Source organism: Caloenas nicobarica, chromosome 5 (genome assembly GCF_036013445.1).
Source record: "Caloenas nicobarica isolate bCalNic1 chromosome 5, bCalNic1.hap1, whole genome shotgun sequence".
Lineage (NCBI taxonomy): Eukaryota > Metazoa > Chordata > Aves > Columbiformes > Columbidae > Caloenas > Caloenas nicobarica.
In genome coordinates, this window is record NC_088249.1 from 11,029,654 (window position 1) to 11,173,832 (window position 144,179).

A 144,179-nucleotide genomic window follows, 5' to 3' on the forward strand; every position below is an offset into this window, starting at 1 on the left:
AGAGGCAGAACTGAAGAATGGAGAAAACCCAAAATAAAACTCTAGTTTCCAGTAGTAGGTGAAGGCAATGCAGAAAGGGATGACCATAAATTAAAATTAAAAGAAAAAAAGAAAAGGATCATTAAAAAAACTACTAAGCTAATGTTTCTGAACATACTGAAGGAAAACAGATTCACAGGCCAAGGCTGGCACAGGCTTGCTTATGCTGGGAAAATATTTATTGATTTTGGATCATTGTTCTTAGAACCCAAAAATAGCATTATTAAAGATTACAGACCAGTAACCATGTGGTCTCCTGTCTAAAGCTCCATCTGCCAGTCATAGCATAACAACTATGGAAACAACAGATAACAAACCACAGCTTGAGTGTTAGGAATTTCAGTGTTTCAAGGGAAAAAACCACTATTATGAAGAAATTCCTGTGAGCCCAAAGCGATTTGGCTCTGTCTGGGATCTCCAGCTTATCCACCTCGTGGAAGTGATGCTCACAGCCCCAGCCCAGCACACAAATGTATAACAAAGTATTATTCTGGGTGCTGGGGAGCGATTCCACCTTCCCAGTGCCTCTGAAAGGGTTACTAGAGGGGACCAGACATAGGAGAGAAATGGGAAACTCTTCACGAGGTTCATCCAGAGAAAAAGGAGATGGCAGCTCCAGCTCCCCAAGCTGCAGAGCCAGGCTGGCTGGGCTCATTGCACCAGGGAGGGGACTGTGGGGTCAGCACAGGGACACTCGAGGTGCAGAGGAGCGAGAAGGCCAGCGCCAAGCACAACCGGGTCCAGTTGAGTTGCTTTTTCACAGTCTGCAAGCCTTTCCCTCCTTTAAGACAGTGGGGCTGAACTACAGTGTCCCAGAGCAACCCAGTCAGAGCAGTGTTGGGAAGAGTAAGAGTCTGCAGCTGGACACAAGCAGGCAACACCATTCTTCAGCTGGCAGGAATATTTCTTATTTTATCTCTTACACTGAGATGCACCGAAGTCGTGACCCCAGCCAGGCAACTGCCCCACCACCACCACCTACATGTATGCCTGCATGAAGAAGCTGTTACCAACACCTGGACATCTCCACCCAACGCTCTGGCCGTACCTCTGTGACCAAGCGACTGGTCTGGTGGGGCCAGCTGTAGCTGCCTCTGGATCACCGGAGTTCCTCTGCATCCTGAGTGCTGCAAGCCTGACCTTCGCGTTCAGAAACTGGGAATTTTTAGCCCTTGGCAGAAGCACAAGAGTGGATGGAGGAGGGAGAGGGGGATGGAGAAGAATTTGATGCTGTTCTTAGCGCAGTGAAAACTAGAGAAAGAAAAAAAAAATAATCCTGCAGAAGTAGAAAAGCTGATTTACAGCCGAGCTCATTTTTAGAGTGGCAGCCACCAACATCTGCTAATGGCAGTAAAAGTCCTCCCACCTTGGCTGCATATCAGCTCCTGTATCAACTTATCCAAAGGCTGACAGGTATCCCGGGTTGGTTGTTTCAGTATGGTTTATTCCTTCAGCACTTGTGAAGGGAATAAATTTGTGTCCCTGGTGGCTAAGAGCCACATGTAACCTGCAGCCTCACCTCTCAACAGGGTTTAAGACCCCTGGTGTCCCCCTACATCCCCCAGTGCTGCCCCAGACCCCCAGCCCAGCACCCACCTTCACAGCAGCTCCGCCAAGACCCAGCTTCCCCACAGAGGACACCACACTGCAGCCAACCTCGCGCTTACCCAGCGGGGCTCCATCAGGAGGAAGGCTCCAGCCAACCCAGCCCAGGGCAGCATCGCCCAGAGCTCACAGCATGGGCTGAGCCACCCAGGGCCTTCCAGCAGGGCAGGGGAACAGCTACAACTTCTGCTAAAACTCCTCTGCAAAGTACTCCAAATGCTAATAGGTTTTAATATTTCATGAATGTGCAAAAGCAGTATCCTGCAAAGCTGCAGATGACTGTTCATGCTTCCTCATCTAGTCTAACATTTATTATATTTTTCAAACAGACATTAGTATTTTTTTTTTTTTCCCCTGAAGCATGCTATAATTAAATGTCCTTTTCCCGTGACATTTGCTGGGATATGGCGAGGCCAGGGCATTTTTAAAGACTCATTCAATATAACTAGCATTTCAATTAGTGTAAGTGCACGAAGTAAACATTAAAAAAAACAGCCCAGTCACTTGAACTCATACCCATGGGACAGTTTGATTTTTAATTGACTGCAATTTTTTATTTTTTTAAATGAGAGGAAGTCTGACTGAGGTGTGGAAGTCCTAGCAAAGTATGCATGCTAAAGCATGCTGGATTTCTTTTCATTTTCTTCTCAGAGCTATAATATGTTTTCCTTTCCACAGCTGAAGCTTCACATTGACACTTCATTTCTGTGCTGCTGCCCTTACTTGGGATGATTTTCATATAGGAACTTTCCTACTGAGCAACACTATGTCACTGAACAAAGCTGCTTCTCTTTTGGCCCATCACATCAACATGCCCAAGCACAGATTGGCAAAGGCACATGTAATATTTTCAATGATTTATCCTTCCTCTTTAAAAATAATCATGGAGAAATACGGAGTTCTTCTTGTTCTTATTTTTCAGGGAACAACTCTGAAAAAAAAAAAAAAAGGCCTCCTTTGGGGGTTCACAGATCCTAGCTAACTACAGAGAATGAGGTCGTTAAAGCAAGCGTCACATCTTGCTGTGTATTAGTGCAGCATCTCACACAGCAGACCCCTGACCTCGCTCGGGGTGCTGGGCACGAGGAGGCAGTGCTATGCAGCAGCGACCGTCACTGAGCCTTTAATAAGCTTTCTCAAATTACCATAGGAGACATTAAGGAAAGGGACATTTAATTACAGTTCTTTGTTAGAGGGGAAAAAAAAAAAAAGCAATAATCATTTTAATCCATCTCCAACAAGCGTGGAAAAGCAAGAGCATCTTCCCCATGGCGTTTAAGTCTCCTTTCTGTACTGCTGATGACCGAAGCCGAGGGGTGGTGGGGATGACACCAACCCATGGGCCGACAGCGGCTCCTGCGACAGCGGCACCCAGAGAAGAAAAGTGGAAGACTCAACTTTTCCAACCCAATACAAAGGCACTTCTGATACAGCACCCGGAGACATTGTCCCACTTTGAGAAAACTCCCAGTGCCTCCGTGGGCACCTGCTGGTTGCACCTGCCTGCAAGAGGGTCCAACACTTCTGGGCTTCTTCAAGGAGCCCAGGGGAGAAATAATATGCTGGAGGTGAAGAGACAGGCTTGGGAAAAAGGTGGCTCCAAGCTTTCCCTGCAGAAAGCAGAGGGCCAGGGCCTCCCATGGTGAGAGGGGCACATTCCCAAAGGGACGGCTCAAAAGCGTGTGCAGGAGGCTCCCGACACGACTGCAGCAGCCGTGGCGAGGAACGCTGCGTGCAGATACCTCACCCCCGAGCAGCCCGACCAGACTGCAGCGAATCGGGCAGGTCTGTGGGCCCTAATTACCACTGAGACCTGGAGAAACACGGGGACAGTGCTCGAGAAGAAACCCAGCGTCCATGCTGCTATTTCTCTTCCCAGTAGCACTGTTGCAACACCAGAATGAAGCCTGATTACAAATGCCAAGAGTATTTCTAAAAATAAATACCAGTAAATGCATACATATGAAATGTAGCATTCTATCTAAGACTACCAACCGAAGCAAACGCTGCGCTGCTCGCTCTGCCATCCGCAGAATAAGCACAGTACATCTCCCATTGATTTATCCTTATTACTCATTTTGTACCAGGGTTTGCAAATTCCTCTCCCAGTGCAGAACATAATTTTTCTCAGTTGCTGACGAACAGCAGCAAACGGACTCCGATAAATCCCACTTGGTCAGAATCGAATATCTACATAATCATTCCTCCTAACTGACTGGCTGAAGCACTGCCGGCACTGCATCAGCAGGAGGCAATTTCAGTAGTTGCATTTATCCTTCCTTTAGCCTGTTCCACAGATCCCAGAGCTTTTCCATTGTTTCCGATGCTGGAGATGCTTTCCTCAACTTGGCTGCAAAGCAATTCCTTCAGGAGGAGAGATTTGAATGCTGTCACCTTTGGGTAGAAAGCCACCTTTAGGAACGCTCATCCCAGAACCATCATCTGCTCCCGATGGGAAGTGAGCATCCCGCTGCTTTTTCCCCGCTTGGGCCGATGGCACTTGGCTTGAGCTGGAACCCAACACCCCCCCATGGTCAGGGTAAGATTTATGAGCAATTTAGCAACATGTTTATTTTTGTGCAGTCGGTTACTACAGTTACTACACACTGACAAGTGTCCCTAAGGTGACACTAAACTCTCTTCTGCAGCTGGCATTCCCTGCCCAGCAAGTCTACGTGGGGGGGTCTTATTAATTAATCCCCCATCATGCTCAATATTTGCTGGGATTCTCACTCCCTTTTCCTGGGCACAGAGAACCTCATCTCCCCCCCTTTTTTTTTTTTTTGATCAAACTTGCAACAGGTGTGTACCAGAGATAAACAGGGGAGGAGGAAGTCAAGTTAAACAGCGAAGCCGACCTGCCCGGCACACTGATGAGGCTCTTTGATGTGCTGTCACGCTCACCGACAGCAAACCATCTCCCCATGGCAGTGGAGAGGCAGCACGGCCGAGCCCTGCAGGGATGCAAACCCCTGAGCCTCTGAGTTACAGAACACCTGGAAAGCTCCTGGCTGCAGGAGGGAGGCAGCACGCCGGCCCCGCTGTCCCCCCGGCATCCTCGGGAAGGGATACGGGGACCGGAGCCTCCCCCATCCCTATGCCCTTCCCGGAGGAACCTCATCCCAGCTCCCTGCCCGCGGATCGATTTTGCCCCAAGACGCTGGTGACCCGCAGGCCTTGATAGGAAACCACACTTTTTTTTTTCCTCAGGGACTTCTTTTAACACCTGTGGCCTCATGTCTGGACTTTGCCAATTAGGGACAGAGTTGCAGAGGCTGCAGAATTGCTCTCGTTTTGTATTTCATTTTTTCAGTTAGCTTAGTTCAGGTATCAGAAAATGAATGAGCTTAGCTCGATTCCCACAAGCCTGCTGTTCCTCCAGGCAGCCAAACACACTTCTCTGCTTGCTAGACAAACATTTAATCACTTTCTGCACTCAGCATCCTCTGCCATGCTGGGAGATGGGCTCTTGCCAGGTTCCTCAAACAGGCAAAACCACCACACGCATACATTTATTTTCCATGCAAGTTGTGGCCAACACACAAGGACAGGCACAAAGAGAGAAAATTGCCTTTAGTGAGAGAGAAACCTTGTAAATGGGATCAGGTTAAACAGGCTTCCTGACTTCCAGAGCATCTTCAATGAAACCGTAAAACAAGACTCTACCTAACAATGTACCTATCAGATAATTTATGCCAGGAAACAAAGAGTAAGGGAGATTCACCTCCAGCTGTTACCAGTGCCAAGCACCCTGGTTTTGGGAGGGTGACAGGAACGATTTCAGCTCTGTAAACTTCGCCTTTTCATGAGAACAGCAGAAAACTCGTACTACTCAGTTTATCCAAAATGAGACTATGATATAGGTGACTCTTCACCTACAAGTACCAGGTTGGGAGGAAGTGTCTGGTAATAGTCTTTAACCTAGCAGAAGGAGATGCAATGAGATATACCAAAAAGAAGGGGAAAAAAAAAAAAAAAGGAAAAAAAAAAGGTGCTTGGCAAATCAAGGCAGCAAACGTAAGTTACTATTGAATCTACTTGCTTTGGGACCTTGCAAATTCATTGTTGCTTGAAGTCAGACCTGGGCATCTTTCCAAGAGCTGCCTTACAGCTCAAGAATAAGTTACAGGTGTGACAGAGCTGATGTTCTGGAAGCACGGAGATATGATAAACGCCGTTGAAACAGCCACATCAAGCAGAAGTCATTATGAATAAATTGGTATTCCGTACCTGATGGGAACTGCTGAGGTGTGGGGGAGAGAAAAGGGCAGCAAGAGATCATTAGGGCAAGCTCCCACAATTGCCTGCGTAGATGGCTTGTCCTCTTGAGATGTCACCACCCAAGGAAAACAGCACCACTTGGCTCAGGAGGTTGGACCAATGCTGCCGGGCTCGGAGGAACCATCTCTCTCCAGTGCAAAATGCTAAACACGTGTCCCACGTGCACCACTTGCTCCCACCTGCTGATCTGACCGCATGTGGACTTGCTTTGTGGCATCCTCTGCCCCTGCTGCCCCAAGCAGAGCTGGGGAGGCCCAGCTGACATCCAGCACAGGGAAATCACCACGGTACGTCAGAATGCCACTGTGGGTTTAACACCCGTCCCTGGAGAGACACCAGAAAACGTAGAGGAGTCCCCAAAAAGCCACAGAAGAGCTGCAAGTATGGCCAACCTTGGGGTCTAAATGGGGTCTCAATGCAGAGATCATCAGGCAGGTCGTAAGATGTTTTAGGGCTATTAAAGTCTGAGTGATGGGATAAGGCACACAAAACATGGCTGTGGGCCTTTCTGGCCTTCAAAGCCTACAGGAATTCACCCCACTTGATCATTTCTCATGGGACACATGGGTCCTTCATGCCCTCTAGCACAGCTTGTGCCTCCCCATCAAGTTATACTCATCTAGACTTCTCTTCAGAGAAAACCCCTAAATGAATCATTTGCGATTCGTGATTTATTCAAGCAGCTCCCAGTCCTTTGGAGTAGGTATTGCTCGGGTTGTCATTTGGCAAGATTAATCGCTTTTCAGAGCCACTGGCAACACCTTCCCTGTCCTCTCCTCCTCAGAGCTTCACCAGCTCTCGCAAAGGACCGGCTGGAGGTGCCACCTGGCACTCCTGCACTGAAAGCAGGCTGTCAAGAAACACTTTGTGTAGAAAGACAACCAAACTCAAAGTTTCACAGCAATAAAGAACGCGGCACATCTGTCGCTCAGCTCTGCTAATGATTAATTCCCTTTGCCGCCTCTTTTCCAGGACTTCATCAGGAGCTAATTTCTCGCCCTACCACGCAGCCTGGCTGAAGCGTCCACCTGCCCACCATCTCCTGCAGAAATAAAAGCTGCCGGTTCAGGGATCCGAGCTGCTCCGCGCGCCCACGGTGTAGCCTGCACCCAGTCCCTCCGGCCCCTCGCTCCCCCTGCCATCGCCCCTCTGCAGCCTCAGCTTCACCGCCAGACAAGAGGTGGATTTTTAACAGTAGATTTCAGTACCTTTGCATGGCTGGAGCAATCCGGACTTACACCAAGCTTCCCGCACAAAAGATCTTTTTCCTTACAAGGAGGGTAGAAGAAAAAGAAATGCCAGGACATAGCCATGCCCCTTCCTCCTGTAAGGTCCGCAGATTCTTACTAAGCTTCTGCTGTAGGCAATATTTAAGACAGCAGCACGTACACACTGCCCAGCTTCAGACACAAACACATGGCTTCCAGAGGCTTCTGCAGGAATTAATCAAACACCTGAGGACATGCAGTTTTCACATACTAATTTACTTAAATGACATGTCACTTTGTCTTCACAACGGAGACACCTAAACAGCTGAACAGAAATCACAAAGTGAATCTCATAGGAATAATTAGTATAGGAAAAATAAACCAAGCGGAGCAAGAGTCACCGAAGCAAGTGGCCCTTGGGGTCTTCCTACAAACAACTTATTTAGGAATCAAAATAGTTGCACGCTGAAGAAATATGGACAGTGTTCTCCAAAGCTCCAGCTATTCTAGGAAAACAACCTGCTATAAAAGGCTGTCATGAAAAATGGATCTTGTGACATGCAGCCAGACCCAACATGGAAAACAAACCAAACTGTTCATCTGTTACTCAGGAGTGCTCTTGGAGGTGGGACCGTGGCAGAGGTCCCAAGTCCCACCTACCCCACAGACTGCAATGGTGCTCCCACTACTCCCAATATAGGTTCACGGTACCTTTTGTTGAATTCCAGATGCCCACACTGGTCTGTAGCTGGACCACAGCTCAGCAATCTTTTTGATGTGTATAATATCAAGACATTCTTCTTATACTCTCCAACTTCCCTCTGTACTTTGATTATCCTTGGTTAAGAGTTTACAGAAAAATCTGCTATAAATACCATCATTGCCAAGGAGCAAACCAACACCACGGACAATATCCTTCTAGCATCAGAGAACTTTGGCCTTCAGAAAGCAAGTCCCCATTGGCATCTCTCTCCAGAAGCTTCTTGCATCCAACCAAGGACCCAGCCCTCCAGTCTGCTACTCAAACACGTAACCTCATCCTCTGCAATGTTCCTTCAACGAGGCCACACTCACGACCACACACAGCTCCTCAGGTCAGCCCCCTTCCCACCAGCATCGAATTTTCACAGGGCTTGTTTTATATAAGGCAAAAATAACCCTTTGCTACTAGATAACACCTACCACAAACTTCTTGTACAACACCTTATTGGAGTGCACTGTCTAAAATGACATTCTGGGGCCTTTGGTAGCCATGTATCGCAATGATTAGGAAATACCTTCTTCCTTATGTACATAATTGCTCCTGTGCAATATTAACTAAGGGTTTTGCCTCCCAAGGACCCACAGGTTGACAATACAATGCCTAACTAGGCATTATTCTAGGACTTATCCATAGGAAGGATACATCCTAACGCTTCCCATCTGCAGACATCAACACCTTCACACTGACATTACTGCTCTCTACCCTGAGCTCACAGGTGAGCCAATGTTGACGAAGTTTGGCAGAAATTAGCAGAAATTACAGCTTTGCTCCCCCTCTGTGAGCATGTTAATGACTCCCAGCAGTGCTATGAGTCCCCCCAAATGACCAGCAGTTGTTTGAAGCCTTTAGTAGGTTCTGAATTTTTAAACAAAGATGTATTCTCCTGAGCGTTTTCATGGCATTAAGTAAACATTAAACTTTTTAGTAAAATGTAAGAAGATTGAAAACTATCTCAATTATTCAGCTTTCATTTATGCAGCACTGTGACCTCTCTGTCCCAGGAGGCTATAGAAACAAGACGGAGTTACTAAACGAAAAAAGCACACCTTTACAAGAAAAACAGAGATGACTCCACTGCCTTTTGGCAACCTTCAAATGCAAGAAGAGCAACAAAAAATGATATAAAGTCTCTTTGCTTCATTTTACAGATTAATTTTTGGTTTGTACCAGAGCAAAAGCAAAACATTGCAGACGGACATAAAACTGGACCACATCCAGGTTTGAAGGGACTGCCCTCTCATTAACATGTGCTACTAGTGAAATCCTTGAGATTAACCAGTTCGATCCAGGAAACAGCCATCTCCAGTGGACAAAGTAAAAAGCGAAGAGCTTCCTGAATGCAAAATAATTCCCTCGTCCAAGTCCTTAAAACAGGTTCACCAACCAACAAGGAAGCAATTCCGAGGTGCTAGATGTTCTCTCGAGTCGATAAAGCACTGCCAAAATCTTGCTGATTCTCCCAGCATGCTGACACGTTCCTTTGTTAGCAAGGCACATCTTTCATTGTCAAGTTTCTGCTTGGCCCCAGACACTAATGAGAAGCTGACAGGTAATCATTTAAAACTGCATTTGCTATAACGTTATAAAGTTATTTACCATCTACCTTGTCCAAGTCTTACTGCAGACTATGGAAAAACACCTAACAAGGCTTGAATTAGGCTCCCTGCTCTTTATTTAATGCCAAAAGCAGGGGCATCCTCACATGGGGTACTTGCAATTTAAAGCATTAATACAAAAATATCTTGGGAAAGCCAGCAGAAGTTAGGGAGTCATGAGTAACTTCTATTTATATAGATATATATATGTATATAAAAATTAAGTTTTCTCCTCTTATTGTAAGATATTTTCTCTGCTCCTTGGGAGACAGGCTGGCAGAAGAGGACCGAGTGTGTTTCACATTACGGAGGCCCCAGGCAGCGCACATTTGAGGGCAGTGGAGATGCAAGTCAGTTCATAGTTATTTGTTATGGATCTATTTTTTTTTTACACTGGATTCTGAACGGCAAATCTGGAGCCCTGGACAGATCCTACTACTCATTGCTAACAATGAACAAAAATAAAACCAGGAGGAAGAGAAGTTATCCATCCGTGCCTAGGGCTAAAAGTATCGTTCGTAACAAATTACTTGACTAGTTTATCTTCCTTGTGTGCATAGCATAATTCTTTTAAATTATTTTTTCTGCTGCTAAATCCCACTGTGGTTCTGGGTCACTCATTGAAAGTCAAAGCAAGAGGCTGCTTGTGATGGAGCACAGACAAGGGGTGGCGTTTGCTTCCCAAGTACAGCATGGCGCCGAACCCAGGGCCTCCCGTGATTAATTGCCAAACCTGGAACCTTTATACAAACACTTTTAAAGAAGAATTTGATTAAGCTTAAAAGTTATCTTCTCAGAATATCTGTACCAGTGAGACTTGATCACGCAAGGAGGAGAGAACCAGCCATGCGGCAAAAGGGAATTAGCTTAAACAGAACATCCAATTAACTGACCTTGGTGTTGTGGGTTTTTGGTTTTTGTTTTTTAATAGGTTTTGGTTTGGTTTTTTAAGGGAGAACATTAAAAGCACAAGCTGCTGATCAGAGGTGCAAAGCTACTTTTGGCATCAGAAAAGCTGTCCCTAAAGTTGTATTGGGAAGGCCAAAAACGGTAGGAAATAAATAACATTTTTGGCTTTTGCGAATGATGACAGTTCTGGCCTGAGCTGTCACCTTGAGAGAGGTGGGACACAGGGCCCAAATGAATGGAAAATGGATTCAATGAGATTTGCCCTGCCCAATACAGGTACATTTTGAGAGTACTGAAATGGTACCAAGCCATGGGGGAGCCGGTTCTGTTATCAGAGGCATGTTTCAACAAGCAACTAGATTTGGGACCTTCAGGAGGACATACTTGTTTAGAAGCTCCAGAAGTTTCCAGCTCTGTCCCAGATTTCCCGCTATATCTCTCATGGCAGGAAGCAGATTTAATCCTCCTTCACGAGGAAGGAGCACAGGACAGAAGTAGGGACCCTTCCTACAGGAAAGCAGGACAAGAAATTCAATTACTAATGATGGAGACGGACAAGTCTACAGGATGCGCCATTCTGCAGTTTGGAGAAACTCAACATCCAATAGCTACTGAAATTTAAATAAACAGAATCCTTCAAGCCAATGTTGAGCAATAAGGAATCCACTTCATCTTACATGAGGAAAAAGAAAAACTGACACAAAATCCCCAATCCACCCCAGCAGGAATCCCTGGGAACATGCAGAGGCCACGCTGGTGCTCCCTGAGAGCTCTTCCCAATCCTCCCCACACCCCCAGCAAGGTGCTGGGTCTGGCACTGGGAGAATGAGGAGTTACTGCAGCCCAGGGGCAAGTGGCCCAGCTGCTGATGTCCAAGGCAGGCAAGGCGGCTGGAGCAACTCAAGGCTTCTTCAAACCAGCTTCTATACCCACAATAACACATGCAAAATGCGGAGCAGAGTGCCACAACACCACTTGGCCAAGGGCATCTCTCTTGGTCTCCCCCTATCCCAAAGCCATTTATCCCACCCCACAGGCAACGCGCAGACCATGGCCATGGACCTGACAGCTCCAGAGAGCCTTGCGTTCCCTGTTCTCACCCACACAGCTGTCAGGCAGAGCTTGATCCTGGTGCAAGCTCGGACTCGAGACGCACAGCCAGCACACTCTCACAACGCCTCTTCATCTTCCATACCAGAGCGCTGCTTGGCCTCCGCAAGGCACTGGCCAGCTGCAGGCAGCCAGGTGTCCAGAACAGGGGAAGACTACAGATACAATCAGAAATAGGTACGTCTCCTGGAGCACCTTTCCACCAGAAGCTGTTGCCCTGCCAACAGTACAAATCCCCTGATTCAACACCACTGCTCTCCTGGAAGAAGAAAAGCAGCTGACCATTAAGGGTGGACCCAACTGGCAAACAGGAGCTTGCCCAATACCCTTCTGTACCAAGAAAAATTTCTTCACAGAAAGGGCTGTCAGGCATTGGATCAGGCTGCCCAGGGAAGTGGTGGAGTCACCATCTCTGGAGGTGTTTAAAAGGTGTGTAGATGAGGTTCTCAGGGACAGGGTTTAGATGTGGACTTGACAGTGTTAGGTTAATGGTTGGACTCAATAATCTTAAAGGTCTTTTCCAACCAAAATGATTCTACGATTCTAAGAAGCACGGAGCTGGGGAAGAATCTTCTGCCATATAGAGTTCAGCTCCGCAACCACGGCACCTCCTTCACATACTTTCAGAGTTTAGGATTATATGGCAAGATTTCTCCCCAAACCTGGAAGAATCACCTCACTAAGGTTATGGACAGACTACAATCCAGCCAAGTTCTTCTCAAACCTCAACCCATGACCCCTGGGTGCCATTTACAGAGAACAAGCACAATCCTCCAGCCCTTCTTCCACCTGCCTGAGCAAGCCAAGCTCATTCCCATCTGTTTGGGCAGACCTGACTTCCAGAGGATGAACCAGGATCGCACGCAGTACCCCAGAGGAACTTTTCAAAGCATTGGTATGATGGCATCAGCATTTCTTCGTCTAGCTGAAAGTACAATGATGCCTAGCGCTGCAGTGAGGGGTCTGTCCTTGCCCCTCCCAGGGTCAGCCCCACAAGCCGCGGCACTGGTGTGGTTTGTGCCCACCTCCTACACCTGAGACAGAGCTCCAGGCTTGGCCTATAATCTATAAGGACAGAAATAAGCTCTTTCACAGGATATAATACATTAGATCAGTTTTCAACATTTAGTTTAGGGTTAAATTAATTTCACCTTAGAAAAGTTTACTTCTCTCTAAGGGATTCTGGACAGCGAGCCCGGGCAGTGATAATCCGTATCCATTGTGATGAATCCTGCACCTTGGGATTCACTAGTCAGGCACAAGTCTTTCTCTGGCAAACCCATTGCACCCATTCTTCTATTTTATTAATTCACCTAATTCTCCTTTATATCATGACTTATTGCAAACCTTGAATACACAAAGCAGTATCAAGAAGTCTGCAGCTGCCTAGATCTCCTATTCATCTTTTTCTTTTTGAAATCAGTTCAATTTTGTCAGTCACATACTATCATCTTCTATTTTAAAAGCTTATTCGGGCCTTACTAAGCCACAGAGTTTCATATGCTACATGTCAGAAAAATTATATCTGGTTCCCCAAGGTGTGCAGATGGGGTAAGTTCCTCTCAGTTGACACGTGCACATTTTATGTCCATCATCCCACATACCTTCTCCTGTTCCCAGCTACCTCAGTGAAAAGTGTCTGGCCAGAATCAAACACACACCCCTGCATCTCCTTCACCGTCATCTCCAGCTGGGAACAGCAGTCAGCATGACATGTGTCAGTTGTCTCCCTACTCCCATTTTCTGATCCCCCCAGTGTAAACTCCTGAGCTGATCAATGGTTTTTCCCATCTTCCAAGTCCTTGCCCTCTGCTGCCCTTTCTGGGCTGCCTGCAGCCTTCTTCCATGCAAACATCTCCCCTTTCAGTAGGGGGAACTTCCAGGTGATTTCTCCATCTTTCATAAAAGTTCAGACCTCCTGCATGTTCCTGTCCTCAAGATTTCCACTCTTTATGGCTTCAGAAACTGGTTCCCTTAGTATTTTACAGCAATTCTCTCCCTAGCCCTTCTACAGTAAAAGCAAACAATCCTTCTACCCCAGCAGCAGGATGGTTTTTTTCAGGTTTGAGGGATGCTGTTTGGTTGGGTTTTTTAAATTAGTTTTTACATACAGGCACATTTTGTTTAGTGTTTACTAAAAGCAAGATGAGAAATTACATTTGCTCTTATTAGTTCAAAGAGGATTTTGGTGGATAAGACAGAGCACGGTTTAGAGGGGAATGAGATCACAGGTTTGATACCCAGTTCTCTCTCAAACATCACACTCTATCTTTCAGACTGGAGGGTGGTTTATGAAATAAAATCCATGCTTATAGTGTCTTATTTCATAAAGATGATACTTGGGGATTAGATTAAGATCTCAGTGCACAAGCAGCACCAGCACTGAATCTCTTCCCTTTCAGCCTGCACTCGTATCGCATTCTGCAAGGCAGCTCCTATCCTGACGGAGAAGGCGCCTGGTGCTGCCGTGTTGTTCATAGCCCACAGCCTGCAGAGAGGGGAAGGGCCAGGAGGGCACCTGCATGTGCTTTGGAAACTAAGGTCTCCCCATAACCACATGTTCCCCTCCTTGGTTCAGGTCCAAAGCTTAATTAAGGTCAGAGATTAAAGTCTAAACCACAGTAGTTGCTGGAGTGCTGATGCCTTAAGACTTCAACTCTGTGAGTACACAGACACCAATTTGTTGATGTAGGGAACAGGCTATCAGGAATACTAATTATAACATTTTAACTCCATTCGGCATTAAATCAACACTGCTTTTGCATTCACAAATACATATCATTGCTAGGTAGAAATATAGCACCTGTGTTTTTAGAAGTAGTAGCCTTACCTCTGCTTTACCTTTGCTTCTGGGCCCCTCAGGAGATTCCTCAGGTGTGTGTTTGGGCAGATGAAGTCCCCATTTCCTCACCTGCTCGTGCCCCTTGATTGACAAGAGAGGAAGTTCCTCCTTTTTTAATTTGTTTCTGTTTGTTTTGCATTGGGGTTGGGAGGGCACATGGGCAGGAAGGGCTGGGTTGTATTGCAGGTTAATGGCTGAAAGATCTTTGAGTCAAACAACTTCACTAAAAGAGCCCATCACTACCTTATGGTACTGGTACTGTATTCTCCACCACCAGGAAAATGACAAAGATGATTTTCAGTAAGGAAACACCCTCAACTCTTAAAAATGCTGCCTGTGCTTCCAAAACCCCAAGTCCAACTCCCTCCCCACTCCCTTGTGTCACAACATCGAAGGGCATGGCTGTAAACTACGGCATTGGAAACCACCTCAGTATCACACTATCTTGCTGTATGAGTTCTGCCGCATCTAACACACGTCAGCGAAGGAGAAAACCCCTCGTCATTTGTCCTGGGCTAACACCCAGACTCACAAGAGTACCCAGCCTTTGGAATGTACAAAACACAAAGCAGTCTCCCCCATAATGTCTTATCTGTGCTTCTGCATTTAGTGCCTAGTTGCAGCAGCACGTGAAGGCAGAACATACCGCCTTCCTGAAAATCCCAAAGTTCAACCCCAGTGCAAAATTTCCTGCAATTCTGAGCATCTGTGACAGCAACATCTACACACTGCAAGAGCTGCCTTTTCCTGTACATTTCAAATGCATTTCTTTGATTGCAGGACAAAGATGACGATCTTGTTAGCTTGTACAGCCAAGTGCTAGCCCTTTGCCTGCAGCAGCCAGCAGGGTTTTTTCTTCAGGTCCTCATTACAACAGCGATGACACCGTCAGCTCATCTCCATCCGTACTCTACGACCTGGACTCCAGCTCTACCGCCCAGGACCAGCCAGCACCCCAGTCCCACTGCTTCCCAAAGCCAAGAGCTGCCAGGGCCAGCGGGGCTGTGGAGCCCGCGGCTGCGCGGCCGGGGAAGGGACGTGCCGCAGCATCCAAACCAGAAGCCGCGGCCGCTCCAGGGCCACCGGCACAAGTCCCCTTGGGCAGCTCCAGCTGGCAGCACCGGCTAAACGCCGCTCCGGCATCCCCAGAGCTCTGCCCGGTGCTGCCGGCAGCAGCTGCCCCGGGCTCCAACACCACCGACGTGCAGGCGACGCGGTACTGGAAGGCACAAGTCCTGGGGGGTTCTCCTGACCAAAATTTGAAAGGTAACAGAATCGATTACATTGCAAAACCACATTTTGCAACAATAACGTTTCACTACATATTTTATTACATCAATGGCTTGAAAAAATTTTATTTGATGTCAGCAAACATTGGAAATCATAGAAAAATGAATTATGTAGAATTTCACAAAGGAATTTACCCCACTATAATTCCTCATACAGTAAAATAATTCAAAACCAAATGTTACTTTTCAGTGGCTAAGCAATTTTATAATGCTATGAACATTCATCACAGTAAGTGTGCTGAATAATAGAAAACAGGCAAAAAAGACATTTAAAATATTACTTACAACAGCATTATTACAACATACTTTCTTTAAAATCCCAACGAGTATTTTGTCACTTCAAAAGCTATACAGCATTTCCATTATATTTGCAAACTTAACCTTATACATCTTTTAAAATCTTGAAAAAACTTCTTTTAAGCAATCTATAAGCAGTTAACAAAATTGATAAAATCTACATAATGGAATACTATACACTCCAGTATAAATTTTATTTTAGGAGAATATGAATGTAAACACTCATTATTTTACAACATGCATAGACTATACTGACCTTCCATCTTCTGAACTGTAACTTTCACTGCAATTGTGCTTTACTATCAACAGGAAAAGCTGCATTAATCCAGGGAGTGGCGGAAAAGTATTTGCTTTAGGGGCATTGCACAAGATCACTACATTTTGACTCGCTGAAGACAAGCTGGAGTTAATAAACACCTTTTTTTTCTTTTTTTGTAAAGAGTAAATATCAGGCCATTCATCACTGAATGGGCTATGCATAATTTTATAGAGATTTGAAAAAAACGCATTATCAGAAAAATCTCCTACGATATTTTTGCGCTTCATTGACTTGGAGATTTATGTTCACAAATCCAGTGATCAAGTTAGTGTAATGCACTGTTTGGCTCATATTTGGTGTGCAAGAATACCAACAGCATATTAGCGATTTAGAGAATAAAAACTGAAATTTAAAGTGATAATGAGCATATTTTAATACATAATGTTTCAGATGTATTTGTACAGGAAAGAAAAATGTTTGTCAGGACATTGCTTTAAGAGAATAAGAGTCCCACTCTCATATTACCTATTAAAAAAGTGTTCTAGTGAATATTTATGGGGTCTTCCTGGTTGCAAACTTGTAAAAATATATTAAGAATTCACTATCCCCATTGGTATTAAATATATCAAGACACAACCATTGTGGTTGCACTACCAGTTATGGCTACTATGGTCTCAAGCATCTGATTGTACATTGTTGCTATATTGTTAAGCACAACTGAGGCATGTATTTTTTTCCCTTGGTTATAAGATTATATTACAAAAATTGATCACTGTTTCAAACCAGTTAAACACGAATATTCAAGTAACAAGGTTGTTTTAATGGAGAAGCAAAAAAAGAAGTCACCTAGCACTTTACACAACTACATAAAAATTAAATAGAACAAATGAAATTTGTTTATGCATATGCAATACACTTTTTATATCTTTAAGATTTCTAAAACTAAAACTTAAACTATCATTTTCTTTAACGATACCATATTTTGCACAATAACTTATACTTAGGAGAAATAATTTCCCATTTTCCACAAAATATATATAATTATGACATTCACATTGATAGTTTAAGAAACAAAATTTAAGTGAATATTCTACCTTATGCAGTTATCTTTGTGGACCCTTCTAATCAGAATGCAACCAGTTGATGTATCTAATGCTTGACCCACTTGAAAAACAAGAAGGGGGTCTTCACCTAAACAAGACCAAATCGTTTAAACTTTCAAAAGCTAAAATGATTTCTTCGCGTTTAAAAAGATAGTTAAAGAGGACGTAAAAACCTAAACGTTTAAAATACAGTGCTATTATATTGTATGTCTCAACTACAATAAGATAGCCGTCAACTGAAAAGTAAACAACTTTTTTCTTCCTAATATCACAAATTGTACATGTTTCCCCCTACCCTTTGGGGATGAAGCCAAAACACAACTTTTCTGATCATAAGATGGACAGATTGGAGGGCAAAAACCGATGGGAAATTCTCACAGGTAACTCAACTCGCCAGCAAAAGCCTCTCCAGGTGAGTTTGACCAGCTGGGACGAGAGCTCACCAACCCTCTCCCACCAGCGAGGGCCTCTCTCCACGCATTGGAACCAGCGGGAGGTTTAACACTAGAGTATTTCTAACGAGCGGCGTTGCTTTACACCAGAACTGTCAGCTGAATTCACAGTGCTATTTGCCTATCTTTAATTCACACTGGCTAACAACTAGTGTCCGCTCCCACAAGAGACTCCCAACCCCAACTGGACTGAAGGGACATCTGCAGGGCCTCCACCAGAGCCACCACTTCACTTCAACAGCTGTATAGATGCTGCCACAAATTTGAGATCACAGTTTCCAACACAGAGGACAGGGAATAGTTCCTTTCCATCCTCACATCACCTCAAACGATCTCTCTGGAGCTACTAGAATGAAACTGCTCAGGATCAGCTCCAAAATGGCTGAAACACTCGAGCTTGCCCTAAGAAATGCCTACCCCCTCCTTCGCCTGTGCAGCATTGCTCTATTTGTGATGTTGAATTACTGTCCTCACGCACGGCTCAAGGAGGAGACCGCCTCAGCAGTACATGACACTACCTCCCTGCCTTTCCTTGGGTTGTGTCTACGCTGCCAGAGGTGCAGTCACAGCTGGCTCTGCCAGCCAGCTGGCGCTCGCCTGCCTCGTTTCAGTACAGGGAACAGACCCATCACAGCACGCAACACGGCACAGCCCAGCAGCTCAAACATCAGCACCAAGCTCAGGGCTGGACTGCGAGCTGCAGCCCCTCAGCTGCAGGCCAGGACACGGACTAGCTCGTTTCAGGTTGCATTAAGAGGCTGGTGCCACACTTGGTTGTGTGCACCTTGGCTTGAACCCTCTGCAGAGGAACAGCGGCAAAGTAGGTCTTTTTTTCCCCCCCATGCAAAGACACCTGGTGGTTTCTTCCAACATCATTAAATTAACCATTTTTAAATGCTTTGTGACTAGTGTTATTTTGCAGCTTTCCACTGGACAAGGAGTAATACTGCTGCTTCTAGCTTCTCTGAACACTGTCTGCTCAGCAGCCAGCAACCGCCTTGGTCAAGGTGCAAAGTCCTCATACGGGACTTTCAAGAGCAGCTCCAGTTCAAGCCAGCTAGACAGGCCACAGCACAGGTCAGCCGAGCAAAGGGCTGGGGATTTGAAAGCTGCATGCACCAAGTACTCAGAAAAGCACCTCTTAGATTTTAAATTGCATATTTTGGTTCAGAACATGAAAGCGATGTGTGCTTCAGAAGGGTTAAAATGGCCAATGGAATTAACCTGGTTCTTCTCCATTAAAACTTCTAAGAGACCAAAAACTACCTGAAGGTTGAATTTTGTGCTCCAACCCTCGTCCAGACTTCCAGTGGGAGAAGTAGTTTGATGTCTTTGGCAAACAGCGCTCTGAAGAGGAATGAGACACTGGGACAGAAAGCGACCTATGGTAGCCAAATGTAAAAAGGCACATATTCCAAAAGGAGAGGCACCAGAGAAAGTTGTTTTGACTTAATCCCGCAGAGGATCAGGAAAAAGAAAGTTGTGTAGCGCTCATTTAACAAGTTACAATGCAAATGCTGAATGCCAGGGGTTAAATAGCATATCAAACTGTTTCAGGTTACGTATTCCCTTTTGCACTAAATAAAAGCCATTAAAATATACAGGAATAAAATGCTCAATTAGGGAGCTTTCTATGAAGCAAGATCACACAAATACAGTGGAAAGAATTGCACAAACCAGACGTGTAACAAGCTATACATTTACAACCTTGGACTGAGCAAACTTTAGAAATAACATTTCCTATCACTTTGCATTATTCAAGATTTCTTGTTAACATGCCCTGTCATTTCAGAACAAATCTGACACCACTGGCATGTGCACAGACCTCTCCTTTATAGAAAGCTCGCTAATAATAGTGTCATCGTAAGAATACACAGGAAGCGGAGACCACAAGGCCATGCAGCAATATGTACTTATACCCTACGGACCAAGTATTACAAGAACTCCTAATGTGTAGAGTTACTGTGGGGCTGCTAAGGAGCTCCTTGTTTTGCAGGTTGGTCAAAATTTACAGACAGGTGTTACTGGTTCTAGAAATCCTCACGCTTAAGCAGGACGTTGATGAAATGGAGAGCTGAGCTACCTGGGTGCTTGTGAAAGAAAGTGGAGGCAGTATAGAGAAAATGAGGGGAGATTAAGGCAGATGTAGCACGGGACTGGAAGCGTTTGCCTTTTTTTGGTAATAGCTGCTTGTCCACAGATATGATGCAGATGGCTGTCTGAGGTTTGCTAATACCTGATATCCTGGATAACACAGTAGTCAACACAAATTGTTCTAGGCTACAGCACCTTCTCACGAAGCAGATGCATATCTGACATCAAGAACAGAAGTAGCCTGGAGGGAAGGGGGAAGGGGGAGAAAAAGGAGACGTTTAGTTTAAAAATGAATACACATCAGCTTTCCTGCATCTCCAAACTTCACCCCAGATCCACAGTACCAAAAGCGACAAAACGGACAACCCTGGCACATGGGAGCAATCACAGCAGCTTCCCCTACTCTGAGCCACACTGAGATTTGTTTGGAATATAAACACACAAAATTAAGACTGGAGTTGAGGTTGCTTTATAATCAGCAGTCTCACCTCCCTCCTTTAAAAAAAGAAAAAAAGAAAAGGGGAACTGTGGCCACTTGCTATGAAAACACACACCAAAGGGGAAAGCCCAGGGAAGTCAGAGGGCTGACAAAGCTTTCACTAGGCCAGCAGCCAGGCAGACACAACAGGCCAGGGGAGAAAGTACCTGAGGGACTGCAGTGTTAGGCCAGCAAAGTCTTCTCCTGGCTACTGCTGAGGCCACTTTGCCCCAGAACTGCTCAGAAAGGCACCCAGTCAGCACCGTGCTCATGTCACCTCTGAAGGCAGGAGCACCACATTTATAGCCAGCCTGAGAGGCAATGTCTGATGTGCTCAGAGAGGATGGTGGTCATTCAATGTCCACTGTGCAACACCCTTCTTCTTGTTGTTCTTTCTCTGTGCATTTTTATAAAGAGCTGCGGGCTTGGTAATTAAAATTCTTTCCACGCTGCCAGCGCCTTCCTCCTCCCAGCCGTGACACAGCGGTTCCTGCTGTCCAGAACAGGCTTCAGCAAGAACCACAAGCCACACGGTGCTAGTGTAAGGCATATGTGGTGTGTCACGCCTGGCAGCTCCCTGCCACCCTGCCTGCGTCAGCCTGGCGCAGGCAGGCTCTGCTCTTGGCCCCGACAGTACTGCAGGGCACAGTGAATCGCCTGGCTCCCGCAATAGCTGCCTTTTCTCTAGACTTTGCAGGTATTCCCACCAGCCCATTGTTTTGGTCACCTTTCCACCACCCAGCACTCGCTCAGCTCCAGCCTGGGTACTTTCTATCACTAGTTTGGGGTCGTGAGTGCCGCTCCACCAGACCTTGTTGTCATGCCTCCACTCTCCCTCCTCTCCTAACTTGTCTGGGATCCACACACTTGGCCACATCAGCACATTCATTCCAGTTCCTGCTGCAACCATTGTCTTCCTATCTCAAGTGAGACTCTCCTTTTTTGTCTGTAACTTTCAGGAGCAAGGGCATATTTGAAGCCAGGAAGAATTCTGGGGGGTTGAGAGAAAAAAAAGCTCTGCTGTGCCAAGAGATATAACTTTACCAGTCACAGGAAAAGGCAGTGACATAAGCCACTTGTTCTTTCAAATGGGTGGCTACATTACTAGTACCATTGCTTCTTTGCTCTACCTCTCAATTCTGGAAGAAGGGGAAAATTTCATTCACACCCTTCTCAAAAGGTTTTTTGAGTTTAGTTTGTTGATCTGCCATACCTTTGGACCTAGTCCCCAGATATAACCACCTTTGAATAACACGTTATTAGGATTTGTGAAGCAATGAAGTTCTGTTCTCAGCGTCTGAACAGCAACATACAAATGAGCCAACCAAAACCAGGGCAACAAAAATATACAGTATACTGAGAAGTCTTTAGTCCATGTAAGACCAAAATCTGCCTTACACTGTTGACTGTGCTTGCATTTAGAAGATACGGCTTTTGTGCCAAGCTGTCTTATAAAATTAGGCCAAAGGGAGCCCCAGATCAGACATTTTTAACATACAAACCTCCAGCGGGGTTTTCTTTTGCAAGACTGTGTTAATATTACATATTTGTAACTGATTTTCATATTTAAACACTCTACAGTCTCTTAGTCAATTTTAAACATACATTGTCTTTGGAGAAGCACTAACTCCATGAAGCTCCACCAAGGAGAAGCGGTTTCTAGAATTTCTGTCTTCACAGAAACTGCTGTAAAATCAAGGAAACTTTGTATCCAGGTAATTCCAGAACGAACAGTTTCACACACTGGCCTTGTTGATAGTTTTCTTCCCTTCTCCCAAGTGAAACCACTCCATCGTCAAAAATGAAAGAGCGAGCTTTGCCTCAGAAGACTGTACAGTCCCATAAAGCCAAACCTAGAACAGCTTGGAGAACTGAGTGCAGGGAAAACATCCAAGTGAGATAAAGATGTATGGGGCGTCAGCAGCAAGAGGCATTAAAATGTCCATGTGCTGATGAGATACAGTTACTGTCAGAGGGCTGAAAATTAACTGTTCCCTTTCCACTTTCATACATTTCTGGAATTCCCAATTCCAAAAATCAGTAATGGAATCTGCATATCCAGAGGAAGTGAAATATGCTCAGACTGAAGATTGTCAAAAACAGCTTTTGCAAAAAGAGTATCTATATGTATACACATACATTTATCTGAACTGAGCTCAGATTGGGAATTTTATGTGACTTTTAAATTGGATTTACCTCATCTTCCTCTTCGGACATTTTAGTGGAATTATCAGGGGATTTTACAGGCTTCTGGTTATTGGTTCCATTTGTCTCCTCTTTGCCATGCTCTGCCTCCCACTCCTGTAGAACTTCATCTATGTTGAAACGACGTCGATAATTTACAAAAAAGTTTTTCACTTGCACCACAGATTTGTTTCCAATCACATCAGAGATTGCCTGAAAGTCTCGTCCGTATTTCCTGATTGCTAAAAGCAACGAAAAGAAAAACAAAAGCAAGGTGTTATTTCCACAAAGACTACAAATCAGGCTCAAGTTACAGCATGAGGATCCTAAGATGAACTTCTGTCAATGTTTCAAGCCTTTCTCAGATTAATCCAGAAAAAAATAAAAAGTCTAAAATGGGCAGGAGACACAGTTAAGACTTGGAGAACAGAAGAAAATAAAGATGGGCAAAGCAAAATCTAGAAGACCTGTGTAAATCTGCCTGTACTGCTTGAGAAGTTGCATAGGCAAAGAACATAACAGTGACTCCAGTAGAGTTTCACTTTCTGAAAGCTTGGACAAGCAGAGATTATTTGCAAACATTCATATTGTGCAATTTATACTGCCCCAGAAGGGGAAGGGGGTGATATTGTTTCCTTCTTAAATTCCATTCTTTGGGCTTTAATGTACAGCAATGACAAAATCCTTCATTAGCCACTAAGGGTAACACAGCTCTGAAACACTGTAGAGTTTTAATTATCACCAACTGAAGGACAAATAGACTCGTAGTGCCATACCTTGCACAGCAAGAAGCTGCTCATCCGTGGTCCAACGGGCATTAAATTTCTGAACGACCTAGACAACAAAAAAAATTAAGTAACTTTATTTACATAAGCGATAACTTTCACTTGTGTCTAAGCTCATCAAAACCTCACAAAAACCCAACAAGGAATTAGCTGTTAATCAAACTGTATCATTCCTTTTAGTAGCAACAATGTTTTCAACAAAGAACTGCACTCGGCATCCATTCAGTTAACTGTGACACACACAGCGCCCCTAAGTCATGGGAATACAAAAAGACAGGGAATGGTTTGAGCAGATAACCAAGAGCCACGCTCTTTCAAAGCACCTACTTGTTTTGATCACAGACACCCTCTGTAATCTTGGTGAAATTATTTCCAGCATGAGGTACCAGAGTTGGAAGGAAAACAGCAAAAGCACCCAGTGCCAAGAGAAGGACGGGTCATTAACATCCTCTCCTACATTTCTCAGTATTTAGAGCAAAGCAACTACAACACTGACAAAACATGGCGTATCTGGGATACCTGTACTTCTGTTAGAAACGACTTTCACATGTTAAACACTGGTCTTTCTTCTCATCTATTTCCACTACACAACAACAGTGGATATGGTAATGGTCTTGATTCACACTGACAACTAGTAGGGCATTGGTCCTAGTTTACTGGAAACCAGAATAGACTGGTATGTAAACAAAGATTACCATTTATCCCCACAATAAACAAAGGTCAGAAAGTGATCCTACCTCTGGAAGTCTGTATTGTTCTACACCACCTTCAAGTTTTTCTTTGAGTGCACTGTTTGTCTGTTTGATATTCTGAATCTGTAAAGAAAGTTTCATCTCTTTAACAGGGATAAAAGAAATCTTTGGACAAGCCTTCTTCCAGAAGCCCCAGCAGAAACCCCACAAGCTCAGCATTCCAGTTCTACTCACAATTCCCCTTTTCCAAAAAGAAAGTTTGCATATTGGAATAAAGGAATTCGGAAAGAGCTGGTACACATCAGGAAATCCCATTTAATTTATTCTATCCAGTCTGCAAGTTATTTGGAGCAAGAACTGCCCCAACTTCCAGGTCTGTATAAAGCCCAGCATAAGAAGAAAGGCCCTGTTCACAGCAAGTAATGAATCAAAGACTGCTAGAGAGTTCTGCTTCTCCCAGAGTGCCAAGAAAAAGGCTTCAGGCCAAAATACCAATTCTATTGAGTTTAATAAAGAGCTTGAGCCAGATCTCTGCTCTAAAAACAGTGAAAATGTTCATATCTAGGAAACAAACTCATGTAGTAAACCTGTCCTTACTAACAGATATTTGAAAAACATTTGTTTAAAAAGCAGATCCATCAGGGAAGCAAAAGGCACCTAGGGAAGTTTGTATGATGCCTGTCTAAGAAAGAATAAAACAAACATATCTGCCTGTTCCAAAAGTACTGTAGGCCAAGGAAACTGGCGGTTGCAGCTGGAAATCAGATGCTGCTGAAATCGATGTCTTCTGGGGAAAGTCCACAGTTAAAACATAGCAACTCTGAACTGCAAGAAACACTAAGCACCAGCAAATGTTCCTTCACTGTCAAGCTACAAATTCCTGTGAACTACTGCAGACTACGATGGGTACCATCACCAAAACCAGCAGTTATTCTTGAACAATCCCATCCCTACCTGTCGCTTGATTGAGACTAATTCCATGTCCAGTTGTCTGAGTACAGTGGTAGCAGCTGTCGCGTTGGCAGAAACGGCCTCCACGTCTTCTTGGGAAAGGAACATTCCTTTGGGAGGTTTCCTCTTTGCTCTGTTCTTGGCCTGTGTACTGTGCTTCTCTTTCTTCACCTGAGGAACGGTTTCAGCAGGTGGCACCTGGCAAACGGCAGTCATTTTACTAAACCAGCTGATCTATAAAGGTCCCTCCCGACTCAAACCATTCTGTGATTCTATGACTTTTAGCCATCCTCAAAGGCTGGAGAATGAAAAAGGTTGCTTGCAAACAGGAAGACATTTTTTGCTGTAAATGTCATGTCATACAAACAGTATCTTATACAAATCTCTCTTCTAGGCAGCTTTCAATATTTACATAGATATTGGTAGTCTTCTCCGCCACTTCTCAGTTTGGGAGACAGATGACCAATTTTCCAGCAGTTATTTTCAAAGACTCCAAAACCTCTATTCTTGCTTCTATCACCAGGCCTCAACACATCAGTTTAATTGAACACCAGAAGGAAACGAAGTGGAGTTTGGAGACAGGGGAAGGACACGACTACAAGAGTTTACAGAGACTTGTTTTTCTACATGTCAGACAGGACAAAAAATAAAGCAAATTTATTTAAAGGCTAAGGATAAAGGAGTGAGGTGACTACAAAGTAATTCTTAGGTCATTATGCTGTTTCTTGGAACCAGCAGTTTTGCCCACAAATAAGATTTAAGTCTCTTTTGGAAAAAGGAATATTTCACGCACCACTAATTATTTTTGCCTTCTGCCTAAAGCAAGGAATTAGGCACACACCTCCAACAGGTAGATTAGCTAGGATGCTACACTACAGATCCTTCAAGAGCACATCTGATTCTCTAATACCAAAACCATCTCTTCCAGTAGTTATTTTCAACAAGCAACTCATACCCAAGATTTATTACCCAGTGGCTGGAGCTTGGCCAAGAACACAGAACAGAAGGGTGGTGGGGAAAGGAAAAGCAGAGAGGGGAGGCCACACATCCAAAATCCTCTGCTTGATCACTGCCAGCTTTAAACACATTGGCTTCACTTACCGCTATTGTTTCCCTCCTAATTTGCAGCTACATGGAGTTTTTACACAGTTTGCAGCATTTGCTCATTAGTGAGCATTAAAATGCTCACATTCAAATCCACATGAGGCTGGGCACAAAGCCCCATGTAATCATGAGGCTCTGCCTCCCAAAGACTGGAAGACCCCAGCACAGCTGCTGGCAGATAAAAACTTGCAACCTCTTCATGGGCTCAATGGCCAGAGCCACATGAGGCAGTAAAATGGACAGCTGCCTGTTCTCAACTTTTTTATTCCCTCTTTTAGTGTCAATGACTCTGTGAGAGATGATGCCTAAGGCAAGCCCAGAAGCAAGAAGTAACTATTGCTGTTGCAGGATGGATATCCTATTTCTTTTTGCAGAAGGGAATGGGGAGCAGGAGAAACCAGACTGGTTTAGCTATGAACATGTGAGGTAAGCTCAGCGCTTCGGAAGTGAGCACTTTGATATCCAAGCCAGGTAAATTATTCAACATGGATAGACATTTCAGACTTATTCATATTTCATCTACACAGAGAATTTCACAGGATCATGCAGTAATGCCTCGCCATAGATTCAGGCTGTAAGTTGACCAACATGCAACGCCTGCAGCGCAAATATCCCAGAAGCCTCAACATTAAGGAAAAACGAAAGCAGTTTCAAATTATTGTTTTACACAGTTCAAAGAATACGAAGCTCTTTTGTGCTGTGGACAAGAAGCCAGAAAGCCAGAGCTCCAGCAGAATGTTTTTTGACAGCTCCACATGCCTCTAGGCCCCAGTGATATTGCATAGACTGTAAACTTGAACGCCAACCCCACCTTGGAAACTCTTGCTTTGCTGGCCACACACATCTCTCTGTAGAAGTAAATCAATTCATGAAAAGCAGAGAGAATTAAAATGCAGATATTTAACAGTGCTTCTCTGTTTATTTAGATATTGCCACTGCTATCCAGCGCACTTCAGTCTTACAAACCACTTAATACAAAGTTCCCTTCCCCAGATTTCACAGTGTAAAGAGAAAAGACCAAGCTATCTCAAGCTATGTAAAAGCTGAGAATGAAGCAGGAGGCGCTTCCAGGAACAGGGAAGATGTGGAGAAAGCAGTTCTGGTTGATGACCTCAGTATTATAAAGTCACTGTCTGAAGAAACCTGCACTAACACTGAAAGTACTTTAAAAAAAAAACGGAAGATTCCCCCTTCAATGATCCCCAAAAGAGGAAACAATGAGAGATTTCAGATACTCTGAGAAATCCCAGTATTACTTGGCAAGTCATACAGTAACTGACATGTCTCAGAGCTGGAAAAACCATCTCTGCGGGAATCAGACAGGGAGGTTCTTTACGGTAAGAGTCCTGGGCTAGTGGTACCATCACCATCCCCGCATGTCTGAAATGTAACCATGAAGAAAGAACAGAACCCCCTCCTGGATACCTGCTTGCTCTCAAGGCATTTTCAACCAGCCCCAGGCTCAGGTACTGCAAAATCACATCAAATTAACTCTGAACAGGCTATGCAGGTTATCAGCTTCATTTCACCCACCAGAAAAGCCCCCACAGTGCCCGTCATTGCATACACAGCCAGACTGCACGTGCTCCATGAGCTCTGGTCATCTCTTTCTGATCCGTTAGAGTGCCAGGGCCTCTGTTAGTGTGACAGGGAGGGCAGGCAGCCTCCTTGCATACGAGACTTCCTACAGAAATGTCTTGATGGCAGCTGTCAGCCATCTGCTCTGGTATGGCCTTACAGAGGCAGCCAAGCTGGCAAAGGACCTTTCTCTCTTCTGCAGCAAGTTCAGAGCATGTCAGCATTGGTAGGGAAGGAAGCAATCATCAAGGGGATTGAAGGCAGCTCTCTTACAGATGCAAGCTTTCAAAGAGCTTATGGAGAAATCTAAACTTGAACACTTATCAGAATAGTGGGAAATGAATGATAGTAGTAATTATTTACAGTGGAGAGCTGCAGCATATGCAGCTGCAACTTAGGCCAGTTAGAACCTTTCTGGTTCGGGTGTTGCTGAGGTTTTTGGGAACTCAGCTTCTTGTAAGGCTGAACATAAGTGGCTTCACAGCCACTGCGCTCCTAGGAAGTCATCAAGGATGCCAATTCCTTCGGTGGAAGCAACAGCTCGGCTTTTCTGGAACATCTAGAGAGCACCCTGGCATGGGTGAAGAACAGACTAGGGTGCTGTGATTTTTCAGTTATTTCCATTCAAAATAATTTATTAGGGGAATTAATCTCACTGACAGCAACTGACAAAGCAGCTGCTTTAGGCCCTTGGTCTTGCCTGTGTGCAACCATGTTTTCAAACAATTCTAGTATTTTTTTTCCTACATATACCCTTTAAGAAAAACTGAAAGAGAACAAAGAGAACAACTGTGGCAGAGAAATCAGGCTATGAGAAATCAGGAGACGGAGCTACTTCAAGGAGTGAAGGCCTTAGGCTAAACGTCTTCTTGTAGCACTAACTCACACATACAACCCATGCTGCTGCTAAACGGCAAAGCTTTTTTTATTTAGTAATAATAACCAGCAGGTTATACACATGAAAATAAAAGTATACACTTTCCTGTTAAGCACCACAGACTAGGTTTTCAAAACTATTGCATTTGTATAGCTCTATTTTCACCTAGAACTGTTTGCCCATTCAAAATAAAATATTTGAAGTGAGGTGCAAGTGCTACATTTTAAGTAGACAAAACACTCTGGGCATAACAACAGGTTAAGGCCCCTCTGCCAGATAAAATGAACTGGCCACACAAAAGCTTTCTCCTCTACTGGTTACCACTGTAGTTACAATCCTGGTGCCACTGAAATCCTCAGAACTATTGCTGAAGATTTCAGTACATCAGGAATTTAACTTAAAATCTAAGGCGTAGATAAACACGCTCTTGGTAGTCTACCTAGAACAGCTTAAAGGACATATTTTCCCTCCACCAAGCTAACTCAGTGGGGACATAAGTGCTTCTACTCCATCTCCACACAGTTAGGTTGATCTAAACCACCACTGAGGGTGGTTCAAGCTAGCACAGCCAGCCTTGAATCAAAGAGACTAGAAACCTTCACACAGTATATTATCATGGGATGGTAAAGGCTTAAATTTCCTCAGCTCCATCTATAACAACTTCTTTGTCTATGCTTGTCTTGATGTAAGAATAATTCTGAAGACAATTCTTTTCTTGTATGACAACTATACAACGCACAAATAAAGAAAATTAGATACTGTCAGCTTCTACATGAAGCAGCTGGGAAGTAAACACTTTCATTTGTACAGTAGTAAGAAAAGAATTTTACCTCCTTTTTGCTCTCCTTGTTTTGTTCGACCTCAATATCAATAGGGTTATTTCCATTCGTTTCATCCATTTCATCCTCACTGGAAAACAAAAGCAAACAGTAGTGTATTAGTTTGCGAGGCACTCTTTCTATAAATAGCATGCTAAAAGAAATGCATGGGTGCAATAGCAAGTCCAACAGCTTTCCTTAGTTTTATTCCCAGGGTGTTTTTTTATGGGGTTGGGGTGAGGTGGTTTTGGTTTGGGTTTTTTGTTTATTTGGTTTTGGTTTAAGTCAATAAATCCTTAATTGTAAAGATACTATGGACCATGTCTTGTAAAGACAGACTTCTCAGTAGTGTACTTAGGCAAAATAAGTCCGCTCAGATGAAGGCAAAACACATGAAATTGATTGCACAAGTTATCTTTTAAAGAATATGGGACATTGAGAATTTAACTTTAGGCAAACTGAGACAGAAACAAAGACGGAATTACAGCAAGTAGCTAAAACACGTATTTCATGTAACTCCTTCACATCTAGCAAAATAGACAGGCACAAGATGAACTACCCCAAGAACAAGCATAAAAAAATGTGGTGTTTTTGTTCTGTTTAGTTGTGTGTGGTTTTGTGGTTTTCTTTTGTTTTGTTTGTGGTTTTTGTTTGTTTGGTTTGAGTGTGTGTGATTGTTTTGTTTTGTTTTCCAGTGACAGCCTCACATTTCATTCTCCCCTGGAAAAGAAAGAGAGGTTATCAGTTACAGAATAATAATAGGCATGAAATTGGGGCCATATCAAAAGTGACTCTGGCACATCTGGCCAGTTTGGCTTCATTGGAATTTTAATCAGACATTAAATCAAATATATTTTCACCATTTAGAATTTTTGTACTGTACACAACTAAAGTTAATTGCACCATTTGGGATGATGCCCAGAAGAGGAAGAAATAGGCTGACCTAATCAAAGCCCTTTTTTGCCTTTTTTTTAAAAAAAATTATTAACCAAAAAAAACCCCCCTATTTTTTCATGCCAAACTTTATATAGCCTGGGACAAGGAACCTGGGCTGGTGCAGGAAGGTGACAGCAGCAGCACACAGCAGGGCTGTGCAGAGAAACCCCAGCAGAAGCTGTGCCGGGCTGCTGGGGTGCATTCAGAGGAGCAGAGGACAGCAGGCACGGCAGGGGCTGGTGAGCACGGCGGCAGTACCGAGGCTCGCTCACGGCCGTCCCCCTGCTGCAGTGACCTCCTCTGCAGAAATACCCCATGGAGGAACATGCTGCTGGGTGGTTTGAGCTGGAGTCCGTCTCCACAGGAGCAGTCACTTGTACAAGCCGCTGCTGCTCTCCCAAGCTGCTTGGCTCACCAGCTGATACACAAGGTATTTAGTTCATGTAATCATGATGCCAGGGAATAAGCTCACAAGAACTCCCTCCCAGAGCTGCAAACACAAAGCTCATCGGCTACAACTAAGAACAGCCACTGAAAACCTGGTCCCAAATGTACTGGGAGCTATTTTAGTGACAAACTTGAGGATTTGGGGAATTTCATTGCCAAGCCATAGAAGAGAGATAGCAGCATTTGAGTGAGATACCTCAGACTGCCTCTTCTCAACCTCATCTCCAAAAGAGCTTCTTTGTGTTCTCACCTAGGTTCAAATTTCAGCCTTTCTGCAAGGGGCAAAGTGCCACAGGCTTCACTGTGGTCGTAGTTTGCTCTTCTATCCCAGCAAGTTCCCTAGATATGAGCTAGACCAAAACCCACCCACTCATTTCTGCCATTTTAGACATTGATACTATTAACTGAAGAACACTTCTGAAGTTTTGCAAACACGCAATGGCACATTACAACCTCAAAATCTGGGCACCCCAAACTCACCCAGCTTTGCTTCCATGCCCCGCATGGCTGCACCAACAAATCCTTTGGGGGTATAGAGCTTTGACTATTTTACGTAATGGAGGGGAAGAAGGGAAATCAAACACCAAGCTGATGGCCTGGTGCTTAGCTTGCTGCAGACGCAAACCAAATTACACATTTCCAATCCAGCTGCCTTCCTCACAGGTTACACAATTACAGCACACGGCAGCCCATACAGTTCTTTCCCAATCACCAGATGGTCTGAGGTGCTGCTTTTCCCAGCAAACAGGCATAGGTACCAGAGAGGTGTATTTCCAAATTGCAGTAATTTCATTTATGAGCAGAAAGCCAAGATAGAGAAGTAGTATTAAAAGATCCTAAACATAGTATAAGACAAACACATACACCTTTTAAGAGATTTTTCCACCCCCCTCATAAATTAGTAGGAAAATTAAAAAAAAAAAAAAAAAAAAAAAAAGGCAGGAAGGGGAGAAGAAAATAAATCCAGACAGCCTTGCAGAGAAAGGAAAAGAACAGAATGGAAAAAGAGACTCAGGTCGAAGAAAGCCAATGAAATACTGGACAAGTTAGCTGGTAGTATCCTCCCTGGCCCTGCCTACTAAGCAAGCATTGCTGATCTAGTAGAGAGATGGGAGAGGCTGAGTGACTCACTGGTGTAGTACTGCTCGAAACAGGGCTCACTCATATACCCTGGGGCCAGCATACAGCTCCCAGGGAAGTGCTAGAGCAGTAAGTCCTTTGAGGCAAAAGCTTTTGCAGAACTTTGCACAATTACACTAAGTCTTCCAAAGCCAGGTGCACCCCAAGTTTGGTCTGCAGAGACATTAACTGCATCTTAGAGCAGGCTGAGAAGGCACCTGCAGCAAGCAGATGGCATTGCTGCTGTTCAGGTGCTTGGTTTTTTCCCCACACACACCTGAGGTCACCGCATTTCTGAGGCCCTTGTCAGCTCCAGAACCAGGTAAAGTCAGCAAGTGGCAGTTCTAACTGTACAGATGCTTCCAGCAATACACACAAGGCCACTGCGTGACCCACCTTCAAGGGTTTGCAGGGGTATCCAGGAGGGTGAATGTGCAGACAAAGCTGCACAAGCAGCAGTCAAGCTCATCTGCTGAAGCTCAGTGGCCAGTGACCTCCCTAACACCACCACCCTCACCCAAATCCTAATGTACCCAGCTGTCCTTGGGACACCTCTGCCAGAGAATTCAACTTCCCCCTCTTCTCAGTCACTCAAAAATATGGCCTTAACTTCATCTTTCTCAGGGAACAGAGCACTGGCCTGACAGCCTTATACTAGTAACATTTTTCCAAGGACAAAGCAGGGGAAGGGGGTGTGTGTGCATACTGGCTGAGGGTTCTGCACTGGAGCCTGTTCCCCATCAGCTGCATGTTCTCACTCTGCTGAGCATCACACGGTGGAAACAAAGGCAGATTTCTAGCTCTTTCATTATTTCGTTTTACTGTCCTGCTTATCAGCTTTTCCGGCTCTGCTGACAACAGTGCCAATCAGCTTGTAAACAGTTTTAAGTTCATTTACTCCACCCTCAAGCAGCATCAGAGAAAAAGCTTCTAGAGTGATGGGACAATGATCACCACACTAGGGCAATCGGGAATTGTACAGTGTTGAAAAAGGGAGAACACCTAACTGCCAACAGTTTCCTTTTGGCTTTAACCAAAGCGACACATGCACAGCGGGGAAGATGGGTGGGGAAAGAAGGTGCGGTACCAGGAAACATTCTGGGGGAAATCCTACATCTGGTTTCTTACAAGCTAACAGGAATCTCTGAGATAGTCTAAAGAAATCAGTGTGCGTCAATACACAGCCTTTCTGCTTGCAAACCTACCTTTCCTCACGTTCCCTTTTTTGTTTACGAGCATGACGGTCCATCACGCTAGTTTTAGTCCTTGTCTTCTTCCAGGAGTAGTAAAATTTCACCAGGCTGGCTATTGATTTGTCAGGAAGCTGTAAATTAAACATGTATCCTTTTATATGTTTATATGTAAAGTATCCCCAGGAGTTCACACACAATCAGTCTGGTTTTGTCAAGAAACGTCTGATCTCTCTACCTTGGATTCTCTCAAAGGCTCAAGCAAGGCAGTTCTGCAGCCTTTCCAAAAATTATCTGCGGGGGAGTGCTTCAGGTTAGTGCCAACTATTTAGGACATCAAAATCTAAGAGCACCTCAGCAAGCCTCCACTCACCAGCCAGGTAGCTGGTTCCCTTCAGAATAGAGGAACATAGCAAGAGTAAATCCAAAATGAGGCCCTGAAACTGAGATAACAGTTTTAAAAGCCAGCACAGGCATGTGTAAGCAATCACAGTAACTGCAGGCTACATCCTAAGTATATCTTTGAAATTTGGTTAAAAAGGCTTATTCACACCATTCACATGAAGAAGTCTATTCAAAGGTCTCAACAAAAGATGTTTTCAAAAGATGAAATGTTACTGTATGCCGACCTGAGGATATAGGAAAAACACGAGTCTCAGATTTTTCTATTTGCCCTCTTACACTAATGCCATTGCCCTGTAGCTATGAATGAAAAGTCTGTCTCCAAAAAGCATAAAACTACATTAAGACTAATTCTCTACTTCAGAGGTAGTCTGCATGGATGTTCTTACACAGGACTTCCACAAGGTAGAAGTCCAGACTTTCTTGCTGATAAAATATATTTTAGATAAGTGTCTGATTCAGCTTGGAGGGCAGGACAGGTTGTGAGGAAAACAAAACTGTGAGCAAGAGCCAGATCTCTCTTATTCAGATACTGTAGTTTAAGCCTTCACTTGAGATAAGCTTGGTTCCCAGACTGCAGGTCGACTTTAGGTCCTAATAATGGATGACACCAGAACCACCAACCTGGCCTGCAGCTGCACACAGGTATAAATCCGTCTGTGCTGGCAAAGCACAGGCGCAGTGCTCATGTTGCGGTGCCAGTAGCCATGCAGCAGGCTGGTACGCTGGAATTAAAGACTTCCACAGAACAAACTCGGGGACAAGGCCGTACGTGACAAACATCAACTTGGCTACAAGCACATGCTAAGAGCGCCAAAATATCAGAACCAGCTCCAGTAAATCATGTAACTTACTTCTAGTTCTCTGGCTTTGATTATTTTTTCCCCTCAGTTCAAAGCTGCACTGGTGCAGCATATAAAACTGCACTGGTGCAGCACATAAAACTAACTAACGTGCTCCTGAACCATTGATTCCTGTCCCCTGCTAAACACAAAGCTTCATGCCATTTAATTCCTCTCACAAAGGATGGCTTTTCTGGGAGCAACAGTAAAAAAATATCATTACCTAGGGAACAGTGCATGAGCTTGGCATCCCTGTATTGGAATGCACTTCACTCAGGGACAGAGTCATGCTTCTGCACATAAACTGAATCGAGAATTTCTTGCTTTGGCATTTAACCAAGCGACAGGACAGGCTTTATGTTCTCTTTCTTCCCCAGGACATTCTCCTCCCCCTTTTTTTCCCCACTACATAAGAACAGAAGAATAAAGAAGGAAACAGCTTTACCCTTCAGGAGTCCACAACTCTCTAGTCTATGTCTGCTGTCCATAGTATGTGCAAGCCCCAGCATCTGACCCAAGTGAGTGGGAGACCCTAGGACTCCCAGAACATTTGGAAACAAACACCAGTGAAGGAACATTCAAAGAGGACATGAGGAAAACGAGCCACCCCCTGCCACCCTTTTGAGAAGGGACCTGGCAGTTTTGCTTCATACTTAGGAGGCAAGTTGCCTTTTGCTTTTCAGGAGGATCAGCAACATCGACCTTCACATGTGCTTTAAAGAGGCTGAACAGACTGTGACAGCCTAGGCTCACTTCAAAGGGTCACAACCAACATAACCAGGTCCTGCTGGAACACTTGAGAGGCACTTTACTGAAGGAGAGCAAAGAACAAAGGCTAGCTCCCACCCGGGTGATGAACCACTTAAAGAAACTCTCAAGATATAATTAATAAAAAATTTTTACATCCCATCCTCCCCCTCTTTTGAAATAAAGTTGTACACACCCCAGCAGTTCCCTTTCAGGCTGAAACCTACCCTTGAATTTTTCAATTACAGCTTAAAAAAATATCACTACTAACTGAAAGCAAAGGGCCGAATACTTGCAATGATGTATAAACCTCCACCACAGCATCCACTGACAGTCCCAAATCACATTAAGTACAAACTTCATAGTCAAATAAAATGAATTCCTAAAAAGCAAGCTGTAAGAAAGAAAATCAACTTTGCAGAGAGATGATCTTTACTTTGCGTGTGGGTGGGCACATGTGTACAGACCATGCCTGAGCTCCAGCTGAGACAAACACTACCATGGCACGTAGGGGACTGACTGAAAACTGTAATTTCCAACCAAAAGAATTGCACGGTCAAAGTTTATCTTGAATCTTTAAAGCACTTCAGGAAAACACCTCTACAGAGACTCTGGAGGCAATGTTCTTTCTTTCTATCCACAGGATTGTTTTTCCTCTAACATCCCCTTTGGCCTTTTCTCTCCCTAAGAGCATTACAGAAGAGTTCAGCACAATCAGCACTGAAGATGATGGTCCAACTGACTGCTCTGCTTTTCCATTCCTGTGACACCACTTACCATCTGCTGGATCCTGTGAAAGGTTTTCCCATGGAAACTGAAGGCCTGTTCAAACAAGACCTTGTCTTCCACTGTCCACTCATCTGGGAACGGAGTAAAGTTTGGCAGATCTGCCAAAGACTTCTCGATGTTGTGCTTGTGCCAAAACAGCATCCCAAGGGCCTAGAAATAACAAGGACACCAAGGGGGACAATTGTAATCACAAGAAACACTACTATATGCACGCTAAGGGAGAGCCACAGCATTTTTCTCAGGCAACACATTAGACGTAAATTTAATTCTCAGCTACATCAGATACCTTCTTGTGTGCCAAGAAACCTGGAATCTGAACCCCATCCTGCTAGGTTGTGAAGACCAACTTAAAACTTATCCAAACCACACAGGTAGTAATGTAATAAGAGAGCAACAACAGAAAGAAGGGAGAAGAAAACTGAAGAAATTACTCCAATGTTACTCATCGTGGTGTGCACAGGAAAGCTAAGCAAAGACTTGGGAAGACTACCTAAAAATCAGGCTGGACTAGAAGGAAGCTTCTTACCAGTGAGTGCAACTACGAGGATGGTCTAGTTGACTGGGGGCTGGTTAAGTGGCTCTTTCTGATGGCAAGGGGGAAAAGAGGGAAAGGATGAGGGAAGACTTGGAAGAAGGAAAGGCAGAGAACATGCACAACCTTGACTTGTTGCTAAGGTGTCCCTGGCCTGCAGGAGGAACCATTCTTGCTCGTTTTGTGCACTCACTGTGCTTCACCACCTGCAAACCGTCCTCTTCCCGCTGTCCAAGACGCTCACTCACAGCCACCCCTCTCCCAGGGGTGCTCAGCCCCTGTGCATTATGACACACCACTACATCTGGCACACCAGCCACCACTGCCAGTCATTTTGGGAAGGGCTGACTCTGCAGAGCTAAAACCCAGCCTTTTGCAATGGCTGTAAAGTGAAAACAATCTGTAACATGCTGAGTAAAACATCAGAGTAACCTGCTTGCCATATGCAAACTCAGCTCTGGTTTCACAGCCACAGTTACCCTTATCTAGTAGTTTCGCCCTGGCTGCTCAGAGCTACAAAATCCCTCCAAACTCGGGGTTTCCCCATTATGCTTTGCTATGCAAAAAGCAGTTCCTTTATGGGATCTTGCTCCCTTGAGATTCTGCAGAGAGTAGGCATATAAATATCAGTGTTATCCAAGATCTCGTCCTGGCCCTCCCAGCCTCTCGGTGCTGCCCAGGCACCCTCTGCTCCTTTTCTCCACCATGCAGAACAAGAAGTAGTCTTGGTTGCAGAGCAGTCACTTGAGATGTCACAGCAGCCACTTGTGTCCATCCACTCTGGCAAGCATGAGGCCAAGAAAACTATTCTGCAGTCACAAAAGACTGAGTTTTCTCTCCCCTGCCATTCCCCTCAGCGTCATGTATGAGCTGTACCAAATATCCCTGTGAGAAAGCAAGGGAAAAACAAGGAGGGAGACATTTTGGGAGGGCAGGGTAGTGTTAAATACCACCAAGGTGCTAGCGAGAGGACAGCTGCTTGCACAAAGCAAAAGGTAAACAAAAAGGTTTTCCTTATAAGCTTATTTAGCAGGAGAGCAGCACTCCTCCTCTGCTCCACACTGCTCTAGGAGAGCTCTGCACTCATCCACAGGCAAGTACACAGCTTTTCCAGCCTCCTTTGTCCCAGGACATCTGACAGGGGCTGGCAAGAGAGCACAGCTCACAGCCAGATTTGCTGCAGTGCTCCCAAAAGCCTGTGACTGCCACAGCTCAGCACAACCACCTACCACAGTTTGCCCACACCAGCTGAAGCATGTTTGCTCTCGACCTGGTGAGGCTGCGGGGACTCCCCCCAGCACAGCTCTGACTCTCCAGCCATCGTCCCACCGCAGCACAGCCAACAATGGGGCGCTCAGCCACAAGCACGGGCACAGAAAGGACAGAGCTACGGGAGCTGTGAGCAGCACAGATGCAGCCAGCTGGATGGTAAAGCTGCTGCACAGGAGTGCCGGTGTGTGCCCCAGCCACCCTGCCAGACAGCTCATCCCTCCCATCAACAAACTGGCACGTCTTAGTCTGCAGAGGCAGGTTTTGGGCAGGGGGCACAGACAGAAGAACGGGGAATCTCTGCGCAATGACTGGCAGCCAAGCCACCTGCACAGGGGTCCAAAGAGATTGGCTGTCAGGGGAATGCATGTGTAAGAAAGGGCCACCTTGGCCAGCAAAGCCCAGAGACAGTGGCAAAATGCTGAAGTAAGCTGTGACTGGCTTCCAGGGAGTCCACATCAGTTTGACCAGTTACCCAGCCCACAGCAACCCTGACAATACCTGCTGAAGAGTGTCCCTTGGTGACACAACAAGTCATCCCAATTTGAAAGCCTTGACACTTGTCCCTGTGATACAAAACAAGTACATGCCTTCCAGAGTGACACAAGATAGAACCTCTCCAGTTATTCCTGGAAGTGCCTAGCTTAGCTGTCTAGGAAATCCCAAAGGACACGGGAAACATTAACTCTGGAGTATTATACGAGGGTGCTAGGGAAGGAACGAGAAGTTTTTTAGAAGGAGTGACATTTTTACAAGCTGCTCAGCCACTTGACATCCTGGTGTGGGAACTCCCATAACTTCTGCACACAGAAGAGGGGAGAAAAACAGGGAGAAAGACTTGAAGGAAGGAGTGGGAGGTCTGCATTTCCAACATTAAAATGAATGCAGATCTCTGTTAGCCAAATCTAAATTTTGCAAAACAGAAGAATTCAGTGTTTAAAAATTTCCAAGCTTCATTTTGATCAGTCTTCACCCTCCAAACAACACTTCTCCACTAAAATAATGAAATCCATTTTTATTACCCTGAGAACATCTCTTTTGGCAAATATTACCCACAACATCCAATACTAGGATATATGCCTCTCAACTGAAGTGTGAGGTACCATCCTTATTTTCATCAAAGTCTGCAGCCTTTTGGTGTCCTTGTGTACCTTTTATTGCTGTTTTCTGCTCTTAAAAACTATAAATATCAAATCTGATCATTCCTGGATTTGCTGGAAATTTTGCTGGCTATCTCAACTTCAACCTTCTTGTTCCACGAGAAGTCATTCTGAGCATGAGTATCAACCACTGAAAGTCTGACTCAAAAATGACAGCAGGGTCATCTAAATAGAAACCTTTGCCCATTCAAATCACTGGTTTCTGTGCTCATGGCCTTTACCTAAACAATTTCATAAACTTTCAAGTTTTCACAGAAGCCCTCTGTAGAGACAGCACATGATTTGCCAATACAGTAAGTCATGAAATTCCCCGCCTTCCCTTTCCAGGCAAGGAGGAAACTCCACAGAATTCAGAAAAAGCTTCCCAGGCACAGGTCTACTTGTCTCCCCAGAAGAGTGTCAAAATTGATGTTATTTACATGGTGAATATTAGCACCCAGCCCCAGACCACATGGAATAAAGAACAGGTCTGCTCCTCAGATCAAGATTTCCATTTCTCGGCTAAAGGCACCGGCTAACCTCACCCACTGCTACCATACCGACATCTGAGGTGCTCATCTAGGAAATACAAAATGATTTTCAGCATGGGTTTAAGGTAATTAACCAGAGATATTGGTTTGCCTCAGAAAAGCATATGATGGTTCAATAGCTCATTAATAACTGCAAAGACATCCATGAGCAGAGATGAAGCAGTCGACTGGAAACTGCAATGCAATCAGGCAGCTGTCCAAAGACAAGCCAATCTTTTTAACATTATTGAGGGGTTCCGAAAGGGTTCAAGACATAGTCACCACAGGAAGCATAATACTCATGGCCAAACTCCACTAGAATTACAATGGTTTTGTTTTTCTTCTTTTGACACTTGATGTAAAACCAGGGATGAACTCCATATCCCTGGGACACAGGGTACAACTAGGAACAGTCAGGTTTTGGAGAAGTGGGAAAGGAGAAAACAGATGGTACAGAAGGTAAGAAGCAGTTCTAGGCAGGCACTTTAAGTCATGTTTTAATACCTGCTGAAAAAGATTTTAAAAGAAAGTATTCAAAGGGTTGTTACCTGCTCCATATTGTATCCATGCTTCTCTTTAGCAATGGCAATATATTCGTCCACTGAAAAACAAAGAGAAGGCATGAGAGCATTTCATATAAATCTCCTCTTCTTCCCAGTCTAAAACCCAGTCCTGCAGGTCTGACTTCAGTCATGGTCATTGCATCCTCCACAGATCTCAGAATATTACATACATACATACATATATATATATATGATGTTGTTATATCACCAAAACTGTAGACATGACTGTCTCAGCTACCTTAAAAAAAATCCCCCAAAGCAGTTGTTTTCTTATCAACAAAACCCCCCAGACACAATCCATATGTTCCAATACTGCCAGACTCCTGGTGTTGCACAACCACTGCAGATATCTTGGCAATTTTTTCAGCCCTTATGCCTCAGCAATTTTCATCTTGGACCAAACCCCACCTCTATATATCATTAAGCCCCCACAAGCTCTTAACCTTTACAATGTGAAGATGTCCAGAGGACTTATATTTTGTATAAATGGGACTAAAACCCATACATTTCTTTCAGTATGACTGAGCTTATATTATATCCAACAGCTCCTACTGAGAGGACTAGATCGAAGCACCAGTGGTAGCATTCTGAAGTCTGTGCCCTTATGCTTGGTCATTATTAAACTCACTGTAATGTTAATGACACCCTTGGAAAAGAATAGAAGCAAAAAGGTGAGACTCCTGCTTCCTCTAATGGAGTAGAAGATGCTGGAAGCATTGGTTGTCTGTAGTATCCTCCAAGGTGTGTTAGTACTCTGAAAGAACTGGTACACAGAGCCAGAATTCTCATTCTTCTACATATTTTGGACTTAAAGACGAGTCACTTAGCAATGAACTCAAAAATCATTCCCCTCTCCTTCTCTGCAGATACCCAGGGAGGGACGCAAATTCCTGTGCTGAGCACCTGACTGATGGGGAGCACGTGCGGTACCCCGGAAGGAAACGGTTCTGTGCACTCTGCAGCTCAGGAAGCCACATTTCCCACCGTTTGGGCCTTATGATTAACTTCAGCTCTCAAATGTACTCCTCCAATGTTTTTTGTCTTTATCAGAACCCTCACATGGAGTCTCTGGCATCTAATAACATAGCATTTCTTAAAGTCTTTCCTTCAAGTTGGGACACTCCTCAGTTCTTCTTTCAGCTGAGCAAACTAAGCAATAAACTCAAAAGTTATTGGGAAAACAGAGGATAGATCAGAAAATGCACAGCAGGAAAGCAACAGCCTCTAATTTTCAGCTTGTCATCAATACAAAGAAATTAAATCTAGGTACTTCAAGTAAACATCCCTTCTTACTAGACAATATGACATTTTATATCAATGCTGGTCCTTCATTTGGAAAGGAGATGCATTAGTTAATTTTCACACAAAGGTGTTGCATAAAAGGGTTTCGTTAAGTGCCATGGAAGTGTCCATGAGAACATTAATACAGTCACATGTTGTGGCAGGAGAAAAGCATGCAGTAAATACAGACACAGTTCCACATCAGCAAGGGCACTCCATGAGGTTCTTGCTTTTCCAAGCTCCCACCTGCACACAACAGGCACTCCCAAGGGGCTGACGAACCTGTTTGTTGGACCACATCCTAAATGCATTCAGTAAAAGTTTTATTAGCCCTTTGGAGAAAGGTGTAGCCACAGTCACTCATTTGCACCCCTGCAGCACAAATGCATCTGCCTAAGTCAACATATTATTTCTAAGGACCATACTAAACCGGGATGAAAACTATCCCTTCTTGCAAACCACCTTTTCTTGCACAAGGGAAACATAATAAAGTAGTTGTATGGACAGTGGAAGTGATAGAAACTTCTTAGGCTGAAATCACTGCATTGCCTAATTGAACATCCTGATGGTTACCAAAGGGTAGGAACCTCGGAAATCAGCTAAAAAAAATTTGCAAAACCACACCCCAAGGCAAGAACATGATCCAGGAGGACCACACAGGGGAAAGAGGGACAGAGAAGGGAACTGTCTCCTCCCCACACACCATCCCTTCCCTCCACACCAAACAGGGCAGGGAACATCAGCAGGTTGTGGGCAGAAGAGCAACTTCAGATGCTTCCGGATTTTATAACCACACCAAAAACAAAGGCTGCCTCTAAACCCTAAGTGGGGTATTTTCCTGTACTTCAGCTAACTGTTCTCAGTTTCCTTAGGGCAAGTACTGCACATGCAGTGTTATATATTTTGTCTAAGGGGGAGGTGAAGGAAGGAAGAGGGCAAAGAACTGAATTCTCTGAAGTCCAAGGCTGAATTAAGCTCCTGAATGCTAAGTATTGCTGCATTAACGAGCTCGCTTTTACTGTGGAAAGATCTACAGTTCCTGATTTGACTCCAGCATCTTGTCCTTTAACAGATAGAGAGATGAGGTCCTTCTCCTTTCCAGCATATTACATTTCTTATGCCAGATGCTACAAGCAATGAAAACATACTTCCTAACCCTTGCTCCCCATTCCCCAAAAAATCATTATTCTCTCTCCTGAGTAAGAACATTAGCAAGGTTCCCCCATATCAATAGGATTTCTTTTGAGTCAATATAGCACAGAACCAAATAGTAGACTATGAGTGATTAGACACTATGAAAGGAGGCAGAATGCTTTTCTTGCCATAGTGGGATCTGAAACACTTCAGTGTTACACCTCATTGTTACAGTGGAGGAAGAGAAAAGAAAAATAAGAAAAAGGCATTAAGGCAGTAAACTGCCCAGGAGGAGCACACAGTGATGCTCCTGCTATACACTAAAAGAGTGTTTGTGGATGAAGGAAGAAAGGACAAGGAGTACATCATCATACTCTACTCTTGGCTTGTTCCCTGCCTGCTTACTGACAATTCAAGCCCATTCTGCTTGTCATTTCTTGGCTAATTGCAGGCTCACTCGCTTTGATGCTTGCACCATTTAAGAGGTATGACAGCCCCTTGAGCAATCTTTCTAAATGCTCTTTCTTTACCATCCCCCTCCATATGAAGTGAGCAAGAAAGAGCAAGACACCAGCTGAATCACAGGATCCCTTTAGTCTCCCATACCAGTAAAGCCTGGAATTGCCATAAGCTTAATGCTTCACATGCCACACCAAATAAATAAGCACCCTCTTCCATCTCTGCCTTCCCCACGTACCTCTAGCAAGCCCAGGGCAGCGGGCACGTGAAATTCTGCTCCACTGCATTTCAGTGGCATTTGGTCACGCTCAGTGTGTAACCCAGCAATCTGTTTAGACACCAGCACTGGGAGCCAGAGGAGCCTGGGGCAGAGAGCTCTGCTTACACCAGAAGAGACAGTTTGCCAGAATGGCTCTTAGCAGCTTTCCAGAAGAGAAGAGCAGCAAAGCAATCCCATCCCATTTCTCCCAGCATAAGCTATACCACCACACACTCTTTCTACTAGTGTAACTTTTCCCCAAACAGGGCAAACAAGAGCATCCTCTCCTCCCACCCAACTCACTTCTCTACGCCAGAATGATATTTCAGCATAAACCAGGCCAAAAAGACAACAATGCTTCAACAGTCGTGTGACATGGGAGATGCATTGCTCCTGTGAAAGCTCTTGTTGCTACTAGAAACCAGATGGGAGGAGGGACAGAGAAGAGAATCATAAACAGGTATTTCTTCACCTATTTGGTTACATTGCACTTACATTACTCTTGCACTCATTTTAGCTGTGTGGGGGTGAGCAGGACACCCCTGTCTGCCCCACACCCAAAAAGGAGAGAGGACTGGCCCAGAGAGCCCCTTCCTACAGCCAGTCATGCTCAGGAAGGCAGAAGTAGCACAAAAGGTGGGGATGCAAAGGGAACAGAGCCCCACATGCACGTTGTCACCAGCAAAAAGAAGCAGAGTGTGCAGATGATAAAAACCACCTCTCCCTAATACACAAAGTGAGGTCTACAATGAGATGACCAATGACCTTGGGTGTAGCACTAAAACAGCCAAAGAAATGAGGGAAATGGGAGGCAGTGGGAAAAGAAGCAAAGAAAGATGCTTCCCCCCACCATCTAGAGAGGAGAGTTTGACCAAAATGGTGCTGTCAGTCCCCTGAATTTTGTAGTCTTGTTTCCAGCTGTCTTTCTCATACACTCTTTTCTTCTGCTAACCATCTTCCTGCAAAAATTCATCACTAGAGACAAAAGAAAGGGGACCCTGTTGGCTGACAGAGGGAAGGAGAGACAAAAGCAAACAACTGCATTGCTGATTTTCAGTCCCGCATCCTAGAACAGCGAAGTGAGAGATGTAAAACAGGAGCATTAATTTCAGGGGGTGAGGGAACTCTGGAAAGAGAAATGCCTGAAAGCAATGACTCCCCTTATCACCATTTGATCAGAGTAAATGATATCTGAGTGGGTCTTTTGGGAGAATTTCTCCCCTGTACCCAAATTGCTTCTTAATGACCCCACAAACATCACATCATATTCAGTGGACTCAGTGACCCCAAGGAGGGTTTGCAGCAGAAACGAGTGTGCTAAAGCCTATAGAAAGCAACAGGAATGCAGAGGTAGAGCTGTTGCTGCAACCTCAGTTCACCCCTATTACTGGGGTACTGCAGGAGCTCTGAACACTTTGCATATTACGTGATGCAATAGCCTGACAGAACAGGGTGAAATGAGGACAAAAGCAGCAGCCTTCGCAGCCTCAGTAATGTGCTTCACAGGGTTTGATCAATGCTGGAACCTGTGAGGAATTCTGGATGTTGCTGTGTATCTCCCTCTCCCCTTCATCACCCTTAAGAACAGAAGAAGAAAAAAAAAAAGTCAAGTTCCAGTACAAATCAATGTTATATGAAGAAAATAAGAAGCATGGATTAGACACATACATGTGAAATTCTTCCCAATTTCTAAACACAATTACAATAGTACACAAACAACTAAGCACAGTTTCTGCCTTGGCTGTACAAAAGAGCAGCTGCATTGCTGTCCTGCTGCCCTCGCAGCATCGGTGGAACAATCCTGCCACCTCGTGGTCTCAGCACAGGAGAGGAAGCTGCAAAAAGCACAAGAGTTTGGACAACAAGTGTCTAACAAAAGCCAGCTGCAACAGGAGGCAGGGGGGAGCAGGCAGAGATCAAAGCAAGATGGTTTGACCACTTTTTCTGGGCAGAATCACTTAAAAGAAAGGTTGGACCAGATAATCCTTGTGGTCCCCTTCCAACCTGGTATTCTACAATTCTATGAAAATAAAGCCTGCCTATTTAAAAGGGTCTTCTGCCTTTGAAAAGCTGTTTCCTCTTCTTCACAAGATTTGATGTGTGTCACAGGCAGGAGAAGAGCAGAGAGCTGGAGCACAGCTGTGTTTTGTGCCCCGTGCTGCACCCACCTGGGCAGGCATACAGCCCCTTTAACACTGTTTCTAGGAACAAAGAGCTCTAGTTATACAAGCACAAAAGCTACCAAAAGATCAGTTCACGCAACTGAAGGCAGAAGAGGGCTTAGGTCTCAACCCTGCTGCATCTGCAGCAGGTGAGGAAAAAGTCTGGATGCAACTGCAAGGCAAAGGAAAACCAACCTTACCTGGAGAAACTTACTTGAACAGGAGCAAGAGAAAATACTCTGCAGTGGGGCAGGGTACCTTGAGTCACAGGGCCCCACAGTATATTCTCAACCTCCCACCCACTTACCTCTCTGCAGCTCAAATTTTACTTGTAAATCATCTCTTGTCCATGTACCAAGTACCGTAGGGTGTCATTGCATTCCAAGTCTCTTTTGGCAGCAGGGCCTTGTTAGGCACCCCCAGCCTCCAGCCACCCCTTCCCACCTGGGAGTACAAACATTTGCCCGGACCCTCAGGGAACCAGACTGGAAAACTGTTCCACCTGAAAACCAACCAACCTCCTCCTGCTGCATTAGGTTTCTTACCCAGGTGGCAGTGAAGCCATTCAAGCACTGAGCAGTGGTGGTAGAAACCATGGAGATGCTCTCACCTACCAGGAGGGACAGGCCCAGGCTCTCCTATCACCAGCCCAGCACAGCGCAAGGATGAGCAGGCGGGCAGGAACAGGTAGGGCTACATGAACCAGCACTAGTGAGGCAAGGGCTGCTCCTGGAACCACACATGGAGCCTGGAAACCACAGCTTCAGAGGGCAGAAAACAAGGAATAAAAGATATGTACCCTTTTAAAAGGTCTGATACCCTACCAAAAGCTTCCTTTCTCACACAAAGGCAACTAGTCCCCATCCAAGCAGTGCACACTAATAAGCTAGAAAAGAAATACTCTAATCCCGCCCCCCCACACACACACTTTTTATTATTAGTTGGGGGTTTTGTTTGTTTGTTTGGTTTTGGTTTTTGTTTTTTTAATATTACTCTTTGCATGGCCTGCATCTAAGGGCAAGTCCAAAGTTGAATGTGTAGTGATGGTTAAAGACCTCACTCATCTGCCTTTAGATTTTGTTATACCAGGAAGAAAGCTGTACAGCAGACACAGGTGTACTGACAAATCTAGCAAAGGCTTTTATAGCTTGCCAAAACTATTTTAAACTGTTTGCCAGGGAAGGCCTTTTACTAGTAGACACGTGTTGCTTTTAAAGCTTTTACCAACATATGCTCATTCTTGAAGTTGCACCCTCAGCTGACACACAAAGAAAAGGCTCACCATGGTGTGTATATGTGTGGGTTGGTGTATTAATGAGAATTATCATAAGGGAAGCCAGCTGGCTGATGCTCTCTTGCTCTCCAATGCTGCTGCTGTTCCCCCTCAAAAAGGCCACGTGGATGCCCATTGTAAGGACATCCACGGAGGACCCTCTGGGAAGCAAGACTGCTTCTTACATGTCCATCACATTTAACCTTCAGTCACTACTTGATATTGGTTTGAAGCCCATACATGAACATAACAGTACTTAAAAGGGCCTACAAGAAAGATAGAGATAGACTTTTTAGCATGGCCTGTTGTGACAGGTCAAGGGGTAACGGTTTTAAACTAAAGGGGAGGAGATTCTGGCTACACATAACAAAGAAATTTTTTTACAGTGAGGGTGGTAAAACACTGGCCCAGGTCACCCAGAGAGGTGGTATATGCCCCATTTCAGGAAACATTCAAGGTCAGGCTGGATGGGGCTCTGAGCAACGTGACCTGGTTGAAGGTGTCTCTGCTCATTGCAAGGAGGTTGGACTAGATGACCTTTAAAGGTCACTTCCAACCCAAACTATTCTATGATTCTCTGATAAATCCAGCACACAGTAGCTTCTGGCAGAAAGGGAATACTCATTCCCACGTATGACCTTCCAAGACAGACAGGAAGCCACAGACAGGATAAATGCACAGAGCATGCGCCCAAACAACAAAGTGAGTTTACAGCACAACAGCTCTTTGCATTATTCAGCACAGTGCTCTCAATTCAGTCCAAGGAGCCCTAAAGCCAGATTTATTCTGCTGTCAAACTATGGCTTGAGTTAACTCTACTGACAGGTTATAGCCTCGGATTATATACTTCAACTACAGGCAGCAACATGCCCAAGCAACGCAAGTAGCACCATTATCAATACAGTTGTGACAAGGGGTAGAATATGTTAAAAAATATATATATTTGATCAGATGTTTCACAGCAGGAGATGGTAACTTGTATGAGAAGAAACCTCCCTCATGCAGATTTTCTTACAGAAATTATTCTTTTTTTTGCTCTCCTTGAGAATGTCTGATCCAGTACATCCTTTCCAAAAGCCAGATTCACTAATTCAAAAAAATACAGTTTGACGCACACTGACGTCAGAGTCAGTATGGGAGACCAGAGGTTCAGACTACTAGCAGTCTTATACAAGGCTTTGGTATTCTACCTTGGAACATTCTCAGCTTTTCATCCACATCATGCTATATATGCTGAAATTCTTGGTCTATAAAATAGCACAGACTACCATAAAGCTTGGTCAAGCAACCTGCTGCCAACCAGCTTCAAAAGACGCCACGGAATATCCAGACTCAGAGCCCTCTAAAGAGGGTGAAACCTTCCACAAGGCCTATTTTCCACTCTCCACAAGATTTTGAAAGCTTGTGTCTAAACCCAGAACTGTTATATTCCCTGTTGTAGTAGGAATACAAATGAATATGAGCACTGTGTCAGAGCCAGGCTTCCTAAACAGCATGGGTAACTCCACTACTCCACGACACAGGGTCTTCGTGCAGGATAAGGGCACACACACAAGAGGTGTGTGGGAGCAGAAAAGCCGTCAGGTTAAATTACAGCTCATTATTATTGTAACTGACAATAAAGTCAGTGACAAAAGCATAGAAGCCATGCTGACCCTCTTTATAATGGACAGAAAAGCAAAAGAAGTGACCAGTTTGTCCCCCAGCTACCTCCTGGAAGGATGTCACTTGGGCAGAAAGGAAGCATCGGGCAAGCCAGCAGGCAGCGAAAGGAAGGAGACGAGACGGAGTCAGGCAGAGGAGCTGCCCTCAGCAGATGTGCCAAGATGTGCCAAGCTGTCATGGATGAGAGAGACAGACAGAGAGCCTCCAGCTGTAATTGCCCACATCCAGCTCCTCAGCAGCTGCCACAGGAGAATCCCCTGATCCTGAATGGTGAGTGGGTCAGGTCACAAAAGCACCACTTTATTTCAGTTATTTCTTGCAGCCAAGCCCCTCACTTCCAAGCCCAGCTGTATGAGTAACATAATAGTCTCAGCAACCCAGGCGGCCTCTGCACTTGTGAATAAGTTGCACGAAACTTGCTTCCAGCAAAATCAGATGAACAATGACAGGGACTAAATGGAGGCAGCTTGATGTTGGAGAAGAACTAATCCTTCAGTCGTATTTTCTGAAGTATTACCGAGATGCTTTTGTTGCTTCTATATCTACAGTTAAAAACCTATTTTCAGATGTTTGGGGCTGTCCCCCTTCTCAGAAGGCAAGGGCCTTCCCACGACTCCACTCAATTGCACTACTGCACCTGGGTGCTGAGAAAGAGAAAAATAGGTCTCCAGCTTGCTTTGAAAGACTATTTTCCTCACTTTCACATCAGCTGGGTGTGAACAAGTTAGTGGGAAGCAGAACAGAGACAGGACAAATACTTCCAATGCACAGAGTGCTGAACAGCCTAAAGGGAACAGCTTATCTCAAGAGCAGTCTGCCCCAGCTCTCTCCTCAAAGTTCCTGTTCCTGCCTCCTGCAAGAACAGTTTGGCTGCTTAATTCAGCAGGTGCTTAAACACTTAATAAGGCAGGCCATGAACTAAGGCAACATAAACAAGCACCTACTGCAGGTTTAGGTGCAGCGGTTCATGAAATTCCCGGTACCTTACTCCACACAACATGAGAACCTGGACAATAAACAGAGGTTTAGGTGAAGAGCCCTTTTTCCACCAGAGATCAGAAGCTACCTACAGAAGAACTCATAGGGATTACTCCACTGTAGGCAGGCACTAACACTCAACACATCCATTCTTGCACTTGTTTACTTCCTACAGGTCTGAAACCAAAGAGATGCAAAGAAGTGGTTTTGACCCTACCAAGCAGTCTATGCAGAAAAACAGCAAGCTTACACAGCCAGATCATGGACAGCATTATCTCTATAGCAGACTCAAAACAGAAGTATTAGTGTTATGTTGACAGATACTAAGGTATTCAAAAATACATTAAATTAAGTCAATTTAGAAGAAGTCAAGTTACAGACACACAGAGCACATGCTGAAACATGGATTACATACAGGCCCTCAGCCTTCAAGGCTGATCTTAAGAGACTGAGTGGAAAAGTCTACAATAAACCAATGTCACTAACTAGATCCTGGAGTGTCAGTGCCAGGTGGTCACACCTTTTAAGCCAAGATTTAGAAGCCCAGTCCTCACTGAGAAGTTATTACACTTTACTACTGATGTTTGCAGAGCTAGAAAATTCACCACTACCCTATCATAATATGAATCTGCATGAGAAGCACATAATCAGGAAAGTAACTTAACGTGGAGTGCACAAATGAGAGTACAGGAAAAATAATTAGCAGGAGTGGTTCCTAGAATAATTAGAGCATATAATGCCACAACAAACATATTACGGTGAGGGAAGCTCTGGCACACATCCTTGAGAAAGCCTAGCTGCTCTGCCTCCTGCACTAGCACCTCTGTAAAGGTCACACTCAGCAGCATATGAACTCACCAAGCAGTTATGACCGTGACCTCTTTGAGCATGCCTCAGTGGAGAACATAGCCCACAGGAGCTCCTCTCTGCCTGTTCACAGCTCCCATCACATCCCCATAAACATGCTGCCTGTTGGTGCTGTTGCTGACTAACCTTGCTGTAAGGAGGAAAAAAAAAAATGTTACCCTCCAATTCCTTCCTTTCTTATTCTTCCCCTCACAGCTACAGTAAGAGACAAGTGGTCAGGAAAAAAAGGCCTAGTCCTCTGAAACGCTCTGAATCTCTTTTTCCCACCAAGACCAGAGCGCACTCAGTCCGTCCATCCCAGGCTGGCTCCAAGCAGCATGGTGTAGCTGCAGCCTGCTAGTTCTCGTCATACTGGTCCTACAACTCACACAGCGCCTATCGGGCTGGCTAAGTCTGCTCCCAGACGTGTTGCAGATCAAGGCTCACTGCCAGGGTAACTCTTAACACAGCTATCATCACTCCATTACATCCACATCATCCTGTCTCTAAACTCCTTTGAGGAAAAAAGCTCTTTCCTAGCGCCAGCATTAGCTCAGTCCCCGCAGCAGCAACGGTAGTGGCAGACGGCATTTTCAAACTGGGTCATCTCAACACGGTCAGAGATGGCCTGTTCCACACTGCAGTAAAAAGGAGGAACAAACAGGTGGCAGGAGAGAACAAGGCACACGAGGAAATTGGTGACTGTCATCCGTCCATCCCATCTGCCCCCCGCACTCCCAGCACAGCAGCAAAAATTCCCCCAGGATAACACAGCTGCCTCAGATAAGACATTCTTTTCCTGGATACTCTCCAGTATATTCTCTCCTTCAGGACTTTTGTTTGTGGGTTGTTTGGGTTTTGCTTTGGTTGGTTTTTGTTAAAAAAAAAAACACACACAGACACCAACACAATCCACTGTATCTTGGGTGAAATCCATCCCAAACACACATCCTAGTCCTTGCAAACTAAATTGCTTTCCTGGCTCCAATACAAACCACTGCTGTGAAAGGGTTAAAACCTCATCTTAATTTAAATATGCATTCAGGATCCAGAAATATCAACCTACAGCAATAATGATGAAAGAGCTGCTGTGAGATTTCCACATAGCATTGCAACAGCAACTAGCACAGCAGATGACAAAGGGGAAACTGCAGCTAACTTTGAGGCAACTCAGCCATTTCTGGGATACACCCATTGCCTTTGAAGCTTTGTATCTTCTTTTTGCTGTTCGCAGTATTTCTACTATAAGCATCAAAAGTTGCTTCAGCTAAAATGAAAAAATGCATCCCTTCATCTTTTAAGCATTTTCTGAAGTGTGGCAACAGCAGCTGCTGGGAGAAGTGGCCATGACTATATTATTTCTACAGCTAAACTCAAGCAGAATCTTAAATTAAACACCAGTTCTCTCATTTCTAAATTCAGAGAGTTGTATTCTTCAGCTACTGTATTTGCATCCAAGCTTCACAGCTGCCAGATTCACTGCATAACATGGAATTTGGATTAGGGATAAACATAAACCCAATTCTTCTTTTCCATGAATCCTTTTTTGCTGTCACTGGGACAGCCAACAAACTGATATTTCTAGGAAAGGAGTGTACACAAACAGCAAGTTCATGAGGTGGTGTTTTTTGGTTGTGTTTTGGTTTGGTGGGGGTTTTTTTCGGTTTGGTTTTTTTTGTGGTTTTTTGTTGTTTGGTTTGTTTTTTTTTTTTTTTTTTTTTTGCTATCCTCATTTGGGTGACTAAAAGCGCACACCTAGCTTCACAGAATTATAACCCCTGAAGTCCACCTCTCAAAACCTGAAAGTCTAGGCTCTACCTGGCACCTATTTTTTAAGACTAACACTATTTCTACTACAAAAAACAAAACAAAACCCAAAAAAAGCCCACAAAACCAAAAATACCCCAAACAACAACAAAAAAAAACACACAAAAAAAACCACAACACCAAAAAAAAAAAAACAAACCCACACCTCAACAAAAACGCTCAGACACAAACAAGCAGAAAAACTCCAAAGAAAAGCACGATACATAATACATACACTTCATCTTCCAAAACCTCCCACAGCAGTTAAGTCACAAAAAAAAAAAAAAAAAAAAAAAAGAAAAAGTATGAGCTCAGCTAAGAGTTCAACAATACTTTTCTCTCTGGTGGCAAAGCCACTGTCCCATCCCCACCCACCGCTGCGGCGCTCTGAGTGCCAACACAACCTTTCATGGGGTTGTGTTACAAACCAGGTCACAGAAACGACAGGGAGGGAAGAGGGGACCAAAAATAAAAACACAATTCCAGCTGTTTCAAGGATTCTGCTTACAGCATGATGGAGAGGAGGGATCTAAAAAGCAGCTTTGCTGATGCTGAATACACACCGGGGTACATCCTCTCCCCCACTGCTACTGCCCAGGCAGGGATGCCTGTGCACCAGGGAGGGGTGGCTCTTGGGTACCTCTGAAGCACTAATCCCTTCCAGTTTAAAAGCATCCTCTTAAACAGAGGCTTCATTTTCTAAAAGGGAGATTTTAAGATCAACACTCTCTCCCATTCGCGGTTTTCCACTCACATTTATTTATTGCTAGGGCACCGTACTGATGATGATAGATGATGGAGTCGTATGCCCACAGAATTCACAGGCCAAAATAAGTGCTGAAGGGGAAAGGATATGCCCAAGCCGAAGCCCTTCTCAAAACAGCTACAGCTCAGCTACACACTGAAAACAGAGACTTGCAACACAAAGCATGATCAGACACACTCAGCAACCTGAGAAGACCTTTTCCTGTCTTCTGCTCTACCAGTCATTTTAAGTTAGAAAATTCAAAGGTGATTTCCAAGCTTGTTTAACATCCCCTTTAAAAGAGAAAACTAAGAATAATCATAGGCTGTTCTATGCAAAGATCATCCCTTGAACCATTATACAGCTGGAGGCAGACTCTAGCCACTTAAACCTGAAACTTGCCCTCAGAAATGTTGGGATTCACCTTACCTTCATGACAGAGGACAGCTACCAAAAGTCATTCCCACCCAAAGGCAGCAGTTGACACACTCATGACCAGGACACACTTACACACCTGGTTGGGACATAGGCTTTTGAGATCCTGAACGCCAACTCATAGCTGCTTAGGGTGGAGCACCGCTGTTCCACGCTCCCAAACCGTTACCCAGCCTGTGGCATAGTTAACTAAACCTTGCCCATCCAGACACCACAGGGTTAATATCCTTAGTAACCATAGCAACCAGCACTTCTTCCTCCATCTGAGCCTCAGCTGGCACATTGCTGCCTTCCCAGCATCAGGTTTTGCAGCACATTTAGGGACTCTTCCCATGGGGTTTGGCCAAGCACATCACTACAATGTTGGAGCAGTCGTTGCTTTACCTAATTCTGGCATTCCTCTGTCTCCATGTCCCCTGGGCACTTCTGCCTCCCTCTCTATAGGGGGAAGGAGGCTGTCTCGGTTCTCTCCAAGTGCACCAAAGCATACATAACAGAGAGCAGGGAGCCAGCTGCAGCCTTGCAGGAAGAGATGCCACGGGGTAACAGAGGGAAGAGCTGGTGAGCGTCCAAATTTGGCACACCGGTCAACCATCAGGTCAAACAGAAGCAGCACTGCAAGACCAGGGGACTCTGCTGCAGTCCACAAGCCACTGTCCCATAGGTATTCAGGACAGCACCTGTCTCTTCAGTGACACCCCATAAATCCACTGGAGACGCCCACCAAGACATCAGTGAGAAACAAACTCCCATCTAGCAGCCGTGTGTATTCTGTTAGGAAAAGAAAAATTACTTTCAAAACAGAGCTTATCACTAGCAAAACAATACATCTTTCTCCTCTTGTAGTTCACCTTTGAACTGCAGATGCATAAAAGCAATCACCACATCCCATCCTCCCATCTGGTTTCCATCCCTCGCTCCTGGGCAGCTGCAGCATGCCAGCACTTGCTCATTGCTAAACAAACCCAATGTCATTTTTATGGTTCCACCCATTGGCGTACTTGGCACAGAGAGACACTGCCGGTTTATTAATAGCTTCATGCTGGCCCAGCTCTATCCTGTGCAGGATTTCCACAGCATCATTACAATGCATTTTTCACTATTTGCCTCCCCACGTGCCATTAAGGAGAGCAGATGCCTGTTTTCCACCTAGCTGTTCACGCTCCTCAATGTCACCTTGCTCAAGACCTCACTCCTCCTCCTCTGTCTCCTTCCCCGCCCTCCATGACAGCACCCCAGCACAGCCAGAACAGTTGCCCTCTGTGGCACCATGTCCTCAGAGTGTCTCTCGGGAGTCTGACTTTAAGAGCAAGCTCTTTGTAAGAGATGAGACACCAGCCACAGCGCACAGGGTATTTGGAGCAGAGCTGGAAGGGGAGCACCGTTATTTTAAGTCCAAATGTTCAGTTACTGCACAGTCAAATTTCTTTCTTCTTCAAAAAAAGGCAGGACAAACTTCCAGCTTTGGGCTAACTTTGTGAACTACTCGCTAATGGTGGCAACTGCTATGCAAGTGACCCCTCAAAGGCAGAAGTCTGGAAGTAGATATGGAACACGCTGGCAGCTGCCCACTTTGGTATATGAGCAAGGCAGTCAGTGGTTTGTACCCAGGATTAATGGTTAACAAGGCACAAGATAAAAAAAAGTGATCAGTGTGCCAACACATACTTTTGTTTTAGTCTTCTCTACCACATCCATCATCTCATGGCACGCAGGCAAAAGGTTTCTCCAACATGGTTAAAACATTGCTCCTGCATATAGGGTGCATGAGACCCAAACAAGCTTTAACTAATGGTATGAGCCTAGAGCACCAGGTATGCAGACACCCACCAGGTCTTGGCTGACACACTGGTCTTCCCAGGACTTGTTTTAGCAGCTTATAGAGGACCCTTCCACAACCTCCGCCAGTTTGGCCAGCCCCATCAGTGTGCATTACCCTGAGCATCCTCACAGATCTGCTCATCGTGTTTTGTAGCACAGGTTCACCTTTAATGGAGGTGGCTTCCAAGAGTTTCACTGATTGCATAGAACTGTCCTGCTCACAGGAGCTTCCAGTTCACCCTGGGCAGAGAGCTAACTGGTGCTGCACTTATTTCTGTCTTCACATTGAGCCCCAGTCACAGGAACAGAGAAGAGTTCTGTGACTTTAAAAGAGTTCACCACAAGAACAGGCACAGGATGGATTAAAGGCTTTGGAGTACAAATGAAAGTAACTAGACACAGGTACCAACATGCTGCTGATTGGAAGGATTTGTTCACCCACACCTCAGCCTCAACAGCAAAATTAAGAATGGATGTGCTAGCCAGGGTTCATAGTACTTGCAGACCAAGGGGCTACACCAACCTCCCAGAGACCGCAGCTCTTTCTGCTTGCCATTTCACACTGCCAATGATTCCCCCCACCGAGGATAACACACACACACCACATAATTCACAGTTTAAAAAGGCATCAACAGAGAATCCATCACTTCCCTGGATAACTTCCAATAGTCAATCATAAAAAACCTACACGCACTCAGGCATTTCATTTCAGTCCACATGGACTTATTTTGCAGCCATTTATTTGTATTACACATGTCTCTTGTTATGTCAAAATTTCCCTTTGAGAAAATAATTGACAATAGTCCCCTTTCAGTCTCTCTTCAGTAAGCTAAACAGATGGAGTTTGCTTCATCTTCCGTTTCCAAAATGTTTCAGTAGCTCCTGTCTCCATCCTTTTCTCAGTTTTTCAACACTAAAGCCACCATCATTCTGAGGCTCATTTCCATGAACACTGCTGAGTGCAGGGGCAGCAAACCATTCCAGTGACACACTCTCTCTCTCTTTACACTCCCATCCATTGGGTCACACAGGACACCAGGAAGCTTTGTCAAATTACCTGCCCACTATGTCCCCAAAATTGCTCTCCAAGCCACTTCTTTCCAAACATCAGCCTTGATGCAGAAAAAGCCAGAGCTTTCAGTACCGAGATTCATAAGCCTGCACTTGGGTCATTAAGAGCCCATTGCGTTGGGATCAGTTCAAGTCAGGACAAGACCCAAAGCACTCTACAAGACTATCAGTAGCATCCATTTTATTTACCGTCCTGTCAGTCTGTGGTTCATCCTCAATTTCTCTCCAAAGCAATTCTGTATCAATTCCCATATCACTGATAGAAATGTTGATCATGAACAGTTCTCTTACACATCCCCAGGGACCCCATTTAATTATGATTCACTGTCAACAATGCCAAGGCTTGTCAGTGAACTCAAGAGTAGCTGAAGAGACCTCCTGTCCCCTGATGTTCTTTCTTCATAAACCATAAAACAGATTAGAGAACTCTGCTTGTAATACATTCAGTAAGTGCTCTGCAGCCATTGCAGAGCACTGGTACTTTGGAGGAGGTTCCTGTCTTTTGAAAGGAAGGGGGATTGAATCAGGTTCTCATGCAGTAGCAAATCAATGCCTAACAGCTTGCTGAATACATTAGAGCTATAAAGTTATTTCTACCGATCAATCAGGTTCTAGTCTCAAAAAAGAACAAAAGCAGCTCCCTTCGCAAGATTACTTTTTTACAGTTCATTTTAAGTAATGCCAGGTAGAGACAGGAATAACTGATACCTTTTGGTAGTGTCAGCTCAAATTGACACAAGACAAATCAATGACCAACCAGCCCACTCTTACACTGTTCTCTCATTCTCTGCACAGCTGTACTCTCTCCATCTGCTGGAGCTTTCCTGTCACCCCAAGGTCCCCTCAGCCACTTCTTCCAATGCTCCTTTGTTTTGTTGGGTTTTTTGGTTTTGGTTTTTGGTGGTGGTGTGTGTTTGTTTTGTTGTTGTGGTTCTTTTTTTTTTTACTACTACTAGATGCTCAATTTTGAACTCCATCCCTCTATATTGATTAGGCACTTGGGAGATATTCTGTGTGTCATGTATGGCACAAGAGCATCTCATTTCTCTACCCCGAATACCATATGAAATATTTATTTTTTTTCTGTATCATTTTTTGGAAGGTGAAATCACAAATGAGCCTACACTCACTAAATTTTTGAATCTTATGAGAAATTTCTTCTTGCCTTCTTCTAATATTCATGTTGTTTTCCCCAACTTATTTATCGTACTAGCAAGAGTCAACTGCTACCTAGTTTTTATTTAACAATGCCATACTACATTTTTAATTACCTCTTAGGTTCATGACATCTTCTTAGTAGATATTATATCCTTTTTATGCTCTATAATATCCTTGTATATTTTTGTGCCAACTGCCACAGAATATTTGGGCACAGATTACTTTACTCCATTCCATGTATCTTCACTCCTTTTTCTTCTGCATTCTCTCTTCCCTGTTCAAGAAATCTGTTTCCTAACTGGCATAAGCTAAATGTTTCAAAGCTGAGCCAAGATTCAAAAGACTCTCAGACTTGGGAGGCAGCTACGAGAATCCCCTGTGTCACAGATGACCCATGAACAGTCATGCCTTTTAGTGGAGGCAACAATTTCTTGCTTTCATACCTTTTTAGAGTTTTCTAGCTGTAGATAAATGTCAAATATAGCCCTGTCCTCATCAGTCTTATTTAGTTCACCACACAACCACCAGCAGGGAGCAGACAAGACACCACTGGTAGGAGAGAAGGCAGACATGATCCTTGGAAAGCCCTTTTTATCTGCAGATCACAGTACCATCATCCTTCTGTAATTTAAGGGGCAACTTGCTCAGTGGAACAAATGCCCCAGGGCAGAGCCCAGCCCTTTCATGACAGAGCCAGTTTGTGCACGGTTTCTGCTGACTTAATTTGCGTCTTGTGATGCATCTGAGCCCTTGGGTCTTTGGCAAAACCAGGTATCAACTCAATAGTGCCACCACAACTGCAGAGGAACAGGAATGCAAGATTCTTATTCTTGGTCCCAGAATCAGAAAGGAGAAAGAAAAAAAAAAAAAGGTACAAACACAAAGTCAAAAATAGCTCTGTTCATCTCCCTCCCCAAAAGCACTTAGGTGTAGTTACTGCATTCAAGCAGCAGCCCTTTAATCAAGGAGTCCTACTTATTCATGAGGAGAACTGTATCTGGACAAACCTTTCAAACACTAGTTCTGCCATCTGGCAGCAGCACTGAGACTTGTTCCCAGACACACACAGAGCGCTGGTAATTGCCCTCACGTGGAATTCCAAGGCACTGCAATTGTTCTGGCATTTAAACCTCCGTGGGCTCCAGATGTGGAATTTGTGTCTTTGTGGGAAAAAGGTACTACTAATTACCATATATTCCTCATCCCCCAAATACTTTCCATTTTGCTCTCCCCAGTTATTTCTGTCGTCTTTTACAGCACTAGCAGCAGAAATGCAGATTGTGTAGGCCCATGGATAAGTATCTTAAAGAATTCACACTAAGGAAGAAAGTGTGTCACATTTCTCCTGGTTTCCCTGCCTCCGTGGATTTGACACTCTGAGCAGCTGCCCAGTGGGAAACAAAGCTCTTCCAGGGATTGCTTTGTAGGCTTTTGTTTTTTCCAATGTTTAAATTAATTTCAGATCATAATGGAAAGGTCACAGACATAACCTCTCTACTGAAAGTGGCAACTTTGCATTCTTGTAGTGAGATACGTAAGGGAAAAGGGGAATAAAAGTATTTGAAGAGACTTACATTTTGCTTCAGACAGATTCTGGTTAGGTGACCAGACCAGCATGCCGAGATTCTCTCTCTCCTGACTTCGCCGTGCAAGTTTGGCTTAAGAGAAAACAGATACAAACCAAGTTACAGAGAAAGTCATTTCAGATGCAAAATGGATACAAAAGTGACTTACCACATATCTGGAGCTTTTAATCAAGATACAAAACCCATCTGCAGAGTTAAAAGCCCATCTTCACAATCAGACCTAAGGCTTTTCCTTGTTTATTCAATGCATCACCCCTATATAACATAACAGATACCACACACTCAGTCTTTCATGCAGTACACTAAGCAGCATACGTTGGACCTAAATTAAAAGTTAATTAATGTTTCTCTTCCAGTATACTTGATTATTTTTCTTCCAGCCATCATTAAATGTAAAAGGGAGGAGCTAGGCTCAAGGAGCAGGCTCCAATCCCTTGACATTATGAGACCATACTGTGCAGCTAGATTAACGCTTTATAGGGTAGACACAGGCATGAACCTCCTGGGTTTCACTTCTGAGCGCCTCCTCCCCTGCCCCAGCAACCCTTCTACACTGCCATCCCCAGACAGACAGGAATGTCCACCAAGGTGACACCGGGTTGCCCCAAGTCAGAATCAGGTCGTCCGCTCAACCGCTCCAGAGAAATTCTTATGCATTCCCTCCCACACTCCGTACACACACCCACACTCAGAAACCAGGTCTGTTTTTAACCAACTTAACACCTGGTTGGCATGAGAGCTCTGAAAGTCTGACATGAAGAACCACAGCTGCACGTAGTTTGAAAGAGCAACCTCAAGCTACATTTCAACTGTGAGTCCTCATGAATCTGCTGTTGTTCGGTCACAAGCAGTCAAAAGAGAAGAGAAAAACTTGCTCCGTTGAGTCAGCACATGCACAGCCAGCTCAACCACCCGCCCTGGCCGAGGGAAACTTGCAGGTCTTGTTATGAACAAGTGCCTGCAGTGCTACTTCCACTGCAAAACGTCACGTAACACTGACATTTTATGCAATATTTCAACACAATATTATTTTCTCGGTGCTGTGCTATTAAGACATATAACCACCACTTCATGATGCACTAAAAAAAAAAATAATCCACTAACACAGAAGATGCAATGCCAGGGCACTGCCTCATGGCACAGGGGTTGAAATCAGAACATCATCTGCTCATGTGTCTCTGCTGCAGTAGGAGGCCTGTCAGCACCCAGCCCCTGCTCATCTGAACGCAGCAGAAAGTTTACTAATTACAATGCTATGAACACTCATGGTTTGACTGTTTTCAACCTGAAATCCACTCAGCTAAGAACAGTCAGGGTTTAGATGATGAAAATATTGTAATATTAAATTTAAAGCACAAATAGCACATATTAAAAATAATCAGTTGCCAGCAACATATTTACATTGAACTTTCTTTTTCTTAACTGCCCAAACATTACGTTGTTTCTCATTCCTTGCCACAACAAAACAGAAAGTTTATTTTCATGACTAATTTCTGGATTTTCATGACAAACACCATGATTATCTTTCACACAGTTTTTTTTTTTTTTCTTTTAAAGAAGGTCAGCAACTGCACATACAAGATATTTTGTGCACCGTGCATGTTCAATATTTCCTATCCAAGGCAGAAAAACAGGAATGAGAAAAGGCAACAACAGCCTCTGGTGGCAAGAGATGGGGGTGGAGTCCAGATATATACAAAGAACATGAAGGGTGTCTGAATTTATCATTATAATACTGAATTTAAAATTTCAACTTCACCAAAAAAAAAAAAAAAAACAAACAACAAACACCACCACACCACGACAACACCAAAACAGTCTTGAAACACTGGTGATCAAATTTTACTTTGTCCCTCATTTCAAGTCTGGGTCAGGAATGCCAAGGGCAACCTTAACCTTCCCCTCTATCAGCTTTTGCCCCTTGCTCTGCCTACACCACAGTCTCTCCAACTAAAGACTAGTGTAGAGTTCAAAACACGGAAAGAAAAAAAAGTCTCTCTCCTCGCTTTGCATTGCACTGAAAAGCACATCTCATCCCATAAAAATATTCAGAAATCATCACTCGGGTCTCCAGGAAGTCAAACACTTTGCATCCAAATCCCAATGCACCTCCCCACCCCCAGTAACCCATTGTAGTTCACGAGCCTGATGCCTGAATTCTGCCAACAAGGCTTAACACAAGGCACATCGTCAGCCTGGCTTTGCCACAGTCTCATTCACTAAACTGGCAAAACCCACCTAACTCAGGAAAAGGGTAAAGTTTTCTCCTAGTTTCGCAGGCTGAACATCCTCCCTGACACAGCAGGTGGACATCCCAGCCCAGCCATCCCATTCTGGAGAACTCTGCTAGCTCAACTCATCACAGGAAAGTGATGTTTCACCTCCCTCAATTAAAACCCCAAGTTACACTTCAGGTCAAAGGCAGTGCCTCAGGTTAGGAGCTACCTACCTTCCAGCCCCAAATCCTCTCCCTATGAGCGAGGAAAAAAACAACTCCCTGTGTCTCGCACCCAGAACTGGAATCCCCTGCAGATGCTGGACTTCATGCAATCCCCAGAACCCTCTTTTGCCCAATTCTCACAGTCCAGCTTCTTCCCCTCTGCCTTCCTCCAGCCTTTAGGTAGCAACCACGAGCCAAGTTACCTTGCACTTGTAAACAGGTGTGAAGCAGCAGCTCTGGTATTCCCACATTTCTCCTGCCCTGCCTCTCCACCCAAGCCCATGCCCATCCACCCTCAGGAGAGGTAGAGGCCAGTGCAAGGCACGCTGTAAGGGTCAGTTAAAATTCTCTGCTGAGGACAGAAGTACCTACGAAGGCCAACACACATAGAAGGGGTTGGGGTCCTCAAATATCCGCAGAGGCAGAAACTGCCTCCCTAATATCACCGGTGACTTAGCCTGCGACCCAGCTACTTCACCTTCCAGCACCACATCTTCCCCATCACCCCTTCTCCAGCCCACAGACCCACGTTTACCATCCCTCACAAGCAAGGCAGACACCATAGGCATTCTTTCAAGTCCAGTGTTGACCCCATCATAAATACACACGGTACAAGTATTCTTGCTACATGACATTAGCAAGGAAGAGCTTGCTCAGAATATGGGAGCACATTGGAATAGTTATTTCAGAGCAATGGCCACAGGAGGAGAGGAGGGGGCTTAGAGCAGAGCGGTTACTGCATCCCTTCCCTGCACCTTTCCAAGCACAGCTGCAAGGCTCACCAACACAAGGGAATTCTTTTCCCAGTCCCCTGCTTCTGGACAAAGGATACCAGGGTGAATTCAAACACGCTGCACTTCAGTGACAAAGCTAAAAAGTTAATTCAATTTAACCCAATATGTGTTTCATATAAAAATAGCCATGTAAGGAAGGCAAGGGTCACTCTGTTTTAGGCAAACGGATCAATTTAGGATCAATGGGGTTTGCTTGTTTAAATAACTGCAGTTAAACCAGTGCAGCTTGTGTTTAGAGAAGCTCTGTATTGGCAGATGAGATCAACTGACATTTCAGTTAATCCTGCACTTCCATCTAGGCTACCCACCAGGTATTTGTAAAGTCTCCTCCATAGCCATTAGCTCCCCATCAGAGCTGTTGTGGGAGCAAATGCTGTTACCACTTTGCCACTGCTGGCTTTCGTCTCTGTCCCAAGTCTGGGAAGAATCATAGATGCTTCCTCCAACCCCAAGAGAAAGACCCTCTGTTACAAGCAGCACCCCTGAAACTTAGTTCCAGTGCCAGAATTCACAGAGGATGCAAGTTCCCATTGCCTTTACCCAAGCAGATGTACAGGCCCAACCAGGCATGCGATAGTGCCTTTTCCACAGCACTTCCCATTCCTCTCTCTTCCCTCACCCGTAAAATGTACCCATACCCAAGGAACCATATGCTGACACACGGGAGGGAACTGCTCTAAGTTAAAACTCACTCTGTAAACAAAAGGTTATTTTTAAAGTTGGTGCCATTTACAGATCTAGTTTACTGCCCAAGCCTAAACACAGTTCAACGGGCACAAGGGACGAGATAAGCCAGGGTAGAATATCCATAAGCCAACAGTATCCCCCCCTAAAAAAAAAAAACCACAACACACCAAGAAAACCCACACACACAAACAGCGGGGGCTTTTTTCCCCACCCCCCCTGGAGCTGAAGGCACATCTCAACACCAGCATGCAGTTGAGCACACTGTGTGTAGGAATATATTGATTTGCACAGCAGAGAGACACATCGCTGTTGGAGTTCTATCACTTCTGCCCGGAGGCTGAGGCTCTGCATCCCTGGGCTGCACATGCCAAGGCACTGGCCCAGCACCTGCAAGAGCAGAGCAGCACAAAGATGTGAAACCCCGACCTCCAGCAGCTACGGCTCTTCCCAAACTTTTGGAAAGCTGTTGTAAGCCTGCTGCAGAGAAAAACAAGAGAGGCTTCAAGCAGCAGTCAGGTCAGACTCCAAGAGGTATTAGGCCAAGCAAAAAAAAAAAAAGCCACCCACCACCACACCACACTACACTACACACGCACTCCAACCATCTTGACTGAGTCTTTAAGGGAAGTCTTCTCCCTGCTGTGAAGGTTACTAGACAAAACAGCCTCACTCCCCAGCATCTGTCTGTCCAATTTTCACTTGCATAGAGAAAGATGTCAGTCCTGCTCTCCCACTACCACCCACAAAGTTTAAAGCCTCAGGGGTAAATCCACCTTAGACCCCATACCTGAGTGATACCAGCTCGTGTGGGAGAAAGAGGGGGGGAAAAAAAAAATAGAGTAAAGAGAGAGAAAAGAGACCTTTTTTGTCAATACAGAAAAAAAAACAAAGCACACACAAACAACAACAAACAAGCCCACAAACTACCAAACCCCAGTCAAAACTCTTAAAACTCACTCCCCCCCAGAGCCACACTCCTCTGCCATATCTACTCAAAGTCAGAGAGCAGAGGGTCAACCCTGCCAGGACTATCCGCAGAAATAGAGGAGAAAGGTGGAACTTGCAGAGAACTTAAAGGACACCAAAACCCTAAACACCCTTCTGAGTCCTTTGATGTGTCTATTGCCTTAAATCCTGGGTTTGGACCCCTTCCCTACAGCAAGAAATCTGCATGTCTCTCCTTGCATCTGCAGGGTTCTTCTGCAGATATTGTAACTTTGTATTTTCCCTTTGGCAAACCAAAGTTGTACCAAGTGCTGTACGAATAAGCTCAGTGCTGAACATGCTGCAGAGTTTGTCATCATGAATACGTTTGTGTTGACATGAAACCACAGATCTTTGTTCGGGCTCTCTCCAGAACGTTGCAAGAGAGCCAAGACACACGCATATGCCCTGCAGGCTCCTCAGCCAGCACACTTGGCAGAGTTGCTGCAAATGGACAACAAAGCAGGGCTGAAAGCAACAAGTGCACTGCTCTCCCCACCTCTACCAGGGTGCTGGCAAGTTAGGACACCTGACAGGGAAAGGGAAACAGCACATCAAACAGAAACTACCAAAGGTCACTGCACCACACACATGAAGTCCTCACTACAGGTCAGGGATACCTTCTCCAGCCTTTTGACCTCTCCTCAATTTGAAGTTAGCCATGGAGCAGCTGGCATCCATACAGAAGGAAAGCTGTGCCTGGCAGGAATACCACTCCCTTCATCCCACCTGAATCTCTTTTTGGTGAGATGAACTCAGAGCCTCTGAAGAGCTGTGTCAAAAAGCCAGGGGGTGAAGTTTGCGCTTCACAGCTTGAATCCATCCAACGCTTCACCACTTCTGAATGGGCAGGAGGACCTGCTTAGCCAGCATTGCTCTGAGCTCCTGACACATGCTCCCTGCCTCTCCCACCTGTCCTGTGTTGACTCTGGCGTTTATCCCTCCAAGTCAAGCACATTTGCTAGAAGTAACCTGGCAAAATAGAAAGCAAATAGCATTTTCCCCAGTTATTAAATCAAATCGGGTGGATACAAGATGAGACAAACAGCCAAGTGCGTGCACAGGGAACAGCAGGCCCACACGGACAGGGACCTCTCTGCCTTCACCCCAACACGATAGTTCAGCAGCACCACTGCGAAAGAGGGAGGGAGGCTGTTTCCCCTTCCACCAGCACCAACACGCACTTGACAAACCAAAGCAGGGAATCTGAGCTAAAAAGAAAACAAAACAACCACCACAAAAATCAACAAAAAAAAGCAGTTAGCTTTAACTCACACCAATTTCTAGTTTTCTACCACATATCCTAAGATACAAGGAAGGGGAATGAGAGAGCAGGGACAAGCAGGACACCTCCCTCAATCACAGCACCAGTTCAGGCTGTCTGAGAGACGGCTGGTGGAATGGCAGCGTACACAAAGATCAGGCAGGAAGGCAATGGAGCCTGCCAGTGAGCAGGAGCCGAGAGCTGCACAGCTCCAGCCTGATGCATCCCATTTTATTTTTCTTCAAGTTAGAGAAGAAACGTGCCAGAATAAACTCAGTGGGAGCGGAGGCCTCTCAAAAGAGCCACCAATCACTCTGTCGCCTATTATTTTGCTTCTGTGCAAGGCACTGGTGCCAGCTCCTGCTTGAGTTCCTACACTTGAGGGAGCTGCTCTGTCTCACAGCTCTCCCCAGGGATCCTGCACGTTCCAGCTGTGGCTGTGAGCTGCTCAAGAGCACTTTGCACTCTGGTTTTGGCACCTGTACTGACCCCTCAGAGGCATGATCTCTGTCTCCTGCAGATTCCAAGACACACTTGCTCCCAGCTCCATCCTGCCCAAGTCAGGGTGAAGCTCTGCCAGGAGGTCTCCAGCATTCTTTTTTCTCCATAACCCTTTCAATAGTCTCTGGTGTGACTTTTTGCTACTGCTGTTTGCACAAGGCATTTTAGAGCTACTGAAGCCCTCTGAGTTTCAAAGCAAAGCACATTAACACATGACTGTGTGAGAGCACTGCAACACACACCACGAAGAGTGGGAATTTACTGCTAGTCAGCTCCTCAGTTATTTAGAAATGGCAAAAGGTAACTCAGAAAAGCACGTCCACTGTCAGGTGCTCAATAGAGATACACACTTCTGTATCTTCTTTGGAAGGCAAACATGGGCAAATCAAAGTTTAAAAAGCACTTGCCATAGAAGTACAGGGAATTCTTCAGGTATTAATCATTTGCAAAGCAATAGGTAAGAAAAGATTTCCAAATTTAAATAACATATTTAATGAAATTATTGAAGTTTACAGAACAACTGAAATCCCTAGGGTACAGGATGGCAAGATTCCCATCTACAAAGGCTATTGCATTACTAACAGCACTTACTGGTCCCCCCATAACTGGTACTAACTCATTTTTAAATCACATACTACAGGTTTAAAAATAAAGACTAAGAAACACCTGTTCCTTTTAATATTTAACCCTCAACATTATATATAAACTTGACCCCCAACATTACACATAAAACATTTTATGTATAAAGCATCGTATAATACCCAAAGGTGAATAGCTGTTTTTATTGTTTAGGGAGGAGCTGGAACTGACATATAACAACTCAGCTGTTAAATGCTGTTGAAAGTAGTTTTGGACCAAGTCTAAATGTATTTACTTCTAATGAAGTGAGACTAAACAAGTGCTCCTGTTCCGAACCCTGTATTTTCTTTATCAATGCAGACCGTACATTCATGGCATATGGTAAAATCCCCTGCTTACAGTACCCATGATGAAACAAAATAAGACAAAGGAGGCACTGGCTCCCATAGTTCAAAAAACTTGCTCTCACTGGTTCATTGATATTACTCAGGTTCACAGCGTAATTGTAAATGCACAGTTGCAATACAGCAACAAAACACCTATGTGGCACAAGAGAATTCAAACAAATTTGAGAGTCAGAAGAAAAGCTTTTTCCACCTTCCTTCCCTGCTGCTGGCACTGGCGTCTCAAGCAGCAACTCAAAGACGTTTGAAGAACTCTGCTGCCCATCTCCACCTCCTTCTGCATGTGACTTCTCCTCGAGTCAGCAGATAATGCTTGTGATTCCCTTTCATCCATGTTTTCTGAGGACTGCCTAGATATAGGAGCTGGTACCTCACAGAAATACCATTTCTGTACAGCATGAAATGCAGCAGGTTTTAGACTGGAATCCTGCAAGTCAAGTAACGTTTTTTAATTAAAAACTTAAAAATTAAGCAGCAGTTAGCTCTTCCTATACATGACTACACCCGGCTGGCACTATAATCTATATGCAAATAAAGTTCTGAGAGCATTTTTGTATCTGCCTAGGGAAAGAAAAGGTGACTCTTTGGGTTTCTATACAGAGCAGCAGCACTGGAAATGCAGGCTGAAGAGCCGTATTGCCTCAGAATAACTGTAGGTGCTGTGCTACAAAAACCCCACAGTATCACACATTACCACAGTGTGAAAAATATTGCTTCAAAAATTACTCAGTTAAAGATTAATCATCCAGCAATCACTACAAAGGTCACTCTGCAGTGATAAAAATTATTACCATTAGAAGAACTGGAAGAGAAAACGAGAAAAAGTATGGCTAGCAATACAGTTTCTTTTTCTTTAAAGTAACCAAGTTCAACCCATACTAAGTCTGAACTTCACATCTTTGTATTTTTTGTATTTTTTAAATTTTATTTTAAACTTTTTAAGAACATATCTGATCCAAGATGCCTTTGCAGCCGAAGAGCTAGCAATAAAGCAAAAGCTGTGGCCTACATTTTGCCCACAGCCCAGGCCAGACCAAACAATAAAGCCAGAACAGATGTTGAGGCCTCGCCTTGATTTTTTTTTTCCTGAATAATAGGAGTCTGCTCATTCTTTCCTGCAAGCAGGTGGCACCAATGTGCAGCCATAGATGAGGTCTGAATAACTATACAAGCAAACAGGCTTTCAATACACACTTAAGTGTGTAAAATTATTTTTTCTACATGCATGCAATTCCAATCAGAGCTCTGCAGCGAGTTCTGCATACAAAAGCCCTGCAACCCATATAGGAGCAGGAAATACATTAACATAACATCATAAGCATGAATATATCCCCACACACACTCAGTATTGAGAAGTACACCTCTGCTAATCACAACAGGCTTTTGTCTAGACATGGCTGGGGTTTTGTACTGAAACGTGAAAGGGAGTTTGTTTGAAGAGTTAAGTATAAAATTAAGAGGAGAAAATGTACATTTGATTAAGATTTTACCATAGATCTCTTGAAAGCCTTTTTAACAATGTAAAAATTTGCACCACTTTTTTTGCAATGAGGAGGGCTAGTAACTATACTACAGCGATCCTGAATGCACAACTGAAACGCAGAACAAAGCAAAAGCCTGCAGCACAGGCACGGGGTTGGAGCTGCGAGGCTTGCCTGCCCTCCCAAGCGCGCTTCTCCCTTCTGCCCCTCAACATCACCGAGAGCAGCCCTGGCCTCCCCCGGCTGCGGTTCAGAGCCGCACCAGCTCCAAAGCCCTATCAGGAGGACTGGGATGGGACTGGACACGTGCCACCCTGCCAGTCAGCAGCAACAAAAGCACGGACCACACATGGGGCCTCGTGGGCCCCACACACTCTGTAGCTACCACCCCATGACCCATGGCTACCACACTGGGCCCCACATCTTGGGAACCCTCGCGCAATCACAACCCTAAAAAAAAAAAACAAACTATGCAAGACCTCCACAGAGCCACACATTGAACCATTTTAAAGTTTGTTAAAAATAGGTAAATGCATGCACACAATTCGTTCTGCAAGCCAAGCTACAAACTGAGCCAAGCTACAATGAGCCAACTACTGTAGGTTTCTGTTCCATCTCCCTGAACACTGTCCCAATGAGATTTCCTTCCTTTCTCCCACACTATTTCCCTTCCACTTTCATTTAGGTGACCAAGAAGTCACACAGGCACGCCTACATGTATGTATAGAATTTAATATAAAAAAGAGGAACAACAATCACATAGCACAGTTGTCTCAAGTGCCAGGTCTCGTGCTGCCAACTCTATTGCCAACTGCCAAATCTATCTGAAGCCAAACAGTCTACTGATGAGGAAGCAAAGATAAGGCAAACACATCTTCCTCTCTTTCCATCACAGACCTTGATTCTGCAGCCTCCCTTGTTCCTTGACAATCAGTAACTCCTACACGCACAGCTCTGCATTCATATGGTCTCCTATTTCTTTACCAAGCCAGCCCTCAGCTCTTCCCACCCATTGAACAAGGTCCTCTGTCGTGTTCCCTTACCCGCAGCAGCAAAAGAGCTGTTCGGGCCCAGTGCTGCCTGTTATTCACAGGCAGCACTTAAGAATAACAAGACCAGAACCAGCGAAGAGACTTCCTGCGCCTGGCACTGTCTCTGCAACATTGGATTTAATGGCCCTTCTTAGGATCGGGCGGGGCGGGGGGAGGGGGGAAAGTCCATCAAATCATCTAATCCTTTTTGAACCCATTTGTAATTTTGGCATCTACAACATCCTGTGGCAGAGTGCTACAATTTAATTATATGTTTATTCTCTGAAGGAGAACAAAGAAAGCCCATGCACAGACTCCCTTCTCAGCTCTGATGTTGCTAGCCAGTCGCTTCATCTGGTGGCCCCATTTCCTGCCTCACGAGAAGCAGAGAATAACTGCGCCCCATCCATCTCCTCCGTGTCTCTTGCTGTTTCACAGACCCTCTACCACGCTGCTCTCAGTCATCTGTTTTCCAAGCTAGACAGTCTGGGCTTTTCTGCTTCTGACTCGTACAGAGCCAGGGAACAATTCCTGTACTTTATCTAGTTACCTTACAGCTCTGAGAAGCATGTATGCGTGGGGGAGGGATGGAAACGGGGCACAACCAGAACTGTACGCAGTGTTCGAGAAGAGGGTACACCACAGGATTTATAAAACATGCCATAATGAGGTTCTGTTTTGTTCTCGGATGCTTTCATAACAGCTTTTAACAATACACTTGCCTTTTCACTATTACCATTGAGTCGATGAAAAAAACCACTATGACTCCCAAGATCTTTATCTGGTAAGGCAACAGCTAATTTAGAGACCACTACTGTACACATACAGTTAAGGGCTGTTCCACCCTGCCCTACCCCCCTCCCCAAATATTACGTAGCACATTACAACAAGTGTCACCTGTCATCTTTGTAGCCATGCTGTCACAAGACTAAACAGGTTGTCCATTCCTCCATTCAGCAGATATCCACACTGCCTCTGCGACCCCCTCCTCCCGTACACATACTGTCTTTTACACAGAGAAGAGGACAATTCAGCTGTTAATAGTAAAAATAAAAAGTGAGAAACAAAAATAACAAGATATGTAATTTAAAATGGAGAACACCAAAGCGTCACTTTATTCAAAGAGTGAGAAGTACATGGTGGCCCAAACCCCCGGCTCCAGAACACCTTGGGTTTCTCCCAAGGCTTCTTCCCCCAGGAGACATGGCCAAACGAACAAGAAGCCAACAGAGGGTTTCTCAGACCTTGCGGTTCCCACCATGCCCTTTCCCACCATGGCAGCATTACCGTTCAGATCACTGAAGCATGTTCCCCTCCCCATCTTCAGCCATCCTTTCCCATTCCTCAGCACCCTTTGGGGAGTGAGGGGGAGGACCTGAAATGGAGGAGAAGGAAAGGTGCTTTTGCCTCTGCTCAGAAGCAACACTCCCACTACCCTGGCTTTAGAAAGCACGGAGCATCCTTAGTCATACAGGAGACCTGGTTTCCCCTGTAGAGTTTTAAACTTTGCCTGCATAGGCTTGCACAAGCACTGGAAACCCAAACAAGCAGCATTTTACTCATCTTTCCTGCACAGTAAGGACAACCTGGCCTGTTTCTATTGCCCAGTGCAGTAAGAAAAAGAAAAAAGTCAGTCTCAAGTATTCACAAAGCAGAGAGATTCTTTTTCTATATTTTTAGCAACACCTCTTCCCTTCCCACCCGAAGTTCACAACAGCATCCTTTTGAGATAGCTTACACTGACCAGTGGAAGTAACGAGTGCCTAGAAAGTGCCAGGGATATAAAATGTAGATTCTTGGTTAACATAAAGTACCTGGTTTATTTTCTCACCACATTTCAAAAACCCTTACCAAGAGATAGTCAAAAACAGATCTGACTAGCTAGAACCTGGTCTCCAAAGAGTATGGGATGTGGGCACTTTTCTTCCTCCTCCTCCTCACCCTACATCTCAGGAGTTGGGGCAGGGGGGGAATTAAAAAAAAATAAATAAATAAAATAATCACAACCAGCTACGCTCAATGGCTTATGAACTAAGGCTACTGGGCAAACGTGCCACTGCTTGGCAAGACAGTAGTGTGAAGGGCAAGCAGATATGACACGCTGGTGTCTCCAACCAGACAAAAGTCAACTCGAAAGGTCAAACCAGAGAGAAATTCCATGTTACTCTACTCTCACAGTACCAAATCATTTTACACAGCAGAATGAGCCAATCAGCAACAGCTAAGCACAGTCAGCTCTCAAAGACAGTAAAGATTTCTCACATTATTATTATTATTATTCTTTAAAACCTGGGTCAAATACCAACACTTGTCAAGGCCATAAGCAGAGCAGCCCACCACACAACAGCAGCAGAGGCACATCTTCCAAACCCAGCTGGGTGCTGTGGGGAGGCTGAACAGCCAGGAAGGCATCGGCACTGCTCAGCCCTGCTGGAGGTGGTGGCCTCCGAGAGCAGCAGAATTGGGCCCTACAAGCACACCCAGGGGAGACCTGACCTCCATGCTCAACTAACCCAGCCACTTCTGCCTGAAGCTGGTTTTGCAGAGGTTAAGCAAGCGGCCAGGCTGGCCGAGCAGGAGAGACGCCAATGTCCTGAAAAGGGGACACAGCCTCCTCTCCTGATGCAGCCATCTCCAGCAGCAGATATCTGTCCTCAGGCCAACATGAGCATATGAGAAGCTTATACATCAAATCCCACCCAGCACTGAGTCATGCACTGATGTGGTGTGCAACTGCAATCAACAGGCTGCGAGCATGCCCAGTTTAACCCACACAAATCCGACTTTTAAATGTCTGTGACGGTTGCGTATCCTCCTCTCACCCCCATCCATGACAGTCTTCCAGGTCCTTATCCTCACAGCACCCCTACCAGCAGATGAGAGCTTTTATCAACACACACATATGCAAAGCACCGAGCACCAGGCTCACAGGAGTTGAGCCAGGTTTCCCAGGCCCCGTGTTAGAGCCCCAACTGTGGGTCATCCTTCCTCATCGTCCCACTCTCAGAAACACTGAAATCAAACAGGAGCCCATAAATAACATGTTTGTAGTATTTCAAATCAAATCTTGAAAACCTAGTCTGCTTGCAGCTCTCCTTGGAGCTGACTGCCGTATTCATTAGCTCACAAGCTCCCCAAGGCACAGACAGTCCCTCTCTTCCTGTCTGCACGGGGCCTGGCTCAACAGGGTGCTGTAAGGATAATATTCATATCCAAGAACACAAAGTTAGATTTAACGTGCCCTTGAAAGGCAGGCAGTTCCTGGATTGCATTTTTCTGACAGATTTCACAAGTCAGTTTGTTTTTTCCCATTTTTGCCAAATTCAGAGGCACAGTGAGGACTATATTTAAAATGTAGCTAACGATCGCTGCAAATCTTAAAATTTTGTTTTTAACATTCAACTTTTAGCAAAAGACTATCCAAAACAAGTTATCTGGTTTGTCTCCTTCTCCTGCCTTCAAAAGAGTCTCAGAACTAGTTTGTCTTGCACCTACATTAATAATTTCAGAGCAAGAAAGCAGTATGATAACGACGAGGGAGGCTAAGCACTTAATTCGTCATTGCTCCGCACCAAGCACCACCTTGGACTCTTTCTGCACTGCTGGTCTGCCCATACTCCCAACTTTATGCCAAATGTAACTGATCCTAAAAGGTGCCAAGTAACAGCACACCAAACCCTGGAGAGCCAGGCGCTCGGCAATAGGCAGCAGCAAGTACGCTTGCAGCCCAGAGGAACAAAACAGGAGCACAGCCCTGCAAAGATGTTGGATTTTCCTGAGCTGCCCCTGCTTTGGGATCACAAATGCTCCTTCTGCAGTGCCAGCATTTGCATACCACAGCATATTTACAAAGAAATCAATCAGGACACAAGCATGAAGGTGAGCATGGAAAAGCAGCCCATAGTGCTTGGGGCACCCTGCAGAAAAGCATGCGGCTTTCTGCTCTGCTTAGATGCTTCAGGGAAAAGCAAACCAGTTACAACCTAGCCACGTCTAAAGCATGATCCCCTTCCCCGCTCCATCTAACAAAGAGGAGCGAAGTTTGCAGGCACAAGGCCTTACAAGCTCTCTAAAACACAAGCACCACGTGGCGAGCGTCAGGAGCAGAGCTCACACAAAGAGCCGAGAGGCAGCGGGAGACAGAGGGGAGAGGGCTGGGAAAGCCTCAGCAGCCGGGAGACGGGAGAAGGGGAGACCGAGCCTTATTCTCCAGCCATTGCCATGAGGAAGCGAGCACGAAAGGGACAGGGAGGCTGAGCAGATAAGGAGAAGGCAGCCCAACACCAGCCTGGCAGTGTAGATAAACTAAAGCCAAGACCCTGCAGGAAGGAGAAAAGTGTGGTTTGGCTGAGAGATGAGGGGGGAACCCAGCTTGGCGCTGCCCTGGGAGGGGAAGGAGGAGATGCTTCCCAGCGAAGCAGAGGAAAGCAGTTTGCACTGTGCTTAGCTGCCCTATAGCATGTTCCTCACACCGTGGTCCTCCTCACACACACAGATACACAGCTACAAAATTAACTTAATTTTACTATGTTCAGGGCCATTAGTCTTTCCAATCTGAGGACCGAGATCCTATTTGCCACTTAAATGCCTCTTTATTGAGGCTAAAAATTCTTCCGTTTTCTCCATTGAAAAAGAAAGAAAATAAAATATCTTTTAGACATAATTCATGCTCAGGGCAAAACATCCCCTCTGTCCCTTCCTTCTAAAACCCATCATCATAGTGAAAGCAGCCAGAGTGTCCCTGCCTAAGAACCCAAAGGTCTCACTTTCCCTTGCCACAAATTATATAATGTAAAAAAAGGCAGTGGCCAGTCCCCAGGAGCTCTTTGACAGGAATACAGCCGTGCCTCCTCACACATCAGTTATGTTGCCTGACACTGCACAGGACAAATTCAAAACCAGTAGCTCTCCACAGGGCACCATATTGTGCCCCGGCCACGGAAGGAGGTGTTAAGCAATCGTCCCTGTCCTACACTCAGTGCTACCACCCTGGCCATTCTGGAGCAGCACCTCAATGCTATCATCCTCCCAGTATCAGTGACCCAATGCAGCCTCTTGTTCTGCCAGCAGGTCACTTAAAATCCAAACCTCAGCTCCACAGCTTGTAGAAAAGTGCTTAATGGGGCTTATACACACCCATACAGCAGTAAAAAAAAAAAAAAAAAAAACACAAAAAAACCCACCACCACACAACACAAGAACAAGGCAGCAAGGGACACAAAACACACAGGGACATAAAGAGGACAGAGAGCCTCAGGGGAGGGACAATATTTAGAAGAGCAGAGTTATTAGAGACTGAGAAGCTAAACCATGCTAAGGTTGCCAGGGCTTCAAAGCGGGGGGGGGGAAAAAAAAAAAAAGAGTCTGCGCAGAGCATCTTGGAGAACACGACAGCCTTACAGGTGCATATGTGGGCTGGAGCAGAGAAAAGCTGAGACACGCTGGCACCAGAGAGAAAAGCACAAAGCAAGGCAGGCCAGGGAATCCACACCACTCACTCATAGTGAGGGGCTCTGCCAAGCATTTTGAGACACTTCCATCTTCCTCAGCAGAAAAGCTGCACGTCCTCTTCATTTCTGTCCCAGCCTGGGCTATACTGAAAGACTACCATTCTCCCTGACATCTGGATTTTCATATGCTACTATTTCAACAAAAGTTTGCCACCTTAAAGGAGAGATTACAAGACAGGCACCGTGAAACAGGGACTAATGACCACCATTGTTAGAGCAGCTGAGCTCTGACCTGCGACTAGGAGCTGTAGGTACTGCTGCAACATTCATTTCACCCTGTGCATTTGAAAATCTTGAGTCTTCTGCTCTGTGGCACCACTCAAATACAAATTGCCAAGAGTTCAGTTGTATCTATGTTGAAGGGCAAGAATCAGTGTCAAAATAATTCAGGCTAAGTTGACTCCACAGGCTTCTCTCTTCTATTCCTCCTCCTACCCCAGAAAATCCCCCAGCCTCACCTCCCACTCTTTGCACGCACACAGCCCCTCACACATTAAACCAATACTTGTTAGCATGGCCAAGGACACTGCTGAAAGCCTCAGCTCCCTTTAAAGCATGCCCCGATTGGTCCAGCTTTCTAACAATAAAACTACTTGTAGGCAGATATTCACGACACTGGCAGTAATTCTTGGTATAATTCCATTCATTAATACCTAGCCTGAATATACAACAGCAAAGGAGGAAGAGTCCACAGCCTGTAAAATATACCAAGCACGCTCCACTTAAAAAAATAAAATAAACACTTAAGAGTAAATCAGCTTCATCAAACAAGACTTCTAAAGCTCTTTTCCTATAGCAGTTTTCTGCAGCATGCATTTGTGGTGCAAAGCAACACGAACATCTTATTCTACGTGTTCATAAGATCCCACCAGAGTAATGCCCACAGAAAGTGCTGGCTGTCTACACTGGGCCCAAATGCAAGCAAGACTCCAAGCTGACTCTTGTCTCCACTTCGTACATCTCCACTTGCAGAGCCCTGTGTGAGGGCATCCAGCTGCAGCACTGTGACACGCTTGCCCTCCCACACCTCCGCACATAGCTTTCCACTGCCCTGCCACAGCTCTGGGACCTTCCTGCAGGAGCACTCATGACATGTGCGGCTGCACAAGGCACAGAAGCAGCAGGGAAATGGACTCCCTGGAGCCCGAGACAAACCCCATCTTTAAAAAAAACTGTCATTCAGCAGGAATATGGCCTAGCCTTTCTCAACAGCTGGATGCTACATCTTTGCACCCAGGTATTTCTCTAGCATAACCAGTATAAGCTACAAACACCAGCTCTTCTGTTCCAGCAAGGCCTGAACACCAGCAATGCTTGCAAGACCTTGGCACAAGGCAGGGAGACAGAAACATCCCTGACAACCCCCAAGAAATTTGGGATGTTCATTTCCTCAAAGTCATGATTATCACAGGTACCAGCATTGTGTCCAGGCTGGCAAGTCACACACTAGATCAACTCACATGGCTTCCAGCAACAGTCCCAAAAACATCGGTCTTACACCCATAGCCACCTTTTGCACAGTACTTCAGACTGCCAAGCTGCTGACTGCATGGCCTTGTCTGTCTCTGTGCCCCCCGCAAGAAAGGAGGAAGGAAGCTGCTTACAAAACTCCTTAAAAGACCACCTTCTCATAGCAGTGCTCCATATCTACTGCCAGGTGTTCCAGGCTTGCAGAATACAATGATCCCATTGGTTCAGGACAGCACCAAATGCAGAGGCATCAATTTACACACAGGAGAGCTTCGAGGACTGCTGCTGCTGAGTTCAGTCTAAACTTGCAGAGTCCCCTTCAAAAACCTCCATTTCCCTCCTCTCACAGAACACAACAGTTCCAACCACGAGTATGAACAAAAGACATTATTGGTCCAAGAGCAGTTCAACAATGAGTCCCAGAGCCCTGGCATGTCCCCCTACAACCTCAGCACCTCTTCATGCAACTGCCCAGTCACTATGCAGAAAAATCACATGAGACTAGCACAGATGCTGGGAGAGCAGGTTTTAAGTTATTCCTGCACAAGAAAAAGGAGTATATAATTAAGCAACACCCAAAAAATGCCTGGGTTCTATCTATTTGAGGATCCTAGCACCTTTGACTATAGCAATACACCAAGAAAACAGCACTCCTTCTATGCAGGTTAAATATCTGTGCAATCTCCAGCAGAGAACTCCACAGCAATTTCTAGGAAAGACGACACCAGAGCACCAAAGTTTCCACATCTCTAGCTTACTGCCCTTGGATAGTTCTTTCTGTGCTGAGTCGATAAGGCTGGAAAACTCGCTTCCATCTGACACTGGCTGGTGATGCAACCTCCACCCCCCCCACACCCTGAGGGCAAAGCCCTTCTGAAATCCCACCCAAGGGACTACAAAGAACAAAATAACTACGCTTTCCGACCCCGCCCCCCCCAAGCCCCACCTTCCCAGGGTGATGCTACTGGAAAGCTAAAGCTTTCACAATGAGTTTCTAGGTTGCTTCTCAATTCCTAAAGCTGAAGGTCACAAGCCAGCAGGCTCAGCTAGGGCCCTGCAGTAATACTTCACAGAAAGCAAGGGCACCATGCCTTTGCACCACCAACAAGAAACAATTTTCCCTGTAGGAGCAGGGGAGAGACAAAAGAGACAGGGAACACAGGGAACACACCAGCCTATGGTATGGAGAAACAAAACGTAAGCACTTGTTTCTTGCAGCCACCTCCTGACAGAAGGGCACTGCAGAGTAGATCTCCCCCAGAAGCTGTATGTGTATTCACTAGGTGGTCAGTTGTTCCTTCATCAAGTTTAGAATTGGTCATGCCCAACTTTACCCTGTGATGCTAGCACCTTCCTAAACAGAGGTTTCAATTCAGATATATAGGCTAAGGACATGCTACCAACACTGCTACGAAAGCAGAGTTTTCTGCTTTCAGAAGCCCTTCCTCTGCTGTTCCTACAGAACCATCAATTTTGGCCACTAGAAACCTTTTTTTTTTTTTTTAATAGAAGCAGCAATTATCATCCCAGGGTTTGCCATTTAGCTATACTAACAATCTCTTCCCTGGCTCCCTTGGCACTACTGTAGAAAACTCACTTAAAACAGTAACACAACCCTACCACTCCTGCTATCATTTAAAAAAAACACTGAGTTTCCCTTGTTCCTCTCCTTTCTTTGTTCAGGTGATTTCAAGGTCATCTACAATAGGATCATTCTCAACACTGCCACTTGTGAATTAGAAAGGGAGCTTCCCCAACCACCTAAATCCTTGGTAGAACAAGGCGCAGAGGACAGAAGGAAAGGTCCATGCCATGCCCCATGTTCTCACAGGTTAGACACTGTTCTGTCTCGTTACGTCCTAGCATAATCAGTCTTACTCACTTCATGCACCATCTGGCAGTGTAATGTTTCCTGAAGTTTTGAAACACAGGGAGTGAAAATTAGGTCTCTTTTCTTTCTACTTGCCTCTTCCCAGAAGTTTTTGACGAAGTCAGCTGTAGGAACTTGGAACTTCATTTGCTCATCTAGGAATAAGGAACACGTCATGCCTAGTTGAGTTAGCCCATGAATTTCTACCAGGTGTGCTTTCAAATAAAGCTCTTTAATACAAGGTACATTTACCACCATTGAGAAGTGAGAATAGAACATCACAGCACACTATGGACGGTAACAAGTGTATTTGTTGCCAGTTGGTATATCTCTAAAAATGAGACAAAGGAGGGAGGAAAAGTGTCAGAAATAGAAAGTATCAATATTGTTAACTCAAACAGAAGGTTATGTATCCTGGGGGCTCTGAGATGGTACGTAAATAAAGACCTAGTGTCATAATGCAAACGTAAAGAAACAAGTATAACATCCCAGTCTATTAAATGTGTCCTTTATCGTGACATGGAAACAGCAAGGACAAAAAGTAAATCTGATCCCAAGCTATCACTAATTACATTCATATATACTGATTTTCTTTTTTTAAATGAAGCAAACACTTGAATTCATTAGTGGCAGAAAACACTCTGAATAACTTAAGTGCAGCAGTCATCTCCATTTAAAGCTTTTCACTTTTAATCCTAAATATACCTCAGGAATATCCCTTCTGATTTTTCAACACGGGACTTAGAGAGGGGAAAGTGGATTCTGAGAGCTAATGACTTACTCTTTTTCCCTATCGAGTCTTCACATCTACTACATCGCATCCATGACCTTTCCATAGAGATTAAGTGTTGTTTGATGTACTGAATCTCACCCTAGAGATCTATCTGGCCTTCATGAAACACAAGGCTATCATCCATGGACCAGTCCCAGGTACCATTTACTTCTGGTTATAAGGATCTGTGTTAGTCTGACCTTCTGACTTTGAGCCCAGAGTTCACACGACACCCATAAAACCACCTCATTCATTTATTGAAACATACAAAAAACCTGAGGGAATTATTTTCTTCTCATAGACGTAAAAAGATCTGATCCTTGGAATGGGACTCCCTGCATTTCATTACTGATTCATGACAACCTTTTCCTGCTAAGTTGCTTTGCAGCCAGAAGCACCACGTTTTCTCCTCTCAAGCACTGTTACAACAAAAGCTTAGATCGTCTGCTAGAATGCTTATGCACTGCAGTTCTGAAGAAAAGGCTGTATGAAAATGGATTTATTTCTGATTACCACAGAAAGTGACTGAACAGGGATGCTATGTGGGAAACCAGGTTTTGTTCCCTGGAGCAGAAACAAGGCATTTTACCTCTGTTTCCTCTTGCCTTCAACTTGTGATGATACTCAGCACTTGCAGACACCCAAGCAGAGGACTACAAAGTCTAAAGGCCACGATTGGGACAGCATTCTGGGCTCCATGGCAGAAAGTATCACTGCACACACACGAGACAGGTAAACACAGACCTTGGGGGAATTTTACCACAGTGCACTTCGAAGTGAGAAGACCACAGAAAGTCAATTCAAGTTACCTCCTGGAGGCAATAGTGGCTCACAGGAGGCTTCTTTCTATCCATCAAACCCAAGGAATCTCCCAGTATTAACAGTCTACCAACACAGGCAGATCACCATGCCTGCTGAAGAACAACTTCCACAGAAGACTGAACCACAAAAATTCCTCTTCTGAGGAGGGGAAAGGGGCAAAGTGGAGCTCTGCAGGATAGGTACTGTGCTTTGCTGTCACACCCGCCATTATTTCATAACTTTTCCAGTGTAGACACCAACAGCACTTTCACATCCAGTTCCAGTGCTAATGGGAGTAGACACCCGAGTCAGACCAGTTATCTGGGCAACTCTCTTGGTAGCTGTGTCCCTTTTTCTTCAGACACAGGTCTTTCCAGGGACCTAGATATCAGAGATCACCACAAAATGGTTCCCAGCCTGACGGGGCAAAGCAAGAGCAGAAACCATTCACTCCAGAAGGACAAAAGGACAGTGTCCTTGGGCTCACAGCCTCAGAGTGGTGTCTAGCAGGATATGAGATGCCTTGTCTACCTAGGAAAGTCTGTAGCTTCCCAAGCATTGTTTACGATTTCACAAAACCTCTTTCTAAATAGGAGGTCCCATTGGGAAAGAGAAGAAAGGAAGGGGAAAGCAAGCTATTCACAACTGACTGGAGTTCCTCCATAAGGGTTATAGAGCCTTAACTACAGCAGATTAAATTCACACTAGCTCAGCTCATACAGGAAAAGCTTTTTCGTATAGACAAGGAATAACTCAGAACCCTATGTCTGCACAGATCTGCAGCCAGAATTGTGCTACACAGCTTAAGCTTTCCTTAAACTACTAAAAGAAATTAGCAGGAGGATGATACCCATTACCTGAGCTATCTAAAGGAGTTCCTGAAGTTCTTATATCCAGGAATCTCACTGCAGAGTACAGTCAGCCTACTTATAGCTGCTACACCAAGCAGGGGCAGTCACGACACAACCCAAATCCCTCTACACACAGGGAAGATGAGAGCAAGTTAAACTGAGCAGTGTTATCAGCGAAAAAGTAGTCACAGCACGCTGTCCACTCTTGCAGTGGGAGGAGGCTGCTCCATGATTATACTGGTATGGTTGAGTCAATTCAGCAGCAGAACTTCACCAGGAAACTGAAATCCTCTGTGCCCATCTGGTGTGCTCCTCCTCAGAGGCTGCTGAACTAAGCCTTCTTTCTCTACAGTCAAGTTAAGACAGACAGGAACCTTTAGGCTGAGTCCAAGGATGCTCTGACATTCTGCAGTGTCTTCACATACAGTACCTTTGTAGGGAATATTGCCAAAATACAACAGAAGGGCAAAGCAGAACCAACCCCACTCTCCCTCAAATCCCACATGTTTCTCCATAATGAAACTTGATTTATTATGTGCTGAGACAAAGTCTAGCCCTAGCCCAGGATTACTGATGCCAATAAAAAGGAATTTTAACTCTGGCTGGTAAAAGTTGGATAGAAAAAAAAAAAAAAAAAAATCAGGCTGAACTACCCAGTTATTTACAGCACTGCAGACTTCCTGTTTTGATGCAAGTCAGCAAGATCTGGAAAATCCAGGAACAAAAAGCAGTAGTTAAGGAAGATAAATTAGTTACAGAAAAGCTAATGATCTATCTCTGTTAGACTTCAGAACAGAGAAAACTGCCTCTATGCCTATCCTTTTCTAGCAGTCTTTCGAAGACTAATGTACAGGAAAATGAAGGAATAAATTAGTGAACTAGAAAGAAAAGCAAGCTACTGGCTATAGGAAAGGATGCTATCTATGCCTTTGCATACCTATGCCTATGCCTACTTCCCCAGTCCATCCTTCCTCATGTGCCACGTCAGTTTATCCTAACCAGGCGTTGCAGCGGCAGGTACCGAGTGCAGAACCTTCAGGAAGCAGAAGTGATCCTGAAAAGTTCAGAACAGCAAGTCTTACCTCTGCACCAGATGAACTGCCTGAAAAAGATCACTGGAGACAGCTATCAAAACAAAAAGCTAAAACAAATACAGACAAGATGTTTAGGTTTTAGAAATATTGTTGGTTTTAATCATAAAAGTTCCCAGAGCACTAAAAAAGCTTTTAACATTGCTAAGATTTAATCAAGTCTCTTGCCAATGTAAAATTTTCGAGAATCACAGGTGATGGGATAAGACAATACTGTGGATTAAAACCTGCTACATAAAAATAAAAAGTAGACGGGGAAAAAAAAAAAATAGAGAAAAAAACGAACAAACACACCACCATGCAACTCTTTCACATCATAAATTGGAAAAGGAGAAATGGCAATACAAGGCCCAGCCTACAGTCCTTCAACCCAAAAGGACTTGGCATTTATGCTCTGAAGTTCACGGATTCACTCCATAGCAGTTAAGTACAGAACCGTCCCCAGAGCCTTCCCTCTACGTATCCTGTGTATTGGCAGAGCTGTGCTTTGTACGACCACAGCAAACTGCCTCACAGCAAGTTCTGCTGGTCAGGGGTGGGGTTTGCTGGCCACACTGCACCTACATTAGGGATTTCTGCCTGCCAGCAGCTGACCCACATCTCTAACACAGATGAACTAACAGCGGATCCCATCATCACAAGCCTGAACACCACCAATAATTCCAAGTTTATTTTTAAAGCTATAATTGACAAAGCCATGAGGAAAAAGCTTTGCAAACTAGCAACAGAGCCACCCAGCTAGCCTTCAATCAGAGCCAGTCACAGTGTAGTTAAGAATGATGGGCTCGAGGACTGCTCTCAAAATACCAGTAACATCACTCCCTGCTCCCCTACAGCAGCTCCACAGCAGAACGTGGTGCTGCACACCTTTCTTCCAAGCCCCTGGACCAATTACTGAGAAAGATCATTCACTTAAAAGCATAAAACTTCAGAGAGCCGAGAAGACACAAGCAGCAGGCAGCCAAGGCTTCCAGCAACTGCTCCTGAACCTGGGGGCTCCATCCAGGCTCCCTCACACACACCGCACCAAGCAGGGATCAAGCCTGCATGACACACTTCAAGACTCACTCCTTAGCCCACCAGATTGTTCACACTCTGACAATTCAAAAGCAAGTTTCCAGGAATAAGTAGCAGGGACTTTTGTCACTAGATGGATGGGTGATTTCCATTAGCGTAACAGATATACCCTGCAAAAAGTCTTATGATAACCAAGGTACAGACCAATTTGTCTGAGACACAAAGTGCTCTGCACAGTTGGCAATATACCTGAAAGAAATACATTTTCAAGACACTTGGATGCACACTAGCAAGCAGGTTGCTGAGCCAGTATTCGTTTCATTCTGCTCTCCACAACACAACGTGCTGATAAAGACAATGGCTGTTTGGCTGCTAGACCCAGAAGCAGTTCTCCTGGCTTCTCTGACCTCTTTACCCTCTTCTCTGCTCACCTGCATATTCATCTATCATAACACACGTCAAACTACAGCCAGGAAGACTTGGTCATAGCCTTGGACCAGCTTCTGCTTGTCCATGTCATGATAGCATCTCTTCACAGTAAAGCAGGTCAGCAGGAGGCCTTGAACCCTGAGAGGGGCCTCCTTAAATTATGCCTCCACAGAGTAACAAGAGCCTATTCCCCTCAGGGTGCCCTAAGGCTCCATTATATCTGAGCCTAGGAAGACAATTTCACCATCCAACAGACCATGGTTTTCACAGACCACAGCAGACATTTAGGACCTGCTTTTAATCTCTGGCTTTCAAGAGCCAACTGAACACGAGTTCTGTTAGCATTTCCAAACAACTGGCACTCACGTGTTGTACAGATGCACCTTGCACAGAGCGGCTGGAACAAGCCTGAGCTCCACTACCAAGGACTCCTGATGGATGCGGCCAGCACTCAGCACCCTCTGGCTACCTTGCAGGTGGCCGAGTGACAAATGCTGTGGTGTCTCCATAGACCAGCTGTGCTCTCATCACCTAGCAGGGGATAGTGCTGGAGTTGTTATGTAATAGAGATTTGGAATTCATTTCCTGTTTTACACCATCGTGGGGAAAATAATCAGCTCAGAGGCATGAGACAGTGTGACTGATGCAGAGGGTGTTTATTTAGGCAGGCAGCGAGAGCAAGTCCGGGAGAATGGAACATGCTTCTATTAGCATCACTTAGCATTCACTTCTCCAGCTTTTGCAGTAGATGAGGCCTTTGAGTGTGGGGAAATTCTGGGCTTCAGGCGCTTGCTTGAATCCAGCATGCCAGAACACACTGCCTCAGGAGTTTCCCTACCTTCTCCGATTTCTTGTATTCCCCTCCCAGATTTTCAGGTGACAGGCCTCCAGATTCTCAGAAACCCTCTGGTGAAATAGTCACAGAAAAAAGCATGGAAGAGAAACTGTCAAGAAACATCCTCCAAACCCTTTATTTAAGGGAGAAGAGGGTTTCTCCTGAACCAGTGAAACCCCCCTGCTCCAGGGCTGTGGCTGCTCCACCATGCCAGACTTCACCCACAGAAGTGACATTCCAGAAACAGGGACAATACCAAAGCAGTCAGAGCAGAGGACTCCCCAACTCCAGTGGTCCCCGAGAGCAGTTTTTGTTGCATGAGCTAGCAGGAGAGGCAGCATCATTAACTAGAAGTTAAGATAACCCAGTGAAATATGCCCTTACACGAGCAGCATCGGACAGCCTAGGAAACCATCCAGACCCTCATCACTCCATTACAGGCAGAGGGAAGGAATTATACTTTGAGACACATAGACACTGCTCATATGGCCCAGCACAGGTCTGGCACAAGAGCGTCTAACCTAACACACATTTATTTGCTATATATTTCTCTTCCTTTCAAGCAGCCTGAAACAGAAACATGTAAATTTAGCTTCTGCCTTCCCTGCTAGAGACATCTCTCTCTCCCTCCCTCCCTCCCAGTGCACAAATGCAGACTCCTCCCCGAGACGGCCAGGCAAGCCAAGCACTGGCTGCACCTGCTTTACTTTGCAGTAAAGCTAGAGCAAGCACACTGTCTCCATGAGGAATTCACAGTGGAATAGTTAATGCACCTTAGTTACCCTCCAGCCAGAAACACTTTTGACTTTTGGAAGACAGATTACAAAGTAAAATTTCTTCCTGTTTTACCTTCAGAACATGAATTAGTCTGCTGTGGTCAGACCAGACTTCAGATACATCAATTTCTGTTAATAAGACACACCACAAACACTGACACCTCCTCTCCCCATCTTACTAGTCACCAAATCAGACGGGGGATTTCAGCCCTGTCTCATAAAGCACTAACTCTGTTCAGGCTGCTGGTTTCTTCTCTAATATCTCTCAATACACACATGCTTGTCCACTCTCATCCCCATACTGAACAACACAGGCAGCTTTAACACAAAACAGAGAAAGCTAAAAGGTTCAGCTTTCTGCCCAAGGTCACACTAGAAGTCAAGCAATGAGTTTCCTATGGTGAAACACCTGTCACAGTCTATGCCAAGCGGAAATGTTTCTCACGTGTCAAGATTTTAGGTGACTTTGCTTAATGAAACCAAGCTCTTTTTAGAGTCTTCTCCCCACCACCACCTCTTACCTTGAGATGTCAGTGTTCTTTACTGCAGGGCAAAGTAACCTCAACCAAGCTTACCCTCCCTTATTAGAAGTATCGCCTGTTTCCTCATTTGATTTAAAAAAAAAAAATATCAACTGGAGGATGCTTTTTCATTTTAAGCCACTGGGCCAAGGGGAAGAAATATCAGCACATTATCTGCATACCAAGCTGGCTCACCTCCCAACTGGTTTCTCACTCATTCAAGTCTAGCTTCCACTGTGCAAAGAGAGGTGACCCAGCTGGAGGCTAACAGAATAAGAAACACAGTAACTTGATGACGGCTTAGCTAGGGAGAGCACACACGGAGAGCAGAGATGTCAACTATAACCTGGATTAACTGTGCACTGGAAGTCCTGCCCCAAACAGGAACAGTGGCCACTTTCTGTGTGGCACGCAAATGTCCCAAGATCCTCTCCATGTGGAGGGAAGTACCAAGAGCCACCAATGCCGCCGGCAATAGCATTCATTTGCCCAAATCCCATCACAAGTGCTCTTGCAGTCCAAATGACCGAAAGATGGAAACAAGTTGTTTTTCTTCCCCTGCCACTGCCCACCTTCTTTTGTTACTACACATCTAAATCCTGGAAGGAACCTCTCAGCCAGCTTCACAACCCACCTCCAGCAGTCAGATACGCCCCAGAGAGCCCTGCAGAAGCTAGTGTCAAATCCCAGCATCCTACGTGCTCTTTCCCCCATCACTGCCAATTAGTCAGACATCTACACAGAAGGGTCATTTTTGGTGTGCTGACAGCTTCCCCCATCCAATTCATTCCAGGGTCTGTCCACGATCATTACTTCATTCCCTTGCTCGCTTCACTAACGCTTTAGCTGTGCTTGGCCGCAAGCAAAGACTATTTTTTTATGGCTATTTGGAGGCAGTATTCCCACCACCCCCAACATTAGCCCACACCACTTCTCCACTCAATTGCAGTTGCATGGAGATAGCACACTGCAATGCAAGTTAAATAGCCACTTAAACATCTGCTTTGACAAGAAGATCTTTGTCACCCTACAGTTGTGTGACACAGACATCTGTGAAACAACAGGGTGTAACAATACTGTGATCCAAGTAAAACAGGGATCTGACACCTGCCTAACAGCAGCAACAGCAAGTGCCTGCTCTTACTGAACAGGGTTCTGGGCACTCCTGGCCAAATTTAGCACCAGAGTAACCACCTGCTGCAGCAAGGACACCACAACAAAAGAGGGGCCTGCTCTGAATGCACCGCATAGGAACAGTGCATGAGTGACTGCAACATTGCTTGTTGGTTTGGGTTTTTCTTGTTTGTTTGTTTCTTTGGGTTTTTTTTGGGGGGGGGGGGAGGAGGTTGCATGGCACAAGGAACAGGAATTGGCATGACTCAGGAGATCCAAGTTAGGCAAGACCTGTCCCAGCCTCCAAGAGGTCTAGGAATGCAGGTAGTAACAGTATTTCCACCAAAGAAAGAAATACAGTGCTTTGCACAGCTCAGGCATGAAACAAGGAGTCTGGAAAGAAGGGAGGTAAGAGGCAGAAACAGAGAAAACCATAAGGGCCTCTTAACCCAAACAAATATTTGGCCAAAAACTTACATGGAGTAAAACACAGAGACCATACTCTCCAAGGTGTAGCAAGGGTAGATTTGCACTCACCTGAACTGGCAACTATATGCTTAATCTATCGAATTAGAAAACAACAGAAAGAATAGCCAAACATCTTTAGAAGATGACACTAAAAGCATGAAACTTTGTTTTCTTTTAATTAAGATTTTCCCCACTGCCACTTTTCAGCTGTTCTCAGTTGGTTCTCTTCCTATTTCTCCCATCTCAGACATTTAGCTCCAGCTCTGCTGGCCTCACAAGCCCTTCTCACATCATTCTTGCATCTTCACTGATTTCTCTCTCCTTAGAGTTGCCCTCCAAGACTACAGAGTCTTGCCAAAATGCAGAAGATAAAACACGTTTTTGTTGTCAAGTCCACTTGTCCTTTTAACATATAGATGGCAGAGTTTTGTTTCATCTTTAACTCAAAGCAACAAAGTTTAGCAGCCAGCTCTCATGCTATTACAGAACTTGAAATTTTAGGTTCATTAAAAAATAGTGTATTTAAAATTCTGTACAGATTAAAGACGACTGGAAGCTACTTTAAAAAAAAAAAAATCAAAGGCAACAGAAAGACATGAGTTTCACGCAGCCTGGAAGCAATTCTGTCATTTGTTTTAAGCTTTCTAGTAACGTAACATGGCCTTTGAGTTAACATTTCATTTTAAACCACTTTAAAAATATATGATTGCTCTGTGATTGCTCTGCTCCCATGGACATTTTTGTTGGAAAAAGTAAAGTCCAGATATGTATATTCTCTAGTCAGTGCTCACTGATTCCCTAAAACCAAGGGGAAAAAACCCAAGGGAACCAAGAGATGCTTCTAATTACTTTTACACTACTGATGAGAAGCAGATACTTACTACCTGCTGCATAATCCCCATGTGCCGGGTACTATACAACTCAACAGGACATTCTCTTCCAAACTTGCTCAAACAAGCTTTTGTATTTTGACCATGCTCTCTACCAAGCCTGTACAATAGTTATTAACTAAACAGGGAGCAAATGACACATAACAGAATGGTGTTGTTGAAATTAATTACAACTGTCATTCCTAGAACTTTCAGGTACTTTCTGAAAGCATCCACCCTTTCCATTCCCATCAGATGCACAGAGATTGAAGAGATATAGCTCTGCTACAGAAACTTCACAGGTAAGCCTTACCCAGGTCTTGACTATGGCTTCACTTAGTCAGGAAAGAGAATTTTGGTTAGAATGATGATGCCCAGAAAGAAATGGAAAGATGGATTTCTTTTGAAGGCAGCATCCCATACCACATCCATTTCCACCTAGTGAACAGCTACTTAGAACATTTTGTTCAAACTGAAAAATTTCCAGTCCTTTGATTACAAAGGCAACCTGCCAAGTGAGAGTACAAAATTAGCACATTAGTGCAGTAGTGTCTTCCTTAGTCTGAAGACAGCTTCAGAGCCTCAACTGCACACCATACTTTTACGGGGGTAGAACTGAGCTAAGACTAACTAGATTCATTCTTTCCTACTCCAGAGGCTCAGAATCACTTGAATGGCAGTGAAATACAGATATCAAGCCAAACTACGTCTACTGGTGGAAGAACAAGAACCAAGAAGCAATAGGAATGTGAAGGCAACCCTAGCACACAAGGAGAACTCCGCTGCAACTGCCAACAAACACCACAGCAAGCGAACAGCATCCAATCATTTTACCCCTTCCTGCTGCAGGGTGTATTGCAGCACAGGTGTTTCCCACCGTGGCTTGCAAGCGCCAAGGCCATTTTTCAAACCCTGGTTGTAACTGCTGCTCACTTTAGAAATAAAAGTTATTTTTTAAATGCATCATCAAAAAAGGTTAAATACAAACCTTTTCCTTTTATTCTCATGTTTGATAAACATTTCAGCAGGCATCTATCCAACTTAAGCAAGCTCTGGGTGCGCACCTGCTCCAAGCTTTGTCCCAGCTCTGGCAACATGAATTAAATCTGCTGCGTTTATTTACACAGGCACTACATAGTCACTCGAAAGGTTTCTCCTACCCATCTCTTTCAGAGACCCTATCACATCTCCTCCTACCCCCTCCCCAGCAGGCACTGAAATCATTTTGCAAGCAATGCTACTGCACCCTGTAGTTTCCTTCTCTTGAGCTGAAACAAAAGGGCACGCCGCTGCTCGGGAGGTATTGCTCTGGGCAACGCAGCAGCTGCTGCAGAGCAAGCGATAACCAGACAGGGCAGCATTCCACCGAACTGAGCTGGAGACAGTTGGTTTCAAGAGGAGACCAGTGTTTGCTCCCAGAGCCTCTTTGCAAGCGGCCACAGAAGAGGATGTGAACACAGTCCCCTTCTCAACAAGTTTCAGAGTCATAAGGACTGCTTCCAAGCCTAATTCCCCCAGTGCCTCATTTATTTGTTTTATGACCTCTAAAATATTCTTATTAGGGGTTTAAGAAGTTCTGTCTTTATTTCTCTCCCATCCTCCAAAATAACTTCAGCAAGATTGGTACAACAAAAGACATCAATTTGCCTAATGTAACTACTCTCACACATGCTTTGAACAGTTTAAACATTTATAAAGATCCTCTCCATATACAACCATCCTTTCAAGCCAGTAGCAGCCAGTCTTGGATTGTCAGGCAAAGTGAGTGCTGCCCATCTCTGTTCCTGGACCAGCCCATGGATGTTCCTCAGTCACAGGCTGCACCAGAGTAAGCTGCAATGCCCTCCAGTTCCACCACTTTTGCTTCTGCTCCAATAGAAAATGTCATTTTTCACCCAAATCCACAAATACGCTCCTAGATAACTTGCCAGTTTTCAGACTCTTGCTGGGATGGCTGGATCTGTACCTGCTCTGTTTGCACCACAAGGACAGCAGCTGACCCATGTGTGGAGGACAGCTTGCTGTTTCACATGAAATTGCCCCAGAAACAAAAGAAACTGATCCCATGCAGTAACACTCCCAAGCAACTCGGGGCGGGGGAACCATCTTAAGGACCAAATCAAGAGGACTAAAAACCCACCCGAAATACAGATACACAATGCAGCAGTTTCCCAGAGAGCAGACCCACTTCTCTGAGCCAGTACGCACAGGAGGAAACAATTTGCCAAGCAACTCATATCTTGGGCTGAAAGCCAGAGGACAGCTCTGAAAAAATCTTCCCTCTGCCACCAAGTTCCCACCAGCAAGCCTCTCCCCCAAGTTATTCAATACTTGTACAAAGCCTAACAGGAGAATAGAGGCGATGAGAACTTCAGATGAGATCCAGCTGTACTCTGCCAGCACCACCCAACCATGAGCCCAAGGCAGAGTCTACAGCAAAAAAGAAGAGGAAAAGCTCTTTAGAGCGCTTGCTTTTCCTCACTGCTTGCAGATTTGAGTCAGCCAGCAACCCCAAGGTTTGCTTTATTCACAAAACCAGAGGGAAGATCTCCCCTCCATCCTTTCCAAACTGGTAGGATAGGCTTCAGAGCTACTCACAGCAACTCAGCCTCAGTGCCCAGCAGGCAGGGGCTGGCTGGAGGCTCCAGCCAAGCCCTCAGCCCATCCCCAGGGCAGCCCTGGCTGCCGGAGACATCAGCTTTCTCACCTTTCTCACATGCCTGTTCGCTCACAGCAGCAACAGTTCAGGAGAAGAGTGACACTACTGGCCAAAGAGACAGATGCTCTACCAGGCAAAAGTGAGGGGGAGCACTTGCTCCAACAAGAGCAAGCAGTGCCTTGAGGCTTCCACAGGAGAAGCTGAGGCAGAAATTCTTCAGCAATGCAAAAAAAAGCCTTAAGAAATGAGCCTGAAAAGGCAAAACCATCACTATTTAAATGCTTGAAAAGCAGGCAGGCACCATACACAGAGAGGCATGCAAGTCATAAAATAGGTTAAGGGGCAGAGTTCTGCTATATTTTCCCCCCTTTTAGAACAAAATTACAACGCAGTAAAAATCAGGACCACTTTCTTCCAGGGAACTTGGGAGAAAAACTACAATGTAGCTCAGGCACAGAGAAGGTGTCTCTCCTACAGGGACAAAGCACAGGCAAAGGGGGCTCAAGAGCATAAAGAGTACAGAAATCTGAGCAGGGCTGGGTTAAGTAAGAGGGTGGACAGATAGGATCTAGAAGTCGTACATAAATTATAATGAAAGTAGGAGAAACACAAACAGCAACCTAGGAAGGAAAAAAAAAAAAAAAGGCTGAGGCATATTAAAGGAAAACAATGTTTTCTTGTAAGAGTTGAATACAAAAACATTTGGGGCAAACCAGGCAAGCAGATTTTCACTCCAGAAATACGTCATTTCTGAAAGGACAAGCAGGACAATTGCAGTTTGTTAGGGTGGTCAGAGGGGAAAGGGATAGCAGTGAGCCAAGGTGCAGGGAGAAAATGACTTCAAAGCAGTTGCTGTGGGAGGTTAAATTAGGTAAGAATGTATTTTGCTAAGAAAGAAAAAGAGCAGGTGGTAATTGGGAGCATCTCTAGAAATGGCCTTATTCCAACAGGAATGACAGTCACTGCACAGCAAATGTTTATAAAATAAGAAATATCCGTTTAAACCAGTGGCCTGAGCACAACCGATTATTGCTGTGATAGAGGAAGCCAACAGCTGCAGGGAGCAAGGTGCGCTGGAGATCAACCCTCAAGGAGCACATAAGGCCCATCTCTCCCTCAGAGTTTGGGGCTCCAGTTCCCTTCACACCCCCATAATTTGCCATACATCCTTTGTCAGGCATCAACGACAAAAATAACATGAGGGAACAGGCTGTCCTGATTTCTTAAACAAGAAGTGACAAGACAGGAGCTTGGGACAAAGCAACTTATCAAGAAGAGATTCTTCAAGTTAAAAGGTTTACACCAGCTTGTCCAGCACATAACAGCATCCACACTAACAACGTGCAAAAGCATTGTAAGTTTTGAAGGTGTTTACCTTGCCTTAGTCATAATTTTCAGTTTTTACAGTCAGAGGTTAGAAGGGATCTTGTGATATTTTAAGCCAGTGACCTTTGTTTAGAGTGTATGTCACTTCTAGCAGTATCTATTTTAATGCACGCTACGACTTTTAGACTATACGAGCAGTGCAATGGTTTTACATTGGATGGCACATGAACTTCACAGAACTTCGTTCTTAAGAAAAGGTGGCATCATAAACTACCTGCTGAAACTCCCACTCATTCAGCCATCACATACTCATTACTCGGATGTACAAGAGGGGTTTTCCCCAAGGCTGGCTGGTGTCAGGGGACCCTTTTAGGGCTGGTTTCATTCCGACACCCTCAAGACAAAGACCCAGAATTTTGAACGAGCCAAGTTGTCTTCCCCATGAAAGAGGCAGAATACCAGAACGGGTTTTTTTGTTGTTGTTAAGACTCCTTCATCCACACATTGAGCTGGGTCTGCCTAGCAACAAGTTGAAGTTTTAAACTTGTATCATCCTACTTGTGTTCCCATGGCTACTGTCATGAGCAGTGAGGTGGCAGCTGCACAATTCAGCACAAGGGTCCCAAAAGGGACATCCTTAAGATTCCCAGAGAGAAAACAATACCAAGAAAGTACAAATGCTACACCTGGTATGCCTGCCTGCCTTTACAGCCCTTTATCCCCCCAAAAACACCCAGAGCAACCCCCTCCTAGGGATGGATGGATGGATGATGGATGTCAGCCAGGGGAATAGACATGCATGCTGGTATCTACAGATCATTTGCACTGTTTAGCACAAAAAAAAGCTTGATTACAGATGTAGCACTTTTAGCTTCTCACACAGCTGTTAGTAACCTAAAGGCAAAGCTACATACAACTCCAGCCAACGGCACTTGCTGCGGGGGGCTCTCAACACAAAGCAGACAGCAGGTGAAGAATCCTCCACATCCCCATTCACACGTGGCCAAGACTCAAACCAGTGCTATTAATGAGAACAGAGGGACGAGCTGAGATCCCCGAAGAAGGTGGGAAGATAAAAAACTCCACATCTCAATGCAAGCTGCAAGTAAGGAGTTGCTTCAAAGGCAATGCTGTTATGTAAACCAGACTTTCCCAGTCCTGCTGCTTCAGCTCTTCAAGACGGGAGGCCATTTCCTACTCAGGAGAGCTTTTTCTTCGCCTTTAACCATCCCCGGTCTCCCTGTGGAACTAGAATGTCTGTGTGCCCTCTCCAGGGACCAGTTAAGAGGGGAGGGCAGGCATCGTGCCCCTGCGTTCAAGCCTTGTTCGTGCATATTCCTTAGGGATTTCTGAACCCAGAAGCCACAACTATGATTACAGATTTGTTACGTTGTGCTTTCATACTATGGTTATAAAACCTAAAAGGGCACTAATTCAAGGTCATGTACACTAATAATTATTTTCAATACCCAACTTTCAAGCTAAAGTCTCTATTTGAACTAAACCCCAACCTGATAAGACATCTAGTCATCTAGAAGTACATGCAGATGCTATCATGACAGGTTATCACAGATACCTACCGAGAGCAGAACTGAAAAGCTGTGATAGACAGCCACATGGTTAGACTCCTCTAATTAAACAACTACACTACAAAAACAAGCCGTAGGCTCTCTCAGGTTATTATTTGTGAAATCCATCCAGGTGAAGGACACAGAGATACGGGAGGTGACAAGGAAGATGAAGTAACTTTAAAGACAAAAACTCACCATCTTACCCTCCTGCCCCTAATGGGGCAGGGTAGTATTTTTCTGGAGGTATACCTAGTTATGCACATACACAGTACATGCAACACCCTGCTGATGTTCCCTAGAGATACCTACACAATAGAAGGACAGGGTTGAAGGGGGAAGCATAGACTAAAATTTCCTCCCAAGAGGGGATTTTTGCAATTTTATCACACTGCTGCAGCCTCCTCCCCCCAAACAGGCAACATTTACCAATACTTCCTTTATGAAGTTCAAAGAGCACACTGCTGCATAGAGTTGAATTTTGAAAATACTTGGAAAGGCAGGTTAAATACACTTTAGTCTCGAAATCTTACATGAGAAGAAGTGAAGTAAATTTATTGAGTTTGACCTACAGTACTTAAAGGCAGTCACATCACAATCTGTTGCATTTCAAAACAAACAGCGAGAAGAGCACAAAAGCAGCCCCAATTCTAGAATATGCTAGAGAAACTTTCACTGCCTTCACTAAGGCTGAGCACATCCTCTTGCACTTTCGAAAAGCGCAAAGAAGTCAAAACTTTCACATGGAACTATAAATTAAAAGCTTGTAAAGTTTAAAGAAAGAGACACCTAATCCAACACTCCTTAAAAAAAGCACTTAAGACCAAGTTTAGTTTACAGATAAAATTTGTATTTTCAAGAACTGAATTTCAGACTGTTCTTTCAAGTTTCAATACTTAAGAATGTGGGATTGCTCATCTTATTATACTATCAAGTCAAAGCTTCAAAAAACAAGGTCAAACAGTGCAGAAACAGGTACAGGCTTCCTAGGAAGGGAACACACTCTAACTGCCCCAAAGTTTTAGTTTTGATTTGGTCTCTAGACTCAATCAGCCACTAGTCACCATGTCTCAATCTTACCTTACACTTGGAATGAGTATTGGCCATGACCAGAAATTGTTATACCTGAGGGAAGCAGGGACTAGCATCAACCACAAGTATCTGAGGAGCCAGTTACTTCAGATTTACCTGCCTGGCACATATTTTAAAAAGGTATACTAAAGTTACAACACAGTTAAAAAAATACATATGGATGTCCAACAAAGCATTGTCATTTATACTACTCTGAAGGTATGTGACAGGACTAGAGCCCACTATAAGCCGCATTACACAGTGCACCTTGATCACAGAGGCAAAGACTTCCGAGCTAATTATAATGACTAATCACAGGGAGCTCTAAGCCTTCACTTGGCCAAGTCACAGATCTAACTAGGGCTGAAAACAAGAGTTTTAAGAGCAACTCATTACGCAGCAGGAACCAGCTATGAAGAACAAAGCATTCACTCTACCTAGCATTAATTCCAGTCCAGCCATTAATACATTTGTCAGTACATGAGACAGCTATTACCTCCCCATACAAACACTGCATGTGCCAGGCAGGGAAGGAAGCCACAAGCTTTGGCTGCACTGAGACTTGTTTGTTTACTACAGCAAGGAGAAGGCTCCAAAGCCATGCCTTGGAATGAGGTAGAGCAGGAGCAGCCTCTGCACCCCTTCATGGGACAAGTGAACAGATCAAGTGAAAGCTAACTACCGAGCCATGCAGGCTTAAAGATGGTCTGCCTTAGGAGAGTAGCCCAAAGGTAAAAAAGGTACAGCAGCATATCAACAGCTGTGCTCCTGCTGAGGTGCCAGAAATGTGGATAATGAAGTCTTCACCTTGAGCCCTACTCTTCTCCAGAGTGGATTTAAAAAAACAGAGGATATGCTGAAGTGTCAGCATCTACAAGTCAGCTTCATTCTCCTAATGTAGGTGTAGTGGGACTAGACCAGCACTACGTACTAGTGATGGACTCACCCACACAGCAGCAGAGTTGCCAGCACAGTAAGGAGGAGGCAGAAGTCATCTCCCCATTACCCAGGGCTGCTGGGGACCAGCCTGACCTCAAGAGCCCCCTCTGCTTGTACCTAAATGTCTCTAGGGTTAAGACAGCCAAAAAAAACAAGGTTTCAGTAACAGCTTTTGGTGGAGCACCTGTTGAAGAACTTCTCATCTGCTCTGCAGTACAGCACATACAGAGAGGCTGTGACTTGCAGAAGAAAGAGGGCAAGACAAATACAGCCCATGAGGGACTAAGGAGCTGAGCAGACTACAACTAGGGGGAAAAGCTTCTCTTCTCCCACCAGAAAGCTTAATAAAACCCACAGTACATAAATTTTCCACCACCTAATCAGGAACACACACTCTTGTTGGGGACAATGCACACCTCCTCAGGCCGCAGTAAAGGACCAAGGCACACATGGTTTATCAAGATACTAGGCAGCCTCTGTCAGCCCAAACACATAGGGCATTAGTACATTATGGTTTGGCATTTCTGATTAGATCAAACATCCTCATAATTCTTTTCCAAAGAGACTGTGGCACTAAGAGAGCCATTTGAGGAGATGAGATAGCTTTCTGGGATACCAGTATTTCCCGTTTCAGGACCTTGGTTTTGAGTTTTCCACTTGCTTAGATGGAAATCCCTAAGTCTCACCTGATGAGCACACTTTTTTCCATTCCCCTTCTGATGAGTCCATTCATCTAAACACCATTTTCTCTTACTCTTAACTCAGACTATTTGCAAACCATTAGACTGTTAGGAGCAGGACTATATGCAAACAAAGAAATAGAACAAGCTGGCTGGGAGTAGGACTTGCCAAGTGTGAGTCATAAGGGGGCTTTTAACAACCTCTTTTTACAGGGTTACGGTCTCTATCGTGCTAGAGACCAATAGGTGCCTTCTGCCCAGAACCCCACCAAGTAACACAACTTAATGAAATGTGGCCTTCACAGCCACCAGAAAAACACAGCTATTCTGGGGGAATCAGCCACCCAGGGGCTGTCCCATTAATACTCTTTCATCTTTGAACCTAAATAGGCAGAGGGTGGGCTCATTTTAACAGCCAGAGTTGGATGGATGGATGCACCAGGTTCCTCCCCTAGGCCATACCACCACTTCCCTATCAGGCATTCCAGATCAGACCCGCAAAAGACTATATTTTAGGGGGTTTTTTTACCCTTCTTAGACAACTATACTGACAGAGTTTCTGACTACATTGAAAAGGGTTACAGGGTTGTTTTTTTTCTTCCCCCCCACCCCCTTTATTTTTGGTAACACTGAAACAGTCTTGGCCATGAAAGAAGGCCAGGGAATACCAAGTATTTGTGCAGGAGCAAGCAGCACACAACTGTGTGGACCAGAGAATGAGCTCCTCAAGGATTCTGGCAGTGAGCACCTACCAGGAGGCTTCTCTGCACCTAGAGGTGAAAGCACTACGGATTATTTCCTTCCACCATTTTAACTTTAACTGTTACAGTACAACAAAGGAAAAAAAAATGGGAAGTATTGCAAACAAGTAATTGAAGTCACACATCCCAACTTCGGATCTCTACAAGACACTATCGAGTCAAACTAGCTTTTGCTCATCGGTTTCCACTGGAAATAGCCCTGGAAGCTGGTTGCCAAAAATGCCCAACACAACTGATGTTCAAAGGTACAAGATGTGGCTTGTATTTTTATGGCCATCGCAACAAATGAAAGAATCTAAAGTTGTAGTGCTACAAAGGAGAAAGAAAAGCTCATCTGCCTTCATAATGTCAAAATTCAAGAGAGATCATTCCTTTCAGGGAGTTATTTCACACTCCTCAAAATCATGGAAGCTTTAACCTTTACTTAAATTCACTGGATATGTTTAAGAGCTCAAAAATGTTTTCTTCCTATTTTTAATGTTCCAACAGCATAAATTAATAAGCAACAATCAGAATAGTCAAGTACAATATTAGTGCTTCCCCATATGAAAGATTTTTATTTAGCTTTAGGATATGCAATGTTTCCTTCCAGTGAGTTTTTCCATTAAGAGGACATGTGGGTTTCGTTTGTATGGATTAAAAGAACCATAATAGTTTTCCCTCTTCAAAACCTTCAATATCTCAGACTGCAAACTCACAAGAAATGCTGACCTACCGATACCAGCCTTTGTTTAACACACTGAATTTAGGCTGGCGAATATGTGACTCTGAGCTCATTATTAGAGAAGAAATAAGAGAAACAATAGCAATTTTTCACATCACACCTGTGAAATCAAGGCCAAACAGTGAAACACAGATGAAGTGCAAGCTTTACTGATTCTAGTGAGCTCTGACATGGGATTTTCAACCAAAATAGTTTTGCCTGTTCTTCTCCCTAATTGGAATGGCCTGTTTAATAAACACATTGCCTCTGCAAACGCTTTGCCCTTACTGTACAACTATTCTTATTATACAAACAAGAATAATAGAGGTCTAAGTACTATACTGTTAATAATAGCGGTGTAAGTTTTCGAAAGAATAAAAGAACTGGGATCAATGCAGAGAGAACTTACCTTCCCAAAGTAAGGAGAGATTGGAATAGGTAAAAAACATAGCGACACTAATTTTGGCAAAGAACCTACAGGCTCTGCAATAGGTCTTGCCACCAGGACTTTGAGTAAGAGAGCTGTAAGGACGGACCACCTCCTACAGAGGATTCCAGCCACAAGCATTTTTACAGTCAAAGAATCACACCAGGCCCTTGGCCACTGCCGCAGCAAGTTTTAGCCACAAGGAGTATTAGAAACTTGCACCAAGATATTGTAATCCAGAATGAGAACTTGCTTTCTGATGCTAAGGATTCAGCAAAAACAAAGCAGCGCAACCCTTAACCATTTTGCTCACATTCTGCTCAAACAAGTGAGAGACAAGCACTGTCCATCCTCCCCCACGCTAACCAAAAGGTGCTGAGGTCCCTCCCTAAGCCCAGGCAGTCATTGAGGAGACACTCTCAGGACATACCATTTGGTACCTTTTTGCTCTTCTCTGGCTATTTAATTCACGAAACCCAGGCCAACATCCCACCACTGCCTTGCTCTACCTCTCTTTTCTCCCATAGTCTCCTAGATAAGGATTTCAGAGAAGCTTTCCTAATTTTATTGCTCTTTGCTACAGCTCACATGTGGTTGAGAAGTGAAACAAAATTAAATGCTTTCTCTGCCCCTGTGCATGGGGACAGAGGAACACCCACGGAAGAATGCTGATCTAAGAATCTGCAGTTACAGATATACCTCAGCCAAACCCAAGGCATAATTATTGAACATTAAGTTACCAAAAAAAAAAAAATACAGAGAAGGCCCACTCTGTGCCATTTTCCTCTCAGACATAAAGCAGCATGAGCCCTCCGTGTTTTATCAGACAGCTAATCTGAAGGTGAAAGCCTCCGCAACACGACACCAAGCAACCTTCAGGCTTTAGGATCTGTTGGTCAATCAGTCCCTAAAATTTCCAGTGAGAAACAGACACAGCATCTGTGCACTCTGATAACACTATTCCATCCATTTAACTTTGAAATTACCAGTGACATGGGACAATTTGCCAGTTTCAGTCAAAAGGTCTCAGTGCAGTGTGTTAGGCTTATTTAGGGTTTTCTTTCTTAAACACAGAAAGAAAGAGGCATAACAAATAATACACAACGTGGCTATTTAGCCTTTAGGACCGAGAAGAGATCACAAAATTGAGGGAACAACACTACATTGTAAAATTATTCCTGAGTAATTCCACAGGCCAGGAAAACAACTCTTCAATACACAAGCAGACAAAAAGTTCACCTCAAACTTCTTAACTAAAAAGTACACTTTTAAGGAAGACAAAAAAAATAGAGCAGTAGCCCATTCAGATCATTAGAAGACTAATCATTTACTTTGGGTGAATCTACTAAGAGTTTGCTGTACTCCACTGCGCACTCAGAGTGCCCGCTGATGCTGTGTTAGGATAGACTTTTTTTGGTGAGTAATATATTTCTCCACATCACACACTTTCCCCTCCCTTCCACTCCCCACAGCACAGAAAGCAATAACCTTTGTATAGGTCACTGTACATCTATAAGTACAGTGTACAATGTATAACTGAGCACATAATAGCGAGGAAGGGGCACACAGTATTCCCCCCCCCCATCTATTATGTAAGAGAAATGAATTACACAAAAGAGTGTAATTCACAGGGGTGACCAAAAAGCCCAAGTATTGTTGTGATACCTGGCTAATAGCCAGTGTGATGCACGTTGTGTGTTACAGAAACGTTGCATTTGACCTACAGATTGAAAAACAGTGTCAACTGCTGCCTAACTAACAGCTCCCCCTCCCTCCCCCCCACTTTTTCTCCTCCTCCTCCTCCCCCGCCTTCCCTTCCTCCTCCTGGTCAACCAAGAAATGGAGTTCCCATGTGCCAAGACCTTGTATCTTATTTTCTCAAGAAAACGAAGGAGGGAAGGAGTGGGGAAAAATGATTCTGCAAATAAATGCAAGTAATATTGAACTTAAGAAAAAATCCTCTTCACGTGTCCATCCTCCCCCCCGCCCCCGACACCTTAACAATTAAGAACAAACATATATATTTAATAATAAAAAAGGCATCCAACATATTAGTCCACAGTCTGAGGACAATCCACGAGGAACCTTCTTCCTGAATCCACACAATAGTAACTCCCAGGGTTATTCGATAAGAAGACACCCGTGGCTTTCCACACCATTCTTTTTGTTTTAAGGGAAGAGGTGCGGAGGATTCAATTAAGTTTGGGCTGGGCAAAGGGACAACTCCAAGCGCTAAAATCTCCAGACAGGAGGAGGGTTTTCGCTAGCTTCAACCTCCACTTACAAAGGAACAATACGAAACAAAACAAAACAAAAAAATTGCTTACATTTCAAACTAAGGAGGTCAACAGCCTGTCTTTCTATACACGGAGACACATCAGTAATAACGTGCTTCCAGCACCTGCCTTTCAGCACAGCCCCAATTCCTTTGTTTGCTCAAAATTTGCTTCCATAGTACTTTAAATTAGCCTACAAAGAACCGCAGCAGAATAGCTGGAATGTGAAACATCTTTTTTTTTGGGGGGGGGGGGCGGTGGGGGGAGAGGCGAGCAGCTTCCCGAAGAAAATTAAAATACGGATCCAAGTCGCTTCTAAATACCTTCGAAAAAATTATAGGTACAACTTGATGCCTTCTATTTCCGCTCGTACCACCGACTACACGAGTCCAGAAGGGAATAAAAATAAAAATTTTAAAAAAAAAAAAAAAGAGAGAGAAAGAAAAAAAAAAAAACCACCCAACTGCCATCTCCTGCCTCTTCTAGCCCTGCCAGCTTCCCTGTTCCTCCCTGCCTGCAAAGCGCCCTCTGGAAAGCATCAAGACTTCTTTTATCAGCCGTATGTGTTGGGGGGGGGGGGTCCTTGTTCTTGTTCTGGATGTTTGGGACTGGAATTAGAGGGGATTATTTTTGGACCCCCCTCGACGAGTGGAGCCGGGGGGGGGGGGGGGTACCCCCCCCCCCCCCGGCTCCACTCGTCGAGGGGGGTCCAAAGCATTGGATGAGGCGGACTCGCTCCCTTTAAAAAGGAAAAAATTAATTAATAAAGACTTACCGGGGTCGAAATCGGGGACCACCGCCTGGTACTGCGGCCCGACCCTCATCCCGCCGCCGGCTGCGGGAGCAGAGGGAGAAGCGTTACCCGCGTGGGCCCGCCCGGCCCCTGCCCCCCCCGTCCCCGTCACCACCCCCCCGCTCCTCACCGTGCTCCTCATCGCTGGAGGACCCCGAGCTGCCCTCCTCCCAGGAGTTGCCGCTGCTGTTGCCGTTGGGGGCGGCGGATAAACTTTTGCTGCCGCCGTTGTTGTTATTATTCGCGCCGGCGGCGTTGTGGTTCCTGCCCCGCCGTTTCCCCGAGACCTCCGGGCCCTTCTCGATCATGGCTGGCATTTAGGGGAGGAAGGGGAGGGGGGGGTGTGGAGAAGAAGGGAAGGGGGGGGGGATGAGAGTTTAAAAACTGCGGGGGGGGCGCTGTGGGAGGCGCCGAGGGCGGGCAGCAGCCGGGGCGGGCCGGTGTGCGGCGGCGGCGGCGCTGCTACATCCCCCACCACGATCGCCCCGAACTTTGAGGCTCATCCCAGCCCTGCGCTGGGACTCCGTTCAACCTGCACTGCTGCCTGCCACCGGCCCCGCCTCCCCTCACTCCTGCCCCTTTCCATTGGCTAAACCTACATTTTGGGAGGCCAGCCCGCCTGCCCATTGGGCGGCGTTTCCTGTCCATCGTGGCGGCCCGGCGCTTCCGTTTGCTGTGTTAGGTGGAGGCGTATCGCCGGGCTGTACGTGTGAGGGCTCCGCGATCTCTCCGCCCAGCGATACCTCTCCTCCGAGGGCTGCGCCGGAGCGGAGGAGGGGGAGAGGCGGGTTCGCACGCCCCCGCCGGAGCGGCGCTTCCCGGCCCGGCCTGGCCCGCGAAGGGGGCGGCAGCGGGGTTCGCCGCCCTGCTGTGAACTCAGCCCCGGCAGGAGGGTGGCGAGGGACTACTTTCCCTCCCTTCCCCCCCCCCGCCCCGTGGCGGAAGCTTACGGCGTGGTTTGAATGGAGTCGATACAAAGCCCCCGCGGGCCGTGGCTGGGGGGTGCCGGGGGCCGTTGGTGGCGGTTGGGGTCGGGGTTCTATGCCCGACCCGGTCGGAACGGTCCCCGCCGGCAGGGGCGGCTGCTCCGCGGGAGGGGAAAGAGCCCGCCGAGGGGTCGGGGGTCTCAGCGCCCCGCAGCGTCCTGAGGAGAGGGGTGGGGGGGCGGCCTGGCCGGGAGCGGCGCCGAGGGAATGGGACAGCGCCGGGGATGGGGCGCTCGCCCTTCCCGGGAGCGCAGCCCTGAGGGGCTGAGAGCGGCGAGCCGCGGAACGGGCACCGCACGGACGGGGCCCCCGCAGCGGGGTCAGCCCCCAGCGGGGCGCTGCCGGCTGCCCCCGGGCAGAGCCGCCGGCCGGGGTGTGTCACGCAGAAGGAGCCGCTGCAGCCCGCGCCGGTCCCCGCGGTCCCCTCAAGTAGCTGCGGAGCCCCCTTCCCTTCGGGGGGCCGCGCTGCCCAGCCACGGTCCGCTCTTCGGGCCCAGCCGCTGGCCCCACGTTTCCAGGGCTGGAGCCTGGCCAGCCTGGCTCCCCGAGGGACACTGGCGGCGTGGCTGGGGGGCCGGGCCGCGGGGGAGCCCCCTGAGCCCGCGGGCCCCGGCGGGGCCCCGCCGGAGTCGGGGCTGCATCTGCCGGTACCCTTGTGCTCCCGGGTCTGCCCCGGGGCGCTGCCCTGCCGGCCCCGGCGGCCGCGCTCCCAAAACGGGGAAGGAGCCGGGGCCAAGGGCAAGGGAGCGAAACAAAAGGGGAAGCGAGACCCTTTTCCTTGTCGCATGAGGCTCCGTCCGAGAACCGTGTGCCCTTCTTGGGGAATTGCTCGAGGGGGGGAACGGGGACGGGGCTCCAGGCCCGGCCTGACAGAAATGGGCGACAAAAGTGTGTGAACTGTTCGGTTTTATGTGCAACTTGAACTGTACAGCGGGGTGAGGGAAAACAATACATAATCATGGAAAGCAGCCTGTGGGGCGTGTCCTCTATTTTCATTCAAATCAACTTCTGTAGCAAGTTTGTTGGGTTCTGGTTTTTTGGTGTGGTGTTGGGTGGTTTTTTGTTGTTTGGTTTTTTGGGGTGGGTTTTTTTTTTTTAATTGGCCGGTGCAATTAAAAGTGCCGTTTGACTAGCAGCGGTTATCTCGTACCGAACTGTCCCCGGCCACTCCCCGCCTCCCTCTGCCATTTTAATCCAAGAGAATTTGCACAGGGGGAGGGGGAAAAAGCTGCTGAGGGAAAGCTGCGGTCTCTAGTGCTGGGATTACCGTTCCTTCTCTATACTGCGTTTAAGATTATCAAAATTATTTCGGTTCTAGGTAGTAGTTTGAAAAGGGTCTTCCTTAATTTTCATGCATTAGTTGCTCCATTAAAATAAGGGGGAAAAATATCTTTTATAAACGCATGCTAGTTTATTTCAGTCTAGTGCCCTCTTTCCAATGTTTACATTCCCCACTATACTCAGTGTATGTGTTGTGTGTATATACTGACAAATGCATAATCAGTTTCCTTCATGTGAACCTGCATGTACCTGTAAATGTTTATTCACCAGTTATTTATTTACAGCACAAAAAATAAGTTTATTTACATTACATAAAATAACAACTTCTAGCTCACAAAACTAAATTGTATGATGGCGACTCTTGATCCCACACTCTTTAAAAATATCAGTTCTAAATCAGAGCAGTAATTAACGATGCTCTTAAACCCCAGCACTGAGAGCCACAAATATTTCCTGGTGCAAAGCATATTAGTTCTTTAGTGTAGAATTTATTTCATGGAAGGGATGCCAACGTGGCAGAGTGTTCATTGTCCTTCTCCATACTCCAATGTTTCTATTGCAGAAATGCAAGGGCAAGATGGGAGCACCCAATTTTTCATGTAAAAATGAGCTTGAGTGAAATTCAGAAAGTTTTTCAATCTGCTTTGCAATTCCCAGACCTGAAAAAAAAAACGGCTCACCCAAGAATTAGACCAAAGCACACCTGAGTGTTCGACCTGAACCTGAGACCACAGATGTGGTTACCCCAAGACACGTGTGTATGACTTTGCAAATCGGGACCTAATTTTGGTCGTCCTGCACTTCCTCTCCCTCCCTCCTCCTCTCCTCACAGTCGTTAGGCTTAGGCCCAGGTTTAAAATCTAAGTCAATCATCTAAAATATTTATAACACAATTTCACTCTCTTAAACTGTTAAAAAGACATTTACTGCCAGCACTTCACTACCATTGGCCTCTCCTGGAGCTGTGCCCTGGGCCTGCCCCTCTGGTGTGGGGCTGAGCAGCACTGGCCCGATGGGGTGGGGTGGGGTGGGATGGGGTGCGGTGGGATGGGATGGGGAGGGGAGGGGTGGGGTGGGGTGGAGGAGCAGCACATCCCCTGCAGCCCCACCGCTGCTTGGCAGTGCCGTGACAAACGCCACCCTTGCCAAAGCCATCCCCTGGGACAGCAGGACACGCTCTGCCACTCCATCCCGCTCATCCATCACTCCTTTTCCCCGGCAGACGCTGAGGAGATGCCCAGGAACAGGAGCGGGTCGGTGCCAAGGAGGGTGTGCACTGTGCACTGTGCACGTGTGTGCGTGTGTGTCCCCAGAGCAGGAAGTCTTGGGCTGTCACCGTCACAGCCAGTCTGCACCTGTCACAGCTGTTGTCCCAGCCCAACGCCACCCTCTCCATCCCCAACAGGGCTGCTTTTCTTTTTTTTTTCGAACTTCTCTACAGAAACTCATGAGCCATGAATGTAACATCTCTGATGCTGATGGAGGTTTTGTTTCTAACCATTAAGAACATTTTTCGTGTTTGTTTCTGCTTCCTTAACAATGGTGTTTGGTTTCTTTCTGCTTAGGCTGAAAGCCTGAAGTTTTGAGTGTCCCAACACAGCACTACAGATTTTGGTGTTGTTCTTGAAGCAAACTTTGAAAAATTCTCTCTGGCCATAAAAAAAACTCTTCACAGAGTGTAGGCAACTGTGTACACAGAGACTGTACACAAAATACAGAATTGTATTTTATTTTTCAGCAGCAACGGTGAATGCACTTTTTGCAGCCTCTGACTACTGCAAATGCCAAAAGAGCAACAAATTCTACTCCTCTGGCTCATGCCACTTGCTCTGGAGAAACCCAATGTTAAAACTTCTTTATTTTAAAGTTCTACAAGGTGGGACAGATGAGGAGGAAACCACATGAGCACTAAGAGAGACTCTGGTGGGCACGGGGTCTTGTTTACCTGGATCAGTGCTTCATTTAGACACATTGGGCTGTGATTCTACACGTGACCACACACACCTGTGTGTCCTGCCAAGACTCATCAAGCTGTGTGTAGGATCAGGAGGAGTTTCATATACGATCTGTAGCAGACTGAGTCATAGAAAGCAAAGATTATGTTTTTTCCTAGCCCATGAGCTTGACTGCAACTTCTGGACATTACTGTAATGTAAGAGTTGACCTGTTTAGATATCAGAGCAAAAGCAGGGGCGAGAGGGGAAAGTATTTTCTTTATAAAGGTGGTGTCACTGTTGCAAGTTTGCTGTAGCCTAACAGGTTGGACCAGGCAGGACGTCTTTTTAAATAATTTCTTGAAATTTGGGTATCTTTGTCGGGGGAAAAGCACCTCTCCTTGCCAACTTTTAAACAAAAACTGTTTATTGTCATTAACCCTGTCAGTCTCACAAATAAAATACAGGTGAAGTAGAAACATAGAGGGGATTCCTGACAACTGAGCGGCCTTCATTCCCTGGACAAAAACCAAAACATCTCCTGCCTCTTTCTTGGTCTCCTCCCTGCCCAGGTGAGTGTTTGTGCCTCTCACCAGGACAGTGAAGATCACCGCGCATCCCTGGGGCTGCCGGGTTTTGCAACAAGGGGTTACAAGAGCTAAAACCCCTCCCATTTGTCTGAGCTATAAAAAGCAGCTCTCACCTCCTGTATATTGTATTTTTCTTGAAAACACACACACGAAAAAAGCTTACCCCAGTGAGAATGTGCCTGGGTGTTTACACAAGTATGTATATATATATATATGCATATATACACATATATATTTGGTTGCTAGTAGTAGAAGGGACAATTAATCATGCTTTAGGCTGATTGTTTTTAATACTGAAAGGCTATTAATCAGGAAAATGTTACCCTTTGAACAAAATGTTTATACAGTCAACACTATGGGTTGGGTTTTTTCCCCTGGTGCTAAGCTGCCTGCTAAAGCAGAGTGGAAATTGGGTTTATAATCTCTTACATTAGAACCTCATGCTCCGAGTTGGACAAAAATTTTGGCTAGAATTCTGGAGGAATGTATGGGAGTTGATGCCGGACTCTCTTTGTTTTCAAGGGGACTTAGGCGTTCAAAACCCAAATATCTGGAAGTATTTAGATGCCTAAATAAACAGACATCACATGCAAATTTCAAAAACATCTCCTTCTGCTGAAAAAATCCCAAGGGACATCTAATTTCATTTTAATGTAACTAAAAGACCTTAAAAATCTATTTCTAAATCTCCTGCACTCCTTTTGAAATTCTCGCTTGTAGCCTTTCAGCCTGAAAGCTGCTTTTAGAGAAGGAATAATACAGCAAATTTTAATCCAAACTTTTATTTCCCACTGGAGACAATGGCTCATATCCTGTAGTGAGTGGGAGGCCTGCAGAAAAATATGGGGAGGACTGTGGTGGGAGTGTGAGGGTGCAGAGAGGCAGCTGGGATTGGATTAGTGGGGGCAGGCAGGAGAAGGGCTGCTGGTCGCTGCGGAGTGAATATAGAGTCATAGAATCAGAGAATCAGAGAATCGTAGTATAGTTGGGGTGGAAGGGACCTTCAAAGCTCGTCTAGTCCAATCCCGCTGCCATGAGCAGGGACATCTTCAGCCAGATCAGGTTGCTCAGAGCCCCATCCAGCCTGGCCTTGAATGTTTCCAGGGATGGAGAATCTACCATCTCTTTAGGCAACCTGGGCCAGTGTTTTATCACACTCATTGTAAAAATATGGTGGGACCAGGGGAGCTGCAGCAGCAGAGGAAACCCCCTCTTGGCCTGGGGCAGGGCTCCTGGCTGGCCCAGAGGGGAAACACCAAGAGCTGGCCCTGGGAGGAGAGAGAAGATGGGACTGAAACTCTGCACAGACAGAGGCTGGCGATGCCAGGGAGAGCAGTGGGACAAACATGCAGCATCTTGGCGTGGGCAGAATTGCAGAAGACACCCTGTCTATCCCAGCGAGGTGTGAATGCAGACCCCAGTGGGTTTGTTGCAGCATCTGCACTTGGAGCTATTTCACAGCTGGTGAAGCTGATGGGAACAGGAGTCACCCATCTGTACGCGCTACTGTCAGCATCCCCTTTGCAGGGTTTTGGCTCCTGGGGCACATGGCCTTCTCCGTCTCCCTGTGTTGCTCCTACAGGACGCATACCCTTTTCCTCCTGGGAGCTTCTCTCAGCTGATTAAATTTAAGGCTGTTGAGGAGCCCTGGTCCTCCTCAGCTCCCCCACCCCCCCAGCCAGTGGGGCTCTGGAGCGGGGGCAGCCCCAGCAGGCAGCACCCAGAGCAGGCAGCCCCTCTCTGCCCCACACCCTGCACTCCTGAGCAGCCCTGAAGAGAGGAGAGAGTGGGAAGGGAGAGCAGTGAGAGGGAGGGAGACAGGAGCCAGGCTCTGGCATTATTAACCCCTCCGTAGCTGGTACCTTCTCACAGAAACTGAGTCTTGTATAAGGTGGGACAATCACCTTTCCCTTGCTGAGGATAAGGAGGAGGCTCGTAGCAAAATCAGAGCAGAAAGTCTTGGATAGCTGATGGATTTGCTCCACTCAGTTCTGTGTTTAAGTAGAAAATATCCATATCAGAAGAGAAACACAAGGTGCTATGAGATTCATCACTTGAAAAAAAAATGGGGAAAAGAGATTTCCTTTTGGGGAGCCACTTCACAGTAGGTCCGATTGCAGCTAGCACAATGCTTACCTGGGAAAATAACACTCTCTTTTTATACACTTAATTTCGCCTCTCTCCATCATCATCACCACCTCGGCGGCAGGGCAGCCAGTGCGCGCTGCTGAGGTCTGTGAGGGGAGATGGAGTTCCAGGGGACAGCTGCCATCCTTTTCTGGGGGACTGGGAGTCCAATAACTTAATTCTTCTCACAGGAGATTTTGAACAAGAAATACACACAATCCCTTTGGAGAGCTCTTTGTCACAAGACCTAGTTGGACAAAGATGAGGTGCTGTACATTAAGCAATCCAGGGGCTTACCAGTAGATATTAATTTTAAGAGCTTCGCACGGAACACGATCCCTTGCACTTCAGCATTTAAATTAATCTTTTTTTTTTTTTGAGTGGGGGAAGAAGCTTTTCCCAAGAGCAGCTACTCACACAGTGCTGTGGCAGCACCTTTGACAGATGCTGCTGGTGGCGAGGCCAACAGACCGTGAGAAGCACCGACTGGATCCAGCAGGACAACTCCTCCATGTGAGACCCTCCGTGGTGGCAGCTTTCCAGCGGCCCATGTCACTGGGATCCACTGGTGGGAGCTGAAAAGGCAGCCCGGAGAGAGGTGTCCCACCCCTGCAGCACTGCAGGCAGCCTCCTGCACCGATGTCCAGACCTCCAGCAGAAACCCCGCAGCAAAGTCCCTCAGGACAGCGGTCCCCTGCCTCCCTGGGGTTCCTCTTTTCTTGCTTGGCTGCTCTTGTGGTAATCCCAGCGATGGCGAAGGGAGGTCCAGCTGAGAGGCAGCTGCTTGCTCCTGAAATCCTACCAAAAAAACCCCGGTTTGAATTTCTGCCAACACAACCCCCTTTACTGCACCATTCAGCCCAGTCTCTTCCCATGCCACAGGATGATCTTCGGCAGATTCAGCCACGGGTATCCTGCAGGGCCTCTGGCCACTGGCATTCCCACGGGAAAGGGAACTGCTAGAAAGTCATCTGAAATTGCCCTCAGAACATGTAGTCGTGGGTCCAAGCAAGCTTCTGTAACAGGGTAAAAAATGTGTAGGTTGGTGTGTCTGTACACACGTGGGAGTGGAGAAAACCATCTTATTCACATCCTTCTGACGTACATGGGGATCACGCTGCTGAAATCCCTGGAAATTCCCTTTGTTGTAAAACCAGTACAAGACAGCTCAGACCCAGTGTTTCTGTGAACACACCCCTAAGGCGTAGCACAATTCATCAGGACTATAGTGCCAACCTTTGATTTTACACTTTCTCTTCCATTCGTTCCGAACGTAATCGGGAAATCTCAAATGCTAGCAATCTCAGGGGGAGGAGAGAGAAATCAAAGGTAGTTCCTCACTGCTACTAGTCTAAAGAAAACCTGCAACACATGAAAACCTGGAAAAGAAAGCAATCAATAAAACCTCAGTTTGGTGTCGAGGGATTAATCACCAGCTAAAAGAAACAATCTTAGAGAATGCCACAACCTAGTACCTCTAAAAATCACAATTAGAAAAAGAGCTATATTCCTATCTGCCCCGGGCTTTCCCCTCATTAAACACCGAAAACACCAAATACAGATTCATTTCCCTGCCCCCCTCCCCAGCACAGCACAGGGGCTGGATGGTGTTTCTCAATGGACAACTTGTTGGTACCCTCTCCCAGACACTGTGCCTCTGGGATTCATCTGAAGACACCAGGAACCCTGCACCAAATTCTCAGTCATCGGGCCGAATCTTTATACTATAGTCTTCCCCTTGTCATTGTCACATCGGTGTAAATCTAGAGTTTATTCTGATCCAAACCTGCTCAGAGGCACTGGAAGGTGCTGGATTAATATCAAGCACAGGCATCTGCTTCCTCCTGTTTCTGTACCTGTGGTATCAATAGCGATTTTGAAAATGATTATTTCTGTACAGGCTATAATGACTTAGAACAGTTACAGGCTGTTGTGCAAATGTGAACAATACTTGCTTTTTTAAGAAGTGGATTTTTCATGCAACAGGAACTAATGGCCCTTTCAGTGCAGTTATGGTCTATCTTGTCAATTTGGTTTCTATTCATGCATGCTAAGTGAATTTTTATAGCCGAACTAGGAGTCCTTAAAAATGGGCCTTATACTGGAAATGCAGATGTGACTTACTGTGAGTTGTGCTAGGAGAGCATCGCTGCCCCTGGGGAGCCAGAGCCAGTAAATCAGAATTCCCTTTCTCCGTGCACATAGCATGGCTCACAGGCACCCTTTCATCTGTGCTGAGAGGCAGGAAGGAGAGGCAGAATTAGCCCCTCATTACAATAATGTTTCTCACACTTTTCCCAGCTACTCTCTGCAGGCATTAGTAGAGGGCCCTGGCTGCCAGGAATGCTGAACACCTACATCTCCAGATAAAAGAAATCAGAGAGCAGGGTGCTCAGCAGCTCTGAAAATCAAACACACACAGCTTTAAACAGAGGCTTTTATACTATTTAAAAAAAAAAAAAAAAAAGACAGACTCACCTTAACTTTACTGTGAGAGCTTTGTTGTGAAAGAAAATTGTATATTTTGCAGACTATCTGATTTCTCTTACGGCTTCCCCACTATAAACTGTACTGCATACATACATCAATACATTTACCTGCCTGCTTCACAGCTGGAAAGAAAATTAAGCCATCTCAATCATCTTCATATTCAGCAATAGAGAAAACCAACTTTTTTTTCCCCACTCGATGCCAATTAAAATGTGAATTGTGGATAATCTGATCTCCACTAAATATTCCAATCACCTCCCTTATACAGAGTGGATAAACCTCCATACTCAGTGGCAACCTGAAGCCTTTCTAAGACTGGAAAAAGCAAGAGAATAGAGGCTATACAATCTTATTACTTATTTATTTAAAATGTTTTAGCCGTGCCTCCCTTCATCTCTTGGCTCCTTACCCAAAACCTGTGTAGTGAGCAACATCACAGGACCTGACCATCAGCAGGCACAGCAGCTCCACTAAAATTAATGCATTTATACTGATTTATGGCAGCTGAGGATCTGGCACAGCACACCCAGGGAATAACCTACCTCTCCAGGAAAAAGATCCACCCCAGCCTGTGTCTTCCCAAGGTATTTCTCACAGACCCCATGCCGCAGAGTAGGAGCCATCCCCACCCCAGCTTCTCCTGTCCCCATTGCTGCACCGCGTGCCCGACCACCTTGTCCTCATCACCAGGGGCTCTCGTCTGAAGAGGCACAGAGCCAAACCTGGCACAAACTGATCAGATATGTACAAAGGAAAATCTTGACAGCATCTGTGAATAGAGTTTAAGAGAAAGGAACAAAATAATACCACATATGTTAACAGATTGAAGTGGTAGCTATGGTGACCACGGACAGACAAAGAACAAACCATTTTGACTGAATTCAGCCAATTCTTTCTGACAACAAACTGCAAGTCTAAAGCAAACTTTTAAAAATCCCTAATGAAATCATTATAACAAATCCGTTCAGCTCTGTTTAGCTTGTTTGCTTTTTAAATTTCAGTTTCAGCTGTTACATTAAACCTATTAATCATTGATGTAGTCAAATAGTTTCCACTGACAAAAAATGGGGATTTTCTCACTGTAAAAAATAAATAAGTAAATAAAAATTAGCTTCCATTGTTTGCATTTTCAAAAAAAAGGGGGGGGGTGGGAGGGAATAGTTATCGTAAAATGACAGGCATTCATAATTCAGAGCATTTTCTTGTGCCTGAGAGAGTGTCTGGGTTTTGTAGAGTAAAGGCTTGTTTATAGAAGTTGGATTACTTTCCCTACTGCTATCCTATAGCAGTATAGCTATGAAAAATTACTGTCCTGATGTCTCAGAGTCTCTTTCCCCAGTGTGCCAGCCATTTCTTGCAGCCCTACAGAGGAGCCGCCGCTTGGCGCTCCCCCACCAAGGGCTGGCCGGTTGTGCCCAGGGGAACGGAGCTGAGGACAACACAGGAGAGCACAGAGCGGAGCTATCGAGGGACGAAGAGCTGCCTACTGAGAATCAGCGCTGGAAACACGCAGGCAGGAGATGGGGAGGATTAGTCCGGTGCCAGCACAGCATAAGGCTGCTCAAAGTGCTGCGGAGCTGCTTGCAAACTCCCACCCCGAGGAGTTGAAGGGGCCGAAGGAGGCTCCACAGCCGATGTCACGATGGAGGCTCCGGCGTATTGCCTGTTGTGGAGCATCCCAGGCACACCCTGATGGAGACCCCGCTGTCTGCAGCTGCTGGGATTTAACCTGGAGACCACTGCGGTACAACCAAAACAAGGGATGCTGCCCCCCTCCCTCCACCCAGCCACACGTGCTGGGTGTAGTTTCAGAGCACGACACAAAATCCTGCTTCTAAGCTGTAGAAAAGCTGCTGTCATTTCCCTGATTGAGTGCTTAATATTTAACTTCAGTATCTTCTGCAGACTGTAAAATTCATAATAATATAGATTTGCAATGTGGCCATGCTTTTGGTGCTCCAACAGTAATCACTTCCAATTTCTATAGTGTACAGACACTCTCAGCTCTACTCTCGCATTTTCATCTGCTGAAGTTCATTGTCCTTTGAAGAACAAAACAACAAAAAAAAAGCCAACTAGCACAGAAGTGCCCCCCATTCAAACACCACTCCCTTTATCTGCCTGCTGACTGGAGCTGTGGCTTAGCCTTCTGTAAACTGAATTAAGTTCCCAGCTATGCCACCACCGCCTGCGTGACGAGGGGCACTTCACCCTCTGCCTCAGTTCTTCCGTTCCCTGTGCGCTAAAACGGGACCAGCTTTGAGGCCTTTCACTTCTGCCCAGCATGGCCCTTCCCTGTATTCTCCACCCACTCGCTTTGCTTTCGCTCTTGCTGGTGCAGAGGGCACGTCCTTCGGGACTCGTCCTTACTCCACGCGTACCCCAAGAGTACAGCTGAGCGAGGCTGAGCACGTCTGCTCCCTGCCTTTTGTAAAAGGAAGGCCAGAGGAATAAGCATTCGATCCTGCACAGCCTCACCTGCTCAATCTGTTTGCTTTAGACGTGGCTCAAGTGCAGCAGGAACACATGGAGGGGGGTAAGAGGAAAAAGAAATAGCACTTTTTCTTTCAGGATTGCTTGGAAACAGTGAGGAAATGGTTATTTTGATTTTATGTGCAGTAAACCTTCACTAGATGGCTCCTTACAGCAAGTAAATATATCCCCCACAGAAAGAACACTGATGTGGCATAATCTGTGTGAGAGCAGAGGTAGCGTGATGCTAACTGGCCTTTATTGCTGGCTGGGTGTTTTGCACGGAAAAGCAGTGTATAACAGGGCTGTGGGTGGGTGAGCAAGTGAGCATTTACATGAATTACGAATGACACCTCTCCGCGAGTTCCGAACTGTGAGTCAGATGGGCACGGGCGTCTCAGACACATCAAAAATGCCACTTGCCCTTTTCTGTAGGTTTTTAAGTTAATTCATTTCACATTTGGCTTTCTAATTCAGAAAGCAGAACCGGGCTGAGGTCAACGGTGCCAGCAGTGGAGATCCGGTGATCCTGAGGGGAAAGAGCTGATCCCAGCAGCCAAGGCGATAGCTGTTATTCGGGCTGAAACCCCCAAAATCATACAATCACTCCTAAAACAAAGCAGCAACATTGACTTCTGAAATGTCCCCCCCTTACCATCACAATACCATGTTATTTATAATGTGCGTATTGGCAGGATGTTCTGGGCAGAGGAACAAAAAGAAATGAGCTGTCATCTGCAGTTAACCTCTCATTCATACATCACTGTGTGCACTCCGTGATTTAAGGTTATGCAAGTTGATTGTACCCTCATTAGTGAGCAGTGTTAATTGGTGTCTATCCCCATTGAGATAAACATGTATATTACGTGTTAAAAGTACTGCAGGCTGCGAAGGAGCTGTACAGTATACAAATGAAAACGGGCCCTGCGTAGGGAACTGCAGGGAGAGATTGCATTGTGAAGCGCTCGGTCTGGTTTACACCCACCAGCAATTTCGGACTGGGCAGCCCATGGCCCTGCACGACGGGCTGGCACTGGCTCCAGGGCCGGGTGGCTTCTGCCGGCAGAGCTCTGTGCTGCCCCGGTGTTGTCCCCCGCCTCCCCGCGCCAGCTCTCCCCAGCGCTCTGCCTGCCGCCCACCTGGCGAGGTGGATCAGCAGCGGTTCTCGTTTCCCTTGAAGCACCAGGCTGGAAGCTCTGGCCACCAGCAGCTCGCAGGCGATGTCACTGTCCGTGTGGCACGGCGAGTAGACGCGGCAGGAGATGTTGTCCAGCCCCGTATAAACTGTCCCTGCTCAGGAGTCGCTGGCACAGGAGCTGGGTCAGCTCCTGGTGTCCCTGTCAGCTGCCCTGATGGCTTTATCCAGCCTTTTCGCTCTTGCTTACCCCTCTGCCCACATGACAGAAAGCAAGGCCTGAAACAGTGGCAAATTTGCACATCATTAAACCCCCTTTTTTGTTGTTTCCCCCAACAGCTGCTGAAAATCAGCACAGATAAGTACCCTGAGCCAGGTCACAATCAACACTCAGCATTGATGCAAATATATGGATTAGAGAATTACAGCAATTACATTAAATAACTTACTGTAAAAATTCCATTATAAATGCTCAAAAGAAGAGAGTTGCATGTCTCATAAGCAAGCACAAGCCATGTCAGACCAATGCAAGAATTTACTAACAAAGTAATATTTGATCGTCTAATTAACGTCGTTGTTATCTCCCTGTAACAACTCAGGGCTTAGAGCTTTTAGACTGTTAAACATTTTGTCTCATGGTTTAAAAGAGAGTAGCACCCGACAGACTTTTCTTAGTAGTGTTGCCTTGAAATGCGGTTGTTTACTTCAGGCCTTGAAGGCCGGATTAAGAAAGGAGATTGTTTGCTTTAAATTATACACAGAAATATTATTGTCATTGCTTCTGCCACTAACAAGCTATTTAACATATGTCAAAGTGGCAAAGCTCACGAACTGCAAAAGTGAAAGGGTCGAACCAGTGAATCCAGAAATAATACTAAGATTTTATCTCTTTTCATGAAATGTACTTGCAGCAGGCAGTGTTAAAGCGCTTCCCACTTTCACGGCAACCAGGAGGAGCAGCTCATGAGGCAACCCAAAGAGGAAATATGTCATTGCCCAGTGAGTCTTTGAGATACGCTAAACTATCCATATGTCTATGGCATCCAGGGAGGAATTTTTATAATATTGGTTGTAGTCAGAGGTTTATTGCTGCAGTCCTGGGTGTGGGCAGGTAACTTGGCGACTGAGGCTGTGATTGCCCCTGACAACGCTGAGCGTTTCACACTCTGGCCCTTATGTTCCTGCTTTTCAAAACAGGAAAAAGGCTAAACACCCTTTTTTGATAGCTGCTGGAAAGACTCAACCAAGTCCTCATGGTTGTACCTTGAGTACTAGCATTCCTCTCCATCCCCTGTACCGTGCTCGCCACACCAAGGAAAGGGTAGGGCTCTTATCCCAGCTTGCTGGAGTTCCAACCCTTCTGCAACTGAATGAAAACAAACAGAAAGGAAAAAAAAATAATCAGCTTTGTACATTTTCTTGCCTGTGTAAATTATGCATCACACTCATGATAGGCAAAAGGAAGACACAGATTTGGGAATCAGTTGTGGGTTCCTCCATTTTTCTTACAATCATGCAAATGTTACAGCTGTATACACAGGGGACTTTCTTTTTTGATGCAGCTTTATGCCAAAATAAAGGCCTCAGTTGTTCTAGTTGGTGATTAGACTCAATGTTAAGCCTCTGGGAACGGGAAGCACGGGGACTCAGAGAAACAGAAAATTTAATGAGTTCTTTATTTGAAGAAGGGAAAATTTTTCAGAATGTTTTCCAGAGCTCACAGGAGGCTCTTCCCACTTTGGGAAGATGCAGCTCTCCCAGGTGAAAAAATTATAACCCTTGTTTGCAGAACAACAGCCCCCAAAGGTTTCCTTCACCTCCGAGCCCATGGCTGAGTTGCGATGCACATATTTTCTCACTGGCTAAAGTGAAATAATTTACCCTTATGTGATTTACTAGATCTTTTTACTGATATGGCTCATGCTGCCGTGTCTCCCTGCAGGAACTGGGATGCACAGAGGGAACACTCAGATCTCCAGTTGCACAACAAGCTCCACGAAGACGAGGAATTTGGGCAATGAATTTGTACAGATGTGCCTTGGAGTGGAGCTTGCAAGTGGCCCATGAACCAGGCTTAGGAGGCCCCTATTTTGGACAGGATCCTGTAGTGAGAACTGATCCAAGAACATTAGAGATCAAAATGGAAACTGCTGCACCATGAGCTGAAGGGCCAGGGACCCTGCCCAGCAGGAGCAATCAGAAGATATTGTACTCTGGAAATACCTTTGGGAGTTGTGGCACTTTGGATTTTTTTTCTAATTTTGAATATTTTATGTAATGCAGTAAATAAAAACAAAACCCAACCTCAGAATTGCTTACAGACCAACTGGGCAGCTGGCAGAGCATCAGTGAGGCCGGTCAGTGTCTCCCCACTGTCACCCAAAGGCAAAGCCTCCCGATGCTGCCAGGTCTGTGACACTGACCCAGGGAAAACATCGCAGAGACCATGAACCCAGAGCCAGCTTGCCCAGCGCTGGAGCCATGGGCCACCCCAGCTCTGAAGCAGCTCAGCTGACAGCATCTCCTGCATCCCTCCCCTGCCATCGCTGCTGCTGGGACACAGCACTTCCAGCACGGAGGCATCTTGTTTGGTAGGGCCACCCATGGGCATCTGTTGAAGATGACCCTGCTGCCAGCTCTGTCTGCACTAGGAGATAGAGGCGTGATGGTGAAAGCTACTGGATATCTTATTTTATCCCGCTTCAGATGTCCCTAAATGAGTGAGCTCTGCCTGGTGCTTCCAAGCGCGCTCAAGCCTGCACATAAAAGAGGCCAGGCAAAACAATAATGTTGCACAATGCTGAAAATAATAGAAGTGGTCACCTGCTGTATCTGGGCTGCTAAGAAGCCCTTTTGAGTAAGAGAAACACAGACCACAAGAAAAATGCACACATCATACGTGATATTGTCTCCTGGGCTGCCTTATACTAAGATGAAAAAGAAAAAATTACCCATGCAGAGCCCACATCATCTATAATCTGCAATGCATTAGGACAGAGGGAGACCAGCCTTAACCCAAACCATGTGCATTTGCCTTTTAAGCCAGCATCACCAGGGCTCAGCCAGCCTGTGTGCCATCCCGCCTGTCCTGGATTCAGCTCTTCTCTCCCAGATTCAGCGTTTCTCTCCACATTTGCAGCTGAATCACTCTCGCATCAGCCGCCTCACTGTGGGTAGCGTTCCCTCTCTGGGGCAGGCAAGCAGTGAGACTTCCAGCCCAGCTCTGCTTGAGCCAACAGTGGCACAGAATCTCTTCCAGGACACCATGTCGGTCTTCTGCAGGGCCTTGTGCAAATCTATAATTTTTTTTTAAATCCCAAATTAAAACTTAAGCTTCAAAGGCATAGGTCTAAGGGGGTCTCTTCATGCGGATACTGTATTTCCTCGAACAGATCCTTTAATTTTGTGGTGAGCTGGAGTTGAAGACATTTGTATTCAAATCCTTATTTAGGCTCTAATGCTTTTTAGTATTGGATATAGGGATTTTATACTGGAAATGGCACTCTTGACTTTACTATCACCCCAACCAGACAATCAAAATTTAAGCTGCTATTTCTTTTCCAGCCTTCTTATGCTGTTCCCAGTGCTCTCCCAGAAATTGTAATTATTCTGCCACATCTAGTCTACTCATAAAATTTATTCTGGTCTGTGTCTTCTCCCCCGTTTTCTTCTCAAGTCTTACATCATCAAATAAAATCAAGGTTTTTTTTGTAAAGGGGTTATCAGCAGCTTGGGTTTTACTTACAGTTCTTTGAACAGGCTGCAGTGATGCTAGGTAGGTAGAAATGTATCATAATAGCATACACTGTGGTGCAACCTCCAAGCATCATTTTGTATGGGATGTCCCATAGTAGCCCTATCCTTTTGGGTTTATTTTTATCCTTGCTGGTGGTAACATTTATGGCTTTAGTAATTTTGCTGGATATTTAACCAGGCATGATCTAGTTGATGTTCACATCACTCATGCTGCCTCACCTCATTGTTTGCAATCCTGTCTGAACACAACAGAACTTTGTCATCTCAATGGGCCCTTGTAGAACAGCCCTCACTTAGGGGTCTCTCAGGGCTTTACAAGCTCACATTATGCTGTTGTGTGCCAGCTTTAGGTATGAAAGAGCTAAAAACCACGAAGATGTACATCACTGGGCTCTTACAGAGGTAAGGGCAGGAGGCACCAGCAGGTTCCAGTTCAGGCACAAGAACACATCCCTCTAAAAACGCACTGAGTGAAACTGCCTTCAAAGAATCAAACACATTTAAATTCTTAACTATGCACAAAAGTTATGTCGAATAAGCACAAAGGATTTTGAATCTCAGTTTATTCCCCAGTTTGTGCATCTTTTTTTGCTGGTGTCTCTAGGAGCAGCAGCTTTTGTGAGCCATCCAGCACAGGATTCGTTCTCAAGTGTACCTTCTGTGCAGGTGTGCCTTCTGTGCAGGTGTGCCTCTGGTGTCCGTAGGGTGCCGAGCATCGCCTCCGCTCCCAGGTGTGCAGGACTTTTTCCCCCAAATGTTCGCACCTGAGCTGGGATGCGTGGCCAGAGCATCAACAAACAATTGATTCGCAGGTCCAGGGGCTGTGAGAGTTTTGTTTCATAGGCTGGCTTTGGCCTTGGAAAAACAAAAACAAAAAACCAAAACCAAACGAAAACCCCAAACAAACAAACAAACCCAAACTACAACCAAAAAAATCCCACCACATTAAGGACGAGCTGGAAATTGACTGTGTGTTCCCTTTGCATAAAACAAGGACCACTGGGGAAGGTGGGGGGAAATAAAATGTCATTCCCAAAAGGCAACAGACATGGTCTCACATTGCCTCATCTAAAAACAATAACAAACATCCCCAAATAAATAAAACAGACAAGTCCATTCAATGCTTTTAGATCTGGGGAATACTGAAAAAAAGTAGTCAGGAGTAATTTGTCATATTCCCAAAGTGTGGATGTACATTGCTTTGGTAGCAGCTTTCCCTGAGGGCTGCAGCTAACCAGCTTGCCACAGAATGATCTTTGAGCAGCAAATTTTAAAAGGAGCGCTAGCAAGTATTCCCCAGAATACAATGTGGAATAACTAATCATAAAACAAACCCCACACTAGATGTCTAATTTAGGAGCTCTGATCATCCTTTCAGCAGCTAGAAATATAGCACTTCATGTGCTTGTCCACTCAGAACAAATGTGTGTAACTCACAGGTCGCTGCTCAGTAAGTTGTCGCTCACCAATATCATGTGCTTAAGGTTGGGGATCGCTTGCAGAAAAGTCCTAAGTGAGAAAGAGCGTGTGTGTGTCAAGGGGTTCCCCCAAGTAAATTATTTACTATGAATTACTTACCCAGCCTTAGATTTTAATTGATAATTTTTCCCTTGATGTGTTCCGTAGAAAGGAAATGTTAGCATTAACCAAAGCTAATCCATGGCGCAGTTGGGAAGGGGATTATTTTGCCAATGATTATTTCCTTTAAACATGGAATTGTGATCAAAGCAATATGGTTCTGATTTTTTTCCTCTATTTTTAGCTTTGTAGTATGGTTCTTTTTAATAGTAAGTTACTGCTATAAGCATGCTGTGAATTTCCAATATAGCAAAGCTTTAATAATTTGCAGCCATAATTGTTCCTGCTTCAGTCTCCAATTCAATTTGATGTGGAATTCCCATCTCCCAATGCAAAGCTTAACTTGACGGTATCTGTGTGAGACAGATTATGAAACTAGTCAGGTATAATGGACTTCATTAAGGGATAGGCAAATTATTTTCATCTGTAATCTATTTTAAATGGAAAAACAGGCTTTTGAATAAATATTTTTCATTCAAAAGTTATTAATTTCTGTGGGAAAAGGGGGATGATTGTTGTTGCTCATTTTTCCTTTGTTTTTATAAAAGGTTTGAAAATTATTTTCTGGTTGAACTATTTCTTTGGTTGAAGTAACAAAAAATATTTAAGCCAGGAATGGGAACAGCATCTTTTTATTTTACCGAAGAGTCAAACTGTGCTAGGAGTTTCCACTTTTTTGCCTGCGCAGCTGTAACCTCTCCCGATGCTGAACACCGGGCTCCCGGGCTGACACGATGAGCATCACGCACCTCCAGACCTCGGTGGCCATTTTTCTGCCTACGTGCAGGTTCGGTAGCCTCAAACCATATTTTAGACAAGCCTCAAAGCAGTGAGCTGTTTGATGCTAGCACAGAGATCTGGTTTTAAGAGGCAGCCTGCATTGGCACAAGACCCATTAACCCTAACCTGAACCACATACACACACAGACTAATAACAGGTTGGTGGAGAGTCTTATTCAAGCCCTGCACATGAGAGTAAATTACTCCCTTGATGAATAAAAGCCATTACTTAGTATTTAGCATCATAGCAAGAAGCCTCTTCTGCCTGTTTCTAACAGAGATGTTACAGTTAATTTAGTGTAAAATTATCACCTGCTGTACAATAAAACAACAAACTGCAGTCAAATAATCTCTTAATAAATGAAAATGTGTAATAAACTGTGTCAGCACCGCAGAGACTTGGCAAGGCTGAATACCCTAAAGGTACCAATCCAAACAAATTCACCATACAATATATGGCCTGTGTCATTTCTGGTTCTTATCAGAGATGATTCATCTGGGAATCCTTGGCACTGAGTTTTACCTCTAAAGGCCAAGCAGTTATTACAATGATATAATTTCTGCCACATTAATTAAATATAATGCCTGTAAATCCCTTTATAGGCGTCTATAAATTCGTTGTAAACATATGCTGTAGATGGGCATATGTAATCTACAAAATGTAATAAACATTCAGTCAACTTCCTCTCCATTGCAGACCAGGGAGAGAGGTCAAATGATTGCCACGCAAAAAAAACCCCCACAAAACAAAAACAAACAAAAAACCCCCACCACCACCCAAAGGTAAGCCTGATGTTACTTCTGCCAGGCATTAAATACGTATAACGATGGACAGAAGCCTGCGTCTCTGTCAGAAGGGCAAGGCAGAGGAGCACAAGCACACAGCTGCAGCAGGCGGGAGGACCAGCGGCTGCTCCCGCTGCCTGCAGGCTGCAAGCTCCAACCACGGTCTATGCGGACAGTAAAACCACCCCGAGTCACAGCATAGCTCCTCTGCTGGCATCTTCCAACTGCAGGAGAGCCGCGGAAATGTCAGGTGTTGCTAAAAATCTAGTTTGCACTAATTTGCTGGGGATTCAAATGCTCCCCCTGCCTGGTATGAAGAAAAACAAGAGGGGAAAACAAAAAGGGAAACAAGGCCAAGTGAACAAAAGCAGGGTAACTCTTCTTGCAGTCAGCCAGACCTGGGCTTTGAGTAGCTTGCCTGAGGTCCAGGTTGAGCAGAAATAACAGACTTTCTGCTGCGTTAGTGAGAAGGTGAAGGAGGAGTTTCCCCAGCCCCGTGCTGCCCTGGGAAGAGGGAGGCAGGCAGCTCCACGGGCAGGAGCAGCAGAGGTGCTGCTCGCCCAGAAGCCCAGTCCAGCCCATCCTTCCGGAAACCACGAAACCTTCGGGCTTCGCCTTTCCGTGCCCTGACCGCACACTGGCTGCTTTAGCGAGCGCCAGGACCTTGGTGCCCCTTGGCCCCACCGGTGAGAGGCCGTTTGCTGGCACGTGGAGCATATTGTCTTCTGGAGCTCGCCCAGGGCGCGTCTCCAGAGCCGCTGACTCCCGGCCTCTGTTCTTGGACAGAGCCTGAGGGAGGCCTGCAACACAGGCCATTGACACTTTCACGCTGTACTTGGGCTTGTTTTGTTTTGCATAGTTCACACAGCAAGAGCAAGGGACAGCTGGTGACAGCTGAAAATGATGTAGGGTCAGGGCAGGACACAGCAGGATGCAGCTACCTAGCAGGAATTTTTAGATGCAATTCACCATCAGAACCCTTTCTTTTTTTTTTTTTTTTTCCCAGAAATACCAGCTAAATCGTGGAAATATGAAAAATTACCTTTGTTTGTGTGCAGTGTCTCCTATATAGGTGTTTCTGATCCCATTCCCACTAATGCAGCAAATCTGTGCCTTATGATAAGAGTCCAACTAGAATTGCAGCTTCACTGGGGTCAAATTGAGAGCTGACTGGCACCCCACGCCGCCCCACTGATGTGCTGCGTGGGGTCAGCACTGAAATCAGTCATTTCTGTTAGGCATCCATCTGCTAGCCCCTTTATAAAGTAGCCCTTGCTGGTACAAACCACCCTGGTCCATCAATACTTCCAACCTCAGTCAGTACCACGGGCAACAGGAATGACCTTTCCAGTCTACCACCTCACACCTATCTTCCAAACCATAGCTAGTGTCTTTACACAGGGAACTGTGCCACAGAACTGCTTAGGTCCCCATGTCTCCACAGTGCCTTCTGCAGAAGAGCTATAGGGCAATTTCTCTCAAGCTTTCAGGATGGGGAAGGAGGCTGTGCTGGTACATAAATTTGGCCGGACATCTGGAGGCCAAACAGCCCCTACCTCCAGCAAGATGTCCAGCATCTCTTTGTCCGTGCAAGTTCCTGGTTAGCAAATAGACGTGACTCCACTGGAGACCTGTAAGAGGTTTGGGTACTGCTACAGGTCTGGATGTAGCTGCCACGTGGGTGTGAGTGGGGAAGAAGGTCCAGGAGCCCATGGGGTAACCACATTAACTACCCTATAGCTCTTATGGGGCACATATCACATAAGGCAGCACTAAAGCTGGAACAAGTCCCTCACATTGCTGATACACCCCTCCCGGTTCTTAAACTGAAGGAGCCTTCTAATGGGTGGCTGTTTTCCAAAGACAGGACCCCCCAACCCATGGCAGATGCTGGGCTTCTGAGCCATGGGGGCTTCCTCGAGCAGGGCCAGAGGCACCAGTTTATTCACATCACACCACCATGATGGCAAAGCATACATCCAACACAGCTTGCCCCCGTTTTCCCTCTAAAAGGCTGAGACTGGTCATTTAAAAACAGGAAATTAAAATGACAACTGGAGGAGATATCTCCTCTGCCCAGCTCCCGCCTTGGGAAACTCCGTTCCCATATAAACATCCTCTATCATTAACCTTTCTGGACAACATCCTCGCCAAGCAATGAGAGCAGAGCCTTTCCTTCAAATTGAGTTAAGATGAGCAAAAGATAAATACAGCATTTTTCCTCAATTACATCAAGCATTTTTAACAGACGGGATCATCAGGACGTGCTAGCACCTTCTGGTAGGAGGGATGGTCTTGTGTGGGGTTGAGGTTGGTGGCTCCCGACATCTGCCCTTCTGGGGATCTCAGCTTCGCCAGCGATGGGTGGCCAGGCTGCCTCTGCCACAGGGGACAGCTGAAACGTAAAACATGCTGCACTTCAACTCAATGCTGAGGTTTCCCTTGCTTTTAAGAATGCTTTGGTAAAAATGGTAAAAGATTCAGTGTTTTGAACAGTTTGACAGCCGCACATCACAGCGCAGCCTGTGCCCTGTCATACTGCCCCATGGCCACACGTGCTCACTAAGGTAGCAACAAAAATAAACAGCGCAGTCAATCTTTTTTTTTTTTTCTCTTTACAGGGCCAGCAACAGGCTGTATTTTCCTTGTTATTCATCCAGTGTTTGAGATGGATCCTGCCTGGCCAGCAGTTTGAGGCAGACAGGCTGCCGGCCAGCGGTTCCAAGAGCCAGAGCAAAGAAACCGGCCTGAGTCACCCCCAGCAGGTTTCGCTCAGTGCAACGCTGTCTGAAGGGGTGGAGAAAGGCAGCTGGATAGTCAAGGACATCATCCCTCAGCCTTTAGTTATAAAACAGGCAGGGAAGTGCTCTCCCAACACCAAGCCAGGTTCAGATCAGCGGTGAGAAGGGGGGTGGTTAGTAGGTCGAGAGAAGTTCTCCTTCCCCTCTACTCTGCCCTGGTGAGACTGCATCTGGAATATTGTGTCCAGTTCTGGGCCCCTCAGTTCAAGAAGGACAGGGAACTGCTGGAGAGAGTCCAGCGCAGGGCCACAAAGATGATTAAGGGAGTGGAGCATCTCCCGTGTGAGGAAAGGCTGAGGGAGCTGGGGCTCTTTAGTTTGGAGAAGAGGAGACTGAGGGGTGACCTCATTAATGTTCATAAATATATAAAGGGTGGGAGTCACGAGGATGGAGCCAGGCTCTTCTCGGTGACAACCAATGACAAGACAAAGGGCAATGGGTACAAACTGGAACACAAGAAGTTCCACTCAAATTTGAGAAGAAACTACTTCTCAGTGCGGGTGACAGACACTGGAACAGGCTGCCCAGGGAGGTTGTGGATTCTCCTTCTCTGGAGACATTCAAAACCCGCCTGGACGCCTTCCTGTGTAACCTCATCTGGGTGTTCCCGCTCTGGCGGGGGAATTGGACTAGACGATCTTTCGAGGTCCTTTCCAATCCCTGACATTCTGTGATTCTGTGATGCCGCTGCAGTGAGGTGCTGGGTTCTGCCCTGGCTCCCAGCCTGACACAGCACCTGAGCCCCTGCGGGTAATTCCTGTAACTTCTTCAAATTTTGCAACACTGGATTGTTTTTTCTTCAGGTCTCACCTCCCAAACGCACATGTGATAACCAAGCTTTCCATAAACATTGACCTCTCAGGAAAAGGTGGAGAGCAACCCAAGCATAACCTTGCTGTTCGAACCCATAATGTACAGAAGCAGATTTGGAAGTGCATTTTTGGCCAAATTATTTTCCTTCTAAAGACAGGGAGGGGAAGAGTAAAGTAAGTGTGCTTTACAATGACTCTTGACCAGAAAACCAGAGAGGTCTTTGTGTGCCCAGGAGGGGACCCTGACACCCCGCAAGCGGCTGTGCTTTTCGCTTGGCTGTGCAGATTTGCATACGGGAGATATCTATAGCTGCTTCTCCTCTGGCAGACAAAAATGAAGTCTATTGCCTGTCTGACACAAAGTAGAAGTTGCCAATAACGGGATGTTATAGAAAACCTTGTCGCTTCTGAGACAGGCTGAGCCTGGCTCCGTCTGGTGCCTCCAGCCAAGGGCAGCTGATACAACGAGGGGATTTGGCCACTGCGACACCGCGCTAATCAAAAGGACATCACAGCGGTGAGACTATTGATCCAGCTCTCTGTGGTCCCCCGCTGATGTTTGCCAGGAAGCGCTGCCTGTGAACCCGTCCACCACAACACAGGAAACAAAACCGTTAAAAGTGAAGCCAACGGCAAGACTGCAACTGTCACCGGTCACCGCTCCCTGCTCATGCATAGCGGAGGTCAGGGACCCACCAGCTCATCACGCTGATCACAGGCTGCAGGACTATATGTACATCCCAAAATCTTTCCACCCCATGCATCTGCCTGCTGGCTGCTAAAACAATTAAACCAACCAAATCAGTGTGGTTTCAGTTTACCACACATCACGTACAGCCCTCTCGGTGCTTGATCTCTCTGATAATGTTCATTTTCCTCAAAACATCATCCAAAAAAAAAACAAAACAAAAAAAAATCCCACCTAAAACAAACAAACACACACACCAAAAAAATCAAACCAACAAACAAAATAAATAAACAAACAAACAAAAACCAAAACAAAAAACAAACCAAAAAAAAACCCCACACCAACACCAACCTAATCTGGCCAGGGCAGGAAGTCAGATATTTTTCCAGGAGTATTGGGGTTTGTTTGCTTTTGGTTTGGTTTTGTGTTTGGTGGTTTTGTTTATTTGTTTTTTCCCCAGCATGCAAAGTCACTTTGGCCTCCTATAATTGGAGGGAGAGAGGGAGAGGTCACTGAGGTTCAGAGTCTTGAACTCCTGTTAAAGGCAGAAAAGGCAGGACTGTACTTTCCTTATTCCATCCCAGAATGGCCACGTTGCCTGTAAGGCCAGTACGATCTGACTGTATGATCTGAGTCCATCAGTGAAAGGGACAGACCACTGCGTACACTTGACTTCTGGCTGCTGTCACCAGGGCACAATGCAGGGCAGGACCTGTCTCAGTAAGAGTTTCACCCTGCAGCCTTGGCCCACCGAGTCCCCCCTTCCACACAAGATTTCCAGCCTCAGCAGGTCCCTTGCGTTGTGTTATGAAAATGGTTGTTAATATGAGCATTATTCGTACTGGCAGTTCAGTTCGATGTGAAATTTAATACCCGGTTTGGTACTAAGCCATGGTGTTAAGGTTTTTAATTAAAATTGAATAAAAATAGAAGAAAAGTTCGAAACAAAGTAATGTTTGAAATTTTTAGAAAAGCAGGAAACTGTTCAGTGATAATTTTCTTTAGCTCTCAGCCATTTCAATTTTTTTTTTTTAAGAAGAAACCCAGCCACTCTAGTTATGAGCTGTAAAGCTAAGAAAAAACAAACAAGAAAAGTTTCGCTTAGCCTTTATCTGTTGCCAAATCAGACTGTGCTTTTTTTGCCTGAAGCACAGTTACATTATGGCAGAGATGCCCACGTAAGAAGGATTTTCTCATAACACCCATGGTCATCGCCATCACTTACATCCTCAGACAGGATCCACTTTGCTCATTCACGATCACCCTGCTTTCCATTTTGTCCAGTTCTGGATTTTTCCTTCCCTCATCCAAAGGCAAGACTCCTGTTTGCACAGTGACATACATTTTACATCCAGGACAAGCAACAAGGGCAGCAAGACAGCATTGCATTGCTGGGCGCTAGCTGCAAAGGTGCAGAGACCCCCCACCATTTGGTCCAGTGTGGCTTGGGTGGTGACAAGGAGCAGGATTTGAGCTTGTGTTATGGCCTCGTTATTTTGATAATGACTTCTGCTCAACAGACATTTTTTTTTTTCCTCTCTGCTGAGTGCAGGCCTCACACTGAAACAAAAGCTATCCAGAAGTGCATTAAAATGCAAAGTTATCTATAATTCACAGCAGGACCCTTTCCATGAGCAACTTTGATAGGCTACAGGGATAGTTTTCGTTTGATTTTACCAAAGACCCTGTTGCAGTAAAAGGGGAATGTGTTTTAAGTGATGTGAAAGCTGTTACATGTTTTCACCAGGTCTGTCAAAAATTCACATACATAAAATGAAATTGAAAAACAAAACAAAACAAAAATAACCCTTAAAAAAAACCCCTGCAATCCAGTTCGCAGGTTACTCAGTGCTGTTTTTCACAGACCCAGCCATCAGTATGGACATAGCCTGTACTGTTCAGCCAATAACTTTTTCTTGAATCAGGTCTGAGTTTCCACTGCCTGTGGGAGCACACCAGTATTGATGTACACACCAGGCAAGAACAGCAACCAAGATCTCTACACATGATAGACTCATCTAACCAGAATTATAGAGGGTGGATATTGCAGAAAGAAACCAAGAAACAAGAGATAATTACATGGACTCTGATATTGCCTCTGCCCAATGGCAGGAACAGTCCCACCACAGCCACATCCAAGGGGCCAGCATTGCTGCCACGGCCTGGGCTTCCCTCTGGTTTGAGTGTCTTTCCCAGCCACATGGTCTGGGCGTCACAGATGCACCCAGGGGCTCAGCATCCTGAGCACCACGCGCCAGGACAGCTCAACAGGGGCAGCTCCAAAGGGGATGTGAAAAGTCTATTGCTCAGTAACTAAAAACTTTCATCTGAGCTCACAGCTAGGTGGTGGAGCAGGACAGGCTGCTGCAAGCATTTCTCTTCCTTTGGGAGCAGCTCAGGAGGTAGAGCACCCTCCAACACGCTGCTGTCTGAGCCCCACACCTGGCCTCAGGGCTGCAGACCCAGCGTAGCCATTGTCTGTACCCAGTGCTCCTGAGGAATCACAGAATCACAGAATGTTAGGGATTGGAAGGGACCTCGAAAGATCATCTAGTCCAATCCCCCCGCTGGAGCAAGAACACCTAGATCAGGTTACAGAGGAATTCATCCAGGCAGGTTTTAAATGCCTCCAGAGAAGGAGACTCCACAACCCTCCTGGGCAGCCTGTTCCAGTGTCTGTCACCCTCACCGTGAAGAAGTTTCTTCTCATATTTAAGTGAAGCCTCCTATGTTCCAATTTGTACCCATTGTCCCTTGTTCTATCATTGGTTGTCACCAAGAAGAGCCTGGCTCCACCCTTGTGACACCCACCCTTTACATAGTCATAACCATTAATGAGGTGACCCCTCAGTCTCCTCTTCTCCAAACTAAAGAGCCCCAGCTCCCTCAGCCTTTCCTCATAAGGGAGATGCTCCACTCCCTTAATCATCTTCGTTGCCCTGCGCTGGACTCTCTCCAGCAGTTCCCTGCCCTTCTTGAACTGAGGGGCCCAGAACTGGACACAATATTCCAGATGAGGTCTCACCAGGGCAGAGTAGAGGGGAAGGAGAACCTCTCTTGACCTACTAACCACCCCCCTTCCAATACACTCCAGGATGCCATTGGCCTTCCTGGCCACAAGGGCACAGTGCTGGCTCTTGCACCGGCTTAGGAATGAAAAACAGCTCCATGGACAAGCCCTGTTCACACATGCAGGGCATGGATGTAACCGAATAACAGCAAAAACAGAGAAACAGCAAAACTGTTGTCCCAGTGTTGCTCCAGACAGAGAAGGGGAGCTGAACCCACTTCTATCCTAAGAAAATCCAATTACAGTCTCTCAGCAATAAATGGCCCTATAGTTTGCTTCTGCTCCTTTGCTCTTTTTCCATTGCTTATGGACCTTCATCCTTTTTCTTGCTTTGATTGTCCGGGTTTTCCTCTCAGTGTAACCAAGTGCACAGCTATCCTAAAATGAAATTCTCTTCTACCAGGCGAGGAGACATAAAACCGCAGATTTTCCTCCCTCATTTAATCTCTCCTCTCTCTCATCCCTTTCCACAGATTTCCGTTTCCCTTAACCCTAATTTTCTGCTGAAAAAGTCCCTGGAAACAACTAATCCTTCTGCCCTCCCTCCTCTCGTTTTCCCATCCCGGCTCCTGCTTCGGGTTTCTCCCCTTTCATCTGGTTTCTCTCCACCAGCTGCTCTCTTCATACACACAGCTCTCCCTTCCCAGCCTCTCTTCTCTGTTCACCCTATCATCATTTTTTCACTCATGCTAATTAGGCCCTTGGCAAACATCTTTTCTCTGCCTCCCTTCCCCCTCATTCTCTTTTCGTGCCTTCCTAACCCCATTGTCCTGGCATTTTCTCCTCCGGGGTTGCCTTTAACACCCTTCTGGGTTATAGAGCCCACCCAGCATTTCCAGAGGTCTTCGTGGGCTCTGACAACCCACGTGAAAGTACCCTTGCTCAGCAAGCTGACCCAGCCCCATCCCCACGCTACATGCGTCTGCCACCCTGCACAGCTCAGCACCAGCGAGGAGCCACCATAATTACAATCACCCCAACTGGGGCCCAACAATTAAGAGAAAGAGGTCAAATCGTTACCAGCAGGTCGGCCTGCCAACCCCAGCTCTGCAAGCACAGCCGTGCCGCCTGCCTTTCCCCAACAGCATCCCCAGCATCTCACGCAAACCCCTCTGCTGCCGTCCCAAATTGTGATTATCTGGGCTCGGACACACATGGCTGGACTGTACCCAAAATGCCAGCTGCTCGGAAGGACTGCTGAGGTGCTGTGCAGCTCTCCCTGCGGAGAAGAACAAAGCTGCACAGGAGCATTTCATGTCAGAGCTGCTGTTCATGCCACTCGCCCTCAAGGACATACATTACAGCAGCAGCATAACTTACAAACAGAGTCTTGCTCTGCATCCTGGTGGCAAGTTCCCAAGTCTCCAAATAGCTCAGGTCGCCGACAAATTGTACGATTCAGATGCCAAAACCCCAGTATCTGGGAGGGCTCCAGTCAAGAAGGGAGGAGAGGAGGGCCTGCGGCTCCTGAGGAACTCATCCCATCGCTGGGGGAGGAGATGGAGGTAGAGCTCAGAGGCTTTTGCTCTGTACTCCTACACTTTAGTGTGCTTTTGCCAAAACTGGGCTGGAAGAAAGTTTCCCCTCCCAAAAATGCCTTTGAGCTGCTTGTCTCAGGAGTATTCGTCCCAGCAGGGGATCCCCAGGCAAAGGTTTCTGCAACTGTTGGAAAACAGAATGCTTGCAAAGAAAACGAGTCCAGCTCACTGTATTTAGTTTCAATGTCACTGTCGTTTTCTGTCTGGATCACCACTGTTTATACCATCAGAGCAACCAAAGGCTAGACCCTGACTGCACCAAACATGGAAAGATGAACTCTGACACAAGGACAATAATCTAGACAATCTGCTCACTTTTTAGAAATAATTTGGAGCAAGAAAAGTAGATTTCTTAAACTTTGAAAACATTAAGATATCACTTATCTGCCAGTAGTAGGTCTCCAGTCGTGTCGCGCACAGGCGATCCACCTGAGGATGCGGGAGGTGAATGCAGGCACTTACAGCAAGCTGGGTTTTGGGCAGCACTGCCCACAGCACCCAGGCTTTGTCTCCTTCCAGGCTGCCCATAAAGGCTATAGAGGGTAGTATGTATGTTTGTTACAGAAGGAACTGGGGGTTGAGACATGTAAACCCCTGGCTGGCTCTGCCAAAGCGACACTCAAAGCACAGTTTTGCTGAGAACAGCCCTAGCAGACCCACACCTTCAGAAACTCACTGCTGCGAGCACCAGGCTGAGTAGATGCTTTGGAGGATTTGTCCCGGTTCACCACTGCCCCTCCTCAAACCATGAGGAGCCCGCATGGAGCCAGTGAGACCAAGGACCAGAAAAGGATTCTGCTGAACATGTGTGAGAGCTGGCATAGGGACACTACTGTCCCTCCCCAGCCCTGCAGGGCTTTTCTGAGGACAATGAGCGATCACAGATGCATCTCTGCGTTGCAGCTCTCCCTGCTTGGAGGAACACCCGCTTGGGATGTGTTTGACACCACATGAACCTTCTCCATCCTCCCCCGCCAAATGCAAATGCGTCACTGACAGACACTGCCAGAGCCAACCCCGGCGAGAAGTCAGGTGCTTTTTATTGCAAAAATTGATGAAAATGAGGCAGCTAGCACATGAAACTGTCTCAAAAAGTATTTTGACAGGGATGAATTCGTTAGCATTTTTTGCATCACCAGATCTAAGGGATTTTATTTAAAATTAAAAAAAAAAAAGTTTCAGTTGATTTCTTTCTCTCCCCTTTTAAGAGCTGCATTAGCAAATGCCACAATGCAGCAGCACTGCTGTAAGCTCCCAAAGGGCCTCCTCATTAACCTCGCAGCACAGGCAGGCAAATGAGTACTGGAGGACACCTTTAAACTGCTCTCTGCTTTTCCCTTTGTCTCCCACCCTCTGCTCCCCAGGATGCAGCTTCCCCTGGGTCTGCTGAGCAAAACACAGTCCATCTCCTCTTTCCACAAATATTGCACCTGTTTATGTGGCAGGGCTAACCTCTCCAGGCTGGGCCTGCACTCCTCCAGCTGCCTCTGGGTTCACGGAAGCTGAGGATCATCCCAGCTCCTCCCCAGGTCAGGGCCAGTGATCCATCCCATGGCAGAGCTTTGCCTGGGCTGGGTTACCTGAGCACATCATCAGTCCCCTGCGGTCTGTGTCCCTGCCCACCTAAAACAGTTCCTTCCTCAGTATTCGCCAGCTGTGGGGTGGAACAAATACACCTATCTCCAGCCACAGCTTCACCATCGCCGTGGCCAGATGTGAAGACCAGCAGGTCACCCACAGTGCACCATTGGTGCTGCTCAGGTACCAGCACAGGGAGGCTGAATTACCCCGAGCGCTGCAGCCGGCTGGGTGCTGCACCAGGGCCCTGCCAGCTGCGGGAAGACAGGTAATCTCCAATGAACCGTGCAGCTGGAGCAGCCTTGACAAACACTATCTGATCTTGCATCAAGCCAGCTGACACAGTTTACCTGTCAGAATGGTTTAAGCCCATTTGGACATGCAGCCGGAGCTCATGCTGCACCAAGGCTCTGCAGCAAGGGGGTTGCAGCAGCAGCGATCCCATCTCCAGGAACAAATATTCACCGCACCAGCAAACCAAGCTCATGGGTCTCCTCTCCTCCAGCTCCTGATATTAAAATTTGACAAACCTGCATCACAGCACAAAGCAGCAGCACATTTTAACTGTGCTCGCTAATAAACAGCAGAAACAGCCCCAGCCAGCCAAAAAGGAAGAATTTTAAGGCAGTGAGTAGCTTCAAACAGGATTAACAGCACATATTCTGGAGAAGAGGTACCGGTGTAAGAGGAAGCCACAAGGACAAGACCAGCAGAGCTTTCCTCTTAACAGCAGTGATTCATCCCAGAAAGTTAACCAAGTAAAGGTTTTTTGGAAAACAGAACAAGGTTTGTCCCTACAATTACAAAAAAAAAAAAAAAAAGTTTTTCATTCAAAAAGAGTAATTTCTAAATTTTCCATTGAGCATCAGCAGTTTCCTTGGCCACTCTTCCCAGGAAAACCTTTAGAAATGTTGAGGGGAAGGAAAGAGGGATGACAGGAGCAGGCTGTTCCATGACAAGAATTTAATCATCTGATTTTCTAAGGATTCCATACTACTTTTTGCTGTATTGCTTTTTAAGAAAACTGTGCATATTTCCATTTGGACACATTCCCAAGCAGCTGTAGTATGAGTTTTACATGCCCTCTCCCTGAGCCAGGCCTAAACTTCCCCAGTCTGACATGGAAATTGCACATTTAGACCTCTGGGGGCCATAGCTGACCTGCAGCAGGTATCACCCAGGAGGGTCTCAGGACTGGAAGCTCCAAAGCTCAGGTCAGCAGCGCAAGGACCACACACAGAGAGGTAACTCATCCCAGTCCTGGTGAAACACGGACAACCCCTGGCTCCTGCAACAGCGGCCCTACCTTTCTTTGCCAGCTCCTCTTGCCTCCTGACTATGGGAGCCCATCCAGGCTGCTGGCATGGCCCTGTAGCCAGCTCTGTCCCAAGGGGCTGCTGAGGAGAACAGATGCCCAAATGTTAAGTTATACTGGCAGCCCCATGGAGGTAGGAACAGGAAAGCAACAGTCAAGGCTGGAGATAGAAACATGTCTGGGGAAAGGAACAGGCTTTCCATAGAATAGTTTGAGTTGGAAGGTGTCCTAAATATCATCTAGTTCCAGCCCCAGTGCCGTGGACAGGGACACCTTCCACTAGACCAAGTTGCTCAAAGCCCTATCCAACCTGGCCTTGAACACCTCCAGGCATGGGGCATCCACAGCTTCTCTGGGCAGCCTGTTCCAGTGCCTTGCCACCTTGGTGGGTCTGATTCACTGCATCTCCTCCAGCTCTCCACATGGCAGATGCAAACCCAGCCTGGACTGGGGTCCTAGAAGGGAAGCCAGAGTTCGCTCCTCATCCATCCCCTTCAGCACCTGCACACCCATCACTTAACCACTAACACACTACACACCAAACCCCCACTGAACCGTCACCTGTTGGGCTGGCATCTTCTGCCACCCACAGGCTCTGAGCATTCAGCAACCACAGGGCTGTGGGCATGGTGGACACTCACCACACCTCCTGGTGCCACGTTCCTCCACGTACCCTTTCCCTATGGCTTTTGGGCTGAGGACTATCCTGCTCTGCCCAGCACTTCCAATGTTAAGCATTAGTAGACAACAAAAAATAATGCCCTCCTTGCCACTGGCAAGCACTTGTCATAGGCTTTGGTTTGTGAAGAAAGGGAAATGGGTTTTCATGCCTTTGTGAGCTTCCACTACAAAAATAAAAGGGGAATTCAAGTGCCTTATTTCCACAATCAGCAGTAAAATGTTACAAACCTGTGAAGTTGAACCTGAGACTATAAGACTAAGTTGAAATTAAGTACTTTTGCCTTCATTCAAGAGGTTGCATTTCCAGTGGAAGCTTAATTACTTCTTCCAGCTGCAGGTCTTAAATAAGCCTGTCTGTCAAAAGCTCACAAGTTGTGTTGAAGTGGAAATTTCTGTGAGGCCAAATTTGGAGCAGATGAAATTAAAGAAAAATAAACCACAGAAGAAAAACAACAATGTACTGAACTGGAATTAATTTTCCTGTCTTGCCAGTCTTCTGGAAGGAGTCACCAAGTCCCGCATGCCTTTGCCCGAGGTGCTGGGCAGGGAGAGAGCTTCTACAGTGCTAATGCAGTGAAGACCATCTACCAGAAGTTGAAGAAAACCTGGAATAACTAAGTCAAACTTCATTAGGTAACTCCTCAGTGCAGCTGCATTTTATCGTCTCCCAAGGTCAGTTTTCCTGTGAGAGAATGTCAAAGCCAGCAATTCACGTTTTTTTATTGATGTGCCACCTTGCAGGAGGTTCCACATTAAATTTAGCGAATGCATTTTCCAGGAGGACAGACAGCCACTGTGGTGTGTCACTTGTCCCACTGGGAGCCCTTAGCCCTTACCCCAGGAGCCAGCTTGGGGCAGAGCCAGGGCCACCCCGGGCTCAAGAGGTATTTGGCCACCCAGAGCCACAGAGTGGGGTAGGGTCCCACGGCCACCCCCCAGCACTGCTCACACTGTGCCACAGCTTTCCCTGGGGACACATTGCCTAGCAAAGCTGTGGATGCCTCATCCCTGTGGTGTTCAAGGCCAGGTTAGATGTGGCTTTGAGCAACTTGATCTAGTGGAAGGTGTCCCTGTCCATGGCAGGGAGGTTGGTCCTTTCCAACCCAAACCATTCTATGACTCTATGACAGCGGTCAGCCAGCATGGACAGCCCAGGGCAGGGGGTCTTGTTACGACAATATGAATGCCAAAGCCAAGAGTCACTGTTGGAGCATTAGAGTCTACTGCCACAGCACAACCCCCAAAATTTGGATGGAGAGGTGGCCTTAAACACTGAAAATACATTTGGAGCAGATCAAGACTCCCTCTGATCATCTTCCTCCTCACTTTTTCCCTACAGACAAGGGATGTCTTGCTCAGCCACCATACTATTTGGGACATGAAGTGTTTGGGACAGCATTTGGCCCTAGAAGATGACCTTCTGCAGAGGAAGGCAGCACCTGCGGTGGAGATGGGGAGGCTCTGCCCATGGGAGGGATCAGCTTGCAGCCAAAAGCCATATTTGAAGGTGTATGTGCTTTGTAGCCACACCACATGGCTGCTGGCCACCTGCCACAGCAGCTTACTGAGTCTGCTCTTGCTGTTGGCAAAGCCTGGACCTTTTCTTCACTGAAGGCACCCACATCACCCTCACCTCTGTGCCCAGCCAGCCCCATGCACCCCTAGTCTTCCACCCCATAGCTGGGCTGGTCACCCGGCTGGAGCATCCCCCTGCCTCCATCCCCCTCCAGGCCCATTCCTGCAGGTTTTGTTATGCCTGATCCTACAACAAAGCACCGATCATCAGCTAACCTCCATGTCCTTAAAAAGCAAAGCAAAAAAAAGACCCACAAACTTAGTTGTTACAGCTTTCCAGGTCCCCATCAGAAGCCACACTATCACACATATTCTCAAAACAGAGCAGTGTGATATTATAACAAGGTTTATCCACACAGACCAGGGAAAGAAGCCAACTCTCTCTTATATTCAATATATTGAGTAAAATGTAATCCCCCAGACGCCATGAAAACAAAGTGCTTCCTGCACCCATCTTCCTCCAGGGGGGAAGAAGAGAATATACAACCCATGGCAGGTGCTATCACCTCCCATTACACTGGATGGTGCTCAAAGCACAGAGCAATCGTCCTCAGCATCTCCAGGGAAGAGAAAGATGTGTCCAGAGCAGGCTCCTCTACTCACAGCAGGAACACGTACTTGTGCACGTCATCCATGCCCCCACCCACACATTTTCTTTGCCATTTCAGAAGTGCTCAGTGTTACTTTGGGCTTTCCCCTCCCCCTGTCGGTGACATTCATTGACTGTCAAGTTCTTTCCCGTCTCTGCGCTGATTATTGGCAAGATGATTGTTTCCTACAGCACCAGGCAGGTGGGCAGTGATGTGGGAGCTGCTCTCACTCCAGCACTGGGGTTCCACCTGGGGATGAGCTGAGCCCTTTACTCAGCCCCACGCCAGACCAGAGCCCATGGCCACCCACCGCTATCACATCCGTGCGTATATGTTGAAGCATTTCCTTGCTCGCCCGCTCCCTTCCCCACACCAGGTCACGTTGCCCTCTAGTGGAGTTGAATTCATAGAAAGACATCAGCTGGTAGTGACAATAATTGGGGAAATTAAAAAAAAAAAAAATAGAAAACCTAAACCAAAGCAGAGCAGCTTCCAACCAAGCTCCTCCCAAGTGTGAGGAGCCACTGTCTGAAGACCACAAGACTCATCAGGCAACAGCCCCAACACAGCCACCACACACATGGGGGTACCAAAGCCCCCTGGTGCAGGGAGCCACTGGGTGTGTGACAACAAGCACCAAAGCCAAGCACCTGCCCTTCTGTGCTGCACAGTCCCATGACAAGCCAAGCAGGCTTTACAGAGGCCAGTTTCCAGCCATCCCACGAGGCAAGGCCAGGGACTTTTACACACCATCTGGTTCCCCTTTGCACCCAGGGCTGACATCTGTGTCATCCACAGGCTGCTGGGTTTTATATGAACAAGCAATAAGATTTCAAGAGGTCTCTCCTCTCAGGAGGGAGGCTTTTAAGCAAATGGTTACCAACCACTAAAATGCAAAAACTTTTGGGAGGGAAACACTCCAACTATTCAACCAAGGTGGCAGGTTAGGAATGAAGCGCTCGCTGTGAGCTGCCCCAGCCTTCCAGCAGGCTCATTGCATCGCTCCTGCACTGGCATCCGATGAGAAAGGTGAGATCAAATATCCCCACTTACAGTAAGATTTTAAACCATCCTGCATGACCCATGAACCATTAAGACTGCAGGTTGCCATTTCTGAAGGAGGAGCAGCATGACTGGGAGCTGCTGGCCTTGCCGGTGACAAACGTGGCACCCTACGGTCCAAGGCTGGGGTCAAGCCCTTATCTGCAGTTCAGTCCTGAGACACAAGCACCCCCCAAAAGCCTGGGGCAGGCTGAAGCAAGCCCCTCTTCCCAGCAGTGGTTTTAGGTGAATTCCTGCTGGCTCTCATGGGGCATGAGCACAAGAGATGCTTCAAAGGGGAGCAGCAGGAAGGAAAAAAAAAAAAAAAGTAAACAACACAAGATGCATGACTGACCACCACAAAAGCTGCAAACCCTCTTAAGAGGTTGATTTTCTAATGCAAGACCTGTTATGTTCATTGCAGTAACTCTGAGGGCTTTGGCACAGCAAGTCAGACCAACGTCAAGGCAGCTCTTCCACTGCACTGGCGCAAGCCAGATTCTCACCGGGGCTTGATGGAAAACCAGCACATACAAGAGGAAAATTGGGCTTTCATATGAGTCTCCTGCCTAAAAATAAAGTTAAAAGAAACAAGGCTATTTCTGCCTCACGGATCGGCACAAACCAGCATCACCCTGCACTCCCTAGTAGGTCCCACTGGCTGCACCAGGAACTCAGGGTCACATTGGTTCAGAACATAGTCCTACTTCACCTTGGAGAGATGGTCCCAACCAGGGTAGTTTGGGTTTTTTGCAGGCCTCCCCAAGGTCCTGTTCAGCAATTTTGGTTTAAAGGTTCTGTTGGATTGTGATTTGGGGGGTTGGATGGCTGCCACTGCATGACTGTGCCACAGAGTTCTCCATCATGAGCATTTGCTTGTGGGAAGCTCACCCAGGCTCAGATGCTGACCAGAGCCTCCCAGGGCTGGCATCCCCCTCAGGCACTATCCCCCACACTCTTCCTGGGGTGACACCAGGCATTGCCAGCCTCTGGGCAAGGCAGGTTTGTGGGCTGAAGCACAGAGATCCTCACGTCCCCCAGCCAGCAGCACCTGATCAGGATGCAGGACAGATTGCTACACCTCAGCAGGACAAGGATGCAGGGACTCATGTGCAGAGAGCAGCAAAAGTCCTCCCTTTCTTTTGATCCACCTCAACCAGGAAGGCTTGCACCCTCCCAGTGAGCCACCACCGCTCCATGCACAAGTTTCAGGTGTCCCATGCCACCGATACACAGCAAGAATTTGGCACATGGTGTCCATAGCTGCTTTTTTGGGTTCAATTTCTCCCATGTTCCTTACAACCATGGCTGAGGTGTGAAGGCCCTGTCACCAGAGGTGCACCCAGCTCTTGCAGGACATGCCCCAGCACAAAATCCATCCAAGACTGGGCAGGAAAGGAAGGGAAAAGGAGGTCAGTGAACCTGTGCACTGTGCTTTTTCCTCTAGGCCTGAGTCAGTGGATAACAGGCCAGCTGCCCCTGATGAGAGAAGAACTGTGGAGGCAAACACCACTCAGTTTTCCACGATATTTCTGCTTTTGTTGCTCTACCAACAATCACCCTTCTCATAATTTCTCCTGAGTACCTGTGCACACCTGTGTGGTTCACAAGGCTAATAAATAAATAAATAAATAAATAATTGCTCAGCCAACACAGAGGTGCAGGAATATATTACAAACAAGCCATCTATAGTATGTTAACCTAATCCATCTTTTTATTTCGAAGTTGAGCCTGGACTAAAGGGCACAGTCACCTTCTGCCAGGCAGCAGGATGCAGCTGATCACCCACCTTTGGTGAGGACATTCTGTTGGGCTTTACAGCATGTTTCACGTGTCCCTCAGACACAGGCCCATTAGTCAGATCCTTCTCTTTCTCACTCTTTTCCCAGTTTTACTCCTATCCCTTTTCCACACATCCACCCAGGTCCTCACAGTTATCAGCCGAATATCCACCTGGCAACAGCTCATTTCAAGCATCTCCCTGCTTCTGACACCTCCCTTGCTGTGTTGGGAACTGAACATCACTCCTTTAGATAGCCCAGGACAAATCTTCCTTTTTGGGAATGGCATTGCATCGCACTGGCAAGGAGAAGAAAAAACAGCAGCATTTAACCCTGTAGTACCTCACTCACTACTGCTCATTGATGGACACCGTGTCCCATCACTGGCACTCAGTAAGTCTATTGGACTAGCACATCTGCTCCTGCTGAGCAAGGGAGGAGGCAGAGCCCCTTCTCCTCCCCCAGGAAAGTCCATCCATAGGAGGAACACCACCAGCCTCTCCCAAGCAGCACCCTACTCTTCCTCCCCTAGTCCTCTCTCCTCAGCTCCTTCACTCACCCCAAAGCTGCTGTGCTCTGCATGCGCCAACATTGCCCAGGGCAGAGAGCATTGAAAAATTAGTATTTTTTCCAACACATGCTAGTAATAGAAAATAAATAATGGCTGTTCTGATAGTGTCAAATGTGGACAGCATTTACCTTCAAATGTCCTGAGATACAGCATCCCCAAGGGCAAAATTTATTAGAGGTCCTGAACAGACAGAGAAGAAATTCAGCAGACTTACACTATTTGGGAAACTGAATCTAAATTTGGAATCAAGAAGTTGCCTTCCTGTTAGTCTTTAGCCATCCGCTTTCCCAGAAGTAGCTGCTTGTGTTTCCAACATATTTGGCAACTTTTCTGTCTCGCTCACATCGTGACATCTTCCATCAGCTTCTGCAAAAGGTCTTTAAATGAAAGGAAAATGCTACAGAAAGGTAGAGTGTTCCCTTTGATACAGGTTACAGGGGGCATAATCATCTTTTACCAGCCTCACAGATTGAGAGCACAAGTAGGTTTAGTTACAAGTTTGGGGTTTTTTCCAATGAAAAAACGCATGTTCAATTAAAAAGTTTAAAAGAATTTTTTTTTGTTATTACTAATGACACAATCCTTATGCATTCAACTAGTGCTAAGTCAGGTCTTCATCTGATCATTAGTTACAAAATCCATTATTTGGGAATACCACCTCCTCAGAGAATCAGACAAGTTGAGAAAATTTCCCCCTGGGGAATCACTGATTTAATATTCAGATTCAATTCTCTTCTAAATTTCTGGTCTGACTCTCTGGTACAGTTTGAATGTATAGTTGAAGACATTTAGTAGAATATACTTTATCATCAAGCTGAAATTTGTGTTTTGTCTGGCAGCTTGTCAGCTGAGCTGCTAGAAGTAGAAACATATTTTCCTTCCCACCTTGTTCCGAGTCTGTTCTCCCTGTCTGGGACATACCACACACAGCACCGTTACGCAGAAGGCTAATTTTGCAATGCACGGGCACTTTGTAGCACCATTCCCCACATGAGCACAGCCATTCGGACGCAAAGGTCTGTGCCCCAGAGCCCCATGTTACAACCATCCTCACGTGCAGCCTGTTTCCCAGCCAGGATGAAGCAACTCAGCCATGGCCATCCAGCTCCAAGGGCAGAAACGCACATCGGAGGAGTCTCTGATGCAACCAGCAGCCAAGGATGGTAGGAACACAACAAAATACCTTTTTACACCTAAAAGGGGGCCAGGCATGGTGGGGGGAGGCATACACCAGCAGCTGCTGGAGGAAGGGAAACCTCACTCCCCTGGTGCCCCGGTGAGAGGAACCATTGTGGTCCCTTGGGCTCTTAATCAGGCATTTAAAATAATAAATCTTATTACACTAAGCATATTACTGCTAAGCCTTCAGCTGTTGGTATTCAGGCACTGTTGGAAGGGCCAGACCCAGCCACACATCAGCCTAAAAGCGACACATGCAAAGCAGCAAGACGATACTTCCCAGAGAAATAATTACTTTGCCCAGGAAGGCTCAGAGCCAGTGCAGCGACCACTGCTTCCACATGCATCACTAACACCATGGAAGCACCAACTAATTGTCAGGAGGGACCTTTGGGAGATGTCCCCTCTGGCCAGCTGCCTGCAGATGTGCTTTCTTCCAGCCCCACACTGCAAACTCACCCACCCACAACCCATCTGCTCCTTGGGTCCCAGCTCTGAATAACTTAGGCAGGCAGGTTTCCCATACCAGGGAGCAGCCCATGCCAAACTCACTATCATTAAGCACACAGAGCTCTCCAGCGCTTGAACATCACACAGGCTCTGCTTCTCCACCCTCCAAAACACACAGGAGCCTCATTAGCCCCCAGCCCAGCTCCTACATCCTCCAGGGAGGCAGGAGCCCACCTTCATCTTCCAAGGCAGAGGAAGGCTCCCTGTAGGCACTGCTCAGCCCTCAGCAGAAAACTTAATAAAACAAGCTTCCCTCCAGCCCGAATCTCAGGACTACCACACCTCTATCAAGCATAACACCAAAGAGCAATGCCCCAAGGCAGCATCTCCCCTCCAGGATGCCCAAACCAACCCCTACTGCTTCCAGGTGCCCTCTACAGCCAGCATTAAATTGCTAACAGCCAACACCTGAAGGCCAATCTGCAGGAAATATAGGTTGTTGAGGGTTTTTTTCTGTCTAAATGATCTCTTTAAACACCCACCTGGTGAGTGGTTTAGCAATCCAGGTGGTTTCTGTGGGTATCTGGGCATTGATGGTGCAAACTGCCCTGGGTCTGTGCCCACCCAGCATCCTGCAGGACCAGGCAGAAACTGTGCTGGGCTGCACTCACACCACCTATTTTTCTTTGTGTCACAGGGTTTTTTCAAGAGGTTTTAATATTGGTCAGCTCCTTACATACAATTTGTTTAAAAGGGATCTTATCTTGAATACTCTATTTTTGACATTATCAGCTGTGATTCCAGCACTTAAAGATAACACTGGGCTCAAATTATCTAATGTAAAAATCATAAGTGATCTTAAAAATAATGCACTTGGGAGTGTCTTTTAATTTCTTAATTTTCCTAAGCCTTTCTAGGGCAATATTTTAAGTTAGAAGTTGAGAGCTGGAACAGAATTTAAAATAAAAGCTAAGGTTTTACTCTAATACCAGGAACAAGGACCTGGGGCTCTAAAAGGTTCCTTGAATATTTAAACCAGAACAGTGTTACAAGAACCAGCTGTGCTAAAACTATTCATCTCACTGTTTTTACACAGGAGGTAGAAATCTATATTTGCAAAGAATTGCACATGATTTGAACACCCAATGGGAACTGAACGAGAAAAATTCAACTCTGAAGATTTGGTTCATTGAGCGTAAACAACTGAAAACAGTGTGTCTGCTGATTCCTTCAGTTTGTGCTGGACTCTATCAGCGTTGTCACTTGATTTCCTTCTCTGTTCATACCTTTCTGTTTCACAAGGGACAGAGAAGACAACATGGGGGTGGGGGGGTGTCCGTGGAAGCTGTTGGTCATCAGTGAGATCAGTCTGCGCCTGAAAGCTGCAGAAACATCACTGACTTCAAGCAAGGGCTCGACATAGACACAGGTGGCTCCTTGAGATGCTGTTGGTAGGAAACAGGCAGGTAAAATGAGATCTGTGTCACAGAAGAACAACAGATCTGGTTTCACACCACCACACACGAGATGCTTCCATCCAACTCATCCTCAGGAATGGCTGGAAACCCTCATTTACTACCCAGGCTAAGCCGCACCCACTGGGGGAAGCCAGGGGGATTTCCTCAAGGGCAAAGGATTCCCAGAAAAGTTCTCCCCATGCACATGTGCCTTTCTCCCACCTCAGGGAAAGGATGCCTGCTAGACCAAGTCAGGCAGAGGCCAGTGAGGGCAGATGTGGTCCCTCAGCCTGCTGCCCTCCCCCAGGAGCAGCGTCCCCCCTGCCCTGCTGCAGCGGCAGAGGAGCTGTGCGGGGACCACCTGCCTCCAGATCTCTCCTGACCAGCAACATTAACAAAAACTGTTGAAGGCCCATTAAGTGTGAGTCATGCATCCTGTGACAGCCTTTGCACACCATCTCCCACTGTTCCCCGTGTACCAGTAGCCTCTAAACCAGTGGCACCCAGTTCAGCACAGTGCATGTCCTGCCCTACAAGCTGGACTGGTTCTTTAGTGGAGTTTCTTGACCCCTAAAAGCAGAGCCCAGCCATGCAGTAGTCTCACCGATAGCTTGCTTCATACAGCCTTGGCCCTGCTGGGGAAAACCAAGGCTAGAATAGGAAGCCTGATGTTCAATAGCCCAGGGGCTCGCAGCCCAGGTTTGAGGTACACCCTTTCATTTCTGAGATGTTCTCTGAAACATTATTCATGGTTCACTAATACAACCTGCTCTGAGAAGCCCGCAGAGCACAAAACTATTATATTGGAATGTCCTTGGCTATTCAAGACAAATTGGAAATCAAATGGGATGAAATTTAACAACCCGATAAATGTGGCAGTCTGCTGTGTTATCCCATTTGGAAAGGATGAACTAAATCCAGCAGTGAGAAAAATCTTGATTTCACTCCTAATTTAGCATTTTAAAGACTAACATGGGATTACACTACGCAAACATGCTGTCACCACATTGGTCGACCTCCCCAGCTCGATAAGCAGTTGGGTCACTATGGCCACATTTTGTTCTTCACTGCAGTAGGCTTGTGGGTGACTCCACGTGGGGCCAGGTGGCTGTTGCACCTTGCAGCAGGAAAGCATAATCTTACCCTCCTATTTCTGCTTTTTTGGAGTCAAAACTGCTCTTCTCTCCCCTTCTGTGTCCATGCACAGAGGTCTAGACAAGGACATTTCACCATGGTTGGTGAAGACCATCTCCAGAAAGGATGCTGGTTCTAATATGCCAGGGGAGACAAGACCTTTGCTTTCCAGTTTCCAGTTTCCTTCTCCGCTTTCTTTTTTGTCATTTCTGTTCTCACTGTTCCTTTCTCCAGAAAGTCCCCCCAGCAACAAGATCAAATTAATACTTGCAAAGATTGTTGCACCAGACTGCAAATGCTGCTGCTCTTTGTCCTAAAATAATTCTCATGTGAGTGACTAGAATACAGACTCCCTAAATTGCGATTTGTTTTACTTTAGCCCAAATGTGGGACTTAAAATTATTAAGGCTTTTAAAAGTGGACCGCATGCTCCAAGAAGTGCCGTTTTCTTCTGGAGCGAAGCGTGGCCTCCGCAGGGCACGGCTGTGTCCTGTACCGCTCCTGGGGGTGACTGTCCTGCCCCAAGCAGGGGGTACCAAGTCAATGCTCTGAGAAGCCTTTTTCGGTGCTGGTTGCTCTCTTTGATCCCAGGAAGAGCTGCACTTGTAACAGATAAATACACAGGGTCATATCTGAAACTGGCACACCCATGCTGAGCTGGCAGGGAGGCAGCAGCTCACCCTGGGTGATTTTAATGTTTCCAGAGGAGGGAGAGGCAGCACTCTGGGCACGGGGACACGGTCCCATCAGCTGCAGAAGCACCAGGTCAGGTCCTGTCTCAGCAGATTTAGTTTGTCACCTGCAAATATCTTCTTGCCAGACATTGAGCTGTATTTGACCTTACACACACATGTGCATGTGTGTTCCCTCAGCAGGGTCGCTGATGTCCATCCTATGCTGCCACTAGGCTGAACACTTTAGTTTAGTCACCCAACAGCTAACAGACACTACAAAGTGACCCTTAGGGGAAGTAGAAATGCCCATCTCCAGTCTGGAGGCCCCTGCCAACACAACCATGTACCCCAAACACAACGCCTCACATAGTCCAGAGCCCAAAGAGACTTTTGGGGTCAGAGACAGGACTACGTGACAAAGCCCAGATCCCAAATCACCCAAGACACTGGCAGCAACCAGATCAAATCCAACATTTGCATTGAGCATCTCAGCAGGCCTGTGCAGAGCATGACAAAATCTCAACTCCAGAAGTCCTAAATCTGGGGGGACTTTAAATCCAGAAACAACCCACTTTTACTAAAATCGAACAGTATTTACAGAGTCTATGTGCATGGGTGGGAGTTTATATTTGCATCCTGTGCACACACATTTGTCTGCACACATTGACCACTTTCATTTTTAACAAAAGCTAAAACCTAAGTTAGATCTTGAGAAAAAAGAATTGCCCATATTACTCCAATTTTTCACAGGCAAAAAACACAGCTCAGGCTGGCACCATGATCTGCTTTTGCTTAGCTCTTTTCCCACAAACAGCATTTGGGGACACAAATGACCCAGTTCAGTGAAGCTGCAGAGAGCCAACCCATGCCAGGGGCAAATTCCAGGCCTGGCCTAAATGGGTGTAATTCAGATTCGAATCAATTGAAGTTATGCCAGCCTGCTCCAGGACTGGCCCAGCTCCTGAAGCTTTTCTCCCCAGCTTTGTTCCCAGCCTGTCACTGTAATGAGCACATGCACACAGGATTTTGGCCCAGAAGTGAGGTGAGGTCGGCTCTGGTCACGCCAATCAA

At 45.9% G+C, this 144,179-nt stretch overlaps 1 protein-coding gene across 1 annotated transcript; it reads right to left on the reverse strand.

Annotated features, from left to right (window-relative positions):
- Positions 1-15,724: 15,724 nt before the first annotated feature.
- On the reverse strand, positions 15,725-100,780 carry RCOR1 (REST corepressor 1). Its single transcript, XM_065636277.1, has 12 exons — positions 100,389-100,780; positions 100,241-100,300; positions 58,486-58,569; positions 39,804-39,856; positions 35,774-35,935; positions 33,021-33,139; positions 29,326-29,404; positions 24,940-25,134; positions 24,031-24,108; positions 23,285-23,342; positions 22,521-22,750; positions 15,725-20,087 (listed from the first exon to the last, which is right to left on the reverse strand). Exons 1-12 carry the CDS (start codon positions 100,573-100,575, stop codon positions 20,046-20,048), a joined length of 1,347 nt encoding a protein of 448 aa, XP_065492349.1. The 5' UTR covers positions 100,576-100,780; the 3' UTR covers positions 15,725-20,045.
- Between the last annotated feature and the right edge of the window lie 43,399 nt (positions 100,781-144,179).

What these genes read in the sequence shown, in the direction of transcription:
- RCOR1 (XM_065636277.1), bottom strand. Translation starts at nt 100,575, where the DNA reads ATGCCAGCCATGATCGAGAAGGGCCCGGAGGTCTCGGGGAAACGGCGG. An exon ending in ATGGATACAATATGGAGCAG is followed by an intron (nt 35,936 to 39,803) that starts GTAACAACCCTT and finishes TGTTATTTCTAG; the next exon opens with GCCCTTGGGATGCTGTTTTG. An exon ending in TGTCCGAAGAGGAAGATGAG is followed by an intron (nt 20,088 to 22,520) that starts GTAAATCCAATT and finishes CCTTCCCTCCAG; the next exon opens with GCTACTTCTGTTCTTGATGT.